This window comes from Chlorocebus sabaeus, chromosome 19 (genome assembly GCF_047675955.1).
Source record: "Chlorocebus sabaeus isolate Y175 chromosome 19, mChlSab1.0.hap1, whole genome shotgun sequence".
Classification (NCBI taxonomy): domain Eukaryota; kingdom Metazoa; phylum Chordata; class Mammalia; order Primates; family Cercopithecidae; genus Chlorocebus; species Chlorocebus sabaeus.
Window position 1 is genome coordinate 24,333,939 of NC_132922.1, and position 134,789 is coordinate 24,468,727.

General features: G+C 46.2%; 4 protein-coding genes and 1 pseudogene across 8 annotated transcripts; 3 read left to right on the forward strand and 2 right to left on the reverse strand.

Annotated features, from left to right (window-relative positions):
- Positions 1 to 2,263: 2,263 nt before the first annotated feature.
- On the forward strand, positions 2,264 to 22,505 carry TFIP11 (tuftelin interacting protein 11). Of its 2 annotated transcripts, XM_038007660.2 has the most exons (14): positions 2,264 to 2,372; positions 2,590 to 2,666; positions 4,463 to 4,680; positions 7,850 to 8,003; positions 8,320 to 8,476; positions 10,773 to 10,900; positions 12,509 to 12,661; positions 14,994 to 15,521; positions 15,651 to 15,757; positions 17,729 to 17,897; positions 18,308 to 18,551; positions 19,487 to 19,629; positions 20,113 to 20,278; positions 22,063 to 22,505. In XM_038007660.2, exons 3-14 carry the CDS (start codon positions 4,472 to 4,474, stop codon positions 22,416 to 22,418), a joined length of 2,514 nt encoding a protein of 837 aa, XP_037863588.1. In that variant the 5' UTR covers positions 2,264 to 2,372; positions 2,590 to 2,666; positions 4,463 to 4,471; the 3' UTR covers positions 22,419 to 22,505. The 2 variants fall into 2 exon arrangements, with proteins under 2 accessions (XP_037863588.1, XP_007973422.1); XM_007975231.3 differs by lacking the exon at positions 2,590 to 2,666 and having other exon boundaries at positions 2,278 to 2,372.
- Positions 22,497 to 30,855, reverse strand: SRRD (SRR1 domain containing). The gene is made up of 7 exons (XM_007975233.3): positions 30,661 to 30,855; positions 28,709 to 28,749; positions 26,155 to 26,414; positions 25,955 to 26,053; positions 24,222 to 24,376; positions 23,365 to 23,410; positions 22,497 to 22,970 (listed from the first exon to the last, which is right to left on the reverse strand). Exons 1-7 carry the CDS (start codon positions 30,825 to 30,827, stop codon positions 22,761 to 22,763), a joined length of 978 nt encoding a protein of 325 aa, XP_007973424.3. The 5' UTR covers positions 30,828 to 30,855; the 3' UTR covers positions 22,497 to 22,760.
- A 10-nt stretch (positions 30,856 to 30,865) lies between these two features.
- On the forward strand, positions 30,866 to 61,989 carry HPS4 (HPS4 biogenesis of lysosomal organelles complex 3 subunit 2). 3 transcript variants are annotated; one of them, XM_007975234.3, is made up of 14 exons: positions 30,866 to 30,953; positions 32,462 to 32,979; positions 35,299 to 35,389; positions 37,522 to 37,665; positions 42,040 to 42,147; positions 42,556 to 42,672; positions 44,285 to 44,379; positions 46,452 to 46,524; positions 48,770 to 48,806; positions 50,115 to 50,211; positions 50,836 to 51,736; positions 56,761 to 56,893; positions 57,374 to 57,482; positions 60,685 to 61,989. In XM_007975234.3, exons 2-14 carry the CDS (start codon positions 32,939 to 32,941, stop codon positions 60,854 to 60,856), a joined length of 2,118 nt encoding a protein of 705 aa, XP_007973425.2. In that variant the 5' UTR covers positions 30,866 to 30,953; positions 32,462 to 32,938; the 3' UTR covers positions 60,857 to 61,989. The 3 variants fall into 3 exon arrangements, with proteins under 3 accessions (XP_007973425.2, XP_007973429.3, XP_007973426.2); XM_007975235.3 differs by having other exon boundaries at positions 30,935 to 31,044; XM_007975238.3 differs by lacking the exons at positions 56,761 to 56,893; positions 57,374 to 57,482.
- Positions 61,990 to 69,362: 7,373 nt separating this feature from the next.
- ASPHD2 (aspartate beta-hydroxylase domain containing 2) lies at positions 69,363 to 85,024 on the reverse strand. 2 transcript variants are annotated; one of them, XM_007975222.3, is made up of 4 exons: positions 84,798 to 85,024; positions 79,779 to 80,887; positions 71,828 to 71,941; positions 69,363 to 71,302 (listed from the first exon to the last, which is right to left on the reverse strand). In XM_007975222.3, exons 2-4 carry the CDS (start codon positions 80,662 to 80,664, stop codon positions 71,193 to 71,195), a joined length of 1,110 nt encoding a protein of 369 aa, XP_007973413.1. In that variant the 5' UTR covers positions 80,665 to 80,887; positions 84,798 to 85,024; the 3' UTR covers positions 69,363 to 71,192. The 2 variants fall into 2 exon arrangements, with proteins under 2 accessions (XP_007973413.1, XP_037863589.2); XM_038007661.2 differs by lacking the exon at positions 84,798 to 85,024 and adding an exon at positions 83,630 to 84,579 and having other exon boundaries at positions 70,825 to 71,302.
- A 6,749-nt stretch (positions 85,025 to 91,773) lies between these two features.
- On the forward strand, positions 91,774 to 93,223 carry LOC103223084 (small ribosomal subunit protein eS1-like; annotated as a pseudogene).
- Positions 93,224 to 134,789: the final 41,566 nt, after the last annotated feature.

A 134,789-nucleotide genomic window follows, 5' to 3' on the forward strand; every position in this document is an offset into this window, starting at 1 on the left:
TGAACCTAAAGCTCCGGCTGCCTTGTAAAACTTTTCCTTGTTTTTCAAAGTGTGGGCATTTGATCCCAGAAATCCTGAAAAACCATGAATTTTTGAGACTGAAAGGGGTATGACATTGGGTTTTTAAAAATGAAGGCTGGCGCAGTGGCTCACGCCTGTAATCCCAGCACTTTGGGAGGCCAAGGCAGACGGATCACGAGGTCAGGAGTTCGAAACCAGCCTGGCCAACATGTTGAAAACCCATCTCTAATAAAAATACAAAAAGTAGCAAGGCATGGTGGTGCACACCTGTAATTCTAGCTACTCGGGAGGCTGAGGCAAGAGAATTGCTTGAACCCAGGAGGCATATGTTGCAGTGAGCTGAGATCATGCCACTGCACTCCAGCCTGGGTGACACAGTGAGACTCGGGGGTGGGGGGGGGGAATAAAACAAATAAAAAAACAAAAATTAGCTGACTGTGGTGGCATAATGCCAGCTACTCGAGAGGCTGAGGCAAGGCATGAGAATCACTACAGCTGCACCTGTAATGCCAGCTACTCGTGAGGCTGAAGCATGAGAATCACTACAGCTGCGCCTGTAATGCCAGCTACTCAGGAGGCTGAGGCATAAGAATTACTACAGTTGCGCCTGTAATGCCAGCTACTCAGGAGGCTGAGGCATGAGAATCACTTGACCTTGGCACTTTCTAAGATTACAGTTTTGTATAAAGCATGTCTCTTTATGCGGGTTTGTCTAATGTATCCTCATGATTACATCCACCTCATGATTACCTCATGACTCTGATCACTAAATCAGAGCCTGCACTCTTAACTACCCCATGAAAGTCCACAAAGTTCCCTTCTTCAGAAGCCACAGAGTGAGTTCCACTTGGTGACATAAATCCACTAGCATCAGTCCCTCATGATCAAAGTAATTGCAGCTCCATAAAATCTGCTGTAAAACCATAAACATAGCTACAGAAAAGCCAAGCTTATGTATGCTTTTGACTTTTGAGCCACAAACAGATTATATACATTCAGGCACAGGCTAAAAACACTTTTTCCCCCTTTGTTTCCCTTACTCTGCTCCTGGCGGGCCTTGTAGTCTGTTAGACCCTCTCTCCTGGCCTTAAATGCTAAAACCACATTTCTTTCTTTTTCTGTTTCTTTCCTGAGTATATACTATGTGTCAGGCACAATGATTCTACATGTCACTAGGAATACAGAGATCATTAAGACATAGACACCATTCCTAAGCAGCCCACATTTAACCGGGTACACAAAAATTGTTGTTTTAATTCTTAACAACTACTTGACGGTAGACTTAAGTATATGACTCCAAGTCCCGTGCTCTTTTTACATTCCAACAATTGCCTCGTGGATCTTTTCATCACAGAGAGCAGAGAGAGAAAAATTAAGCAAAAATTAACAGCTAACACTTTTTGAGCACCTACTGTTACCAGGTACGATTTTCATTGCCTACAGTTTTATCTTATTGAATCCTTAACCATTTTGCCGAAGAGAAAACAGGCTTAGACGTAATGACTTGCCCAAGGTCCACAGCTGCTAAATTGCAGAGTCAAGGTTGGAACTCCAGAACCTGTGGACACTTAAATGTCTACACGGAGTCCCTGGGCTAGTGAGGGCTTCCCAGGGAGGGCCCATGACTGTTCTGCTCATTGTATCACATTGGCCTAGCAGCACAGGTGAGGGGCACTCACTATATTTTAATTCGATCAGTGAATACATGAATGAATTTACCAGCCTGCTGGAAACGAAGAGAATGGAAACATCTCCTGGAGAGAATACTTGGGAACTCTAGAGTTTGCCCATTCATTCCTTCATTCCCTCTTAAACTCCTTCATAAAGGCCACTGCCCTGTGCCCACGAGAGCGTCAGAGCCACAGGAGTCACAGTCTTGACCTTCATTATTCCCATTTGAATGTTGTGTCCCAGGCCCCTTATTGTCTCACAGTATTTACCACAACTACCCTGTGGGCTAATCCTACATCTCTATTTTACAGATTTACACTCTCAGAGTGGCAAAGTCTCCTTAGGCCAAGGTGGCTCAGCGGATTCCACATCAGTCATCACAGGCTGAGCGTCGGACTACAAAGCAGGCGCGGCAGCGAGGCCGACTCCGCGGGAAAACCACTCCCCAGCCATTCTGGACCTTGCAAATCCACCCCTTCTTTCTAAGATCCCAGCCGGCCGCTCTACAGCCATACCCGCCGTAGCGTTCCACGCTACCGCGGCAGCCAGTAGGACATCCGCTGTCGACTAACGTCATTTCCGGCGCGCCAGCCACGATGCATCCGGGTTCTGGCGTAGGAGCGGCGGTCTTCTCGCGCGGATTGTGAAGCTGAGTTTTGGTACGCTGGACCCTCGGAGAGGTGAGCAAGGCTGGCTACGAGGGGACTCAGCGCCAGTGGGAGTAGGGGCGAAGGTTCGGGGAAGGCGAGCTGCGGTCCTAGCCGTTGGGGTGTGGGGAGGGGAATCCATTTCGTAGACAGCTCTGCCGAGGCACGGAGAGGGGCGGTGCTGCTTGGGGTCTATGGGGTTTAGGGCTTGGGTTCAGTTAAGAACCTGAGCCTCCTTCGCCAAACGTAGACAGCAGGACAGAGACAAGCCCGAGGCCTGACTTCTAGCTCTCCTGAGTTTGAGCCCTATGAGCAGTGGAACCTAGGGTAAGTGACTAACTTCTCTGAATCTCCTTTTTCTTATCTGAAGCATGAAAACTAACGGTACCTACTTTGCAGAAGTATCTTGATGCGGACAGTTGATAATCGGTCTCAAGCGACCGGCATGTACCTAGCATCTACTGATGAGGGCTTCATAACTTGTGACTACTCACTCAGGGCTTATTACCACCTACTATGCCCACGGAGGCAGTGGTATTATTTAACCTTATGTATTTGAGAGTCCCCACCTTTTCTGAAAACCCTTCTGTCCTAAACACTCCTGGAAGAGGTTGGGACCAGCTGCATCCAAACAGTGCACCAGTGAGTAGAAGAGGGCAGAGATAACGTTTTGCCAGAGGTGACCAGAGTTGGACACTGCCTGTGGAAGTAGTGAACTCCGTGTGCCTTAAGGCCGCTTTCAGCAAGACGAGAATCACAATTGCTCTCACCTGTTTAATGTATTATTGTGTAGTGCACCATGCTTGGCGCTTCGCGTGCATTTAATTCTCATACACTGAGTATCTGATAGAGTTGAATTTGAACTCAGGCTTCGATTTTAGCGTGCCAGATTTTAGAATCACTTTGCTAAGTTTACTCCCTAGTGCCATAATAGTAATGATGATTGTGATGGTTAATACTGAGTGTCAACTTGATTGGATTAAAGGATAGGAAGTATTGATCCTGGGTGTGACTATGTGGGTGTTGCCAAAGGAGATTAACATTTGAGTCCGTGGATGGGGAAAGGCAGACCCACCCTCAATCTGTGTGGGCATAATCTAATCAGCTGCCAGCACGGCAAGAATATAAGCAGACAGAAAAATGTGAAAGGAGAGACTGGCCTAGCCTCCCAACCTACATCTTTCTCCGTGCTGGATGCTTCCTGCCTTCCAACATTAGACTCCAAGTTCTTCAGCTTTGGAACTTGACTGGCTCTCCTTGCTCCTCAGCCTGCAGACAGCCTATTGTGACACTTTGTGATAGTGTGAGTTAATACTTAATAAGCTCCCCTTTATATATATATGTCTATTCCATTAGTTCTCTTCCTCTAGAAAACCCTAATACAATGATTAACCTAATCATGGGACTAAAGTAGAAGCTGTCGTTTCTTGAGCACTTATTTTGAACTCATTGAATTTGCCTTATAAGCATTCTCTAAGGTTGGTATAGTAGTTTATCCCAATTTAAGAAATACAACTGAATCTGGTCACCCAGCTACCATGAGGTAGATTCTCTATATCAATCCCTGGCCATCTGACTATTAAAATAGTGTTCATAATTACTACAGTCTCTCAGCTCATCAGAAGAAATTCATGTGAGGATAACTGAAAATGTTGTTTCATCAAGTAATGTATTTCAAAAAGCATGTTCTAAAAAAATCACTCCTAGGACCACCAAGGATCCAGATATAATTTTTTCCTCAGTAATAGAAAAAGAATCTGGGATCTAAGAAGATATCCACTCATTTTCTAAGACAATAGTGTACAAAATAACCTACTTAATTATTTTTGTGTGGTTTGTGTATGTGTGAATATGTGTGATATTTATGATATTGGCTAGGACAAAGAAATATATACTTTTAAAGAATCATAGACGGTTGGGACTAGTATTTTGTTCACCTGTTTTAGTACTGATTGTTTTCTAAAAGTAGGTTTTTAATATTTTCTTTATTGAATAGTAATGCTGATTTTAATGGACTTTGAATTCAGAGAAAGTTCTGAAAGCAGCAAGGAGTAGAGACAAGGAATCCTCCTACTGCTGCCCCCAGAACTTATAGCCTGTGCCTTTTTTGTCTCTTCCTTTAGTGACTGGCCATGTCATTGTCCCACTTGTACCGGGATGGGGAAGGCCGCATTGATGATGATGATGACGAGCGGGAAAACTTTGAGATCACTGACTGGGATCTCCAGAATGAGTTCAACCCCAACCGACAGCGCCACTGGCAGACCAAGGAAGAAGCCACCTACGGGGTGTGGGCAGAGCGAGACTCGGATGATGAGAGGCCCAGCTTTGGAGGCAAACGGTACTACCTGGCACAGGGGCTGCTTCACCTTGCTTTAGGGAAGAGGGGGAAGATGGGCAGGGAGTGGAGGAGAATACCCTGATAAGTATACTTGTCTCCTGGCCTTGTTGAGACCATTAGCTGTGACATCATCTCGAGAGGTCTGGTTTCGTCTTTAGGCTAGAGTGCTGCTCTTTCACTTATTTATTTATTTTATTTTATTCTATCTATTTATTTATTTATATGAGACACTTTCACTCTGTTGCCCAGGCTGGAGTGCAGTGACATAATCTTGGCTCGCTGCAACCTCCACCTTCCGGATTCAAGTGATTCTCATGCCTCAGCCTCCTGAGTAGCTGGAATTATTGGCACACACAACCACCTCCAGCTAATTTTTGTATTATTAGTAGAGACGGGGTTTTGCCTCGTTGGCCAGGCTGGTCTTGAACTGCTGACCTCAAGTGACCCCCCGCCTCAGTCTCCCAAAGTGCTGGGATTACAGGCGTGAGCCACCATGCCTGGCCTCACTGATTTAATTATCAGTGTTTATTGAGTGATTACTATGTATTAGGCCTGTGCTGTAGACCCATTCTTGCCTTCCTGGAGCCCAGACTCTAGAAGATGGAAATAGGCATTTGAAACTTGTAACTGTGATATAGGACACGAGGGACATGAGGACATGAGGGAGAATACATTTTAGGGCATTTCACCTATTCTGAGAGGTCAAGGAAGATTTCTATGGAGAAAATTGACGCTTAAGCAAGCTGATATGACTGACAGTAGAAGGTAACTAGGGTGGTAGAAGAGGTCTTAATATGCAAAGGCCTTTGATGGGAAGCATCATGGTATCCACAAGGATATGAAAGGCTTAGGGGCTGGAGCAGAGAGGGGGAAGGGTAGCATAGTGTGTGTGATAGAGAGGGTGTGATGTGGGGCTGGGTTATGTTTTGAGAAGACCCTTTTGCTGGTGTGCTCAATAGGCATGGAGCCACAGTGGAAGACTGAGGAGGCCAAGCCAGTGGTCCCTGCACAGGTAGTGGAGTAGTGGAGGTACTGGTCTAGGATAGTGGTGGGCGATGTGGATTCAGGCTGCGTGTCTCCTCCCCAGCACGAGGTTATATGTGCCCTGGCTGAACATCACTCGACCAGGGTGTGCCAGGTTGGGGGTTTTTTCCTCCGATGAATGGTCCCCCCTGTGGCCTCTAGGCTCCATCCTATTGAGAGTGTGCCTTTTTCTTTTTCTTTTTTTTTTTTTTTTTTGAGATGGAGTCTCGCTCTTTCGCCAGGCTGGTGTACAGTGGTGCGATCTTGGCTCACTGCAACCTCTGCCTCCTGGGTTCAAGCGATTCTTCTGCCTCAGCCTCCTGAGTAGCTGGGACTACAGGTGCCTGCCATCACGCCCAGCTAATTTTTGTATTTTTAGTAGAGACGGGGTTTCACCATGTTGGCCAGGATGGTCTCGATCTCTTGACTTCATGATCACCTGCCTCGGCCTCCGAAAGTGCTGGGATTACAGGCCTGAACCACCACACCCAGCTGAGAATGTGCCTTTTTCAAAGGAGGCTGGGGGAGAAAGAATATAGAGATTAGTTCAAACTTCTCATCCACAAGGGTGTCTGAAAGTGCATGACAAATAGATCAGGGATCAAAAATTGCATAATCATAATAATAATAGCTAACATCTCTTGGCTGCTTACTTGTTCTGGCTATTTCACAAGCCTGGATTAATTTTCCTTATGAGAAAGGTACCATTATTATTCCCATTTTACAGATTAAGTGACTGAGGCTAATGGTCATACAGCTAGGCAGAGGCTAAGCTAGAATTGGAACCTGGACCTATCTGACTCTAGAGTTTGGGATCTGAATCACTAAGTTATGTTACATTTTTAGGAATAAAGTCCCTAAATTCTGTTGTTGCCATGAGGATGTTGAATTACTAGGTTGGTCATTTTACAAGACATCACTTTATTTGCTGTATTCCCAGGTTTGTTTTTTTTTTTTCTTCAAAACACAGTCTCTGTCACCCAAGCTGGAGTATACAGTGGCATGACCTCAGCTCACTGCAACCTTTGTGTCCTGGGTTCAAGTGTTTCTCGTGCCTCAGCCTCCCGAGTAGCTTGGGATTACAGGCGTGCGCTAATTTTTTAATTACACCCAGCTAATTTTTTGTATTTTTATTGGAGATGGGATTTTGCCATGTTGGCCAGGCCAGTCTTGAACTCCTGGCCTCAAGCCTCCCGAAGTGCTGAGATTCCAGGCGTGAGCCACTGTACCCAGCTCCAGGGTTTTTTATTGTAATTTTTTCTTTTTTAAACCACACAGTACAAATATATCAATTTTATTTTATACAAAAAGGACCTGAGGTTAATGGCTTAATGTAAATGCTTGAAGCAGTCAGAGTTTAAATCAATATATTTCATTTTACAGAGTTAATTTATTATTTCTTAAGGGACTTCAGTGTAATTTTATTTTTTTCTTTTCTTTTGAGACACAGTCTTACTCTTTTGCCCAGGCTGGGGCACAGTGACATGATTATAGCTCACTGCAGCTTCAACTTCCTGGGCTCAAGCAATCCTCCCATCTCAGCTTCCCATGTAGTTGGGACCAAAGGCTTGCACAACCATGCCTGGCTAATTTTTATTTATTTTTTTATAGAGACAAAGTCTTAGTATGTTGCCCTGGCTGGAAATTTTCACATTCAATACATTTAATGGATAGGAGCTTTTTCTGAGTTTGATTAATATAATTATTATATGCTTTATGTTCGTATAATCTTTCAGTGGGTTTTATTTATTTATGATTATCCATCAAAATTTCTCTCTGCTCCTGTTGGATTTTTGTACTTGCAATAGTTTTCAAAACAAATGCTTTTTATGATAAATTAATTTTTTTAAATGTAGGAAAACTGTATTATCACATCATATTTTGGATTTATAATCAACGCTATACTGATGTGATAACTCTTCAGCCATAGAGGAATATGTCAGATAAAATGTTAAATGTGACGACAGGAAGCCAAATCTGGGGTCCTTTAGATATTTTGACACATTAAAAAATGTGTTACTTTTTTAAAAAACCTTCCATGAAGTTCATTCTGAGGAGTTTTCAAGCACGTAGTTTCTGCAAAGGGATTGCTGCAGAGAAAAGAGTTATTTACCGACCCCATGGGGCTTTGTTTCTGTGCCTGCAGGGCCCGTGACTACTCTGCGCCGGTCAACTTCATCAGTGCAGGACTCAAGAAAGGGGCAGCGGAGGAGGCAGAGTTGGAAGATTCTGATGATGAAGAGAGACCTGTTAAGCAGGACGACTTTCCTAAGGATTTTGGACCAAGGAAGTTAAAAACGGTAGAGTCTTTATTGCAGGATTGTGACTCCAGTAATATCCTTCAAATGTCATTGTGGCCCAAGCATTTTCTAGCCAGGGAGAAACTTATCTGGAATGCGTTTTGTGAGTATCTCCTTTTGGTGGCAGACTTCTGTGAGTTGTGAAGTGCGTAGTGTAGTCTCTTCCTTCCTGACACGTATCACACACATTTTTGGTTCTTGTGACCCTTTTCATAGTGCTGTGTAACTTAGACCATTTTCCTGTTGGCCAAGCTTTCTTAGATTTTTCTTCTTTTTGTTTTTCCATTAACTAAGCTTTGATTTTTCTTCTTTGCAGGGTGGCAATTTTAAGCCCAGCCAGAAAGGTTTTGCAGGAGGAACCAAATCTTTCATGGACTTCGGCAGCTGGGAAAGACACACAAAAGGAATTGGACAGAAGCTTCTTCAGAAGATGGGCTACGTCCCTGGACGGGGCCTCGGGAAGAATGCACAAGGTATTGCACTTTTGTCGTCTTGCGTGATGGAGGGCAGGCAGAGGGAAGGAGAGGGGCATTGGGAGAGGAGGTTTGCTTTTCCCTTTTAAAAGCACTTTCTCTCTCTAGCCTGGTTTGCCAGCACAAGACATTTGCACTCCTAAGCTACCTTGCTTTATCAAAGCTCAAGTTAAATAAGTAATTGTTTCAACAAGAAGAAAAGGGTTAGGGTGTAAAATAGGCTGCAAACAGGTTGGAGACAGGCTTTTTTCCTGGTCCTGACCAGCTACTCAGGAGGCTGAGGCAGGAGAATCGCTTGAACCCAGGAGGTGGGGGTTGCGGTGAGCCGAGATCACACCACTGCACTCCAGCCTGGGCAATAGAGTGAGACTCAGTCTCTAAATAAATAAATAAATAAATAAATAGATAGAATAAATAAAGACAAAAATGAATTAGTTGCTAATATTTAAAAAATAGACAATTTCACCTAAAATTCTAGATTTTGCCTGGCAGTAGTTAGTTGAGGCAAGTGAGAGCTGCTCCTGGGACAATGGACATGGTCTTCTCTTGGAGGCAGTCTCCACGGCCCCCTGTTGTCTTCCACCCCAACCCACAGGAACTTTTCTTGGTCCCGAAGTCATTTGAGTTTGCCATCCCTACTCACAAGGGTTTTAGTTTTGCAGAAATGGTTATTTGTCCTTCAGGAATATCAGTAAAACATTGTGTGTAGCTTTTTTAATAATTAGAGCCATATGGCTGTAAAATTGGCTGAGCAAATCCTTCATTGGTTACTTCCATCTTCGTCTAGTAGCCCCGTCTCCTCCTGTCTTCTCATGGCCAGCCTCACTGAGACACAGCCCCTGTCACACTCTTATCTTCTTGAGACCAAAGCCTCTCAAACCAAACAGTTGGATTCTTCCTACAGGAACATTTCCCCTTCTTCTTGAGCTATTTCCTATGCATGATTGCCAAGTAGATATAATCAAATGTGTCCTCCATATTCAAATTTGAGTCTCTAAATAATAATAATATTATTTTTTGAGACACAGTTTCACTCTTGTCGCTCAGACTGGAGTTCTATGGCACGATCTTGACTCACCTGCAACCGCCGCCTCCTGGTTCAAGCGATTTTCCTGCCTCAGCCTCCCGAGTAGCAGGGATTACAGGCAGCCACCACCACACCCAGCTAATTTTTGTATTTTTGGTAGAGACGGGGTTTTACCATGTTGGCCAGGCTGGTCTCGAACTCCTGACCTCAAGTGGTCCACCCTCCTTGGCCTCCCAAAGTGCTGGGATTATAGGTGTGAGCCACTGCGCCCGGCCTCTAAATAATTATTAAAGTGAAATCCAGGTTATGTGTTGAAAACATTAGGTACATGAAAAATACATGAACTTAAGCAAGGATACGCTGAATGAGAATGAGGGGACAGCTTTTTTCCTTTTTTTGATACAAGGTCTCTGTTACCTAGGGTGGAGTGCAGTGGCATGGCATGATCATAGCCTACTGCAGTCTCAACCTCCTGGGCTCAAGCCTGCCGAGTAGCTGGGACCACAGGCACACTCTGCTATGCCTGGCTAATTTTTTCTTTTTTTGTAGATGGGGTCTTACTATGTTGCCCAGGCTGGTTCAAGACCTTGGCCTCCCAAAGTGCTAGGATTACAAGCATCAGCCACCATGCCTGGCCCAGGGATAGCTCTTATTTGAGACTTTAGCTGTACTAAACGGAAGGGAGGCAGGGATGGGAAATTTGGAGGGGGGGCAACATCTTCATTGAAATGTTGTGGTCCTATTTGTAAACTCTTTTATGGGAAAAGCAACATTTATTTCTAGGGCTTAAACTTGTTATAAAAAAGTTAAACATAGGAGATAGGAACTCCTAAGTAAAATACATGAGGAGTCTTATATTAAATTACAGCTTCACTTCAGTCAGAATCAATATAGTATCTGAATTATTGCATTTTCCCTAATAGAGGCTTCCAAAGAAGTGAAGTGTAGAATTTAGTATACTGGAGTTCTCGGTTATAAATGTAGTGTTCTGTTCTCTTCTTGTCCACTGAAACAATCCAAGTAGAAATGGAAATCTATTTGGGATATAAATAAACCAGTCAGCAGACTGTTCTGTGGTAGCATAAATGCTCATAAGTTTCAGATCACAAGGGACAAGAGTAGTGTTCTGAGGGCAGAGAATAGCTCTCCTTGAGTAGCGTGTTATTTTGTGGAAGGAGCAAGAAACTGTCATTTCACTGAGTGGCTGATTCACATACATGAATTGCTGTTATCATAAGACTCTCTTTATCTTTTGCTGAAATTCCTCAGGTATCATTAACCCAATCGAAGCCAAGCAGAGAAAGGGAAAAGGTGCTGTGGGGGCTTATGGATCCGAGCGCACCACGCAGTCAATGCAAGACTTCCCTGTGGTTGACTCAGAGGAAGAAGCTGAAGAGGTAACTGGAAGTCAGGAGACATGGGTGGGTGGTGTCCTGTCCATTTCTAATGGCTGTTCATTTATCCCTTCATTCTACTAGTCCTCAGATGTTTATTGTACACGTACCATATGCCAGGTGCTGGGCTGAAGGCTAGGTGCACCATGATGAGAGGGCGCGGGGTGGACAGAGAGTAAACAAGCAGCTATGGTGTGGAAGTGGCAGTTGAAATGGCAGAAGGTGCTAGGACCTGCCTAGACAGAAAATAAGGTTGGGGGCTGGGAGGTGGTGTTGACCTACTTTTATAAATAGGCTGGTCAGGGAAACCTTTGAGGAAAGGAAACATTTCAGTTGAGACTTGGCAGAAGGGTGAGCTGAGAAGCCTGAGGACACTGAGAGGCTCTGAGCTTGCTGGTTAAGAAACCATAAAGGAAGCCGTTGTGGTGGGAGGGTGGTACACAAAGCAGAGGGGAAGGAAGTGCATTCAGAGGGGTGGGCGGGCCACAAGATGGGCCTTGACAGCCATTTTTAGGTGCTTGGGTTTCATCCCAAGTGCAGCAGGGAGCCATCTGCTGGCAGCTGTGTGTCCCTTTTCCCCAGTGATAGAAGGGGCCAGCTCTGTTGATTGAAGTATTACTCTTTTCCCATTTGAATTTATGGGGGAAAGCAGGATGCTGCAAAGAAACACGTTACTCTTGTCACTGACCTTTTGATGACACAGTCATTTGATAATGTGGGATTGACCACTCTGAGTCAGGGGTTCTCAGACTTAGAAGCCTACAGGTGCCAGGCACACCACAGAAGCAAGTAAGATGAGCCAGGTGCTAGACAATAAAGAGGGGTGGGGACTGCGTTACAGAGGTGAGGCCTTAGCCTGTCTAGAACGTAAATCTTTATTCAGCTCTAGGTGATTGTTGCTTATGAGGATGTGGGCTTAGTATTGCCTGATACTCTGATTTTCCCAAAGTAGCCAGATGTGTAGATACTTTTAGAGAAAAAAATGACAAGTCTTAACCAGTATGAGAAAAACATAATGACAACTCCAAAACCAACTTCTGTGGGCTGGATTCTACTACCATCACGCTAAGAAAGTTTACAAATTTGCGTTGGGCCGCATTCAAAGTCGTCCTGGGCTGCGGGTTGGACAAGCTTGCCGTAGCTCCTCCTGTAGCTACGGCAGGTACATTTTGCAGACCCTGATTATAAGAGATACCTTTGCTTTGAGAGTTAGGACCTGCTTATTTATCTTCATTTTAAAGTGAGAAACAAGATTTTGTGTACTTAAAAAATCCTTTACATTGCATTTCTAAGTTTTACATGAGGTACATTTAAACTAGTGTAGTGCCTGCCCATAGTAGATGCTCAATACATGTTGTTTCCTTTATTTTTGTTTCTCCCTCCCGTCTGGTGGACCTGCCTTCTGAACCTCATTATTTGTAAGAGGGTAAATGGGGTCAAGGAGTTATCATTAGATAGTTTTGGTGTCATGCAGGTGCATCCTTTCCTTCCTTCATATAGAACCTGGAAATAAATCTAAGACAGTGAATGGTGACATCTGTTAATGGTCTTAGCTGTCTCACCTGTTGTAAAAAGTGGTTTGCTGCATCTGACTGTATCCTTCTGGTTCAGGAGTTTCAGAAGGAGCTGAGCCAGTGGAGGAAAGACCCAAGTGGAAGCAAGAAGAAGCCCAAATACTCTTACAAGACTGTGGAAGAGTTGAAGGCCAAGGGCAGGATTAGCAAGAAGCTCACTGCTCCCCAGAAGGAGCTTTCTCAAGTCAAGGTATGGGGGCCTTTGGACACCTGGTACAGGAGCCACACCCCAGAATTAATCACTGAACATGTTCTAGGGTTTTTTGGATCTTCTAGCTAGGCTTTTTTTTTTTTTTTTTTTTTGGTACCTTGCTTTTCTCACTTATTTTATGGGAGTGTAATGAATACTATTAATATCATGTTCCTATTCATTACACTCCCATATTTAGTAATAGTTACCAAGTTCCTTCTCTGCCAGACACTCTTCACGGCACTACACTGGTAAACCAAATGATGTTCCTGTGTTTCTGGAGCTTACATCAGTGAATTCAGTAACATTCTTATTAAAAACTCACTGTGAAGATTTATAATGAGTGCAGAATTCCAGAGGGTGGCTGTACTATATTGCTTGATCCTACCTCCGTTGTTAGGCATTTAGCTTTTATCTGGTTTAGTTTGGATTTTTGACTGGTTAGTTTGTATATAAAACTTTGTCTTTGTTTGAGACATTTTTTTAAGGATAGACATGTACATGTGCAATCACCACGTTAAATACAAAAGTACTTAAGGCATTCAAATACTCAGAAGGTTGTATTAACTCTGTCTGACCAGGAGGGCAGGAGAGAGTTCCCAGGGCTCCTTAGTCAGCATTGAGTATTTTCTTTTTTTAAGATACGTTAAATTTTCACTCACTGTTACGTGCATATAGTGTATGACGTTTTCCATTACTTTTCCAAGTAGTCAAAGAACAATGGTGACAGTTGCCTGTTGTCATTTGCTGTAGGATTTATAGTGTGTCATAGACCTCAAAGCCTTTAGTGGGGTTCTCAAACGTGTGCTGTTATATTATCTGGACGACCTGATAAGAAATACGGGTGTCTAGGTGCCTCCCAGGAATTTTGAGTCTAAACTGAACCTCAAGACCCCTTTTTTTTTCTTCTCCTCCAGTGATTCCAATGCTGGTGGTTCATGGATCACACACTTACTTAAAAAGTGGTGATGAATCATTCTGCTTCAGAAGTGCAGTCCATATTCACATTTCCTGTTTTCCTAAAATATTGGAATTAGCTCATTGCCTAGGTTGCCTTTGTTCAATTAGCCTTTTGTATGTTTTATTTTGTTTTTGTTTGTTTTTTTTTTTTTTTTTTTGAGGCCAAGTCTGGCTCTGTGGCCCAGGCTGGAGTGCAGTGGCTCGATCTCAGCTCACTGCAAGCTCCGCCTCCCGGGTTCACGCCATTCTCCTGCCTCAGCCTCCTCAGTAGCTGGGACCACAGGCACCCGCCACCGTGCCGGGCTAAGTTTTTTTGTATTTTTTAGTAGAGACGAGGTTTCACCGTGTTAGCCAGGCACCGTGCCGGGCTAAGTTTTTTTTGTATTTTTTAGTAGAGACGAGGTTTCACCGTGTTAGCCAGGATGGTCTCGATCTCCTGACCTCGTGATCCGCCTGCCTCGGCCTCCCAAAGTGCTGGGATTACAGGCGTGAGCCACCGCGTCCGGCCTTATTTTGTTTTAAAATTAAAAGCCTGGGTGCGGTGGCTCATGCCTGTAATCCCAGCACTTTGGGAGGCCGAGGCGGGTGGATCAGGAGGTCAGGAGATCGAGACCTTCCTGGCTAACACGGTGAAACCCCGTCTCTACTAAAAATACAAAAAATTAGCCGGGCGTGGTGGCAGGCGCCTGTGGTCCCAGCTATTCGGGAGGCTGAGGCAGGAGAATGGCATGAACCTGGGAGGCGGTGCTTGCAGTGAGCTGAGATTGTGCCACTGCACTCCAGCCTGGGCACCAGAGCAAGACTGCATCTCAAAAAATAAAAAAGTTTAAAAAATTAAATTAAAAAAACAACTGTTATTATAATAGCAGTGTGTAGTACATTTTAGAAAGTTAGGAAATAGGGAGAAATATAGGAAATATTTTCCATCCTTCCAAGATTACCAAATGTTAACATCTTGTTATACATCCTAGATCTTTTTCTATGCTTATGTGCATTTTTTTAATCAAAATGTGATATTCTGATTGTGTTACCTTCTTTGATCAGTACAGCTTCTACCTTTCCACTAAAATAAATTTTCACATCTACTAATACTCAGTCCCTATTTAAATTTCACGTTTCCCTAAAAAGTCTTCTCCATCTGGCTTGCTCAAAGTGATCCAACCTAGAACTGCTTGCTGCATCTGATTTTGTCCCTGGAGTCTCCTTTAGGCTAGGACAGTGCGGATCCCACTTTACAACACTGCCCTTCTCCAGCTCTGTTGAATAATGTGGTTTCTACACACTTCCCTGTCATGGGGCCTTCCCCTGGGCTTAGCTGTGTGTTTAACAGTGCCGCAGTGGTGTTAACCTTCGTCCCTCTACGTTTTCCAAGGTCATAGACATGACAGGCCGGGAGCAAAAGGTCTACTACAGCTACAGTCAGATCAGCCACAAACACAACGTTCCCGATGATGGGCTGCCGCTGCAGTCCCAACAGCTGCCACAGTCTGGCAAAGAGGCCAAGGCCCCGGGCTTTGCGCTGCCCGAGCTGGAGCACAACCTGCAGCTGCTCATTGACCTCACGGAGCAGGAGATCATCCAGAATGACCGGCAGCTACAGTATGAGCGGGACATGGTGGTCAACCTCTTCCACGAGCTGGAGAAGATGACCGAGGTCCTGGACCATGAGGAGCGGGTCATCTCCAACCTCAGCAAGGTCCTGGAGATGGTGGAGGAATGCGAGCGGCGGATGCAGCCCGACTGTAGCAACCCCCTCACCCTGGATGAGTGTGCCCGCATCTTCGAAACCCTGCAGGACAAGTACTATGAGGAGTACAGGATGTCCGACCGTGTGGACCTCGCCGTGGCCATCGTCTATCCACTCATGAAGGAGTACTTCAAGGAGTGGGATCCCCTCAAAGTGAGTTGTTGGGAAAATCAACCTATCCCTGCCTCTTGGTTGGGCTTACCCTTGCTTGATGAGTTGGTCCAGTGGGCAGGGAGGGCTGGAGAGCCTGCTGCCCCTCAGCTGCTCTGCCTTTCTCCTCAGGACTGCACTTATGGCACCGAGATAATCTCCAAGTGGAAAAGCCTCCTGGAGAATGACCAGCTCTTGTCTCATGGCGGACAGGACCTCTCGGCAGATGCCTTTCACAGGTACCACAGGGCAGGGCTCTGCGCTCCAGCTTCTTTCTCCTGGGGGGTTGGGAAGGACTGCTGAAGGTGGGGGAAGGCAGCAGTGCTAGCCTTGATTAATTCTCTGCTCATGCTGACACCGCTTTAGGAATTTAAATTCATTTGGCCATGAATTTATTTTATTTTTTATTTTATTTTTTTGAAATGTTTTATTTCCACAGGGTTTTGGGGAACAAGTAGTATTTGGTTACATGAGTAAGTTCTTTGGTGGTGATTCGTGAGATTTTGGTGTACCCATCTCCTGAGCAGTATACATTGAATCCAATTTGTAGTCTTTTTTACGTGAGACGGAGTTTTACTCTTTCGCCACGCTAGAGTGCAGTGGCGTGATCTCAGCTCACTGCAACCTCCAGCTGCCTGGTTCAAGCACTTCTGCCTCAGCCTCCCGAATAGCTGGGATCACAGGCACGCACCACCACACCCAGCTAATGTTTGCATTTTTAGTAGAGACAGGGTTTCACCATGTTGGCCAGGATGATCTCCATCCCCTGATCTCGTGATCCACCCGCCTTGGCCTCCCAAAGTGCTGGGATTACAGGCGTGAGCCACCGTGCCTGGCTTAATTTGTAGTCTTTTATCCCTCACCCCGTTCACCCTTTCCCCAAGTCCCCAAAGTCCATTGTGTCATTCTTACGCCTTTGCATCCTCATAGCTTAGCTTCCGCTTATGAGTGAAAACATAAGATGTTTGGTTTTCCATTCTTGAGTTACTTCACTTAGAATAGTAGTCTCCAATTCCAACCAGGTTGCTGCGAATGCCATTAATTCATTCCTTTTTATGGCTGAGTCATATTCCATTACATATACATATACCAGTTTCTTTATCCACTCGTTGATTGGTGGGCATTTGGGTTGGTTCCACATTTTTGCAGTTGTGAACTGTGCTACTGTAAACTTGTGTGAGCAAATATCTTTTTCATATAATGACTTCTTTTGTGTTTTTTTTTTTTGAGATGAAGTCTCGCTTTGTCGCCAGGCTGGAGTACAGTGGCGTGATCTTGGCTCACTGCAACCTCTGCCTCCCGGGTTCAAGCAATTCTCCTGCCTCAGCCTCCCAAGTAGCTGGGACTACGGGCATGCACCACCATGTCCAGCTAACTTTTGTATTTTTAGTAGAGACGGGGTTTCACCATGATGGCCAGGATAGTCTCAATCTCTTGACCTCATGATCTGCCTGCCTTGGCCTCCCAAAGTGCTGGGTTTACAGGCGTGAGCCACCGCACCCAGCCATGACTTCTTTTCTTCTGGGTAGATACCCAGTAGTGGGATTGCTGGATCAAATGGTGGTTGTACTTTTAGTTCTCTAAGGAATCTCCACACTGTTTTCCATAGTGGTTGTACAATTACATTTGGCCATGAATTCAGCTGACACTTGTCAAATGTCTGTTGAATATCATGCTTGTGCTAGGTGCTGGGCTTACCCTAGTATAGCAGACAGCCTCTGTCTATAGTACAGCAGAAAAGGCAGATGGGAAATAAGGTAGTGAACAAATAAAGGCAGGATGCACACCAGGTACAGCGATAGAAAACTGCAGGAGCGACCTCCTTGGAATGGGGGTTAGGACAGAGGTCTTAGAGGAGGTGACATTGAAACTGTGATCAGAGGGTGAGAGATGTCAGCTCATGAATAGAAGCCTATAGGTGGGAAAGCACTTGATACCTAGGAAGAGACCCTTGTGACCCTAAAGCAGCTCTGCCAGATGGGGGGGGGCACTGCCTACGAGACCAAGGCCTGTTCTAGAGGAGAGTCACGAGAACAAGGAAGAAGCAGGCTCAGGTCTGGCCAGCATGGTGACTGGCCTGATGGTTTCCTCTGATCGGATTTCCATGCTGTTGCATTTTTATTTCTGATTCTAGAGAGGTGGGCGGTGGTGGTGTTCTTTGAAACCAATCAGTGTAATTAACCAGCCTGTCCTTTGCCTTTCTCCCATAGGTTGATATGGGAAGTCTGGATGCCTTTTGTTCGAAATATTGTCACTCAGTGGCAGCCAAGGAACTGTGACCCGATGGTGGACTTTTTGGATAGTTGGGTGCACATCATTCCTGTGTGGATCTTAGATAACATACTGGACCAACTCATCTTCCCCAAGCTGCAAAAGGAGGTGGGGTGAGAGTCACAGGAACAGCTATCATCACTAACTACAGGGACTTGTTCAGTCTATGTCTTCATTATCTCAGTGCTGTTAAAATGCCTAGAATTAACAGAATTTGTCAACACAACTGTTGACCTAGAGTGTTAATTCCAGCCTTTTTCTCAGCACTTTTCCCCCCAAGCCACCCTCAGGAGGGAATTCATTTTCTTGATTTCTTCACTAAAATTAGAATTATGCTATTTCTGAGATGTAATCAAATGAATGGGCATATTTGTTTGGCGATGTACAAAGGACCATGGGCCTTGGAGAGCATGGGGCCTCCTCCAGGGGCAGCTCTTGCCTTTAACCACACGGGTGTTATGTGACTGCCCAACAGGCGACATGAACTGTTTCTTTTGTTTCTTCTCCCCACGTTGCAGGTGGAAAACTGGAACCCGCTCACAGACACTGTTCCCATCCACTCTTGGATCCACCCATGGTTGCCCCTTATGCAGGCACGGCTGGAGCCGCTCTATTCCCCCATCCGTAGCAAGCTGTCCAGCGCCCTGCAGAAGTGGCACCCCAGCGACTCCTCTGCCAAGCTCATCCTCCAGCCCTGGAAGGATGTCTTCACTCCTGGCTCTTGGGAAGCATTCATGGTCAAAAACATAGTGCCCAAGCTGGGTAAGGATATGGGGAAAATGCAGTCCAAGCCCAGCAGCTTTGGTGCCCTGGTTTCTGTGGTCAGTGGTGATTTAAAGCATAGCCTTTGTATTAATGAAAGTGCTTAGTACACAATATTCCTTGCTGTTCAGAGGCTGAACATAAATGTAACTTGGGTCCTTTCCACTGTTTATTTACAGCAGTGACTAATAGTTGACAGTAACAACATCGGACTCTGTGCCTTGTGGTTTTCCTGATTGGCTTTGGCTTCTGGTAACAGGACAGCCATTGGAGTTCTGAAATTTTTGTGGTATTTTATTCTAAATTATTAGGGAGTTATTTCTGGGTTAGCAAAAAATATATATATATATATATATATTTAAGAATTGCTATGTCAGGAGCTTAAATTTGACCTTTAAAGCAGATTAAAGCCTGAGCAACATGGTGAAACCCCATCTCTACCAAAAATACAAAAACTAGCCAGCTGTGGTGGCATGTGCCTGTGGTCCCAGCTACTAGGGAGGATGGCTTGAACCTGGGAGGCAGAGGTTGCAGTGAGCTGAGATCTGCCATTGCACTCCAGCCTGGGCAACGGTGAGACCCTGTCTCAAAAAAAAAAAAAAAACTGCCAGGAGCCGTGACTCATGCCTGTAATCCCAGCACTTTGAGAGGCTGAGGTGGCAGATCACCTGAGATCAGGAGTTTGAGACCAGCCTGGGCAACATGGCAAAACCCTGTCTCTAATAAAAACACAAAAATTAGCTGGCCGCGGTGGTGCACACCTGTACTCCCAGCTCTCCCAGCTACTTAGGAGGCTGAGGCACAAGAGTCACTTGAACCCAGGAGGTGGAGGTTGTTGTGAGCTGAGATGAAAACGGACATTATCTTTGCTCTTTGTGCTTCTGTGGCTTTGCCGGTACTAAAGCTGTGCCTTATAGACCGGGTTTCTCTTCCAGGGATGTGTCTTGGTGAGCTAGTCATTAACCCCCACCAGCAGCACATGGATGCATTCTATTGGGTGATCGACTGGGAAGGGATGATCTCTGTCTCTAGTCTGGTGGGACTTCTTGAAAAGCATTTCTTCCCCAAGTGGCTTCAGGTACACTGTTTTGCTTGGCTTTCTGGGGGAGGGAACTGGGTGGGGATTAAGTTAATTTTCTGCCTGACTGTAGGTACAATTCCATAATAAAAATGAATTACATGGTAGGGTAGGAATGAGTTAGGTCATCTTAATAGTGGGCACCATTTATTGGACATTTGCTACGTATCAGAAGCTGTTCCAAGCACTTTATTTGCTTTATCTCAGCTCCTCGCAGCAACCCTATGGGGTAGGGGCTATGGTATCCCTGTCGTGTAGACATGGAAGCGGAGCTCAGAGAGTTTACACGCAAGGGCACTTTAGCTACCAGGCTGACTCCAAAATCCATATTCATAAGTCCTAGACTGTTTAGCTACTATAAATCCCTGTAAAGTGGTGTCACTAGCCTGCAGGACCAGGATCAAAACAAAACAAATGGCCCCTTCGGAAATCTTGCCTTCATTTGTTGCCACCATGGATGCAAGTAATTTTTCTTTTTGGCAGGTGCTGTGCTCTTGGCTCAGTAACAGCCCAAATTATGAGGAGATCACCAAGTGGTACCTGGGTTGGAAGTCTATGTTCTCAGACCAAGTGCTGGCACATCCATCTGTCAAGGACAAATTTAACGAGGCACTTGATATCATGAACCGGGCAGTGTCCTCCAATGTTGGTAAGTGAGGATTCCCATTTTGGATGTCCTGGCCCTGAGCTTCAGATTTCACACATGTAAATGACACAGAATCAGAGTTTTCTGGTTCCTGTAGGCAGCCTAAACCTTAGGTCACACTTTTGCCCACAGCAACAGACTCTCACTCTGCTGATTGGGGTACATGGTCAGCTGGCACCCACTGCCCAGGTCTACCATGACAGAGAGGGGCATCTTCCCTAAGGAGACTGACTTAAGCTGGATTCAGATGTCAGTCTAACCCCAGGCCCCACCCTCTTAACCACTGTGCTGTGTGGCCTTTTAAGGCTCATTCAGCCCTGAACATGCTGCTCAGGTCACACATCTTACAGTGTGGAGTTGGGTACACGGGTCTTACACTTGGTGATTGCTCAGCCTTCATCAGCCCCATTTGACCTGTTAAACAGTAAGATCTACTTCATAGGCTAAAAGGGGGTTGAGTTCATGCTTGTGTGTAGCCTTCAATAGGTGGTGTCCGTGTTGTCAAAAACAGGCAGTTCACTGTTCATGTACTATATCTATTCCCAAGTTCTAGGCAAGTCATTCTGCCTAGATCATAAGTAAATGAAAGTATGTTTATGTTTCTACATTTGGGAGCCTATTTCAACCAGTCCTGTGCTCCAGTGTTGCTCATTAGCCGATTCACAGCATTGAAATGGGATCATCTAGTCTGTTTCACAGATAAGCCCAGTGAGGCTAAGAGCCTGTTCAAGGTCACATAGTTAAAGGGTGGCAGTTAGAACTAGAATTTCTATTCCCTGAGTCTTTAATTCTTGTTATTTAATAGTTAGCCTAGGCCAGGCGCCGTGGCTCATGCCTCTAATCCCAACACTATGGGAGGCCGAGGCGGGTCAATCACGAGGTCAGGAGTTCGAGACCAGCCTGAACAACATGGTGAAACCCCATCTGTACCAAAAATGCAGAAATAGCTGGGCGTGGTGGCACATGCCTGTAACACCAGCTACTCAGGAGGCTGAGGCAGAAGAATCACTTGAACCTGGGAGGCGGAGGTTGTAGTGAGTGGTGGAGATTGCAAGCACTGCACTCCAGCCTGGGCGACAAGAGAGAGACTCGGTCTCAAAAAAAAAAAAAAAAGAAAAGAAAAAAAGAAAAAATAGCCTATTCTGTGAAAACAGAGATTAAGTAATAAGGCAAATATACTTCTCTGCTTCCGTAATTATCAAGTTCTTTCTAAAAACTCTTCCTTAGCTACCCCTGGCCTCATGTTTCCAAAACTCTTCCCTGTATATACCCCTCAGTGAGCACTTAGCATTTATGGTCTTGTATTATCCTTAAACACCAATTTCAGCTCCTCAAATATACGTGAACTCCTTTCAGGATGTGGGGCCTGTGTGGGTAGGTTAAAAATAAAGCCAGTGTGGGCCTATATTTTCAAGGTACTAAAAGCTGCCTCTTTGGTGGTATGAAGTGGAAACTCTACAGGGCAAGGTGGAAACAGGAGAGTGGCTGAGGACTCTCTGCTGTTTCCAGCTCTGAAAGAAGAAATCCCTTACAGATACTTCATTTTTAAATGTTGAATATTTAATAATCTCTTTGGTTACTAGATACTAGCCAGAAACCTTCTGAACAGTTTTTATGTGATACTGGCCAGTTGTCTAAACTTCCTCCAAAGTTGTATCTTTGAGGCAGAACTGCCCTTCAGTGAGTCACAAGCACTCTGGCACACCCAGACCTGGGCCAAGTCAGCGTCAACTTCCATACACCTGGAAACACCTCTCCTCACTGCCCTGTCCTCCTGTATCTCTCAGGTGCCTACATGCAGCCAGGAGCGCGGGAGAACATTGCCTATCTCACCCACACGGAGCGGAGGAAGGACTTCCAGTACGAAGCCATGCAGGAGAGGCGGGAGGCTGAGAACATGGCCCAGAGGGGCATTGGCGTGGCCGCCAGCTCTGTGCCCATGAACTTTAAGGACCTCATTGAGACCAAGGCTGAGGAGCACAACATTGTCTTCATGCCCGTCATTGGGAAGCGACACGAAGGGAAGCAGCTCTATACCTTTGGCCGCATTGTGATCTACATCGACCGGGGAGTGGTCTTTGTCCAGGGCGAGAAGACATGGGTGCCCACCTCACTGCAGAGCCTGATCGACATGGCCAAGTGAACTGTGGCAGGCCCAGAGCCAGCCAGAGACTTGCCCCTGAGAGGGATGTGTTGTGAATAAACAGTATTTTAGATCACCTTCAAAAGCGTAACTTCTTTACTCAGGAGCTACTCCACATTGGGCCAGGTCACGAGGGAAGGATGTAAAGCGGGACAATGCCACTTAGCAGTGCAGGAATCTTTATACCAAGTCCTCATGGGGGGTATCGTCCTCAAAACAAGACAGCCAAGTTGATGTTCTTTCCTGGCAAAGGAGTTCTCTGTAGTTCCTCCATGGCAGCCTTCCCTTTAGTCTCCGGTGGCAGCCTCTACCTCAGCCAACACTGACTACCTCACAGTGAGTTCAGTCAGTAGTGGAGGGATCTTCTGTCTTGTTCCTGATGATTTCAAGGTCCTCACAGTCCTGATAATCTGGTTCTTCCTGAAACTCCCAAATATCTGTGGAGAGCTGTTCTAGCTTTTGCACGGGGAACCAGTGGACAGAGGTATCATTAAATATGTCCATGTATTGTGAAGTCTGAGGAAACTCAAGCTCCTCCAGTCCTTTTAAAATCTGAGCAGAAAAATTCAAGTGTGAAAACTTTAGCTAGTCACAGTAATCCCCACACTTCTGGGAGAAATTTCCATTTTACTTGTCATCCCCACTTTCCTTTTTAAAAAAATAACAAATAGGATATTTCAATTTAAATGCTTTTGCACAATGAATTGGGCGCCCCAAGGACAGTGGGTATCATGGACTGTGATACTGAGAATAAAAATAAAGGAAATAAGGAAAAAACTAAGAGATGCATTAAAGAGTCATAGCTTTCTGGAACACAGACCCATGGAGAGAGCTGACAGTACACTAGTGCCACTTAGCCCCTGAGTTTCCTCCTACGCCTGTAAAGATAGAATTCTTCACAGTTTCACACCCTTTTCCATCCCAGCCCCTTTATTCAGATAGATACCTTTGCAATGTAGGGATAATTTTTCTGCAGAATCCTTGCCAACAACCTAGAAATTTAAAAAAAAAAACAAAACCATGATTAGGAGGTATGAGGATCGTTTCATTCAACTTAAGACACAGAAGGGCAAGATGATTGAAGCATAGGAAGAATTAGGAAAAAACTCGAGATGTGGAGTAAACCAGTTAAATAGTTGAAAATGCGGGCCAGGCACGGGTAATCCCAGCACTTCGGGAGACTGAGGCGGGGCGGATCATTTGGGGTCAGGAGTTCAAGACCAGCCTGGTCAACATGGTAAAATCCCATCTCTACTAAAAATATAAAAATTAGCCGAGTGTGGTGGCACACATCTGTAATCCCAGCTACTCATTAGGCTGAGGCAGGAGAATCGCTTGAACCCAGGAGACCGAGGTTGCAGTGAGCCGAGATCACACCACTGTACTCCAGCCTGGGGGACAGAGTAAGACTCCGTCTCAAAAGAAAAAAAAAAAAAAAGCAAGTACTCCAGTAATTGTGCCCATTTCATCAAGAGAAATGACTGAGCAGACTCCTAAGCACTGTGGAACAGAATGAGGATGTGGAGCTGTAAGCAGAGGAATCAAATAGCTTTTCCCTGTTTTCAAAACCATTTCTGTGTATCACAATGGAAGGGAGGAATTCGTGGCAAAAAGACTCCTTAACTTGCTTCATAGCTTGAATCGGGGTTTGACATCTCCTGTATTTAAGCCTTCATCCTGTTCCCTATGGAAAAGCATTTCCCCAGTATGGAATCATCAAGGAAACGTTTTCTGTGTGCAGGTCAATCTGAGGTATGGGCTTCACCTCAGGGCCTGACAGAATCTCAGCATTCTCAGACTTACCTCTCCTCAAGTCCTTTGAAACTGTTCCCAATGATGACCATCTTAGAAAGGGCATCTACTGACCAGTTACTCCATAAAAGATTGTTGTACAAGGCTGTCCCACAATGGAGCATGTAAAAGATGGTAGGCTCCCCGCGAATACTCCGTTTTCCTTCCTGGGGGTAAGATATTCACAGGTGTAAACATGCTCACAACCTATTATTTACAGTAAGGTGAGGGAGAGGTAAGGATGGGGTTAATCATGAGACAAACTAAAGGATCAAATGGAAAAGAGCTCATTTTGTGGAACAGTTACACTCGTATATGAAATCTATACAGTTACAGAACTAGAGTCAGGAGATCATGATGTCCCGAAAGAACTCAAGTTTACTTAACAAATGTGTGTCTCATGAACAGAAAGTCTCATGAACACTAACAGAGGGGCTTCCTGGGTCTATGACGGCAAGGACAGGAGGGATAGTGATGTTACTTACCCCATGTATTTCCCCCATGTTCGGTAATCCACACTTCCTGTGTCACTTCCTGCAGATCTGTATAACTAAGTCCTCTTCCAATGTCCCTGAGGCACAATCACCCCTCCTGAGAACCACTGCTCTACGGTCAAATTCTAGCAGGGAACATAAGGCCCTTTGACCCTTGCCCACCTCTGGCCTGCCTCTCGTCTTCTTGCAGCTTCCCTTGTATTAATAACAAACTGGCAGTGGTTTCCTGAACAGCCAGCACTGCACAGCTACCTGCAATCCTGGTTCTGTCCCACTAGCAAACTCCTGGTAGACCTTCAAAGCCCAGCTCAGACCCAGGAATCCTTCCTCCATCCCTCCAAACACCTCTCTTGTCTCAGCTCCTAGTACAAGGTTCTGCCTCACTATTTCACTCCTCATTCACTTGTTTACAGGTCACATGCCCTGATGTGACCACGGGCTCCCTGAACACTGGGACTGGCTCCCATTTTTTTTGGTCTCCCCAAAAGCTCCCTGCCTAGCACAGAGCAGGCACCCAGAAAGATGATCTGAACTGAGTGACAGTGTTTTAGGACCTTGCCAATATCAGGGAATGACTCTTCTCTCAACTGAGCCAAATTTTCACATAAGTAATAAGATGGCAGTTTCAGGACACACACAGGAATCAAATGATTCTAATCCCTAAGACAATATAAAACCGAAATCGGAGGGATTTGCTCATACTGGCTTTGTCCCTGTGCTTGAGGGATGCATTTCTTTATTCCACAGGTCTCAGAAATGTCAAATCCCAGCTATTTTGGGGCGTGCAAATGTGAGCAGAGAATTAATCCACAACTCACAGCCAGGTGCTATGGGTTTGACTGGGTTATAGCATCAAAGAGGAATGCTGCAACCCCTTTTACTACCTCCCTGGGACAGGGTAGAATCCAACCAGAAAGACCTCGCTTGAGGCACCTAGATCTTTATTTTTCAATAGCAACAGCAAATACCAAGTTAGCATAATTTCCAGACAAATAATTCTCACAAAAGTGGTTCAGACCTAACGTGTTCTGGTTCATGCCATCTGTGTAATTTTTTTCTGATGGGCACAACACAAGCCAAAATGGAGGTAACTGATTGGCTGGTTACGTCGTTCAGACACTACAAAAGTGAGCAGGCAGTAAGAGAGGAATGGCTGCCACTGCAAAGAATGCTGGTGTTTAACAGGCAGAGCCTGGGGTGAGTCTGGTCAGGATTTTTATACCCCTGTCTGCTCCCCTTTAAACCACTTACCTCATTCTCACTGAGAACAGTCACACCAAGGGTGTTCAGTACTTCAATTTCAAGTTGGCTAAACAGAGGGTCATACACCCAACAGTGACTTCTGGGAATCTAGAAGGGAAGAATGAGTTGTTTACTTCAACCCAAACATCTGTGTGCACCCATGTATAAGACCAGAGGAGGAGGAGATGAAAATGAATCCAAAAATGTACCTGGCACTTTTCCAACAAAAGCAGCAAAAACGTTAGCTGGTTTCTAGCTATGATGCAGGTGGCAAAGTTCCCAATGCCGTAACACACACACTTCAAATGGCACGTTCCTGTGACCAGGGTCTCTCTTGGGATAGAATCAGGGGCCACATCTGACTCATCTGGCAATGAGTCAAGATGCAGGTTTCCAAAGATGTCCGAAAGAGACCCCACAGGGGCCTTCAGCTGTTCCAGATGTTTTGTGAGACAGCTATTGATGGTTTCTGAAAGAGCAGGCCCCCAAATGCAGTTAGAGCGCATGCTCTGACCCTGTGAACCAAATCATCCGCAAAAGAAGTTCACAGATTTGGGGAGAAAGAGATCAGGGCAGTAAAAGGTTTCAATTCTTCAGAGAGAGAAGCTGCCGGCCTCATTCCCAAACATGCCTGGACATACAGTCACATTCACCACCAACTGACAGGCTGTCCCGGCCCCTGGACTCCCATGGTCCAAAACCCAAGAGCATGTTGCAAGCAGAAATTGGGTTTCACTCAAGGGCAGTTTCCATCTAAAACTATAATGTGAACTCATTCTAATTTAACAAGAGGCTCCTAGTAAATGTAGACTATGCTCTGAAATGCGTACTTTTAAAGCTGTAACAGACCAGGTGCGATGGCTCATGCCTGTAATCCTACCACTTTGGGAGGCCGAGGTGGGTGGATCGCCTGAGGTCAGGAATTGAAAGACCAGCCCGGCCAACATGGTAAAACCTCGTCTCTACTAAAAATACAAAAAATTAGTCGGGCGTACTGGCGCACGCCTGTAGTCCCAGCTACTTGGGAGGCTGAGGCAGAAGAATCGCTTGAACCAGGGAGGTGGAGATTGCAGTGAGCCAAGATCACACGGCTACATTCCAGCCTGGGCAACAGAGGAAGACTCCATCTCAAAAAAATAAAGTTATACTCTGTTTAAGTCTTCTCATGTAGAGGTAGGTTCTCTTGTCTCTCCTTTTATTGTACTGGTACTGAATTTAGCAAAACAAAAAAAAAGCCATGCATTCCAACAATAATATACCAATTTTTCACTTAAGAAACCAGCAAAGGGTTGGGCATAGTGGCTCACACCTATAATCCCAGCATCTTGGGAGGCCGAGGCGGGCAGATCACTTGAGATCAGGAGTTCAAGACCAGTCTGGCCAATATGGTGAAACCCCATCTCTACAAAAATACAAAAATTAGCCAGGGGTAGTGGCGCACACCTGTAGTCCTAGTTACTCAGGAGGCTGAGGCAGGAGGATTGTCTGAACCCAGGAGGTGGAGATTGCAGTGAGCTGAGATCACACTCCTGCTCTCCAGCCTGGGTGACACAGTGAGACTCCGTCTCAAAAGAAAAAAAAAAAAGAAAGCAAGCAAGCAGCAAAGATATCTTTAAATAAGACCCCAGGCCAGGAAAAACTGGCTCTTCAGGTCAGTTTTGATAAAAGAATTGGTGAAAACTTTTTGGATAACCTGACAATAGATATCAAGTTGGTCACCGCCTTTCATTTAATTCCACTTCTGGGAATATATCCTAAGAAGATCACCCTAAGTTTGGTAAAAGCTGTATGCATAAAATTGCTCATTGCAAAATTATGTATAATAACTTTTTTTTTTTGAGACGGAGTCTCGCTCTGTCGCCCAGGCTGGAGTGCAGTGGCTGGATTTCGGCTCACTGCAAGCTCCCCCTCCCTGGGTTCACACCATTCTCTTGCCTCAGCCTCCCGAGTAGCTGGGACTACAGGCGCCCACCACCACGCCTGGCTAATTTTTTGTATTTTTAGTAGAGACGGGGTTTCACCGTGTTAGCCAGGATGGTCTCGATCTTCTGACCTCGTGATCCACCCGCCTCGGCCTCCCAAAGTGCTGGGATTACAGGCGTGAGCCACTGCGCCCGGCAAAATTATGTATAATAACTTAAAAAGGCTGGTTGTGATGGCTCATGCCTATAATCCCAGTGCTTTGGGAAGCTATAGGTGGGAGGATCACTTGAGCTCAGGAGGTAGAGGCTGCAGTGAACTATGATTGCACCATTGTAGTCCAGCCTGGGTGAAGAGTAAGACCCTGTCTTAAAATAATAACTGAAAACCAAAGGAAGAAAACTCAATGTCCCACAATAAAAATGTTATCTATGGTATGTCCACTCCATGCATAAATATTATGTGGCCACCCACACACTATGTTTAGGAAGAGATTATCACTGCATGAGGAAAAGGCTACATTGTAATATCACGGAAAAGGAACAGGATAAATATAAATTTCAGCAATAATAATGACAATATTTATTGCCTTGTATACAGCAGGCAAGCATTTAACTAAACAGCTTCAATTCCCAAAACTACAGGATATACACATTATCCCCATTTCACAGATAAAGAAACTGAGGGTCAGAATTAAGTGCCAAAAGACACACAGATAGAAGCGGCGGGGTGGGGGGAGTTAGAACCCAGCAAGTTATCCCTCTGTGAAGCAAAATGTCCTCAAATGAGGACAGATTCTCTTTTCTGCCCCATAATCCCTACCCTTGGCCAGGTCATACCCACCTAGTGCTGAACTCCAGAAATCAGAGATAAACAGGTCCTTCCTGTTGAGAAAAAAAAATGGCACAGTCATGTCCCATCCATTTCAGGGCTGCCCCAACAGTAACTTTCCTGATCATGACCTGAATGCATAGAGAATGAGGTGCCCTGCAATGCAGGGCCCACCCTTACCAAGTGATAAGAGGGGGATATATGTTGACCATGTCCAGAGCCAGAGCACATACTGCTGGGGCTCAGAGACTGCAGGAGAGAGGATGCTGGAGGAGGTCCTTGATTCCCAGAGAGAGAGGTCTGGGTTTATTCTCGCTCTACGACAGAGCCTAGTATAGAATTGCAGCTCCATAAATGTTTGTTAAATGCTCAGAATTAGCCTTTCTGAGCTTTAGTTTCCTCATCTCTAAAATGGGGATAAAAATGATTCCCAACACAGAGGAGTTTAGAGGCATAAAATGGGTTAACATTCTTAGCACAGTGTCTGACACATAGCAGGTGCTCAATAAATGGTATTTGTTATTATAAATAGTTCTAAGAGACAAAACCAAGTGTCTGGGCTTTCCTTATTCAAGTCAACTGGTTTTACAGACCCAGAGCAAAACAAAGTCAACAGTGAATTAAAATGAACTGGATTTGAACTGACAAGCCACAGCCAGAGACAGTGATTATGGGTTCAGAAAGGGGTACAGAGAATTGAAAGTCGACCCTGAGGCTGCTGCACATTTCTCACAGAGGGTAAAGGAGAGAGTTCTGACGTACGCAGGAATGTTTTATGAACTGGTAAATGCGTACATAGATAAGCGCGTAAAATGCTGGCCCAATCTCAGAGCGATGGTGATTGCACCACACCTAGGTGTTGGGAGAAGCAGGGAGCTCCTGGGGAATACTGAAGCAGTTGAGGAAATCGTGACAATGTCAAAGGATATGAAAAATGCCTTGAGTTCTCCAAGCCCCCAGCCACATTCACTCTTACTGGCACCCTCTGAGAGCTTAAAAAGAATCGCAGGTGCTTTTTATTCAGGCTGAGCCAAATGGTCAACAACTTTCTCTTCAGAGGTAAACTCTGGGACATTGCTGCCTCTTGACCCTAATTCTAGTGGAGAGGAGCACACAAAATTAATCTAATATCTGCCCTTGTGATGGCCCTTCAGATGCTGATCTTAAGTGCTAACTAAAGCTGTTATGTATTGAGCCTAAAAAGAACTGCAAATAAAGGTAATAATACTAAATAACATTAATAGGTAACATTTGTGGAGTGCTTCCTCTGCATTAGGCACTCTCTATGTACTTTCTAAGGTATGGAGCAAGGTATGTGAGAATCTGAGCTGGGATAAGCAACCAGCATAATGGAGAGCTGGAAGCACTGGTTTTTGTCACAAAGGCCTGGGTTTGAAATCTGGTTCCACACATTTTCTTTGTCTCTCTGAGAATCACTGAGCTACCAGGGTCCTATCGTGCCTGCAATGTTTAACATAAAGTGTGCAGAATGATTAAGCTAGTGTCCGGCACATAGCAGTTGCCTGATGATAGCAATCACGTGTTCGTGTTGCTTCCCTTGTGTTGCCACCACCAATAATACCAACATCGGCATAATATTAATAGCAAACATTGGCACAGTGCTTATCACGTGCCAGAAAATGGTTTCCGTTTACTAATTCATTGAATCCTCAAAACAAAACTACGTATGTACTATTTTCATCCCCATCTCACAGATGAGAAAACTGAGGCACAGAGATTACAAATTGTCCAAGGTCACGCAACTGTAACCGTAATAACAGGGAAGGCAACCTTCAACTGAGCGCTTACTATAATCCAGATCTTTAATGAGCTCGTTACCTACGTTAAATCTTCACAATAACTCCTTAAAGGGTGTGGTTTATATCGCCATTCTACAGATGGGGAGACTGGCTCAGAATTGTCCACGGGCGCAAAGATTCCATCAGGGCCCACCCCGCACTCACTCAGCCTCCCAGATGCTACGAAGCACGACTCCGCTGTCAGACTCGAACTCCGCCTCGGGACCCCAGGGCGCCGCCTCCCTCCGCCGCGGCCGTCGAGCCGCCGAGCGCCTCTTCCGCGGAGCCGCAGCCTGCCAGGATTCCAGCGCTGTAGCTGTAGCCGCAGCCATTGGTCCCTGACGTCAGCGGCGCGCGGCTCACTCGGCACGTCATCACCGCGCGCCGGCTGGCCAGGAGCAGGAGGCGGCGGTAGGCGGGGCGGCGCATGACCTAAGGCCTCTCTGCCGCGCGCGCAGGTACGGGGCCGGGGTCGCAGGTGCCCAGCTGCCGCCCACATTTCTGTTCCAGAGTCCCGAACCCCGAGCACTGGGATGCCTGGCTACTGCGGTGGGTGGGCGGCGCTCGGAGGCGCGGGGATACAGAGGGGCGGGCCCCCAGTCTAGAGCGTGACCCGACCCCGCCTGATCCTTAGGCCTTCGCCCACCATTTCCCAGTCCCCTGGAGGTGGGGCCAGACGCCGCACAGCCCCCGTGCTGTTACCCATCGCTGCCTGCGCCCCGGGGGCTGTGCCCAGCAGCTTCCTGGCCCTTCTCCAGCCATTAGCGTCCGTTTTCCAGCCCTGCTGCTCCACTGAGGCCCCTTCCCACAGCACTATCACCAGCCCCTCCCCCAGGTTGTTACTACCACTTCCCAGGCTCCCAGAGCCTTTTATGCTTACATTCCGACGTCTGTCCCTACGCCAGGGCCATTAGTGGTCTCTTCTGGACCTTTCAGAGATAAGAGAGGACCTCGGTAGTGTAGGGCCCAGTCCTCTGCAAACAAGGGATGGGGAGTTTTAGGCTGCTGTCTTGGTTCCAGGAACAGAGATACCCCTTCCACAGGCACCCAAATATGCTCCATAGAGTACAAAGAGTATAGTCCTATGGAGGCCCAATCCAAAATATCTAGAGCTGAGAAGAGATAGCGATTTTACAGGCCGTCAAATATTCAAGACTTTAACAGACTGTATTTGTGTACCCATAGATTGCAGAATGGTGAGCAAGCATTTGAGACCATGTTGCTAGGGCATTAAGCTTAGAGAAAGTGACAGTAGGAATGAGACAGTAGTTTTGAAGTGACCAAGAGGTTGTCACATGGAAGAATTAGACCTTGTTTTGTGTTTTCCTGCGGAGTGTTATCCAGGGTAGCGAGTGGGAGGCAGATGTAAAATATGGAACGCTGATTGTAGTTTGTTGGAAGGAGAAATGTAACATAGAGAACCACGTATTTCGGGAGGATGTAAAGCAGAGACAGCCAAGGTAATTTTTGGAAAAGAGTGCGGGAGAGTAGAGTAAATGATGCCAGGGTTCCTTCCGACTCTGAAATTCGATGATACACTGAGCTGTCTTCCTGTCATGGAAGTTTGAAAGCCATTTGATAAAGTTCTCTTCATTTTTTAGAAACTTGCCCTGCTCTGGAATTCTGCATGTTCAGGTTACTTTTGGACTGTCAAGATGATAGTTCCTTAATTTGGGTTCCATTATTAGCACAGCAACTGGTTTATTTGTATAGCTGTCCACACCTAGAGCATTTTCACCCTATCATTTGATTTTTGTCTTCTGTGAAGCTTGTGGTGTGTTTCCCTTAACTGTTCAAGAGACTAAAGCCCTTACTCTGAAGTCTCTGCAAGCCTCCCTGTTTGATTTTGAAGTATCATTGTCACCCTCACAGAAAGCTCTTTTGAAATATACCGTTCGTTGAATCCTGCTGGGTCACATGCTCTCTCACGAGTTTCTGAAATATCTATTCCTTGTGTTTATTTCAGAGCCAAGGCACTGATGTTTGAACTGGAAACTTCAAAACTTTTAATAGAATCTTCACAATGGGTTTGAGCTAGACAAGCTAGAAATTTCTTTAGAACCCCAGCTCTAGCATGCATCTCCCACGTTTGGCTTTCCTGGAGAGGAGCTTGAAGTGGTGGTTCTGTAGACAGCCACAGTGACACTCAGGAAACCAGATGAATGCATTTGACTTTTCTGCTAGGATTCTCTGTTATAGTTTCTCCCTGAGTTGTAAGACGCCTAGAAATATACATGAAACTGAAGAACCTGCAAGGAAGGGAAGTGGTACTTTCGGTGCTGAGTGAAAACTAACCAAGTGGCAGTGGTGACTGAAAACACTGAAACCTACCGCATCCAGATTCACTGGATTGGGAGATAAAGGAACAGTCACAGCTGGGGAGAAAGAACTGGTACTGGAAAAGAAAACCTAAATGAAGAGGATGAGGATGACTGCAAAGTAGATGGCCACCTCCACCTCCACAGAGACAAAGTCAGCCTCGTGGTGAGTAGCAGGGCCTGCCATGGCATAGCTTTCGCTGGGCTGTTGGATAGATTTTTGGGGTTAACATAACAAAATACCACTTTCCTCAGAGCAGCTGAATCAAGCACATGAGCCATTTCTCTCCGAAGCTAACGTGTTTTAACCTTGCAAGCCTCTCCCAGTGTTTGAATGAGTCTGGCATTGCTGAGAGATTGTAGAAAAGATAAGTCACAGCCTGATCTTGCAGCCAGCTTTGATGATAATGTGGGTATTGTAGTCTTTAATTTGCAGAGATGAGGTATGGTTGCAGTTGAGAATTACATCGTGTGGAAAGGTTTGGCCAGATTGGGTATTGAAGGGTATTACTCATTGTCTGTCTGAAACCCAGTTCCCTTCTCAACCCTAAATGTGTTAATCCTTTCCCATAATTAGGTTTAGCAAACATCAGTCGTGGAGGAGATGAAGGTGAAAAGCAGGTTTAGCTAGAATTAGTAGGATTTAGTGACTGATTATTTATGTGGAAGTCAAAAAGATGGTGCAGTTCAAGATGACACTCAAGTTTTCTTTTGTGTGCCCACACAAGCAGGGATGCTTTCACCCAGAGAACGTGGGGACGGGAGGATGGGGTGCACATGGAGTTTCTGAGTTGGCTTTGAAACTTTTTTGAGGCTTTTTGATCTGAGCTTACTCTGCAGCCACTTGTACATCCAGCCCTAGGTATTGGGAAAGTGGACAGTGCCAGAGACCAAGTTGGTGCTTTATTTATTTATTTATTTATTTTTGAGACAGAGTCTTGCTCTGTCGTCCAGGCCAGAGTGCAGTGGCCTGATCTCAGGTCACTGTAGCCTCAAACCCCAGGCTCAAGTGATCCTCCTACCTCAGCGTACCAAATAACTGGGACCACAGGCTCACCCCACCATGCCTGGCTAATTTTGTCTAATTTTTGTGGAGATGGAGTTTCACCGTGTTGTCCAGGCTAATCTCGAACTCCTGAGTTCAAGCAATCCTCCTGCCTAGGCCTCTCAAAGTGCTGGGATTATAGATGTGAGCCACTGTGCCCAGCCAAGTTGGTGCTTTTTCATCAGGAAGGCAAGGTGGGAGCCATGGAGGGAGGCCTCAGAGAGGGCATAGGTCCAGGGGAGAAGAGAGCAGGTGACAGATTGGTCCCATTGCTTCTTTATGTTATAGTCTCATAAATGTGTTCTCAGAAACTTAGAAATAAAACAGGTCCAGCCAGGCGCAGTGGCTCACACGTGTAATTCCAGCACTTTGGGAGGCCAAGGCAGGATTGTTTGAGTACAGGAATTTGAGACCAGCCTGGGCAATATAGTGAGAGTCATTTCTACAAAAATTTTTTTTAAAAGTAGCTGAGCATAGTGGCACACTCCTGTAGTCCCAGCTACTTGGGAGGCTGGGGCGGTAGGATGGCTTGAGTCTGGGAGGTTGAGCACTGAACCGCAATCGCACCACTGCACTCCAGCTTACAGGGCTACAAAGTGAGACCCTGTAAAAACAAAACAAAATTGAGGCCCAGCCTTTGAAGTGTTTGTTTTATGGTCTTAAAGAGGTAATCAGATAATAACATTAAGTAATATAGTTATACTGCAGTGTAGTCTGTAAGAGTCTTTGAGGAAGAACAGAGGGTCATGGAAATTCAGAAGAAAGAGATTATCTCTGGGCCGAGGGAATCAGGAGACGGTTAACGAGGAAGTGTGCTTGAGTGATACTTGGTGAGGTTTGGCATGGTAGAGAGAGTTCAGAGTTTCTCTGTAAATTCTCACAGGCCCCGTTTTTTCCCTGTTACGGACTTATGGACTCACTATCCTGCATTGAAACTGCGTGTTTGCTCAGCAACCACCGAGCTCACTGTGGGCCCTCAGTCAGTGTTTAAGTGAATGCATGAATTCCTGGTAGAAGGGCTGTTTCTGGAAATCTTTATGCTCAGCACTTACGAGGAGTGCATCTAATACATCCCTAACTTATTTTGTTATCAGAGCCTTAAAAGACAGTGTATCAGACCATGTGGTTGCATAGTTAAGGTTCAGTGTTTCAAATAAGAGCAGTCATTGTGGGCGCCTCATTTTTTTTCTAGCTACTTATGTCTTCTCTGGCAGATGGTCTAACGGCTGGATAGAGGCATATTTTTAGTTTGAATTTCCTGCGCTTACAGAACGTTTTTATCTAATTTGTAGCTACTGGGGTTCTTTCTTCTCTGGGGCCACCTGAAGGCTTTCAGACACAGTAATGAGCCCTCCTCGGGCTGGGAAATAGGAAGCTATGTTTTAAATGCCGTGATCACTGGATGAAAGGAAACATGGCTCCATTCTGTTCTCTTGCCAGGTGGAATTATTTTTTTCTTTATGATGGTTCCAAGGTAAAGGAAGAAGGCGATCCAACAAGAGCTGGCATTTGTTATTTTTATCCTTCCCAGGTAAGCCACACAGCATTTTATTGTTCAGTGGGGATCCCAGTGCCTCCAAGTGATAACTTTTCAAAAGTATAGGGTTTACATTAGGACAGTTTGGCTAATCCAGACAATGACATTTCTACTGTCTTATTCTTAGTTGTACTATTTCTTGTTGTTCTGGTTTTAAAATTTCCAGGCAGCTCAGCACTTTCATTGTCTTTAGCTTTCTATTTCCATCATGATTTTTGTCTGCCTCCCTCTAGCCCCAATTTTTTGATCAGCTCAGTTTTTAAAAGTTAGTATTCAGCTGGGCACGGTGGCATATGCCTGCAATCCCAGCTCTTTGGGAGGCTGAGGTGGGTGGATCACCTGAGGTCAGGAGTTCGAGACCAGCCTGGCCAGCATGGTGAAACCCTGTCTCTACTAAAAAGCCAAAAATTAGCCAGGCGTGGTGGCGTGCTCCTGTAATCCCAACCACTTGGGAGGCTGAGGCACGAGAATCACTTGAATCCGGGAGGCAGAGGTTGAAGTGAGCAGAGGCCGCACCATTGCACTCCAGCCTGGGCAACAAGAATGAAACTCCATCTCAAAAAAAAAAAAAAACAAGTTTGTATTCAAACATATACAAAAACAGAGAGGCAAGTATCATGAACCCTCATGTGCCATTAGCAACTTCAACAATTATCAATACTTTGCCTTTTTTTTTTTTTTTTTTTTAAGGCGAGTCTCACTCTGTTGCCCAGGCTGGAGCGTAGTGGCACGATCTCGGCTCACTGCATGCTGCACATCCTGGGTTCACGCCATTCTCCTGCCTCAGCCTTCTGAGTAGCTTGGACTACAGGCGCCTGCCACCACACCTGGCTAATTTTTGAATTTTTAGTAGAGACGGGGTTTCACCATGTTAACCAGGATGGTCTCAGTCTCCTGATCTCGTGATCCACCCGCCTCGGCCTCCCAAAGTGCTGGGATTAAAGGCTTGAGCCACCGCGCTCGGCAATACTTTGCCCATTTTATATGGCCTGTCTTAACCTCCTCTTCTCTCTCTTTTTTTTTTTTCCTGGAGCAAATTCTAGGTGTTGCATTATCTCACCAGTATCAAGCAACATCTCTAACTAAAACGGACATTATTTTAAACATTACCACACCTAACAAAAGTTACAGTAATTAGCAATAGTAATTCCTTCATATTACCTGATACCCAGACTTTATTCAGATTTTGCCTAATATATTGTCTTGGATGTTACTTACTCTGCTCTTCCTTCCTTCCATCCACGTATCCTTCCATCCTTCCATCTCTTTCTCTTTTTCCTAATAAGGATCCAAACAGCATCCACATATTCTATTTGGTTATTTTGTATTTTAAGTCCTTTTAATAACAATCCTCACCCAGCCACTCATCTTTTCCCCCCTCCTCCATGCCATTGAATTACTGAAGAAACCAGGTCATATGTGTAGTAGAGTGTTAGAATGTCCCACACTCTAGATTTGGCTGTTTTGTTTCTCATGGTGGTGTCATTTAATGTCTCCTATCCACTGTATTTCCTTTACATTAGTAGTAAGATCTAGAGCCTTGGTTAGGTTCAAGCTCAGTTTTCTAGGTAAGAATTCTTCATGGGTGCTGTGTACATTTGCTGTGCATCCCATACTGTCTGGCTGTCCTGTGCTTTAGTTAAGGCTAAGGTTGATTAGGAGAGTCTGTATTTTCCCTCCTGTGACTGTGCTCTGACATAGATAGTTGGGGTTAATCTGGGTCACTCTGGCCACTCTGTGTAGGAGATTTGAGTAGGAGTGAAAGGCTCATGCTTCTGCTAAGCATATGCCTATAATCCTAGCAACAGAAATGCAGTTCTGTGCAGTCATCTCATGTGTTCCTGCTGGGTGTTCTCTTAGGGTTCAGTCATCTCAGGCAGGGGTTGGCAAACTTTATAAAGGGCCAGACAGTAAATATTTTAGGCTTTGCAAGGCACGTAAGGTCTCAATCACATATTCTTCTTTGTTGTAACCTTTAAAAAGTTTAAGAACCATTCTTAGCTTACGGGCCATAGGAAAACAGGCAACAGACTGGATTTGGCTTGCAGACTTCAGTATGCTGTAAGAAATGATGCAAGAGTTCAAGAATTTCAGCTTCCTATCTGGAATGTGCTCCTTTCCCACAGACCCTGCTTGACCAACAGGAGTTGCTTTGTGGACAGATTGCTGGAGTCGTCCGCTGTGTTTCTGACATTTCTGACTCTCCTCCTACTCTTGTTCGTCTGAGAAAACTGAAGTTTGCCATAAAAGTTGATGGAGATTACCTTTGGGTAAGTTGAATAGGCAGAATCAGTGCTGAAGTGTTGCAATGATAAGTTTAGAAAGTTATGCTGTTTCTGAGTCTTGAATTTAGAATTATCCCCCCAACCACCGCATCCATGTACCGTGTTTAGTAATCACCCTCACTTCCTGTGGTACTCTCTGCATCTGCCCATCATTGTTGAGGGCTCTCCAAAACATTTCTAACATATCCTGCAATGCACATGGCTGGTTTCTCCTTTCCTTTCAAAGACTTAGGCCAACTTGTGGAAATTCTGTTTACTCTGTGTTGTAAATTGAGTTTTTATCGTCATCTTTTCTTCTCCATACTCTCTACACTTACTGGGTAAGTGACCCAGAAAAAAACACTGATAGATACGTGTTAGGTTTCAGAGAACCCATTTAAAAAAATAAAAGAGAGTATTGCTTGAGTCCAGGAGTTCGGTATCAGCCTGAGCAACATAGTAAGACCCCGCTTTACCAAAAAAATTAAAAAATTAACCAGGTGTGGTGGCTCATGCCTGTAGTCTTAGCTACTCAGGAGGCTGAGGAGAGGATTGCTTGAGCTTAGGAATTTCAGGCTGCAGTGAGCCATGATTGCCATGCACTCTAGCCTAGGCAACAGAGTGAGACCCTGTCTTAAAATAAATAAATAAATAAAAATCATTCCTTTACATTCTAATAGTAGCATATAATCTAAAATGCTGTTTCTCATGGCTACATTTATTTTAAGGCTTTCTGAGGTAAAGGGATGCTTAAGTGTGGGATGCTGTATTCAACTTTGTAGGTATTATTTCCAACATTTTGTTATGAAAATTTTTTAGCATACTGAACAGTTGAATTTTACAGTGAATACTCATATACCTCCTTAATTCTACAATTAGCTTTTTTTTATAGTTGTTTTATTACCTATCTATTCATTCCTTAACCCTCTCATTAATTCAAATTATTTTTATTTTATATTGTTTTTTTTTTTTTTTTTTTGAGACGGAGTCTTGCTCTGTAGCCCGGGCTGGACTGCAGTGGCCAGATCTCAGCTCACTGCCAGCTCCGCCTCCCGGGTTTACGCCATTCTCCTGCCTCAAGACTCCCGAGTAGCTGGGACTACAGGCGCCCGCCACCTCGCCCGGCTAGTTTTTTGTATTTTTAGTAGAGACGGGGTTTCACCGTGTTAGCCAGGATGGTCTCGATCTCCTGACCTCGTGATCCGCCCGTCTCGGCCTCCCAAAGTGCTGGGATTACAGGCTTGAGCCACCGCGCCCGGCCATATTTTATATTGTTGAGACAGAGTCTCAATCTGTTGTCCAGCCTGGAGTGCTGAGGTGTGACCTTGGTTTACTGCAACCTCCGCCTCCCAGATTCAAATGATCCTCCCACCTCAGCCTCCTGAGTTGCTAGGACCACAGGCATGCACCACCATGCCCAGCTAATTTTTAAAATTTTTTCTAGAGGCAGGGTTTCACCATGTTGCCCAGGCTGGTCTTGAACTCCTGAGCTCAAGGAATCCTCCCACCTTGGCCTCCCAAAGTGCTGGAATTACAGGCGCAAGACACTGTAACCCAGCCCCAAATTATTTTGTTACAATTTTCAAAGTAAGTTGCACACATTAGTGTACTCTCCACCCAGATATTCTATCATGTATATCATCAACTAAAATACAGTGTTTGGGGCTGAGCGCTATGGCTCATGCCTGTAATCCCAGCACTTTGGGAGGCTGAGGCGGGCGGATCACCTGAGGTCAGGAGTTCAAGACCAATCTGACCAACATGGAGAAACCCTGTCTCTACTAAAAATACAAAATTAGCCAGGCATGGTGGCACATGCCTGTAATCCCAGCTACTCGGGAGACCGAGGCAGGAGACTCGCTTGAACCTGGGAGGCAGAGGTTGCAGTGAGCCGTGATTGCACCACTGCACTCCAGCCTGGGCAACAAGAGTGAAACTCCATTTCAAAAAAAAAAAAAAATTAATGTTTGTTTGTGGTTACATGCTTTACAGGCATCTGTCTTGCCACTTAACATTTGTGAAATTCGTTCATGTTGTTGCATCTATTGGTGTTCATTCCATTTTATTAAACAGTATTCTGTTGTCTGAATAGATCACAATCTAGTCTTCTTTTGATGGACATCTGAACTGTGTCCTGTTGGGGACATTAAGGATAAGGCTTCTAGGAGCATTCCTATACAAGTATTTTGGTGAATACATGTTTTCATCTCTCCTGGGTGAATATCCAGTCCTGGAATTGCTGGGTCGTAGAGTAGGTGTATGTTGGATTTTATAGGAAACTGTTAGACCTTTTCCTTTAGTGGTTGTACCATTTTACATTCCTACCAACAGTGTATGAGAATTCCAGTTACTCCACATCCTCGTCAGCATTGAGATTGACAGTCTGTTCATCTTAGCCATTCCACTGGATGTGCAGTGGTATGTTATTATGGTTTTAATCTTCACTTCCCTAATGACTAATGATACTGAGGCCTTTTCATGTGCTTAATGACCACTTGAATATCTTCCTTTGTGAAGTGTCCAAAGCCCTGCCCATTTTTTAAATTGGGTTTTATTTTTTTAATTGTTGTTCTTTTTATATCCTAGATACCAGTTCTTTGTCAGATACATCTTTTTAAAATAATTTCTCCCAGTTTGTGGCATGCCTGTTAATTTTCTTGATGTCTTTTGATGAGCAGAAATTTTGCATTTTAATGAAGTCTGACTTATCAATTTCATCTTTTTGTGGTTATTGCTTTCTGTGTCCTGCCTGTAAAAACCAGTGCCTACTCCATTGGAGGAGATAGTCTCCCTTTTTTATTTTTGTAAGAATTTTATAGTTTTAGCTTTTAAATTTAGATCTGTAATCCACTTTGGGTTAATATTTGTGAATGGTGTGAGTAGAGGTCAAGGATCTTTTTTTTTTTTTTTTTTTTTCCACCTGGATAACCAGTTCTTCCAGCATCATTGTTGAAAACATTTTCCTTTCCCTGTTGGATTTCCCTTTGGTTCCTGTACCAGAGATCAGATGACCATTTAAGTGTGGGTCTATTTCTGGACTCTCTTTGGCTTTTCCACAGATCTGTTTGAAGGTTATGTGTGAGTACCACACTGTCTTGACTTCTATAGCTTTATAGTAAGTCTTGATACTAGGTAGTATAAGTCCTCCAACCTTATTCTTTTCTCAAGATAGCTTTGGATATTTCAGGTTCTTTGTGTTTTCATTGTACAATCAGTTTGTTGGTTTCTGAAGAAAAGCTGGTGGGATTATGATTGGAATGGCATTCAGTCTGTTTATCCATTGGAAGAATTGAACACTTCTTACATGCCAGACTGTTGTAAGGTCTTGGATTACATCTGGGAACAAAGCAAAGATCCTTTTGCTACTGTAGCTTACATTCAGAGGGAAATCTTATTTGTTTTCTGTCAGGGTTTATTAGTTTAAATATCTGATGATTCCCTTAGGACAGATTCCTAGAGGTAGAATTATTACATCAAGTAATAGGAACTTTTTCAGACTCTCTTTAAACGTATGACCAGATTACTTTCTAACTCAGCAAGCACTTTTTTTTTTTTTTTTTTTTTTTTTGAGACGAAGTCTTGCTGTGTTGCCAGGCTGTGCAGTGGCGCCATCTCAGCTCACTGCAACCTCCGCCTCCCAGGTTCAAGCGGTTCTTCTGCCTCAGCCTCCCGAGTAGCTGGGACTACAGGCGCACACCACTACGCCCAGTATTTTTAGTAGAGACGGTGTTTCACCATGTTGGCCAGGATAGTCTCGATCTCTTGACCTTGTGATCCACCTGCCTCAACCTCCCAAAGTACTGGGATTACAGGCATGAGCCACTGTACCCGGCCAAGTGTTTATCTCCTGTAGAACTAACCACTACACTCAGCATTTTGGAGATCTAGAGCTGGGAAGATTGCAGCCAGTTCTTGCTCTTAAAGCACTCCATCCAGGTGGAGAGACATGATGGCCATTCAAGAAGGAGTTTGAGTCCTGTTCATTGTAATGGAATCCAGATTAAACATCCACTGTCCAAATAACAGTCCTAACAATGCAAGGGTCAGAAGAAGGGTCAGCATTATTGGCTCAAGTTAATAGAACAGACCTCGTGGAGATACTGAAATCTGTGGTGGGCACTGAAGGTTATGAGTAAGTTCTGGGGAAATGAACAATAAGGAAGAGGACGTTTGAGATTGGGCAACAAGAATTGAGGTACAGAACTTACTTGTCTGTGGAGATTAACTTGGCCAGAATGGAGGGTGTGGACTCAGGGAATAATAGAAGATCAATTTCAATGGGCCAGTGAAGTTAGGTAATTGAGAGCCCTGGATGCCAGGATTCTGGGCTTGGACTCAAAGAGAAGGAAAATACTTGTCTTCTGGTTTCTCTCTTTACAGGTGCTGGGCTGTGCTGTGGAGCTCCCTGATGTCAGCTGCAAGAGGTTTCTGGATCAGCTAATTGGATTCTTTAATTTTTACAATGGACCTGTTTCCCTAGCTTATGAGGTACGAGTATGGGGTTTAGGAGTCTTATATTGGACCTCTTTATAAAAACCGATATTGCCAGAATGTAGCACTTACTCTGGGGTCTGTTATACTTCCTATAAACACACTGTGTCTAGGGACAAGGTCAGGGGCTCTCGGAGCCCCCTCATATGCCTTTGGGCCTAGTGGCATAGGTCACATTTATTCCAAATGTTTATCCCCTTCTCCTCTCTGGGATGTTTAGAAAGCACAGGCCCTGCTTGCCACCCCCACCCGGCAGGTGGATCCGTGATTGGGTAGGTTTAAAACAGGTCCTCCCTTCTGGTCAGTTTCCTGTGTGAGGAACAGTTTTTGAGGTAGCTGGGACTCTGGCCAAAGAGTCTGTCCCTCAAAATCTCAGATATTGACCTGAGGCTCTTTCTGTTTTAGAACTGTTCTCAGGAAGAACTGAGCACGGAGTGGGACAGCTTCATCGAACAAATTCTGAAAAACACCAGTGATCTGCATAAGATTTTCAATTCCCTGTGGAACTTGGACCAAACTAAAGTAACATTTTCATCCTCCTTATTCATTTTATATGTAAGATTAGGACTTCTGGATACTTTTTAATATTCCCAAAGTGAACTATATCTGGAAAAGTGAGTAGAATGTCACTTCTCAGGCAGGGCCATGACAAGGCATGTCACCTCTCAGCCTCGTTTCCCTTTTCCAGAGAATGGTGTCAGCATAGCTGCCTTCTAGAATTGTTTTGATGGTCAAGTGAAGCTGTACCTCAAATGACACCAAGTAAATGCTCAGTAAAGGGAATTACTGTTTTGTTCATGCCTCAGAAGTGTTGAACTCAGTAATCTGAAGGCCTTCTCTCTTGATATTCTTATCATATGATCTAGTTATTCTCAGTATCAAAAATGCCCAGCATGAACATTTCAAACACATGATTGCTGTCTTTGAGAGATAATGGTTGGGAACTATTTTTGTATCTCTGAGCCACTCTGTTTGCGGTTAACACTCAGTGAAACTGAGGCTGCTTGTGTGGCTGGCCTGACCACCTGTGCTGCCTCATTAGGAGGCAGCTACCTGGGCCCTGACTCACAACCCTCTCCTGTGTCTCACTGCAATAGTAAATAGTGTCCCTGTAGCAGGGGTGTGGCGCTGTGATTCAGCCTTCACAGAGCGTGACTCCACCAGACATGGGGAAGGGTTTTCCCTGCTTCAGTCTGGAAAACTTCCTGCAGCTGGCCCCAAAACTTTATAGAATGGCTGGCTGGGACAGAGCACAGTCTTGAGGCTAGGAAGAATAAATTTCTTAATGTGTCTGCAGCTCCGGAGGCTCCATTAACACTAGTTCTAACAGCTGGTGGATACTTGCTGGTTCTAGCTGGCAGGTAGAAGTCTGAGGAGGCTGCTAGCTATTGCTGGCTCTTCCTGACCAGGTCCAGATGCTTTTCTTGTATTTTTAGGGACTTCTAGGCCACTGACTCCATACAAGGAATGTGGAACTGAGGCATATTTCCCCGAGTGAAAGAGCATGATGTTTTCATTTTCTGTGATGGAATAGAGTCATGGAACCTAGTCAGACATCAGGCCACCTGTATCGCCATGGGGATTGTGCTTCAGAAGGAAGGTGGAGGATAGGGGAGGTGGGTTTCGCCTGGTACCGTGACATGTATTTATAGGATACACCCTCTTCTGCTGCTGCTATCAGGTCTTAGCATTGTCAGTGTAGATAGTCAGGGTCTCCCAGGCCATCTACTCTGACCCCTTTGGCAGTTTGGTGGGCATCTTGCTCTTTCTGTGTGTTTGTGCCCACCGGTACATATATGCATATATTGATTTTGTTTATTTTTGCTATCTCCTTAAATAGGATCACATGGTTTCTGAATGCATATAGTACATAGGCCATATTTGCTGCACCTTCTAGCTTCTGGACAGGCCTCCTTGTTGTAAGAATTTGGCATTTAGTGGTGTCAGCCGTTCTGGGTATAGAGAGGTAGAATAGTCCCAAGCCATGGCACAGGTTTTACTGTGTGACGCATTCTCCTTTTCCAGGCTTTGAGCTACACCCTGTCCAGCTGTTCTGTACAACCCTTTCCCCTTTTCTCCCTTCCTGATTGTGAGCATGCTGATGGGTGGGCATGATGCCTTTTGCCCTGCACAGGTGGAGCCCCTGTTGTTGCTGAAGGCAGCCCGCATTCTGCAGACCTGCCAGCGCTCGCCTCACATTCTCGCTGGCTGCATCCTCTATAAAGGACTGTGAGTAACTCCAGACCCCTCTCCTCCAGCCCCATTCCCCTGCTGCACAACTGACCATCAGCCACCTCCAGATCATGGTGGGGAGCTCAGTCTCTGGCCAGTTCCAAATGGGCTGGTTTTGTCTAATATTGTGTAGTTTAGAAAGACAGGTGTGTACCGGTCTTTGAGCAAAGCTGAGAAATTGGAAATAGTTGTGTTCAGAAAAGAGTTGAGAATATACAAGGAATCCCTATAATTCTCAGTATAGGACATGCTGGAATAGTTGTCAGTCTGCAAAATGCTGATGCAGAGTCCCCAGCTTTGCCAGCAGCCAGCACTGTAAGTCAAGAGGCATGGAAGGGGCCTGCTGTGGCCCTCCTCCTGCTGCCCAGAGGCCCTGGTGTGCTTACTTCGGCTCAGCTCTGCAAAGCAGCCTTACAGGCCCTTATGCAGCTGCCTTCCAGCCTCTTGGCTGGGCCTGTGCCTTGGTTGGCCTCTGAGAATTCACTGCACTTCTTCATGTAGTTGGAGGGCCTCTTCGTGAGTCTGAGCGCCCAAGAGCCACTCTAGGTCATCTAAGGCCTCTCTCCTCATAGAGGGTTTGTTCTCACAGTCCGGGGCAGGCAGGGCCGTTGTGCTGTGCCCAGAGCTTCCTGAGGAGCAGGCAACTGCTGTGTAACTAGAGAAGCACTCGGGCTCTTGCAGGGGCCCTTGGGCCAGCAAGGCTGGTCCCCAGATCCTGCCTCCTTTTGCCAGCCATGTGGCCTTGGGCGAATTGCTTAGCTTCAATTTTCTCTTCTGGGAAATAGACATCCCTTGTGAAGAATGAAATAAGATGACAGATGCGGAAGAACCGAGCATAGACCCTGGTGCACTTTGCACTCTTCTTCTTTGCTCTGGTTCTTATCATGATGATTCTGAATCAGCTGTGGGACTTCCAAGTTCGTCAGCGACATACCCACCAAAGAGAGTATTTTTTCCCCTTTTCTCATTTTGCGTTTCTTAAATATATATATTTGTCTTCTCTTTTTTGTAGGGGTGAGGTCTTGCTGTGTTGCCCAGGCTGGTCTCAAACGCCTGGCTTCAAGCGATCCTCAGCTTCCCAAAGTGCTTGGATTATAGGCATGAGCAACTGCACCCAGCCTGTATTTAAATTATATAGCTAATACATGAATACATTTTCACTGTAAACAAATCAATCAATAGAGGAACACACAGAGCACAATTTAACCCCCCCCTTTTTCTTCCTCACTGTTTTTTTGTTTGTTTGTTTTTGAGACACAGTTTTGCTCTGCTGCCCAGGCTGTAGTGCAGTGGCATAAACACAGCTAACTACAGCCTCGACTTCTTGGACTCAAGTAATCCTCCCACCTCAGCCCGGGACAACAAGCACATGCTACCACACCTGGTTAATTTTTTTTACTTTTTTTTTTTTTTGTAGAGATGGGGTCTCACTATGTTGCTCGTGGAGGTCTCAAACTCCTAAGCTTAAGTTATTCTCCGACCTCAGCCTCCCAAAGTGCTGTGATTACAGGAGTAAGCCACTGTGCCCAGCCTCTCCCTCACTCTTAACCTGTCCTCATCATTGGCAGTTTGGTGGGCATCTTGCTCTTTGTGTGTGTTTCTGCCCACCAGTACATGTCTGCATATGTTGATTTTGTTTATTTTTGCTATCTCCTTAAATAGGATCACATGGTTTCTCAATGCATAATGAAGATTTATTTATCAGTTCATATGGGTCCACCTCATTCTTATGCAGGCTGCACACTTTTTGGGATTCTGGCTGTGTTGTGCTTTACTCTCTTGTTGATGAACATTTTGGTGGTTTACTCATTTTTTAATTGTTTTTGCCATTCTCCGTGTAATGAATATTCTTACACATACATCTTGGTACAAGCTGAGTCAAAGTGTTTGGATATTTTAAATGTTGGCAGGAACTACCAGAGTGCCCTCTGTAAGGGTTTTACCAGTTGAAACTCCCACCAGCCAAGTCCCCAAGATCCTCGTCAACACAGGCTGTTAGGCACCTTTAAAATTCAGTGTTTTAGTGTATTTCTTCTCATGGTGTTCTTGTTCTGTGTGTGACCTCCTAGGATTGTCAGCACTCAGCTCCCGCCCTCCCTCACTGCCAAGGTTCTGCTTCACCGAACAGCACGTCAGGAGCAGGTATTGTAAAGTCCACCCACCTGACTGGATGGCATCCCCCAGAGCACCGGTCACTGAGCCTGAGGCTGGAGGGATCAGGAGCAGAGAGCAGTTGTTTCTCTCGGGCTTGTCAGGACCCCGAGCCCTCCTCAATAATGAAGCCTTTGGCGAGGCTGAAAGAAAATGTTTTCTTCCACAAGCCAGGCTTGGGTAGTTTTTTTCCCTTCAAACCAAGTAAATCTGTGAGAATTCGACTTTCCATTAGAATTTGCTGTCTCTTTATGTCAGGGAGATGTGAAGACTTTTCAGAGACAGACTGTAAAGGGTGTGTCTTTAGAAAGATTTAGGGGGCCGGGCACAGTGGCTCACGCCTATAATCCCAGCACTTTGGGTGGCTGAGGCGGGAAGATCACTTGAGGTCAGGAGTTCAAGACTAGCCTGGCCAACATGATGAAACCTCATCTCTATTTAAAATACAAAAGTTAGCTGGGTGTGGTGGTGCACACCTGTAAGCTACTCGGCAGGCTGAGGCAGGAGAATGGCTTGAACCCGGCAGGCAGAGGTTGAGGTAAGCCAAGATCGCACCACTGCACTCCAGCCTGGGTAGCAAGAGTGAGACTGTGTCTCAAAAAATAAAAATTAAAAAAAAAGGAAAACAAACTCTTCTAAAATACTTCCATTTTATATTTATTTAATTGTTTTTGTATTGAAAAAAAAGTCATGCATGCTCATTGAGAATAAAATCACCCATCATTGAACTGTATGGGGATAACCACTGCCAGCATCTGGCATATTTCCTTCCAGTCCTTTTTTTCTTTTGTGTATGAAGCTGTGGTTTCCAGTGTATCATGAAACTCTCTTTTTACACTTATTAGATGAGCAGGCCTGTGAAATGCTGGGGGGGCTCTAGTCAGCCTCCTCATCCACTGTTGCTGTAGGTGTCAATTTGAGCAGCCTTTCTGGGAAACACTTTGATAATGAGGACGTTTATTTTTTCCTAATAATTTGACTTCTAGGAATATATCTTAAGGAAATAATGTAACTGCTGAAAAAAATTTATACTCAAAACTTGATCACGACAAGCTTTATGAAAGTGAAAAATCAGACAAAACTTGAATGCTTAAGGTAGGAGTTGGCAAACTATGGCTTGTGGGCCACCTGCCTACAGATGAAGTTTTATTTTGGCTGCTTTTGAGCTATAATAGCAGAGCTGAGTAGGTGGGACAGAGCCCATATGCCCTGCAAAGCAAAAAATATTTACTGTGTTATCTTTTACACAGAAAGTTTACTAATTACTGGTCTAAGGTAGGTAAATGATTAATTGACTCATATCACTTAAACCTTCATAAAATTTTAATCAGCCGCTTAAAATGGCCAAAGATGTTTTAATGGCAAGAATTGCATGTTACTGTTTTAAGCAGAAATATGGAATTTTATATATTGTGGTCTCAAAAGTATAAAAAATGCATAGGCTTAAGGAAAAAATACCCAATATTAATAGTACAACTTGGGGGTGAGGGATTGTATGTGATTTTTTTTTTGTTTCAACGCAGTTTACTCAGTTTAGTCTAGAGTAAACTGAAGTTAGGCTTAGTAATCGAAAGCGTGATTTTTTAAAAAAATCACTAGAAAAGAAAGAACACCATATAGTTCTAAGATTGAAAGTCATTTTGGCTAGAAGAGCAGTTCTTGTTTGGTTTGGTTTGGTTTTGGTAGGTTCTTTTGGAACCCTCAGATTGAGATGAGAGATGTTTTCATTTTTGAGAAAATCATCAGGTGTCAGGCCTTGATTGTGAACCAGAACAAACGAGAGATCTGGTATAGCATTTTGGTTCTTTTATAGTGAGAGTCACAGTACTTTGACTTTATTACAATGGAATTTATGTGAATTCTACATTGGGGCTGTGGCAGATGTGACTGTATTCTAGAATGAGTTCCCCAGAGGTGTGAAAGAGAACACGAATCTTCAATTTTATTCCCAGAAGGGAGAGTCTGAGAAAATCAGAACATAGAGTGTGACGTGAGTTTGGGTGGAGCTGCTGCCTTGAAGCCTGTGCAGGCCTAGGTTCTTGCTTCATCCCAGCCATAGTGGGAGCCAGCAGCTTGGGGGAGCTTCTGTTCCATCTGCTTGGCTCTTAGCATGTGGTTGGGACAAGCTTTCTGGGCCTGGCTAAGTTTTATGAACAGATGGCACAGCAAATTCCTGATGGTTAGGTCAAGAGGAGAATGTGATGCCTAGCGCCAACTTCTGTGTGTTTGTTTTCAGAGACTCCGTATGGGAGGGGATGCCCCGCAGGAACATGGTAAGTAGTGAGGCACATGGTTGCCTCTTGAGAACGGAGGTCTTTTATGCTACCTGTCCCTTACAAGTTATGTGATGGGCCGAGCCATCCGCATGTTTGTTTCCTCTGCTCATAAGATTAGGAAAATGGACGTAACAGAGCTTCAAGAATCGAGTTACCCGCCAGAACCAGAACCCTAACAGTAAAGCTATGATTTTAGGCATGCCTGTCAAATTCCTGCTTTCAGACCCTCCTTAACTTCATATTGTGAGACTGCTCAGTCAAGTGCCAGGGGATTGTGGTTGGGAGAGGGTAAAGATAAACAGCGACTGACAGAAAGACCTTTTGCAGGATGTGGAGGCATCCTCAGGAGAGTTACTTCAATTTATTCTGAAGCCTAAGTTGGAGCAGATCCCTTTCTTAGCTTATATCTTCTTTTAAAAGTGCTTTTCAACCTTTCTCTCCTGAACATCTTCCTTCTCCAAAGCTGGGAGTCATGTTGCCCGCAGGGACTCTTTCCTTATTGGGCCCAGGAATTTGAGCTACAGTTTGGCAGCCTGTGTCCTGGGCTGTGGAATGCCTTCACCGCACCCCTTTCAGAGCTGGTGTGTGGGTCGGATGCATCTCAGCTAGTGCGTGGGTCAGATGCATCTCAGAGCCGGTGCATGGGTTGGATGCATCTCAGAGCCGGTGCGTGGGTCGGATGCATCTCAGAGCCGGTGCGTGGGTCGGGTGCATCTCAGAGCTGGTGCGGGTCGGATGCGTTTAGGAGCCGGTGTGTGGGTCGGATGCATCTCAGAGCCGGTGGGTGGGTCGGATGCATCTCAGAGCCGGTGCGGGTCGGATGCATCTCAGAGCTGGTGCGGGTCGGATGCGTCTAGGAGCCGGTGTGTGGGTCGGATGCATCTCGGAGCCGGTGCGTGGGTCGGATGCATCTCGGAGCCGGTGCATGGGTCGGATGCATCTCACAGCCGGTGTGTGGGTCGGATGCATCTCACAGCCGGTGCGTGGGTCGGATGCATCTCACAGCCGGTGTGTGGGTCGGATGCATCTCACAGCCGGTGCGTGGGTCGGATGCATCTCACAGCCGGTGCGTGGGTCCGATGCATCTCGGAGCCGGTGCGTGGGTCGGATGCATCTCGGAGCCGGTGCGTGGGTCGGATGCATCTCGGAGCCGGTGCGTGGGTCGGATGCATCTCAGAGCTGGTGCGGGTCGGATGCATCTCAGAGCTGGTGCGTGGGTTAGATGCGTCACGCCAGTGCAGTCATTGCCCCTCTGCCCTCTGTGCGACGGCGGAAAGCCCTGTTCATGTTGCTTTGCAATTCCAGGAGCATCATTGCCCCCGAATGTCCAGATTATCCCTGTTTTTGTGACCAAAGAGGAAGCCATTAGTCTCCATGAGTTCCCGGTGGAACAGATGACAAGGTAAGGGAGTGCACAGAGGGTTATCCTTACACCACACCTGAGGGACCCCATTGCATGATTTGTTAAAAAACAAACCTCTGATACATCCCATGCTTCCTTAATTCCATCTCCCCCACGCCCTGTCTTGTAAGGGAGCATCTGGATCTTGAGTTCGTTAAGAAACAGAGTGGCATAGTGAGATGATATTGGCTTTCACATCCCAGATCTCTTACTTACCAGCTATGGGACCTTGGGCAAGTCCGTTCCCTGCCTGAGCCTCACTTTTTTCATCTGAAAGGTAGACACAATAGTATCCCTTTCGTGAGTTCATCGTGACACTTGAAAATAGTATATGTACAGCACCTAGTATAGGGCCTGATGCATAGGAGACCTTCCAAACGTGGATCAGTCTTACTCAGTGGGCTCTGCCATTTTCAGTAGGTGAGCCTGGTGTCACTACGTGAAGCCCGGAGGGCCAGATGTTTCTGTATTTTTACTCCTGTGATGTAACTCCAGTGGCCTCTTAGGCTCTGTGGCCTCAGGCACTACCTTGTCCTTGATGCCTGTGCTTTAGTCCTCACTGTGGAAGGGCACTTGCTCTGCAGTCTGTCGACGTGCCCCTTCCTCACATCTCTCATTTGCCAGGTCTCCAGCATCTCCAGCAGGATTCCAGGATGGTTCAGCCCAGCACCATCCAAAGGATGGGAGTACATCTGCCCTGAAAGAAAACGCCACCGGCCATGTGGAATCCATGGCCTGGACCACCCCAGAGCCTGACAAAGCTTGTCCAGATGGCAGGAAGGAGAACGGATGCTTGCCTGGCCATGATCTGGAGAGCATCAGGCCCACAGGACTGCACAGCACTGCCAGGGACGAGGTTCTTGGCCTTAGCTGCTCCCTCGGGAAGGAACTAGCCTTTCTCCAAGAGGAACTTGACTTGTCTGAAATCCACATTCCAGAGGCTCAGGAAGTAGGCACGTCCTCAGGTCATTTTGCCTTCCTACATGTGCCTGTCCCAGATGGCAGGGCTCCTTACTGCACGGCATCTCTCAGCGCCTCCAGCAGCCTGGAACCCACGCCTCCTGAGGACACAGCCATCAGCAGCCTGCACTCTCCCTCCGATCCTGAGATGCTCACCCAACCTGGAGCCCAAGAGCAGCTCGAAGACCGTCCTGGCTGTAGCAGCCAAGCCCCCATTCCCAGAGCAGACCCTCTCCCCAGAAGGACCCGCAGGCCCTTGTCATTGCCTCGCTTAGATCCGAGGCAGAGAGGAAACAAGCTTTCCACAGGAGAACAAGGCCTGGATCAAGATGTTGATGGGTTCTGTGAAAGCCACGCAGCCCCCGGTCTGGAATGCAGTTCAGGCTCAGCAAACTGTCAGGGTGCTGGCCCCTCTGCAGATGGAATCAACTCTGGGCTGACACCAGCAGAGTCCTGCATGGAGCTCGTGAGGATGAACCTCTACACTCACTGCGTCAAAGGGCTGGTGCTGTCCCTGCTGGCCGAGGAGCCGCTGCTGGGAGACAGTGCAGCCATAGAGGAAGTGGTGAGTGTCCTCAGACTTTCCCCTGCCCCTCTGCGGCCTCTGCTGATCTCCTGTGCTTCCCTCACAGCACTGTGTCAACACCCAGGGAAGGGATAAAGGCTCAGCCCTCAGTTGCGTGACCCTGGGCAAAACGTTCTTGTTTAGAAGATGGAGGTAGCACCCGCCTCTGTGGGTTTTTGTTGGGGGTAAGAGTGAGTCAAGCGCATAGCACCGGTGGCACATTGGCATCCAACAGGTGTTGGTTCTCTTCTTGCGCTGCTTCTAGTTTTGCAGAGCGCAGGCCTTGGAGGAAGGGAAGGCCTGAGATGGAATCCTGGCTCTTGTCCTCTAGCTGTGTGAACTGGCCCACAGACCTTTGTCCCCCTGAGCCTCAGCTAACTCCTCAGTCATACAGGGGTGGTGGTAGACCCTCCTGTTCCAGATGCAGTGAGATAATGCAGGCAGAGGCTGCACGCACACATGCACAGTCACTGGTGTGCCGCCCCTGCTCATGGCCTCTTTTCCTAGCATGGACAGCTCTAGGTTCCATGTTGGCTGGAAACTCCTCTGCAGTGTGTCACAGCCTGGGTTGGAAGTTCCCTGGAAACCCTGTGTTTCCCTCCATAGCCCCAGCATCGTACCTGATCTGAAACTCCCTCCTAGAAGGCTGGGACATCTGAAATCCTAACTGGCTCTGGAGGGCTCTTAAGCTATTCCAGCCCCTTCCTCGCTTAGAGGCTTAGAGTGGTAAACTGACCTTCCCTGGGGCCCACGCTGGAGATTCGGTTGCTATAGTAACAGCCTTGCTTTAGTAGGCAAGGAAAGTGGTAGCAACAGTAACAGCAGGTTGAAATTGCTGGAGGGCAAATGGTGTCTTGGGACTTTCCTTGTTTTTATTCTTAAAACGTATATTATTCTAAGCTGATCTTAGTAGCATGCAGGGCTTGTGACCCTCCATAAATGAGCTAGTCACCTTGGAACACAGAAGAAGAGATAAGACTGCACAGCAGCTTCCTTGCACAGAACTCCTAGCAAGAGAGTGCTCTCTGGAGCTGTCAGGCTTCTCTGTCCCCCTTCCACAGACACTGGATCACTGAGTTACAGCTCATTTGCTTCCTGTATCCCCATTCACCATAGCTATGAGTGACTATCCACCTCCTTCTTATAACAGTGCAGGGAGTTCTGGCTGCAGTGTTACACGCCTCATCTCCCTGCCGATGCCTTGGTTTTCGTGGTCTATTCACAGTGTTGAGCCTTAGAAATGTCATTTTGAAGGGCCCAGTGTTTGAATGCAATAAAGTGGATATAATACCTTTCTTTTTACCTTCCCCACAAAAAGGAAAAAATAGCACAGGCTGCTCTTTGAGGAGATATATTCTGCACCAACTGTATGCGAAATACTTTGCATCTCTTATTTTAGCCAAGCCTTAGAACAGTTCTGGGAGGTAGGCATTGTAACTCCCCTTTGCCAGTAAGAAAACAGCCTCATTGAGATGAAAAGACCTCATGCAAGTGGCAGGTCCAGAGTTCTTGCTGGTTTCTGGTTCCCTGCCCCAGCCTCTCTGTCCCCCCACTGCCCTGCCCTTGCTGTGATAGCTGGGAAGCTGAAGAAAGAGGGTCAGTGTCCTGCCTTCTGTGGCTCGTGCTCTGTGGCCCTATCCCCTGGTTTGTCAAAGTCTATCCATGCTGTTATGACATCAGCCTCCATGGGCTTCCGTGGAAAGCAGGGTTTGGTGCTGGCTAGGCCCCAGGAAATAGACTGCAGTTTTATGGAAGAAAAAAGCTAATCTTTTCTTTTTTTTTTTTTTTTTTGAGATGGAGTTTCGCTCTTGTTGCCCAGGCTGGAGTGCAATGGCATGTTCTCAGCTCACTGCAACCTCCGCCTCCCGGGTTCAAGCGATTCTTCTACCTCAGCCTCCCGAGTAGCTGGGATTACAGGCATTCGCCACCAGGCCCAGCTAATTTTGTATTTTTAGTAGAGACAGGGTTTCTCCAGGTTGGTCAGGCTGGTCTCGAACTCCTGACCTCAGGTAATTTGCCCGCCTTGGCCTCCCAAAGTGCTGGGATTATAGGCATGATTGCGCCCAGCCCTGCAAGCTAATCTTTTCTAGTATGGAGGGACTAACTTTGATCAGCCCACTGGTTTGAGAGTGGGTTTGTTAATCAGACCCAGAGGATTTCTGTTTATAATTGAGAGAGGTGTTTGATTGCCTTTCCAGACTAGCCTTGAAAATACTTTACCTGATTTCGCTGTAGCCTCTCTGCTACTGTCTAGAAAAACCAAATACCCCCAGTTATGTTGAGCACACCCCTTTTGCAAGGGCTCCTTAATGATGTTACATACTCCCTAGCTGCCCTCGTGTCATTTGGCTGTCTTGTCTTTGGCTGGATCAGCTTCCACAGGGAGTAGGGGTGGGGTGAGGGGCAGCAGGGCTTGGGATGGTGGAAGGAGCTGTGGGTGGAGCAGCCAGGAGACTTGGTGTTGGGGCTGGAATTCCCTCAGAGGGAGCGGAATAGGCTCACACCAGGGGGCAGCATAGAGCCGGTGATAGTCCATTACTCAAAACCCAAGATAATCTCATTGACCTTCAAACACAGTGATCAGATTAATTATTTATTACTACAATAGGACATTGAGCTTCTATGTACAGTAGATGAGGCTTGAAGTTAGTGTGAGAGTGTTGCCATAAAACATTTTATGAGAAAACACCTTCCCCCAAGTAGGAAACCGGTACCTGTAAGGGAATGTGTATGCCACATATTACTCCTGCACGCTGTGTCACACGCTGACATTTGTGCCACTTGCTTTCGTGTGCAGTGGAAGTTAGAGGACCCAGGAATTAGCCTCAACTCTGCTTCGCCTAGGGCCGTTGTGAGGATCACATTATATAGCAGTATATATCAGGGGCTGGCAAATGTTTTATGTAAAGGACCAGAAAGCAAATATTTTCAGCTTTGCACAGCTTTTCAGCTCTGCTGTTGTAGTACAAAAACAGCCATATACAGTATATAAATGGTATGGCTGTATTCTGGTAATTATTTATGGACATGGCATTGGAACCTCATATAATTTGTACATGTTACAATATTATTCTTTTGACTTTTTTCCCCAACCATGTAAAAAATATAAAAACCATTAAGTCTCAGGCTGTACAAAAACAGGCAACAGACTGGATTTAGTTTATAGGCGGGAGTTTGCCGACCCCGGTATATGTGAAGGCACTTGGCTATCAGTAAAAAATTATCCACATGTCATCTGACATAGCATCTTGTGATTAACTGTGTGTTTCTTGTTAAGTGATCCTATCTTGAGTGCAAGTTAGGCAGAAGATTCTGGAAGCAGAGCTCAGTGCCTGTGGGGAAACAGTTTTCGGCACGGCTCACTCTCTGTTCCTATTGTTTCTTCCTCTGGACACCAGCTCAGCATGAAAGGGATGACTGTTAGCAGGTTCTCGAGGTCCAAAAACTTTCGGTGAGGCTGTGGTTTGACTTCATGGTGAATGCTTGTGTGTGCCCATGCGCGTGTCGGTGCATGCACACACACACATCTGTTCAAATAAGAGGCTCTGTGTTAAACTCAGTGTTGGTCAGGCTCTCTCAGTGATCTGAACGTGAGATATTATGCTTGTCTTTCCTGAGTACATATCTTTTTACATAACTCTGCACCCTTGATTTGAACCAAATAGCTCATAAGTTGGCAGTGCTTGGCATTAGATGTGTTCATTTAGTCATTCATTTAGTGGATTCATTTACTGAGCACCTACTAGGAGTCAGGCACTCTACTAAGCATTGAGGATATAAAACTGAGCGCATAGTAGAAAATAACTTTATATGTCACACCTATGGACTTGAAATATCATTTCTGAGACATTCGTACAGGAAAACTGATTTAACACCCCAAAATAACATGTAAGCTTCATGACATTTTCTTCAGAAGCATTCTGTTTGCATCTCTATACTTTTTATGTGCACTTTTTTTCTTACATAGCTGTTGAGAAGTAGTCCACAAATTATCTGTGATCTCTAAAGAGATACTGTTTCTTTTGTATGATTATTTTCATTTCCTGGACTCTGTAAAAAGGCCTTGCCTCAGGATAGCACTTTAGAGTTTATGAAGGACTTTTGGATGTGTCATTTCATTTAAGTCACTTGGCAGTCCTGTACTGTTCCCATTTTGCAGATGAATAGAAAAATGAGGCACAGAAAATTTGGTAATTGCTCCTGGTCATTTGACTAAAAAGAGGCTGAACTTGGGATGTTTTTTACCTGGGAACTGCAAATGCTGGGGGACAGTCGCCTTCTTTCTTGTGGCTGAAGCAGGCCCAGGAAACCCCGTTTCAGACCAAGCCCATTACGATGGGCCTGGCGTACTGAGTCAAGCCCTCAGTGGAGCTTGAAGAACGCCACACAGCCATTGAAGAATTATATGATAGAATATTTAAAGATGAGAAAAGCAGTTCGTGCTTTGTTGTTAGGTTAAAAAACTATCAGTCATTATTTATGATTTGATCTCGTTTTTACTTTACAGAAAAAGTTACACAAAACAATATAGTCCAGTGTTTTCAATTGTACTTAAACTTCATCTCCTTGGAGGTTTGTAAAAATACAGGTACTTGAACCCACCTCCTTGACAGTCGTCCTCAACTGTGTACCTCCTCTGAACCATCAAGTGCAGAAAGCTGTTTGACTGACACTTAGTCCTTCCAAGAAAGCCAGGACTGGGCTATCAGTGCTAGATGTTGCAGAGAGAAGTTACCTTATTACATCCGGTGAGGGACTTCTCTACCTGGGGCCAGTGAGAAACACTGGATGGTCCACTCTGTCACCCAGGCTGGAGTGCGGTGGTACGGTCTCGGCTCACTGCAGCCTTGAACTCCTGGCTCAAGTGATCCTCCCGCTTCGGTCTCGCAAAGCATTGGGATTACAGGTGTGAGCCACCATACCTGGCTGGAGGATTATTTTTTAACTAAGTCTGTGGTTAACTAGCCCTCAGAAGGCTTGCTGAGGTCAGGCCTACAAGCCCATGACCCTCTCCCCGTTTGCAGTACCACAGCAGCCTGGCGTCGCTGAATGGGCTGGAAGTCCACCTAAAAGAGACGCTGCCCAGGGGTGAGACAGCCTCCACGAGCAGCACCTACAACTTCACACATTATGACCGCATTCAGAGCTTGCTGATGGGTAAGAACCGGGCAAGGGGCCCGGGGCGATGGGGATGCCAGATTCTAGAGACGGGTGGAGGTGAGAACTCGAGCCCCAGCATCGTGAGGACATGGCTGTGCACAGAGTTGTCGGACCTGCATTCAGGGCTCTCTCTCACCAGGAGCCCACTCCCACTGAGTGTGGCGTTCACTGGGCAGACGCTTGTCTGCTCATGTGTCTGTTTCTGGTGTTTCCCAGTGTTTTGAGAGAAGTTCATGTTCACGTAACTGTGATAGGTTTGTCTCAGAATGTTGAGATCCACACGCAGAAACCGGGTGCTGCATCGCATGGCGGCAGCAGCAGAAGCCCACAGCGCCCCAGGCCTTTGTCTCTGCCCCGGGCAGCCACACTCATAGCTTTGAGCTGTGCTCAGTCCCCGTGTTCAGTACCAGGCTTCAGGGGATGGGAGGGCGGAGGGTAACTGTCTGCCCTTTACAACTCTGTGTCCTCTTCTGGAAGCAAACCTGCCGCAGGTGGCCACCCCCCAGGATCGCCGTTTCCTCCAGGCCGTCAGCCTGATGCATAGCGAGTTTGCCCAGCTGCCCGCGCTTTATGAAATGACCGTCAGGTGAGCCTCCCTGAGTCGATCCCCCACTACTCTCTACGGTCCTGCTCACGGGAACCACCTGTGGGGCCCAGGTAGCGCCTTATTCCTAAGTAGATGAAGAACTTTCTAGTTACTCTCCTTAAGGCCTTCCTTTGTTCCTGTTGCCCCCATTATCCACTGTTGTGCGGTCACGTGCCATGGACTTTCTGCTTCCCTTCCTACTTTAGATGCTTGGGGTCCAGCAGTGAAGGAACCTGAGGTCCTCGCCATCATGGAGCTACATCCATTACTAGGGACGGCGGCTCCGTCTCCTTGCCAGAAACAATGTTGAAATATTGTCGTCTAATTAAAAAGTCATATGGCTGGGCACAGTGGCTCACACCTGTAATCTCAGCACTTTGGGAGGCAGGCGGATCACTTGAGGTCAGGGTTCAAGACCAACCTGGTCAACCTGGTGAAACCCTGTCTCTACTAAAAATACAAAAAATTAGCTGGGCAGGGTGGTGGGTGCCTGTAATCCCAGCTACTCAGGAAGCTGAGGCAGGAGAATCACTTGAACCCAGGGGGCAGAGGTTACAGTGAGCCAAGATAATACCATTGCACTCCAGCCTGGGCGACAGAGTGAGACTGCATCTCAAAAAAAAAAAAAAAAAAGGTAATACATGCTGATGATACAGTCATGCAGAATGCTTGGAAATCTATCACGTAAAACATTTTCCTCTCACCTCACCCTATCACACACCAAGAAATAACCACATTTTACAGTTTGGCATGTATTGCTCCAGGTTTTATTGGTTTTCGGTTTTTATTTTTTGTATGTATCGATTAATTATATTTTTAATTATTTTAAGTCTTCTAGAAAATAGGATCCTACTAATGTACAATTTTACAGTTGTCTTTTTCACATTATGGCATAGCTTGAACATCTCCATGCCAGGAGAAATATAGATCTATTGATGATTATTGTAATTTACAGTATTTAACCAACCGAATTTGTTTTTTTCTTTCTACATGCTTCTCTTATGAAACTGGAAAGGGAGTTTGGGCTTTAGAGATCACGTTATAAAAGCCCTGGGAGGCTGGGACCTGAGAATTTGGTTGACAACTGGTAACAGAAAATAAAGCAAGGTAGCAGGTCAAGGGCAGTGCTGGCGTGTGTGTTAGTCCACGTAGCCCTTGGAACCATATGGTCAAGGGCATTATTTTTTATTTATTTATTTTGAGACAGTCTCACTCTGTCGCCAGGCTGGAGTGCAGTGGCTCAATCTCGGCTCATTGCAACCTCTGCCTCCCGGTTTCAGACGATTCTCCTGCCTCAGCCTCCTGAGTAGCTGGGACTACAGGCGCCTGCCACCATGCCCAGCTAATTTTTGTATTTTTAGTAGAGATAGGGTTTCACCATGTTGGCCAGGATAGTCTTGATCTTTTGACCTTGTGATCCGCCCACCTCGCCCTTCCAAAGTGCTGGGATTACAGGTGTGAGCCACTGCGCCCAGCTTCAAGGGCATTTTTTAAATTCTCATTTTACAGATGAGAAAATTGAAGCACAAATAGGATAAGCAGCTTGCTCAGGATTGTATTCTCTTTAAGTGGCAGGGCTAGGATTTGAAGCATTTTTTCCAACTGTTCAAGCACATGTATGACCTTTCCACCCAGGGTTCAGTGTCACGGCAGTGCAGTGTGGTCCAGTGCGAGGGGCATGGGTGGTGGACTGACAGGGAGCCGGGTGGGTGATTAGGATGGTTCCGATGCCCTGTCACCCGCCACACTTGACTGCCACGTGTTCTGCTGCCTCACACTGTTTCCAGCCAATATTTCAATAGATCTTTCTGTCAGAAATGTGTCTTCTGTGGCTTTAATTCACAGCTGCCCCAGGCTGGCAACCCAGAGGCGACTTGCATCTACAGTCACTGGTTTGGGAACTGGCTGTGTTGGGGGGTGTGTGTCTGTTTTGTGGGAGGTGGAAACAAGTAAAATGTCAGCATCTGCTCCACCAACTACCCTGTGGCCCTGCAGTATGTCACCTTTCTTGGAGCTGAGAGGGGTTTAGTGTTGAGATACGTAGCTCAAGGCATTTGTTGAGAGATTATTTTAATAATAGTAATAGAAACAACAGCTACCATTTCTTAACCACTCACCATGTGTTAAGCACTCACTTAATCTCATTCTTAAAAAAAAACACACACACACAGCTTCACTGAGGGCACATACTGTTGCAAATCCACTGTACAGATGAAAAAGCTGGGACTCAGAAATGTTGACTAGCAGCCCAGGACACACCCTAGGAAGTAACAGGGCTGGGATCAGCACCTGAGTGTGTGACTCCAGATCCATACTCATTACCACCTGGGCTCAGAGCCCTCCCACAGGGCTATGAGAAGAGATTTTCCTGTTGGGCCAGTGGGTGCACCCACTGGAGACACTGAAGCTTGGAATAGGGTGGGATTTTTCTCCCTCCTTACAGGGAAGGAGAGAATTGACTGAGGGGAGCCTTAGCAGTCCCTGACTCCACCCTTTTTCACTAGATTTGGGGGAAACTGAGGCCCATAGGATAGTTGGAGAGGCAGGATCCAGAAACCAGGGGGTTTACCTTGGCCTGGAGTTGGCTCCTCCCAGGTGGCTCTGCCTCTGTGTGGTGCCCTCATCCCTCCCTCTGTGTCCACAGGCTTCCTGTCACTTCGTGTCACATCCCACTCCTGTCCTTCACTCCCCCTCAGTCTGTCCAGCTGCCCCCAGTGTGGAGAGCAGACTAGACTCCTTTCTCAGACACTGCCATTGCCTTGTCATAGAGGCAGGGCAGCCCCAGCCACTCACTTTGAGCCTCGGGGTCCTTGTCTGTGAAATGGGACTAAACCACCGCTGCAGAGCTTATGTGAGGGGCAAAGCAGAGACTGTATGCAGAGCACATTGCATAGCTCAGTATATCAACAAGCCGGCACTCCACAGTTCCTTTATGCAGCACTTATGACTCCCGTCTCTGTGGCTGCTGCCACCGTGGATGGGCCCACCACGGACTCTTCCAGCATCTAGTGAGCTGAAAGGAAGGAAAGATGGTATTGGCACTGAAGCCTGAAACTCCGCTGAATAAATAGAATCCCATTCCATGACAGCTGCACATGCCACATTGGGTGTCCTGGGTCCTCTATGACAAGAACCTTACTGAGGTCTCTGGTCTATTAGCACCAGCAGCATCGAACCGTTGTCTTCTTTCTTCTTCCAACAGAAACGCCTCCACGGCCGTGTACGCCTGTTGCAACCCCATCCAGGAGACGTATTTCCAGCAGCTGGCACCTGCAGCACGGAGCTCTGGCTTCCCAAACCCTCAGGATGGCGCCTTCAACCTCTCTGGCAAAGCCAAGCAGAAGTTGCTGAAGCACGGGGTGAACTTGCTCTGAATTGCGCCCAGGAGGTGACTGGGAAGGAGAAAACCAGCAAAGGAAGTTCTGCCTTTTATAATTGAAAAGGCTCCTCTATTTTATTTTTCTTGAAAACATTCCCTCTTTTAGGAACGTAATGATATTTGAGTTTTTGTTACTCCTTTTGCAGATTGGGATGTGTTTGCGGGCAGGGGTTAGTTCTTAAGTCAGGAGACCTAGAGCACTTGATAAGGAACTGTATTTCATCGGTGGCGTTGGGGCCAGGATGGGCTTGGCTCCCTCTCTGCCACACTGAGCCTGAGGTATTTCATATCTCCTGCTACTGTTCCATCCCAGCTTGAACTGGTGCCACAAGATTCCGGGTTGGCATTTTTTCTAGAACCTGATCGTCCACTAGCCCAGTGTGTGTGTGTGTTCAACCCCGACACCAGGTGGGTGGTAGGCGGTGTGACTGCACAGTGAGGAGCCGGATCTGTGAGCAGGCAGACTCCACACCCACGTCGCAGGTAGGTTTCTCCAGTGCGGTCCTGCTGGGAGGTCCAGATCATTCCTGCAGGGAAGCAACAGCACACGGAGACCGCCTGGTTGAATTCTGTTGGAACTCTACTCAAATCTAGGGGTGTCTTCTTTGGACCCACAATGGGGGCAAGCCTTAATAATATGGAAGGGAGTTTGGGCTTTTGAGATCCCTTTATAAAAGCCCTGGGGCTGAGTCCTGAGAATTCAGTGACAGCAGGACCAACCTGTGCTGCCTGTGACTACAAGTGGGCTGTGCGGCTGGTTCCTCTTGAGCGAGTGTCCCTAAATAGGAGTTTACAAGATGTCTGGGGGTAAAAGCAACTGTGCTTTTCAGTGGTGGCTGCGTGAAAGGGAATGACATTCATTTGTGTGTTCCTGGACTTGTGTGGTACTTAAAACCTCAGTTCTATTACATTATAGTCAGACTTTTTTTTGACAGTATGAGACAGATTGCAGGATGAAAATACTTCTCAAAATCTTAACTGAATGTTTACTGGAAGTACTTGAGATTCCATTTGAAAGTTGTATGGTTAATAATTTCATGTCAGTGAACTGATATCTGTTGTTTATGATATGGTGTCTTTTTCTTGAAACAAGCTTCCAAGGACTAAAAATAAAATAGCCAAAAAACACTATTGAGTTCTGAGTAATTAAGTGGCAGCATTTTTTGTGGCAAAGGTAAGGGTTAAGATTGTGTGTGTGTGTGTGTGTGTGTGTGTGTGTGTAACGTGGGCACATCCCTCTTTTCCTTCCCTGAGTTCAGTGTGGCTGGGTAAGGACCGTCTGTTTGCAGGGGTGCCAGGCTGCTACCTGCTGCTCCAGGGAGTACCAGCTGCAGCTGATCCAGTACACCAAGCCTGTGTCACCCTCTTCTGTCACCTCTCTCCAGGATCCCTCCTGTCTCTTGGATCCCATCTGCCTAGATGGAAGAGGATCCTATCTGAAGCTAGGATAAATGTTGTCTTACTCCTCTACTATGTTCTCCTAGAAAAAAATTCATTGCAGGTTCTCTGCTATGGTTGCTGCAGCTCCAGGAAACCCCCGCAATGTCTCGCCTTGTCTTTGACCAGTGGTCCCCAGTACCAGGCCAGAGAAGACAACTTTATAATGCCATTTGTGTTGTACAAATTCTTCCACTGACCCAAAATGGAACCGTACAAAGCCTATCCATGTATATGGAAAAGTCTCATCCACCTGGATTAATTCAGAAAAAGTAAAGTCCTGAAACTTGACTTTGCGGGTGAGCCCCTTTCTTTCCTCCTTTGATCCTGCTTAGTTTCTGTAGTGGAGGTTCTGCTCAGAGCCCCAGGGCACTGGCAGCTGCAGCTGTCATCTCTAAAGCTTGGTAACTGTGGCCCAGAGGCTGCAGAAAAGAAACACTTAGCCCGCTGTTTTCCTGTTCTAATATTTCAGAGGTTTCAGGGGGTCGCTTAGGACACCGTTTATCCCACAGCCCCAGGCCCATCCCCTCAAAATTAGCGCTCGCAGAGTACAGGCCCAGCGACGGATAGCCAAGCAGCATGTTCTTGCTGGAGTGGGCACCACAACCTCCTATGGCCACGTTTCCCAGGGGAAGGCAGTGTTTGCAGGACAGCCCGCCCACCCTGGACTCCTACTTGACACCGAGTGCCACTGTCAGTCATCCAGGACCACAGATTCTAGTGGCTCTTCAGGGCAGAAAAGCCTGTGTTTTGGCTCCGTCTGTGCCAGCCATCTGCCACCTGTGAACTGGAAGGATAAAGGTCCCGTGAGTGATGAATAGTGGTGTATTAGTCCGTTCTCACACTGCTAATAAAGACATACCTGAGACTGGGTCATTGATAAAGGAAAGAGGTGTAACTGACTCACAGTTCCGCAGGGTGGAGAGACCTTGGGAAACTTACGATCATGGCAGAAGGGGAACCAAACACATCCTTCTTCGCATGGTGGCAGCAAGAAGTGCAGAGTGAAGTAGGGGGAAAGCTCCTTACAAAACCGTCAGATCTCGTGAGAACTCACTATCACAAGAACAGCATGGAAGTAACCACCCCCGTGATTCAGTTACCTCCCACCAGGTCCCTCCCACGACATGTGGGGATTATGAGAACTACAAGATGAAATTTGGGTAGGGACACAGCCAAACCATATCAAGTGGCAGTCAGATTCCTCCTGGGAAAGGACCCCCAGAGGGGACGTTTGAGCTAATCAAACTGTCTCCTCCCCTGGAGGGAAGCAGCTAGACTTCTGGGCCCTTGTCACTTCCACAGATAGAGGGTGGTAGCAAGCGGAGCCCAGGGGCTTTGTTGAAGTCGCCTTCCATGGTGTCTCTCTTGCATATTTAACCCCCTTGGTGGTCCTTTCCAATGTGGCTAAGAGGTACTTCCCATGCTGCCCAGTTACTGCGCTCTTAACACCCCGCCCTGCTCGGAGTGGGTGAGTAGCAGCAGCAGGGCTTTCTCTGGTGTGGGCCTGCCTGCCACAGGCCACTTCCCTGTGTGTGCGGTGCGCTGAATGGTGGCCCCGAAGATCAGGTCCCAATCCCCAGAACCTGTGAATGTTGCCTTGTTGGATCAGATGTTTGCAGGTGTGGTTGAGTGAAGGATCTTGAGATGAAGAGATGATCCTGGCTTACCCTGTGGCCCCTAAATGCCCTCACAAGTAGTGCTTTTAGGAGAGGGGCAAGGGGAGGTTACTCACACGGAGAGGAAGGCCGTGTGAAGATGGCAAAGACTGGAGTGATGCGGCCGCCAGTCAAGGAATGCCAGCAGCCACCCGGTGCCAGGAAAGGCAAGAAGTGGATTCCGCCCTAGAGTGTGCAGAGGGCCTGTGACTGTCAACATGCTGAATTCAGTCCCGTGAAACTGATTTCGGACTTTGGCCTCCAGAACCGAGAGCATGGGTTTGTGTTGTAAGCCTCCGGGTGTGTGGTCATTTGTTACAGCAGCCACAGGAAACAAATCCATCCTCATCCTCCTGCAAACTCACCTTCTCCTTGTGATGCCCAGTTCCCTCCCTCTCAGTAGCGCCAAGCCACAGAGCATGGTTAGGGCATGAGAAGAGCTGGGGCCCCACACGAGGTTGCCGTGGTGCGGGGCACAGGGAAGCCTTTAAGCAGGGGAGTGGGACGGGCGCGGTGTCACGCCTGTATAATTCCAGCATTTTGGGAGGCCAGAGCGGGTGGATCACTTGAACTCAGGAGTTCAAGACCAGCCTGGCCAACATGACGGAATCTCCTCTCTACTAAAAATACAAAAATTAGCCAGGTGTGGTGGCGCGTGCCTGTAATCCCAGCTACTCGGGAGGCTGAAGCAGGAGAATCGCTTGAACCTAGGAGGTGGAGGTTGCAGTGAGCCGAGCTGAGATTCATTGCACTCCAGCCTGGGCGACAGTGAGGCTCTGACTCCCCCCCCAAAGAAAAGGAAGAAAAATGCAGGGGACTGACTTGAGCTGATTCTTGTGAGGAAGGTCACTAGCTCCTGAGTAGGGGATAAACTGGGCAAGAGTGGAGACCACCAGGAGGCTGTGGTCGTTCAGCTGGGAAGGGGAATGGCTGAAGCAGAGAGGAGGCCAGATAATGGGCAGACACACATGGGCACAGATTAGGTTTGGGGCAGGGAGGGACAGCCCCAGTGGAGAAGGCAGCCAAGGAGATAGATTCCTGCCCTGAAGGAGCTGGCGGAGGGAGTGGCAGGAAACCCACACTAATACTCAGCCTGTGTTCCCGACACACACAAGCCTGTCCCAACCCCTGAATCCACCGCTGCTCCTGGGGAAAAGGGCAGTGGGTGTGGGAAAGCATTTGTCCCCTGCTTTGCTTCTTGATTCTGACTGCCACCCGGCTCTCTGTGAGGAGACGGGGGAGGGCAGGTGTCAGACCCACGCTTGGCATCCTAGCTTAGAAATAAAACCTACTCTAGATCTTTCTTTCTTCAACATATTTGTTGAGTTTGGGAGGCTTACAGTGAAGATTCTAAGGGCTTCAAGGTGAAAATAGGACACCTTTTCTGTTGATCCAGGATTTAAATGTCCAAACCTGAAATTAGCTGTACTTCCCCTGAGAATAAAACCCAGAGAGTGCTTTGGAATCCTGTCAAGAGCTGGGAGGTGTTTTATGATTGCCTGTATATGCTGAGGTCCAAGCCGAGAGTTGGAACCCTTCTCCCCTGCCCTGCCTCGCTATTGGCTGGGCCAAGCACCCCAAGGAAAGGCCTTGGGGCCCTGGCCACCGAACCCATGGGGAGGAGAGGGAGACAAGTCCTCTGCCGAGTGTGCTGCTAAAAGGCACCTTGTTCATCCTTCCTCCCCACCCAGGCTGGGCCGGCTCCTGTGGCTGTGGCAGGAGCACATGAGCTTTGGTGTCAGACAGCTGGGTTCAAATTGCAGCTCTGCAACTTATTGCTGGAGATCAGGGCAAGTTGCTTTTCTGTCTCTGAGCCTCAGTGTCCTCTTCTTTAAAACAGACAGGAAAAGGAAATGTATGTAAGGACTTGGCCTATCATGGGCCCTCAGCAAATGGAGGGCCCTGTTGGGTGTTCTGAGAAGGCACGTGGCCTCCCAGGACAGGGAGAAGGACCTGGGGGTCAGAGGTGTGGTCCTTCTGCATGCTGAGGCCTGGACGTGTGTCCAGACTGCAGAAGATGCGCTGTGCTGTGAGCCTGGATACTCGGCTTCCAATTCCCGCTCACCCTCCAGCTGGCCGCGTGACCTTGTTCATGTCAACTGCCCGCTCTGAGCCTGTTTTCTCATGTATTAAATGTGCAGTTGACAAGGATAAGATAGGGGAAGGAATCTCGTAGGGTGCACAGTACTCTCCATGCTCAAAGAAGCAGGTGCCCTCACCTTGAACTTGGGGGTGGCTAATGTGTGGGAAGCGGGGAGAGATGGGGAAGGGCAGGTACCCAGAAGTGAGAAGCAATGTGTGTGCCTGGGAAAGAGGCGGAAAGTAAACCAATCCCCGTGTGTGCTGCCTCCTGCCTCCTAAAGCTGCAATCTGCTTGAGTATTTTCCCTGCCATCTGTCAGCAGTTCTAAAATATGTGGCCTGATTCTGTCCTGTTCCCTGTGTTTACATCTGGTTAGCAAGACTCGGCTGGGGAGTTAAATGTTACGGAAGGTTGCTGGCAGCAGGCATGATGGTCCTTAAAAACCTCATTTTGCCGGGCACGGTGGCTCACGCCTGTAATCCCAGCACTTTGGGAGGCCAAGGCAGGCGGATCACAAGGTCAGGAGATCAAGACCATCCTGGCTAACACGGTGAAACCCCGTCTCTACTAAAAATACAAAAAATTAGCCGGGCGTGGTGGCGGGCGCCTGTAGTCCCAGCTACTCAGGGAGGCTGAGGCAGGAGAATGGCGAGAACTCGGGAGGCGGAGCTTGCAGTGAACTGAGATTGCACCACTGCACTCCAGCCTGGGCGACAGAGCGAGACTCCGTCTCAAAAAAAAAAAAACAAAAACACCTCATCTTGTGCTTAGCCTCTGCTACTCATATTTATATCCTGACAATGTATATGGAGTACCTCTCCCATCCACCCAGACCACGACATAATAGCATCTGACCAAAACCTCACTTGACACTCACAGAGTGGATTAGGACTTTTGGTGGCAAGGGATAGAAACCACAACTCAAACTTGGCTTACGAATAAAAAGCACGTTTATTGGCTCATGTAACAGAAAAGTCCAGAGGTAGAGCTGGTTTCCGGCAGAGCTGTGTTGAGGACTCACGTGATCTCCACAGCGCAGGCCCCGCTTGCCTCTGTGGGTTTCTCTCTCGGCTTCTTTCCCTTCACCCCACCCACCCAATAAAAAGTGGCCTTTCTTTCGCAAGAACTTGGATCACGTGCCCAGCCCTGACCCAATCTCTCAGTAGCGCAGAGTTTGGAAGACTGATTGGTCGGATCTGGATCGTGGGCCCAGCTCTGGAGACCCAAGGACTAAGCCTGGGGATGTTATGGTCTTGCAAGAGGCTCATACTGTTGGCAGGACAGGGTTAAAAGCAGTGGCTGCCGGCCAGGCATGGTGGCTCACGCCTGCAGTCCCAGCACTTTGTGGGGCAGAGGTGGGCTGACCACTTGAGGTCAGGAGTTCAAGATCAGCCTGGCCAACATGGTTAAACTCTGTCTCTACTAAAAATACAAAAATTAGCCAGGCATGGAAGCAGGCACCTGTAAGTCCAGCTAGTCGCAAGGCTGAGGCAGGAGAATCACCAGAAGGTGGAGGTTGCAGTGAGCCGAGATTGTGCCACTGCACTCCAGCCTGGGCAACAGAGTGAGACTCTGTCTCAAAAGCACAAAAACAGACAACAAAAAACAGTGGCTGTCCTCTAGAGACCAAGGTTAGGTGGCCTGCCCGGTGTTACACAGGGGCATAGCTCAGACTTTAACCTCCAGGCTGCGTGGTTTCAAAGGCCTTACCCTTCTCGCTACTCACAGCAGCGACCCTCAGCCCGAACTACACGTTATAATCATAACCAGAAGTGAGTTTAAAACAAAGACCCATGCCTGGACCCCACTCTCAGAACAATGAAAAAAGATGCTTTGGGAGTGGGGTGTGGACTTTGGGGTTTCCCACAAGTTCCCAGGTGACTGCATCGTGCAGCCACAGTCAAGGACCAGCACACCAGGATCACTCCTCTCCCCTACAGTATGCTACAGAGCACTCAATGTTAGAAGTTCAGTCGCTGTCACCAAGGACAGAACCCAGACAATCTGGGTGACTCTAGGGGCTGATGAGCAAGTGCCTGGGAGAAATGGTTTGGGATCAGAAGACCCGGGGTGTGACCTTGTACAAATAGTAATTGGTCTGGCCTCGAGTACACGGGAACAGAGGGAGCTTGAGGCCAATCCAGGCTGTCTCGGGTGGAAGTCAGGATTTCCCGTTTGCAACCAGCTGGCTACCCTTTCTCACCTTGAGCCTCCAGAGCTACAAGATGTAAATTAGTTTAGCAATTGCCTAGTTGGCAATGCACACTTGGGGAGGGTGAGAAACATCGCAATCCCAGGCGAGTGGCGCTCTTCCCTTCCGCTCGCTGTGGCAGCCCGGCCAGGACTGCTGGCTGGAACCCCGCTTGCAGGCGAAAACACGCGACAGCCCGGCTGCTTCTAGGGCTCCTGGCTGGGAGACCCCCTGTCTCCCTCTCTTCTAAAGGGAAAAACATGAAAAACGTAGCTACTGAGGGCCATGTTTCTTCCCCTGTGATTAGACACAGGCAATTCAAAGTAGCCACTGGCTTCTCTGGCCACACCCACTGCTGTCCCGATGTATTTTCCCATCTCTTCCGTCTGGCCACCTTCCTCTTCACCTGTTTCTCTACTCCGCTGTGGCAGAAAGGGAAACAGTGTTGTTGGGTGCCCTTTATATGCCAGGTACTGCACATAGCCACAGAGGAGAAACTGAGGCTGCGAGAGGCTGAGGGACTTGCTCAAGATCCCGAGGGTACAAACTCCTGGCACGGAGTCCTAGATCCTCAGCTTCTCGGAAGCCAGAGTCCTCGTTCTTTGACATCTATTGCTCATTAACATACCCTAGATGTGCTCTTGTTGTCCCCACCCCGCTAGTCCCATTACTTTGGGACATTTTGCTTCATTCACTATCCACGATCAGTTCTATTGACCCACCTGTCTCTGTGACATGACTCAAAACACAAGAGCCTCAAAGTCACTTGCCCTCTTCTGCCTGGCAAGTCTTTGTTTTTTTGTTTTTTGTTTTTTTGGACAGTGTCTTGTTCTGTCATGTTGGCTGGAGTGCACTGGCGCGATCTAGGCTCACTGCAGCCCCCGCCTCCCAGGTTCAAGTGATCCTCCCACCTCAGCCTCTCAAGTAGCTTGGACTACAGGTGTGCACCACCACACTCAGCTAGCTTCTTTGTTTGGTAGAGACAGTGCCTCACTATGTTACTCAGGCTGGTCTCAAACTCCTCGGCTCAAGCGATCCTCCCCGCTCAGCTTCCCAAAGTGCTAGGATTACAGGCGTGAGCCACCGAGCCTGGCCTAAGTCTTTCTTTACAACAGATGACCTCATCACTTCACTCTGGTTTTCAGCAAGATCCTTTATTTATCTTCTGTTCCTCAACCACGTCACATGAATGCAGGTAGCTAGGTACCTGCGCGGGCTGTTGGTTTTGTAAACGCAGAGCAGAGTAGTCAGGATGTGTATAAATCATGCACCTTAGTGATTCTTTAACAAGATACTTAATGAGTAAAAAAACTTCAGGTGTGTTTGAAATGTCTGCCTTTTCCTGCATTCTCGTCCCTGACAAATATCTGTGTAGACATTTTACTCAAATGTAGACATGTGCTCTTTGCACACTTGCTAGTACCTGCCTGGTGCATTTTAATTGTGTTTTCTTTGGATGGTTGTACCTCTTAGAAGCTGTTGTTTTCCATTCGGGTCTAAACACTGGACCTGCACCTGCGACCAGCTGTATATTCCAAATCACTCCTCGGCTTTATAAATCTGACACTGCTCATACTATATTATTCAGAAAAGGCATCTCTAGTGTGGCTGGCTGGCTATGCTTTCACACATCAGCTAACACAGGCTATTTCTAGACTGAGTGCTTCAAACTGGTCTCCTGGGACCTTTTCTTTCAGGAAGAGATCCACATGTTCTTCACAGGAGACCAGAAAACCAGCACAATGGCCACGGGTCCTCTGGGCGTGTAGGTCGTCTCTGTCTCCTCACTAGCACACACTGGCTTGGGCCATCATCACGCAGTGCACACCTTTGTGCTGTGACAAAGATACAAGGCCAACTCTTCCACTATCTCCGAGTCTAGTGTTTGAACATTTATGTACAGACAAATAAAAGAAAAAAAAAAAAACCAAAAACCATAGGCAACAGAACTCCAAAGCAAAACAGAAACTTTGGCCAGATCTATTATTCTAGTTTTGCCAGAGAAAGGCTTTCCCCGAATGTCGCTGGGTGAGTGAGGTCTTATCCCCCTACAGCTCCTATCAGCCAACCTGGTGGCCTTAACGTTCATCATCATGGACTCAAAACAGCTAAAACTGGGAATTTTCCAGGCCCAGTTTGGCAGTAGGGCTTCTGTAGGCAGTGAGGTAAGTGGATCACACGTTCCGTGGCTGATCTGTGTGAGCCGAAGCTTGGCGCTGGGGGACACCAGCTTCAGCTTTGCAGGAAAGCCGTGTTTAAAGAGTAGCCTCTAGTCCTGCCGGCCCAATGCTTTTGCCATCAGGGACCTGACAAGGTTTAGGGTGAGGTGAGCGATGGTGACAGCATCCCTGGGCTGGAAGCTGTGCACCATCCTGACCGTGTCTGGCAGCCTCTCCACCCAGCTATGAAGCCAGTCAGGTGCGGGAGCTGCAGACTGTCCCTCTGCCCTCGGGCGGCTGAAGGGTCCCCTGTGTGCCAGCATCAGAGGCCAAGTTCTCCAGCTCTCTGGTTTGCAGTTTTTAGTTTAGTTTTTTTGTTTTTTTGTTTTTTTTAAGATGACCACAAGAAGTTTTTACATTATTACATTCAGACAAATAACCATTTAGTTACTCTATTTCAGAGCACTGAAAAAAACAAGTAGCAACAGAAGACTGACTTACAAGGGCTCTAAATCTCTGGTCACAGAATCAAAGGAATGCGCTGTTAGGCCGGAAAGGAATCTCCGAAGCAAATGATTGGAAGGGAGAAAAAAAAAAATCTAAGGAAATACAAGCTGAAAAGTTTCCATTTACAATAACCAAAGGAAAGAGGGACCTGACATGATATAAAATCCCAAAGAAGAGCTTTCCGCTGAGGCAGGTTTCTGAGCATGGAATCATCACACCGGTAGGGACTGGACCGGACCACAGTCTGTCCAGACCCCGCCTCGGCCCCTCTTGCCGACTCCAGCACAGGAAATGCTCTCATCGTCCCGGAGCAAAGATGAAATCAAGGGCCTGCCGTTCGGCCGCTGCGACATTTGGATGCCACAAATCCACCATGAAAACCACCCGAGGGCCATCCTCTGCTGAACCTGGGGGGGAAGGAGGGGTGAGAAGAGAGGTTCAAACTACCCTGGAGCCAGGACCCAGGGTCCAGGCAGGGCTGGACCCTACGTGCTCAGCTTTGGGGCAGGGACCCATCCTGTCCCTCGGCTCGGATCGGATCACCTCCTCTCTCACTGAGAACATAAACCTGGCTTCATGGGCTTCTGAGCAGGGTGGACAAAAGGAAATGGGGAGCTGGAGGGATCGTTACGTGGGAATTTTTAGGGCAGTGAAACTCTTCTGTATGATACTGTCAGGGTAGGTCCATGTCATCATCCATTTGTCAAAACCCACAGAATGAATGGACAACACCAAGAGTGAACCTTAACGTCAACGATGAACTTTAGGTAATAACAACGCGTCAATACTGTGTGTGTGTATGTGTTATGGGGTGATACGAAGGGGCCTCCTTGGTACTTTCTGCCTGATTTTTCTGGAAACATAAAACTTCTCTAAAAAATAAAGTCTATTCATTGAAAAACAATAAGGAAGCGGGAAAGGCAGCCACTCACCTTCGTGGAATGCAGCGTGCAGGAAAGAGTCATCAAACAGAAGGCAGCGCCCTTCTGCCCAGCACTGGGGCTCTCCCCCCACCACCAGCTCACAGCCATTTGGAGTTTTCAGACCTTGTAGGAAAACCAGAGAAAGGAAAGTGAAGGCAGGCAAGATTCAGGGAAGGCCAGGAGGCAGGGGGTGATTTGCCTTAGTGAGAGTTTTTGACTTCTAAAGCACCTGACCTGCCTCAGCCCCTCTGGAGCCCGTGCTATGGTCTGAACGCTTGTGTCCCACAAAATTCCTACGTTGAAACCTGACCCCCGAGGTGATGGTGTTAGGAGGTGGGGCCTTTGGAAAGTGATCAGATCACGAAGGCGGGGGCGTAATAAATGGGAGTAGCACCCTTATAAAACAGGCCTGAGGGAGCTTCTTTACCTCCTTTCACATCTTTTTTTTTTTTTTTTGAGATGGAGTCTCTGTTGCCCAGGCTGGAGTGCAGTGGTGTGATCTCGGCTCACTGCAACCTCCGTCTCCCGGGTTCAAGCGATCCTCCTGCCTCAGCCTCCAGAGTAGCTGGGAGGCACTGGAGTAGCTTACAGGTACCCACCACCTCACCCGGCTAATTTTTTTTGTTTGTTTTGTTTTGTTTTGTTTGAGACAGAGTCTCAAACTTTCTGGAGTGCAGTGGTGCGATCCTGGCTCACTGGAACCTCTGCCGCCCAGGTTCAAGCAATTCTCCTGCCTCAGCCTCCCGAGTAGCTGGGATTACAGGCACCCGCCACTATGCCAGGCTAATTTTTGAAGTTTTAGTAGAGTCGGGGTTTCACCATCTTGGGTCAGGCTGGTCTTGAACTCCTGACCTCGTGATCCACCCGCCGCGGCCTCCCAAAGTGCTGGGATTACAGGCATGAGCCACTGCGCCCAGCCAAGTTTTTGTATTTTAAATAGAAATGGGGTTTCACCATGTTGGCCAGGCTGGTCTCGAACTCCTGACTTCAAGTGATTCGCCTGCCTCGGTCTCTCAAAGTGCTGGAATTACAGGCATGAGCCACAGCACCCGGCCTGACATCTTTTTTTTTTCTTTTTTTTTTTTAGATACAAGGTCTTGTTCTGTTGCCCAGGCTAAAATGCAATGGTTCCACCATAGTTCACTGCAGCCTCCACCTCCTAGGCTCTAGAGATCCTCCAGCCTCACCCTTTTGAGTAGCTGAGACTATAGGTGTGCACCATCGTGCCCAATTAATTTAATTTTTTTTTTTAAAGATGGGGTCTTGCTGTGTTGTCCAGGCTGGTCTTGAACGCCTGGCCTCAAGCTATCCTCATACCAAAGTGTTGGGATTACAGGCAAGAGCCACTGCTCCTGGCCACCTCCTTTCACCAGGTGAAGTCACGGTGAGAAGGTGTCGTTTCTGAACCAGAAGCAGGCCCTCACCAGACACCAAATCTGCTGGCACCTTGATCTTGGGCTTCCAGCCTCAGAACTGTGAGTTCTACATTTCTGTTGTTTATAAGCCACCATCTAGATCCTCACTGCGCTCTTGGCAAAAATTCATTCCTTCGTTGGCTTCATCTATTCTGGGTCATGGATTCCTTTGATGAAAGTCACAGACTGACATTTGTACTACACTTTGAAGCCCAACCAGGGGACCCCCAGAAATCGAGGGAGGTTGGGTTTAGAACCCTGCCTTACCCAGTAACTGTGTTTACTGTAGTCTCACCTCTAGGACTATCTCAGTTACGATTAAAGAATCAAAGGCTCACACAGTGTTCTCCTCTTTGGGTTCTAGCCTTTTAATCCATTTTGAGGCTGGAGGATGGCGTGCTCTTTGTCTGCCCTCATTCTGGGAAACTGGAGGACACTTCTAAGGTAATGGCTGAGGTTCAAGAGGAAACAGACTGGAACATTTGTAAGAAGCCGTATGTTCGGCCAGGCATGGTGGCTCACACCTATAATCCCAGCACTTTGGGAGACCGAGGGGCAGGCAGATCACCTGAGGCCAGGAGTTCGAGACCAGTCTGGTCTCAAACATGGTGAAACCGTCTCTCTACTAATAATCCAAAATGAGCCGGGTGTGGTGGCAGACGCCTGTAATCCCAGCTACTTGGGAGGCTGAGGCATGAGAATTGCTTGAACCCAGGAGGCAAAGGTTGCAGTGAGCTGAGACTGCGCCACCACCCTCAGCCTGGGCGAATCGCACCACTGCACTCCAGCCTGGGCAACAGAGTGAGACTCTGTCTCAAAAATAAAAAAAAATTTTTAAAAAGCTGTATGCTTCCAAGGCCAGTGGGGTCTGGTTGGAACACTGCCATGTGTGACCCTCAGTCACGCTTTCCAACGCAAGGGTCTACAGAAACACTTGGCCCCCATCACTACCTTGATGTCCAGAAAAGAAGGGGCCATCGTGGCTGTCTGGTGATTTCAGAATGGGTCCGGTCAGCCCGACAGCTCTGAGGAAGGCCCACCCAGGGGGAAGCAGAGTCCTGGAAGAGGAGCTGGGATGGGTGGTGGTCTCGTCTGTCTTCAGTGACTCACTGTGACCACAAGGACCCTGGGCAAGTTGGCATTCCCCTGACTGAATGTCCTTGAGCACAAAAATGAAATAGCTTTCCTTCCAGCAGCCAAAGTATTTTAATGTATTCTTTGAACCAGAAATAATGGTTCCAGGAAGTACGTTCAGAGTAATAATTCAAATAAAGAGGCCACATGGCAGAGAGAGGAGGACAGAGGACTTGGGGACAGATGAATGGTTGCGACCCTTATGTGCTGTGTGACTTTGGGCAAGTCACTCAGCCTCTCTGAGCCATACCCTCTTCATCTGTAAAGAGGGGACATTAGCATACTGAACCTTCCAGGGCTGCTATGGGATTTTATCCTTGTTACCAATAACTGAAGACCTACTGTGTCTTCCTACTCAGCTTTGTGCTAAATACACACTTTACAGGCATCGCTTCACCCACTTTCCAGATGGGGTAACTGAGAAGTTAAATGACCTGCTAAAAAGTTACCATTTAGTGTTGCTGAGTCAGCCTGGCTCCAAAGAACAGGCTGTTATAAAACTGGACATAATGATATAAATGCTAGTTGTTATACTATTAACAGAAGAATTAAAGTGATTGTGGATTTTTCTTTATTATTACTCCTTTTTGAGATGGAGTCTCGCTCTGTCACCCAGGCTGGAGTGCAGTGGCACGATCTCAGCTCACTGCAGCCTCTGCCTCTCAGGTTCAAGCGATTCTCCTGCCTCAGCCTCCCGAGTAGCTGGGATTACAAGTGTGCACTACCGTGCCCCGCTAATTTTTGTATTTTTAGTAGAGATGGGGTTTCGCCATGCTGGCCAGGCTGGTCTCGAACTTCTGGCCTCAAGAGATCCACCTGACTCGGCCTCCCAAAGTGCTGGGATTACAGGCTTTAGCCACTGTGCCTGGACTGATTTTCTTGTAGTTAATATGGGTGATGGTTAATACTGAGTGGCAACTTGACCGGATTGAAGGATACAAAGTATTAATCCTGGGTGCCTCTACGTGGGTGTTGCCAAAAGAGATTAACATCTGAGTCAGTGGGCTGGGGAAGGCAGATCCACCCTTAATCTGGTAGGCACAATCTAATCAGCTTTCAGCAAATATAAAGCAGGCAGAAAAACATAAGAAAGTGAGACTGGCCTAGCCTCCCAGCCTGTATCTTTCTCCAGTGCTCGAAGCTTCCTGTCCTCAAACATCGGACTCCAAGTTCTTCGGTTTTGGGACTCGGACTGGCTCTCCTTGCTCCTCAGCTTGCAAACAGCCTATTGTGGAACCTTGTGATCGTGTGAGTTAATACTTAATAAACTCCCCTTTACATATATATATATATTATACATAATATATATCTTTATATATATCCCATATATATACACATATATAATATACATATATACACACATATATACACTATTGAGAGTTGAAACATATTAGGGTCCTCTTAGAGGGACAGAACTAATAGGATACATATACACACACACACAATATATATACATATATATACATATATATGTGTATATCTGTATATATGTGTGTATATATTATATATATTGTGTGTGTGTATATATCCTATTAGTTCTGTCCCTCTAAGAGGACCCTAATATGTTTCAACTCTCAATGCACCTTTCATTAAATCAGCTGAGACTGCTCATCCTGACAGAAGCCATGATTTCCCGCTACGGTTCACAGCAGCTGGAGGAGTTAGGGCTGTAAAGACACCCAGATGGAGGGCCTCACAGGCTACGTTTTCCTTTTGCGTGTGCCCCTACTGACTGGTTCAGGTGGCGAAGGCCTTTAGGAATGGGCAGTTCTCTGCAGGGACAGCCACCCTGGGGTTTCAGAAGGAAGCTCCCCTTTCTCTGGGCCACGAAATGATTCATCGCCACACGCCATGGTGCAATAGAAAAATGGCCTGGCCTGCTGGCTCGACACCCCCCTGCTTCTTGTTATCCGCCTCCCCTTCATTCTGCTCCTGCCCCCATTCCTGCCTGTTGCCCACAAACCAGCTTAGTTGGCAGAAGAGCTCAATTCTTCCCTAAACAGATCATTCCAGTGGCTCTTGGGGACAGTGACAGGCCCCACACATGGCCTCAGATAGTACCATATGCTCTTCTACGGCTCCGTGTTTGCTGCTCTGCCCCTAGCGAGCCCTGCAGGAGGCAGGAAGGAGGTTAGAGAAAGGGCTCTGTCCACCGGCGGCCCCCACTCTTCAGGCGGCCGGCAACCGGGCACTCAGGGTGGACAAGGGGAACATGAGTTGATCTACTGTTACCAGCCAGCTAGACCACCTAGAAATCTGATGACATGCAGAAAAGAAACACAAGAGTCTAATTGTGCTTCTTTAGCTAGAATTTGCTGAACATACTCATGCATTTTCATGAAGTGTCTGCCTCCCTGGTAACATCTGCCTGGTGAGTTTCAGAGGAGTTTCAGAGGCGGTTTTCTGGAAGTTTGTGGCAGTGCAGTTGGAATATCCCAGCATTGTGTACGATGCTGAGTGGGGGGTGGGCCTGAAGCTGTCCTGTGGTCCCATATGAAGTCAGGACCGGGTGATGCCACCTCTAGAAGTAGCTCACAGCAAGGCTCAGCAAATATGCCTTGAACAAATGGGCTGTGTTAGTGAGGAGCAGTGGCTGGGGCTTCAGTGTTTCGCAGGGACAATTCCATCAGTCACAGCTCAGGCAGAAGGCAGAAGAGGAGAAAGCACTGGCATTTCAAGAGCACAGTTCTGGAACCACAGGTGCCTCCACCTTCAGCCAGGTAACCAGCAGAGGTGTGGCCACCAGGTACGCACCAGGCTTATCCTGCTTCTGACCTCATTCTCTGGACTCCCTCTCTGTCAACACACATGGTCATGTAAATCTAACACACCTTTGTTTCCTTCCTGGGTGGATATTAATGTGGGCAAGACAGTGTAAAGAAGGAAACGCTGAGAAAACCCAACCAGGGAGCTCGCCTTGGCCATGGAGAACAAGCCACACCACAGTGGGATGTCTTCCAAGAAGGTTTCCTGCCATCTACGGGAACATGGAGGGCCTACTTTTTCTGGCAAGTACCTAGCTGGGCTGAGAAGGAAATGACAGGCCACAGGCCACAGTGTGAGCCAGTGTGGGCATCATGTTTTACACACACACACACACACACACACATGCATGCATATTGTACAGATAAACAACAAGCATTAATCTACAGGAAGCAGACCCCAGATATTCCTTGCTACCATCGCTTCCTACTCACACCTGTTTGAAATTCTACCACATCAGTCCCCAAATGCCCTTCCTTGATGTCATTCTGAAGTTTTAAAACAGTACATAAAGGCAAACCTTTCAAAAGAAGAGCATCACTCCCCATTGCCCGCGGCCTCCATTCTCAAGCCTGGCATCAAGGGCCTCTGAGGTTTGCTCCCACCTGACCTGTCCAACCTCAGCCCACACTACTGGCCTCCCCAGCAAGCCTAGACCCGGCTTCCCCTAGCCCCAGGGGACGACTCCACTCCCTCGCTCCACCCTGGTGGCACCTGATTCCTGTGTGGGGATCCTCCAGCATCAGATCCACCTCCCCAGGACACCCCTCGCACGGCAGTTTTGCTAATGACCATCACCTGGATTATCATCCCATCACTTAGATTAGCTTACTGTCCACTGCCCTCTACCTGCCACGCATTTTACGCGTATTACTTCCCACTCCTCAAAACAGCCCGCAAGTGGGAATCATGATCTCTGTTTTAGAGAGGAGAAAACGGAGGCTGAAGGAGGTTCAGAGCCCTGCCCAAGGTCACTCAGCAAATGGGGTAAGGCCAGGACCTGAGTCCAGATCTGTTTGCTTCCAGAGCCTGTTCCTTTCCCACTGTTTCCTGGGGGTAGGGTCCATGTCTTATGGATCATTTTTCACACGGTCCAACACAGTCCTTGATAACAGCTACTAGCTCCCATTCATCATATGCTGTCATGTGCCAGGCACCCTGCCAAGGGGCCATGTAAGATGCCACTCATTGAATCCTCTCAACAATCCTGTGGAGTAAGTAACATCTCCCCATTTTACAGAGGAAGAACTGAGGCAGAGAGAGACTCAGTGACCTGCTCGAAGTCTCACGGCTGACCGCTGACTGGGAGTTCAGGCCCACTCCCCCAGAGCCTCCACCCAGTCCACCCTTTACTCTTGAAATTCCTACCATGTCAATTGCTCAAATCTAGTTATATTTCTTTCTTTTCTTTCTTTCGTTCTTTTTTTTTTTTTTAACGCAGTGACATCCTCCATCCAAACCACATCTTACTCAGAATCTCCACACAGACAGCAGGAGAAGCAGAGCTGGTAAGGGTGAAGAGGGCTCGGGGCCCCCAGCTCCGGCTCCTTCCCAGGCAACCCTGAGGCTCCTCCGCAGAACATGGTTATGAAACTCCTGCTCCAACCCATGCACCAGGTTCCTCCGCTGCTCTTCCTTCCTCCCTTCTGAAGCTGAGGCAGCGTTGCGAACTTTCTAAAGCTGGACGCTGCTGAAGCTGTCTCTGCACACTCTAGTCTGGGATGCTAACCGGTGATGCCACCATCCCACAGACCAGCTTTTTATCGCCACTCACCAGGAATAAGGCATTCTGTGGAACTAATATCTCCATGACCAAGTTGTTTTAAGCCTACTTTTATTGAATACTTGCTCTATTTTAGGCTCTGTGTGCATACATACTTTACAATACACGTTATCTGATTTGATCCTCAGAATAACTCTTTAGGGGAAGATCTTTTTACCTCCACTTCCCAAATGATGAAATTGAGGCTCAGAGAGGTGAAGTGACTTGCCTAAAATAGCACAGCTCGTGGTGGGGCCAAGATGCAAAGGCCGTCTAACTCCAGATTTTGTTTGCAAAACCACAGTCACACACACAGTACACATATGACCAATTTTCTCAGAATCAGAGTAAAAGAAGCTTAGTACTAAGGATCATTTCATCCTTGATGACTGCAAAGGCGCTGAAGTATCTTTCACAGCCTCCTGGACAGCATTATGAACCTCGGTAATCATTTTAACAAGTCTTTGGCTCTAGAACTACACTGTCCCCATACGGTAGCCACTAGCCGTATGTGTCACTGCTATTTAAACTAAAATTTAGTTCCTCAGTTAACAGGAGCCACGTTTCGAGCACTCAATTAGTCATATGTGTCTAGTGGCTACCATTTTGGACAATGAAGATGGAGAACATTTCTGTCACTGCAGAAAGTTCTTTGCACAGAGCTGCTGTCAGAAATTAGGTTTGCACCAATCACAAGATTTCTTTTTGACTCAATCTCTGCTGTCAAAATTGTTTACATGCAATTCATCAGTTTTTGCTCAAAATGAACAATGTGAAAAGGCACAATTCTGACCATTTGAGCTTTCGCGATGTTTTGATTCCCATGAGTGAGAGAGGCTGAGCTTGCAAATGTGCATGCCGGGAGACCCCCGTCCCTGCAACATACCTAAATGGCATCGGATGCGGATGTTGGTGGGTCCATAGTGCTCCGTTATCACAGTCCCAGGGCTCAGCACAGAGATGCACGCGTTCCCAAAAACATTGTTCCCAATACAGGTCCGAAGGCTTCCGAGCAAGCGGTACGTCCGTGGACACTTCCTACAGTTCCTGGGAACACAAACCCCCTGATTGACCAAGTAAAAGGTGAACCACTCCCCGCTGGGGGTGCTGTTCATTTTCCATCCTTGCGGGAGGCTGCAGTTTGAGAAAGCTTTGTAGAGGGTCTCAAACTCGCACAGGATGGTCTGGAAGTTCCGTTCCAGCACTTCCACGTCATGTTTCTGTGCATCCCGGGAGAAATAGGGCGTGGTGGGCAGGTCGGGAAGGAAGAAGACCTCGGGCTTCTGGATGGAGGGCCGGCTGTTGAGGTACCGGCCCTGCTCGCGGATGCCCTTGTGGATGCGGCCCATGCCGGACCAGGAGTAGCGCTTGGCGTACTCCTGCAGGTTGTGGTACAGCTTCTGGTTGAGGCCCTCGTTGTGGGTGCAGCGCACGCACTCGGGGGACTGGCAGTACACATAGCCATTCTGCAGCCCGTTGGCATCGGCCGCCTGCATGAGGGAGTTGACGGAGACATAGGGCCGGGGCTGCTCCCTGCCCACGTGATAACAGTACCACACGAACAGGACCAGGAGGCAGGCCACAGTGATGACAGCGGTGGTGTCGCAGTCCCGCACTGACTGGATGCCGGTGGCGATGCAGTCCCTCAGGCCATCCAGCGACCAGCTCCAGGCCACCAGCCACTCGAGCGACATCTTGGGGCAGTCCTTACTGGGGGTGTGAAGCAAGGTCAGACAATCAGTCCTCGGGGGTCCCAAGGGCGCCCACACCATGCAGATCAGCGTGGGGGGGAAGGAGCGACTGGGGCAGGGGGAGGCATGGCTGCCACCAATCCTCAGATCCTGCCAGGGGCGGCATTGATGAACGACAAGGTCGGCCGTGCCCACTGCTCCACTTCTGGCAAAAGTCACTGCAGTAGGGTGGAAGAGGCTGGTTTTTGTCACATTATCAAGTGCCGTCGGTCCCTGTGAAAGGATTTGTTTAGGAAAACCAAACCTGGGATGGAAAAAAAAAAATCAGCATAAATTTTACACCTGGAAAAGTCCTCAAATGAAATGTAAAGTGTTAGATCATTCTGTGGGATCCCAGTTGGTGCGGGTCACACTTTGCAATCTTGTGTATTGCCTCCCCATTCTACTGCCACTCCCATTTCCCAAAAGGCCGGTAGCATTTCATCTGTGTCAAGCACTGCTTATAATTACAGCAGTCCCATCTGCTTTGTGCTCTCCATAGGAGGGTGCTATTATCCCCATTTTACAGATGAGAAAACTGAGGCTCAGAGAAGTAACGTAACTCATAAGAGTTACACAGCCACGGCGGGGACTCAAACACCATCTGACTTCAAGGCCCATGTCTATCCATTTTGCTGTACTGTTTCATCATAGGTATTTAATCAATTCATATACTCCTGTAATTGCTGTACCTTTAATTCCAAAGAATCCTGGATTCAAAAGCATCTTAAAAATGGCAAAGGGACTTAAAAACTGCATATTCTCCATTTCACTTTCTCTTTGCAAGCATTTCATCATCCTTATTTCATTCTGCTGCCCTTCTGACAGAGGTTGGGCTAATACCAAGTTGGAAGAGGAAGTGGGCACTCTGAGGTCATGCCTGCAGCAAAGGGCGTTTTCTGTCTACCCACTTGGAGACTACCTACTGGCCTCACCCACAGGGTCATGAAAGGAAAACAAGGGAGGTAGAATGAAAATAAAAGCCCTTCCAGGTCTCTGCCTCAGTTTCCCACAGCCAACAGCATCTCCAAAACAGCCAGAAATGCTTTGCTACTTACCTAGCTGGGGGTTAGGGCCAGGACCCGGAACCCTCATTGTCCTAATAACCTAAGAGGGCCTGAATGTCATGCTGCCTAAGTCTCTAAAACCCCAGCCATGTTTCCCAGCATTCTCCACACCTTTTGTTCATCCTGCTTCTTCTGATACCATGAGAACAGCCAGGTCTCTGCTTCTACAAGCCTGATACTCAAGGAGCACAGCGTAGAATATTCCTTTTGTACTTGACGCTCTCACTTCTCTCTCAGAAATATGGGAGGGCAGCTTAAACAACGGAAAAGTTGTACCCTCCCTTTTCCCAGGGGACTAAATTTGGCCTGAAAATTCTTGCAGCGTCGTAGCAGAGAGGAGCCAAATGAGAGATGGGCCCAGCTGAGGATTCATCCCAACCTTGGGCAGATCACTTCTCCTAAGCCTCAGTTTTTCTTTCTTTCTTTCTTTTATTTTTATTTTTTTGACGGAGTTTCACTTTTATTGCCCAGGCTGGAGTGCAGTGGCACGATCTCAGCTCACCGCAACCTCTGCCTCCCGGGTTCAAGCGATTCTCCTGCCTCAGCCTCCCGAGTAGCTGGGATTACAGGCCTGCGCCACCACACCTAGCTAATTTTGTATTTTTAGTAGAGATGGGGTTTCTCCATGTTGGTCAGGCTGGTCTTGAAATCCCGACCTCAGGTGATCCATCCACCTTGGCCTCCCAAAGTGCTGGGACTACAGGTGTGAGCCACCATGCCCAGCTGCCTCAGTTTCTTTATCCGTGAAATGGGGTTCATGTTCATCTCACCGGATGAAGATGAATGATGGCGGATAGACAATGATCAAGTCATAATGAGCACCCAATATATGCAGGCGACGGCTAGGATGGGTGACATCCCATAACGAGTAGCTGGTATTCCAAAGGTGGGGCATGGGAGAAAGGTATCGCAAGACTCAGAATTCCAACAGTTAAAGGTAAATCCTCTTGTTGCCCCATGTGTCAAGTGGATTTTTTGTCCCCAGACTTGCTAAGCTAAAAATGAAAGGGAAGCCTTAGGTGCTCATTAACTGCCTACTTGCTTCTTCCCAGTTTCGGTTGAATAATCACTTGACTATAATGTTTAGTAAGTCAAAAACACACATGCTGAATATTCATGGAAATTTTTTATGTTTCTAGGAAAAATACAAGAGTGGGGAGGTTAGAAGCTAAATTGTTGTTGTTTTTTCTTTCCCACACGTTCTCAATTTCTTCTCAGATTGAGGAGATGAGGAAAAGGCTATGACTCACTAGAGGTTAAGAAATCCCTTCAGCCCCCTGTTTCTCTCCTTGTTAGACCATAAATTGGCAGCTGTTACCTCTTTAGGAAAACGAAAGAAAATCCAGATGAAAGATGTTTTGTTTGCAAGCCACCTCCCAAACAGAACCCCAGAGTTCCTGAAATTCAGTGTGAAACGATCATCTATGTGACGCCAAGCACTTTCACTAAAAGGATTTCCCCCCACTGAGCTAAACCCCTAACTGGAACTTTTCAACTGGGTTTGTCAGGAGGAGAGGTTTTTTTCTTAAATGTTCTAAGAGTGAGATGGTGACAATTTAACAAGCAACTGTGAAGTGTGAGTTCCCATCAGCCCTGCTAATCACTTAAGTCAAGCAAAATGCAGACACAGAAAACGGTGGATGATGGAGAAACCTCTCCACTGGACACCCCAGCCCTTACCCTCTTCTCAGGAAAGCCTCCTTCTGTACAGACCCAGCCATGAGCCCTCCCCAAGGCCGAGCTGTAAGCAAAAGAATGTAAAAGATTCTGAACCCCAGCTTCAGACCCTCCTCCCGAGATCATAAATAGCACTGAGAGCTCAAGTGAGGACTTTTCATAACTGTCAGTCACTTTTAGTCAAAATATGCCTATAGGCCCCTGCACCCAGAGGTGGATTTACAAGCTCAAAGCTGAACTGTGACAATAAAAGAAACACTTACATTTGTAGAGTGACTGGCAGTTTATTAAGCACTGCTTCAAACGTTTGATCCTCACAGCTACCCAGTGGGAAGGGGAGAGACTCCCCTGACAGCTCCTTGCCCAGTGACCACAGTAGCTTCCAGTTTCCTTCACGCATTTGTTCACTGTCATCTGTGTTATTTCTGTCCTCATCAGGGATGGGGACATCTCACCGCAGCTCTGCACTTTAATAATATGCAACCCCAGATCTTCCAGCTCAGTTGGCTCTGGGGAATTGAGTTCAAATCCATGGCCAGTTGGAGGGCAAGTCCAATCCAAGACAACTTCTGACACCATGAACACCTGGGAGAGCTGGTCTCAGACCTGACCTGGTCAATCTACTTCAGATGTCCATTCCCAGAGGCTGCCCAATGCCAAAGAGTGTCTGCTCACCCTCAGGATGAAGCCAAGTCACCCTGGAAGCCCCCCAGTGAGCAGCACAGCCCTGGGCAAGGTGTGTGATGCATGTCACCCTCTCCACTCAGAAGCCAGAGATATGCCCTGGGGCCAGCCCTTCCTGGTGCAGACCTGGGGACCTGCCCTCTCTTGGCCAGCTTCTCAGCACCCACCTGCCCTGGAGAGTGGGAAAGAGGGGAGGGCTGAAGATGGGTTAACACAGATGGTGACCACCAGGAGTTCAGGAGAGGAGGGGGATGGGACGATGGAAAGGTGAGTGTTGCCAGGAAAAGTGGGCGATCAGCTCAAGATTGTAGAAGGAGGTTTATGGCGCCTGATAATTCGTGGGACAGGGGAGGAGGGTCACCACGTGAAATATGGGAAGTGGGTGATTCTGAGGTCTGGGAGAGGGGGACAGGAGGTGAGGAAAGAGGGGTCACAGGGGAGGAGGCAAATGGAGCAAGGGACCACGATGGGGCAGGGAGGAGAAGCAGGAGGTCTAGGGAGGGTGATGCTCGGCTCCGAGGCGGCTGCACTAAGCACGTACGAGCGCTGGCCTCGGCCGGGCCAGGATGCGGGCGCCCGGGTCCCGGAGCATCCTTGGCGGGGGCGGCGGCGGCGGCGGCGCCGGGAAGGGAGGGCCGTGGGCCTGCAGCTGCCCGGCTCCCGCCTCCAACCCCCGTCCCGGGGTCGGCCCGGCCGCGCCGCCCTCCCGCCCCAGCAGCCCCAGCAGCCCCAGCAGACGAAGCTTACCTGCGCCCGGGCGCGCGGGCGGCTGTCGGGACCCAGGAGACGCCGCCGCCCGAGGGCGCGGACCTGCGGACGCCCCCTGCCCGGTGCCGCGGAGCCGCCGCCCGGCCGCTGCCCAGCCCACGCCGCTGGAGTCCAAGCCGGAGCACCAGCCGGAGCCCAAGCCGCGCCGGTGCCCCCGCCGGTGCAGACGCCGCGCTGCGCTCCGCGGGGCCGCGAAGACCACAACTCCCACAATGCCTCGCGCGCTGGGCCGGCGGGGGTGGGGGCGCCGGAGGGGCGGGGCCAGCGGGGCGGGGCCGGGGACCCCCCTGCACCCGGCACCTGCGCTAGCCCTGCGGGAGACGACCCGAGGCCCGGCCCGCCGCCGCTCCAGAGGGTCCTGGCACTGCGCCCCGAGACGCAGCGCCCGCCCAGCCCGAGGGTGCGCGCAGGCGGCGACAAGTGTGCAGTCATTCATTAAGAAAGGCTCGCGTCGCTTCCTCCGCTCTTTCGTTTTTCGCTCTTTCTCTGTTTTCCCTCCCTCTGTCTTTCTGTTCCTCTCTGAGTCGCCCTCGTCTCCATTTCCTCCTTTTCATTCTCTTTCACTTCCCCGCGACCTCACTTCCTCTCGCCCTAACGCCTTCTTTCCTTTATTGATGGACTCAACATGGACTCTGAGGCCCTCGGGCACTTGGAATGAAACCGCAAGTCAAACCAGATTCTTAGTCTCATGGAAAACTCTTTCGCTCAGTACAGTAACGATGGGCCAGCCTGGGTCCCCGTCCCTGCCTGCTGCGCTGGGCTTGCGCAGTGAGCGCTCAGGCCCGTTCTGCCCTCAGTGGGCCATCGTCTAGCGGGTCCTGCCCTCAGTGAGCCACCGTCTAGCGGGAGGGAACCCTCACCGCCGGGTAGGGTTTAGGAAGGGAAGCACAGGCAGGATGGTTGTCTGACTAGGGGGGACTGATGAGCTGCGAATGGAGGCCCCAAGGAGGTTGCTTGGAGGAGGTGACGTTTGAGCTAAGACCTGGGGGAGACAAGCTAACAGTGGCTACGGGATGTGTTAGGGGCGCCAGGGAAACTGCATGGGTGGGTTCTGGGAGCATAGAGTGGGATGGCCCGCCCACAATCCATCTGTCTCTGTCCCAGACCCACCTCTCCTGTGTCCCAGAATTTATCTCTAACATGGCCCAGAAGCCACCTCATGTCTGTCCCAGAATTCATTTATCATCCTTATTCCAGAACCCACCTGGTCCCTGACCCAGAACCCACCTCCTCCCTGTCCCAGAACCCACCTCCAGCCTGTCTCAGAACCCACCTCCTCCCTGTTCCAGAAGCCACCTTTACCCTGTTCCAGAACGTACCTACTTCCTGTTCCAGAACCCACCTCCTCCCTGTACCAGGACCCATCTCCATCCTGTCCCAGGACCCACCTCCACCCTGTCCCAGAACCCACCTCCTCCCTGTTCCAGAACTTACCTCCTTTCTGTTACAGAACCCACCTCCTCCCTGTACCAGGACCCACCTCCTCCCTGTCCCAGGACCCAAATCCTCCCTGTTCCAGAACTTACCTCCTTTCTGTTACAGAACCCACCTCCTCCCTGTTCCAGAACCCACCTCCTCCCTATCCAAGGACCCACCTCCACCCTGTCCCAGGACCCACCTCCACCCTGTCCCAGGACCCACCTCCTCCCTGTCCCACATCGTACCTCCTCCCTGTTCCAGAACCTGACTTCACCCTGTGTCAGAACCCACCTCCTCCCTGTCCCAGGACCCACCTCCTCCCTGTCCCAGGACCCACCTCCTCCTTCAGACAGAACCCACCTCGACCCTGTTCCATAATCCACCTCCTCCCTGTCCCAGAACCGGCCTCCTCTCTGAGACAGAACATACTTCCTCCCTGTTTCAGAACTCACCTCCAACCTGTCCCAGGACCCACCTCCTCCCTGTGCTCTAGAATCCACCTTTTTCCTGTGCTAGAACCCACCTCCCCCCTGTTCCGGAACCCACCTCCACCCTGTTCCGGAACCCACCTCCTCCCCCGTTCCACAACCCACCTCCTCCCCCGTTCCACAACCCACCTCCCCCCCCCCCGTTCCACAACCCACCTCCCCCCCCCGTTCCACAACCCACCTCCCCCCCGTTCCACAACCCACCTCCTCCCCCGTTCCACAACCCACCTCCACCCCGTTCCACAACCCACCTCCACCCCCGTTCCACAACCCACCTCCACCCCCGTTCCACAACCCACCTCCACCCCCGTTCCACAACCCACCTCCACCCCCGTTCCACAACCCACCTCCACCCCTGTTCCACAACCCACCTCCACCCTGTTCCACAACCCACCTCCCCCCTGTCCCGGAACCCACCTCCTCCCTGTCCCGGAACCCACCTCCACCCTGTCCCGGAACCCACCTCGTCCCTGTCCCGGAACCCACCTCATCCCTGTCCCGGAACCCATCTTCTCCCTGTCCCACAACCCACCTGCTCCCTGTCCCAAGACCCACCTCCATGCTGTTCCAGGACCCACCTCCTCCCTGTTCCAGGACTCACCTCCTCCATGTTGCAGAACCTACGTCTACCCTGTCCCAGAACCCACCTCCACCATGTCCCAGAACCCACCTCCTCCCTGTCCCAGAACCCACCTCTCATCTCTGTCCCAAAATCCACCTGGTCCCTGACCTAAGAATCTGCCTCTACTATGATAACCTAGCATCTACTCCTCCCTGTTCCAGAACCCAGTTTGTCATGTCCAAGAACCCACTTCTTCCATGTCCCAGAATACACCTCTCCCATGTCCCAAAATGCACCTCTTCCATGTCTTAGACTCTACTTCATCTCTGTCATTTCTCCCCTTTTCTCAACTCCAAAAGAGGAAGAATGTTTTTTCTCTTTTATTCTACTAAAATAAACCGAAACACATACATTGGGAAACCATAATATGCACAGATTTGCTCAAAGTGTGGATAATCAACACAGGCATCAAATTTAGAAACATTAAACGGGATGTCTCTCTTCACTGTCAGCCTAAGAGTGGTTGAGCCTGGGTGGGGTGGAGAAAATGGGGTGGGGGGTATTTGACTCATCTCACATTCAGAAAGTTGCTCAAACTTAGAATTCTCCAAAGGCACTCATACATTCAGTCAAAGCATTATCCTGGCAGATTTGGGAAAAAAAAAAAAGAAGATATTTTTATATTGTACATGTAAATGTGTGTTCCATTCCTGCACCATCTTATCTGTACCGTATTATGAATTAATATTGTCTATTAATCCTATAATTGTCCTTGAGCAGTGCGATTATATGATATCTGTAGACCACTGCTCTGCATTTGTTAGTATTTATTTGTTCAATGGCAACATTACCATACACGCAATTTTGTTATCCCCGCTTACTATTTCTTCATCTTTTTAATTAGCTGGGAGTCTCAATAAATGGAAATGACCTGGGCCTCTGTCAACCCCTGGGAGACCCTAGTAGGTGAATTCTGCAGAAAAGGGTATCCATGCCTTTCAGAGGGAGATTTTGGGTGACAGCTGCAGATAAATTGTCACTGTGCTCATGGACGGGCTAAGAGGAGGACCAAGGGCATCTGAATTGCCTGCCTTCAGCTTGGCTGGCACCTGCATCCTCCTGCTCTCGCTGCCTTCTTTAGGGCAGTCATCCTACCCACTCTGAGACTATCATTACACCGTCTCATACACTCACGGGGTCCACCCAACTCCCTCCTCCTACAGATGGGAGCCCAGAGAGAAAACATGCCTTGCTCAATCAAGGTAGCAGCAACTCAGTGGAAAACATGCGTGCGGTCAGCCATGGTGGCTCACGCCTGTAATCCCAGCACTTTGGGAGGCCGAGGCCGGTGGATCACCTGAGGTCAGAAGTCCTAGACCATCCTGATCAACATGGTGAAACCCTGTCTCTACTAAAAGTACAGAAATTTTTGTATTAATTTTTGTATTAATTAACTACAGGTGTGGTGGTGCACGCCTGTAGTCCCAGCTACTCTGGAGGCTGAGGCAGGAGAATTGCTTGAACCCAGGAGGCAGAGGTTGCAGTGAGTTGAGATTGCACTACTGCATTCCAGCCTGGGTGACAGAGCAAAACTCTCTGAAGGAAGAAAGAAAGAGAGAAAGAGAGAGGGAGGGAGGAAGGGAGGAAAGGAAGGGAGGGAGGGAGGGAAGGAAGGGAGGGAGGAAGGAAGGGAGGGAGGGAAGGAAGGAAATGTGCTTGCTTGGTTGCTTGGTGCATTAAAGAAACTGGTATGGTTACTTTGGAGAGCAATTCGGTAGTATTCCTTAAAACAACAACAAATGTGTATACACTGAAACCAACAATTTCGCTATGCTATATCTAACCTAGAGGGATTCTGGGATGGATGAAAGAATAGTTGTTTTTTCATATTACATAATACTGTGAAACTATTAAAAGCAGGAGCTAGATGTATATATAGCAATGTGGATAAATCTCCTAGACAAATAATAGGGCAAAAAAAAAAAAAAAAAGCAGAATTAAGATTGTGGTATAATTTTATCTACATAACACGCACATGTACACATGTGGGTATGCACATGTATTTATATAAAAGCAGGGAAAGCACTAGAAGAACACACTGATATGTTCTCCTGTATAAAATGCAAAATAATTACATGTTTGTAAATGCAAATAGTATCCCTCAGAGGAAGTATACCAAATTCATAAGAGTTGTAACTTCAGGGGGGACCAAGAAGGAACAAGGAATTGGGAACAGTAGGCAAGGGAAACTTCAGCATTTTTTGTGATGTTTTAATTTATTATTTTCTAAGGTGTTTAAATACTCCTGGAACAATATGCAGAAAGTTACTGCGACCGCTTCACTCTCCTATCCCTCAACCACTTGGTTTTCTTTAGTTAAGACAGCCATTATAACAAATTTCTTATTCATCTTTTCAGGAATACGGTTTGCATTTGCAAATATTTGAAAATAGCTTAACTTTTAAGTTTTAAGGAGTAAGTTTAACTTTTAAAAAATAAGTATTAGTATGTTATTTGTGATATTAAAATGGTTTTTAAAGCCGGGCATGGTGGCTCACACCTGTAATCTCAGCTATTTGGGAGAATGAGGTGGGAGGACTATTTGAGACCAGAATTTCAAGACCACCCTGGGCGACATAGTAAGAGCTTGTCTCAAAAAAAATTTAAATAAAAGAAAAATAGCCGGGCGCGGTGGCTCACGCCTGTAATCCCAGCACTTTGGGAGGCCGAGGCGGGCGGATCACAAGGTCAGGAGATCGAGACCATGGTGAAACCCTGTCTCTACTAAAAATAGAAAAAATTAGCCGGGCGCAGTGGTGGGCGCCTGTAGTCCCAGCTACTCGGGAGGCTGAGGCAGGAGAATGGCATGAACCCGGGAGGCGGAGCTTGCAGTGAGCCGAGATTGCGCCACTGCACTCCAGCCTGGGCGACGAAGCGAGACTCCGTCTCAAAAAAAAAAAAAAAAAAAAAAAAAAAAAGAAAAATTTTATTCACATTAAATATTATTTTTCAAGAATGTAGAATGTTCAACACCATAAAGTATTTTAATAGAATTCATTCTATTAGCAAAGTAAAGGAGAATGACACCATGATCGCAACAGATGCAGAAAAAGCATTTAACAGAAGTCGAACATCCATTTATGTTAAAACTCCTAGAAAACTGGGATATAAGAAAACTTTAGGCTGGACATGGTAGCTCACACCTGTAATCCCAGCATTTTGGGAGCCTGAGGTGGGTGGATCACCTGAGGTCAGGAGTTCGAGACCAGCCTGGCCAACATGGTGAAACCTCATTTCTACTAAAAATACAACAACAACAAAAAAGTTAATCGGGCATGGAGGTGGGTGCCTGTAATCTCAGCTACTCAGGAGGCTGAGGCAGGAGAACTGCTTGAACCTGGGAGGCAGAGGCTTCAGTGAGCCCAGATCATGCCATCGCACTCCAGCCTGGCAACAAGAACAAAACTCCATCTCAATAAAAAAAGAAAGAAAGAAAAAAAAAGAAAGAAGACTTAAAAATTGGATAAAAGATATCTGTCAAAACCTACCATGCTACAGGTTAATATTCTTCATAAGCATTGACACATGCATCATTAACAAAATAATAACTAATCAAGTCAAGCGACATTAGGAAACATAACATGTCTATATAATGAAGAATTTAGCTTGTCTTTATCCGCAGTTCTTAACCCCTAAACCTTTAGAATTTCCTGAATAATAAGTGTGTCTTTATTATTTGTGAATTTGTGGTAGACCCCTCAGGCCCTACTTGATAGTTTGTGCTAATGAGATAACTCAGGATGGGCGCTGGCCACACCAGAAAGACCAATCATGTGATTAGAGGGTTGAGACTTTGAACTAAATGGTAGCATCTCCAGGGAAGGGAGGGGGATTGCAGATTGAGTTCAATGGTATAGCTGGTGATTCAGTCAATCATATCTACATAATGAAACCACAATAAAAATTCTGGACGCTGAAGATTGGGTAAGCTTTCCTGGTTGGCCATACTTTTAGAGTATTGCCACACTTTGATGCCCAGAGATCAATGTGTCCTTTATGTTTCAAGCCCTCTCAAACTTTGTTCTATGTGTGTCTTCTTTTGGCTGGTTCCAATTTCTATGCTTTGCTGTAATAAAACTGTAATTGTAAATATATTGCTTTCCTGAGTTCTGTGACTCATTTTTCTGATTGAAACCTGAGGAAGTCTTTCGGGATGCTCAAACTTGTCACCAGCTAGTATGAAATGAGGATGGCCCTAGGTACCCCTAGACTTGCTGCTGGTATCTGAAGTGAGGGCAGTCTTGTGGAGAACTCTGCCCTCATATTTGCAGCTTGGCACTCATTGCAACATCCTATGGCCAAGTGGAGCTTATCTCAGGAATGCAAGGTTGGTTCAACATTTGAAAATTAATTATTGTAGTTTACCTTATTGACAGAATTTCTTTTAAAAACCCCTATGATCCCCTTTTGGCTTTCTGAGCAGCACATGGTGATTGGCAAGAACAAGCGCCTTATGAAAGGTGGCAAAAAGGGAGCCAAGAAGAAAGTGGTTGATCCATTTTCTAAGGAAGATTTGTACAATGTGAAAGCACCTGCTATGTTCAATATAAGAAATATAGGAAAGACGCTAGTCACCAGGACCCAAGGAACCAAAATTGCATCCGATGGCCTCAAGGGTCCTGTGTTTGAAGTGAGTTTTGCTGATTTGCAGAATGGTGAAGTTGCATTTAGAAAATTCAAACTGATTATAGAAGATGTTTAGGGCAAAAGCTGCCTGACTAACTTCCATGGCATGGATCTTATCCGTGACAAAATATGTTCCATGGTGAAAAAATGGCAGACAGTGATCGAAGCTCATGTTGATGTCAAGACTACCAATGGTTACTCGCTTTGTCTGTTCTGTGTTGGTTTTACTAAAAAATGCAACAATCAAATATGGAAGATTTCTTATGCTTAGCATCAACAGGTCCACCAAATCTGGAAGATCATAGAAATCATGACCTGAGAGGTGCAGACAAATGACCTGAAAGAAGTGGTCAATAAATTGACTCCAGACAGCATTGGAAAAGACATAGAAAAGGTTTGCCAATCTATCCTCTCCATGATGTTTTCATTAGAAAAGTAAAAATGCTGGCTGGGCGTGGTGGCTCACGCCTGTAATCTCAACACTTTGGGAGGCCGAGGAAGGTGAATCACGAGGGTCAAGAGATCGAGACCATCCTGGCCAACATGGTGAAACCGCCTCTACTAAAAATACAAAAATTAGCCAGGCATGGTGGCACATGCCTGTAGTCCCAGCTACTTGGGAGGCTGAGGCAGGAGACTTGCTTGAACCCGGGAGGCAGAGGTTGCAGTGAGCCAAGATTGTGCCACTGCACTGCAACCTGGTGACAGAGCAAGACTCTGTCTTTAAAAAAAAAAAAAAAAAAAAGTAAAGTAAAAATGCTGAAGAAGCCCAAATATGAATTGGGAAAACTCATGGAGCTTCATGGTGAAGGAAGTAGTTCTAGAAAAGCCACTGGGGACGAGATAGGTGCTAAAAGATGAGCAAGCTGATGGATATGAACCGCCAGTCCAGTCCAAGAATCTGTTTAAAGTTTGGACTTACAATAAGTGGGAAATAAAAAGTTCTATTTGTGAAAGAAGAATTTGACAAAATTCAACATCCATTCATGATTAACAACTCTCAGCAAACTAGGAATGGAAGGGAAATGACAACCTGATAAAAAAAAACTATGATATGCATTATGAGAAAGTTTCTGAAAGTGTAGTAAGACAATTGTTTTGTGAAACTTTTGTTTTACTTTGTGTTTGTGTGTGTGTGTGTTGCAGTGGGTCCTAGAGAAGTTTTCAGAGTAGATACATGCACAAGAATGTTCGTTGCAACATTTTGTGAAAAATTTGAGGCAGCATTCGTGAAAAGGAAAATGCACACGCAAATTCATACAACAGGCTGGGCGTGGTGGCTCACGCCTGTAATCCCAGCACTTTGGGAGGCTGAGGTGGGCGGATCATCTGAGGTCAGGAGTTCAAGACCAGCCTGACCAACATGGAGAAACCCCATTTCTACTAAAAATACAAAATTAGCCGGGCATGGTGGTGCATGCCTGTAATCCCAGCTACTCAGGAGGCTGAGGCAGGACAATTGCTTGAACCCAGAGGCACAGGTTGTGGTGACCCGCGATCATGTCATTGCACTCCAGCCTGGGCAACAAGAGCGAAATTCCGTCTTAAAAAAAAAAAAATTCATACAACACAATATGATGTAGTAGTTAAAGTGTATAAGCCAGAGTTAAATGCATCGAGATGGATAAATCTCTAAAACACAATGTTGAGCTAGAAGAGCAAATTGCAGATTGATGTTTGTAACATCATATTTTGTGTGTGTGTGTGATCGGGTCTTGCTCTGTTGCCTAGGCTGGAGTGCAGTGACATGATCTTGGCTCATTGCAGCCTCAACCTTCTTGGCTCACCTCAGCCTCCTGAGTAGCTGGAACTATAGGCATGTGCTACCATGGCTGGTTAATTTTTTGATCTTATGTAGAGATGGGATTTTGCTGTGTTGCTCAGACTGGCCTTAAGCTCCTAGGCTCAAGCCATCCTCCTGCCTCTGCCTCCAAAAGTGTTGGGATTATGGGCATGAGTCACTGCATCTGGCTGTATAATCCACTAGGGGAAAATGTATATATTAATATATATTTATAGGAAAAATCTTTCATGGGGATGATCAATACAAATTCAGTGTGGTGGTTATTTCTGAGGAGGAAGGAAGGAGGAAAGGAGAATGAGATTTGGGAGGAGCACATGAAGGGGCTTTAACAATATTTGTAATATTTTACTCCTTTAAAAATAACCAAAGCAAAATGTTAAGATTTGATAAAGTTGAGTGATGGGTACATAAAAATTTGTTCTACTTTTCTTTAGGAATGTTTGAAATATTATGAGATTATAAATTATAAGAAGGCAATTTGACATGGTAAAATTAACCCTTTGTTTTTGAAAGTTTGAGTTGTGAGTTTCCAACACAGCTTGAGCTACTTGGAGATTCGCAAGTGCAGCTGCTTCAAGTGTGTTTCGAGAGGTTCCTGGTAGTCCCCGCACGTGGGCAACAAGAGAGAGGGGCGGAGAAAATGCCCAGGTTTCCCAGTTCCTCCCTCTGATCCGCTTGACCTTTCCCAGCTTTATATATTGGCCTCTGTATTTGGAAGATATTATAAAAGATCCTAGGACTAAAATAACTTTGTAAACCACTGCCCTAGGCTACCCCAAATAAAAGTTGGGAAGTTTTGCTCCGGGAAATATGGAGTTTAACCTGAGTCACAAATTCTAGGGAATAAGTTTGCCTAGAATATTATTTCCCTAGAATAAATTAAAGGGAATAGCCCTCCAAATGGCTTTATCACATTGGATGATTTAATTTGGTTGGTTGACACATACACATGAGTAATTCTATCTGTCCAGAAAGCAGAGCCACACACACGTGTTAGAAGATGATGAATGTGTTCCAAGAACAAATCGAAATCACCTTGAACTGATCCAATAAAGTGCTGCTAACATCTATTTAGCATTTGAACAGACGATGAACTTCCTGCTTACGGTGCAAGTAGGTAGAGCTAGACATGAGCCTGCTGTTTGTGAAGCCTGGGGAAAAGCTTGCTTTTATACACTGGGGAAAGTGAATTAATTAGAACCTCTTCCCAAAGCCATCACCTGTTTCCACCACTGCCTTCCACTGGGTCACTGTGCACTTGTTCCACCTCATGACCTTTATCTGGATGCCTCCAGTCATTCCATGTTCTCTAGGAGCTTTGGAATAGCTTTGGCTAGGCATGGAAACTAGGTGTGAGAGCCTGTACGTCTCCCAGATGGGAAAACAGAAAGGAGAAGCGTGGCCAGATTCCAATAAGAGATTTGAGAGAATCAACCCTCTATAAAACCTGGAATAGAATTCAACACCTAAGTGAACTAGATCTTGTTTTGACAACACACGTCATTTCCCACCTCCATGAGACTTTCTTGGTGGTAACAGATTATGACCAGTAATAGGTTTCCATTTCTGCACCCAGTTGGGGGTGATATTAAGATTACTTAACAATCTGTACACCATGGTGCCAACCATCAGAATGGATGCTGGCTATAAAAAACAGACATGGCCATGTCATTACTTCCTGATTCATACACCAGCCCCGGTCTGAGTGATACAGAAATCTAATCTTCAAGAGATTTCTGGTGGGTTGCATCTGAGTCCAGAAGCAGCTATACCTTAAAGCTTCCAGCTATAATGGAGAAGCTTCCTCCTGTTCTGAATCTACTTTTAAAAAATGTTCCCAACAGAGGGGAGGTGAACTACCTGTCAGCTACTTCTAAATGCTGAGAAGTCAACTGGAAGGCTATTCATTTATTCAACACATAATTATTGAGCATATACTATGCTAAGCCCACTGAACATACGGCAGTGATCGTATACCAGCAGCCTCTGCATTAAATCCAACACAAAGATATGCTTAGTGTGACCTGCACGGAGTTTTAAAAATTGCCAACATTTAAAAATTAGGAGACACCATATAAAAATCTAGATTTTCAGCTTCTCTTGGAAAACAGCAATATCTGGTCACCCTGGGTCAGATTTCTGCAAAACAGCAAATTGGCTGGTGTGTGGTTTGCTGCAGTACTCACCCAGTCCCTCTTGCCCTCCAGCTTCAGTGATAATTGTCACTTGCCATTCTCCTCCTCTTTGCACTGTGTATGAGTACGTGTATGAGTGTGTGTGTGTGTGTGTGAGTGTTTATAGTAAGGAAATATTTCTCTGCTTCCACGTCTCTGTCAAAAGGGGAAAAACAAAAGCCAGACCAAGAGGGCAGAATGATTTTTATTAGTCTTGGCCCCTTCTCTTGTTTCTGTTACCTGTCATGTTCCAAAGACACTTGAGTTTGCAGCTCCTGGAACACCATGATGCCAAAAAAAAAAAAAAAAAAAAAAAAAAAAAGAGTCTGCCTCAGGGAGTTTGCAGTTTGCAGGAGAAAGGATTAAACTTGACAACCTACAATAATCCCTCGCCCAGTACCCGGTGGCAGGCAGAGGGAAGGAAGAAACTGCAAGTACAAAGGCTTATCTGTGTGAATAAGCTTGGCTTCAAGCATGGCAAAAGGCCCGTTGTGGCTGGGACAGGCGAGAGGGAGCGTGGAGGGAGAGGAATTTGGAGAGCCAGCTCAGACCTTTTAAGTCATGGTAAGGAACTTGGGTTTTATTCTAAGTGACATGACGTAGATTCTGCTCACCCCTCCTTAGCAAGGCTTGGATCTTGTTACTTCATGTAGCTACGGTAACAGCAATGGCAGGAGAGAGGAGAAGCGGGTGAGGTTTGCATCTACCTAAACTATTAGTATCGCTCAGGTGTCCAGCAGTGGGGAGATGGTGTGCTCCCACATTGGGTCCTTTGAAGAGGGCTTGCTATTTATTCACTTATTTATTTATTTTTAGAGATCAAGTCTCGCTCTGCCACCCAGGCTGGAATGCAGTGGTGCAATTATGGCCCACTGCAGCCTTCAACTCTTGGCCTCAAGTGATTCTTCAGCCTCAGCCTCCTGAGTAGCTGGGACCACAGGTGTGCACTATCATACCTGGCTAATTTTTAAAATTTTTTGTAGAAATGGAGTCTTGCTGTGTTGCCCAGGCTGGTCTTGAACTCCTAGACTCAAGTGATCCTCCTGCCTGTCCTCCCAAAGTGTTGGGATTATAGGCGTGAACCACCGCACCCAGCCTGAAGAGAGTTTAATAAAGGAATTGAGCAGGGTTGAAGAAAACTCCAAGGAGGATATGGTACCCCAAACTAGTAGCAGACTAGTAACAGGGGGAGACTAGGAACAGGGGAGATGTTATCCCCTTGGGCCTGAATGGGCAAAGGAAGGCTACCAGAACCTGGAGAGACCCATATTGTTTAGAGAGGGCTGGATTATTTTCATAAAGCACATAGTCAGCTTGTGGTGACTCCACAAAGAGAAAGCCGGGAGAAATGACCTCACTCTCCTCCCACCCTTTTATTGCCTGCCAGGACTGCCTATAGGGTACACCTCTCTCCGAAAGCCAGAGAGAGGGCATTCATTGATGGGGTCTACACAGTTAGCCTCCAGGAACCTAGGACAGAGAGGAGGTGGCCGTAGAGTGGCTTTTGGAAGGGCATGAGATACTCTATTCACCATCCAGGACACAGGACAAGAAAATAGCATCCGTATTTGTAGTAGTAGGGATAAGATTCAGGTGTGGTGTCTGTAGATAATATTATCCAATTCCTCCAACTTCTGGGGAGAATAACCTCCCGGTTTCAGGAAGCCCAGGGGCCAAAGCAAAGAGAACCTTTGGGATCTGGCAAAGGATCTGAATAGAGAAGCTATTCAGATGCCAACTCAGGGCTGCCAAGATGGTGCAAGAAGCACCTTCGATTGGTAGGGTGTCCCTCGAGAGATGTTCCTCATCTGCTATTACTGGAATTTGCAACTCCTGTAAAAAGCTGCCTGGGGCATGAGTCACCCAGTCGCTGTCCAAACCACTGCCTCTGCAGCACACCATCCCATTCCCCGATTCTCCTCTCTCTTTCTGCAGCTGCAATCCGAGAGGCATTTGTTCCCTCCAGGGAGGGGCCCCAGGACCTGAAGCCAGCATCCTTTCCTGGCCAGCTGCCTTTGCACACTGCAGGTAGTCGGAGTTTTCTGGGTTCCAGGGAGAAAGAAGCCTGTCTGCAGAGCCCAGACAGTACGTCTCCTCATCACCTGGCACGTACCTAGAGGGAAAAGGTGAGCACCAATAGGCCGTAACTGGGAGTCACCTGGATCAATGTTACAAGCTCAAGCATGATAAATGAATTGAGGACAGCTCCATGGAGCTAAGTTTTCTTTGCATTTGTTTTGTTTTGTTTTGTTTCAGCCTAAGACAACATCCAATTCTTTGCATTTCTTAATAATTAGTTTGATCTCAATGCATCTGCTAGTTTTGCAGAGGCCTCAATCAGATGCATTAGGGGTCAGTTCGGTTTTTTGGTTTGTTTTTCTTGCAAGCTTCCTTTTCGTTCTCTTTTTGTCTGTATTTCCCCCTCCCTTACACCTGTCTAAGGTAGTTATGTATCATCCCTGCCAGATTCTATCTAGTTGTTTCAGCAGTGGAGTGGGAGGGTGTTCAGGTCATGATGTGACTGTTATAAACTCAACCTACTGGCTGACACACATGACCTACCTAGAACTGAGAGGCTGTGTACTCAATGTTCCTCCGAGTCTTTTGCTGGCAAAGTCATCACGATTTCTGTTAACCCAAGAGGCACTGTTCAGAATTTTTGCCTTTACAAACTCTCACTTCACTTGGTGGAAGAAAACAAGGAGCTTGAGGCTCAAATGTAGGTTTGAATCCCTGTTTTACCCATCACTGGCTATGCCGCCTTAGACACGGGTTACTGAAGCTCTCTGAGCCTCCGTTGTCCATCTGTAACAATCGGCTTATTACCAACCTCACAGTATCGTCGTAGCAATCAAATGAGATAATGTAAGCAAACCACTCACACACGCTCTGACTTGGGAGCAGCCAACAATTTTAGTTTCCTCCAGTGCTCAGCCTCCTTAGCCACCAAAGCACACCCATTTTAACCATTTTTATTCAAGCTACTGACTCCAGGATCTTGCTTGACCGCAAGAAGAGTTAGCATGAACATGAAGAACTGTATCGTTATTCACAGCTTCCATTACTCCTTGTAGCTCCCTTGACCCAGGCAACACAGCGCCCTCACCAAACCTTCTGCCAGGTTGTGTCATATGAAGAGTGTGATGTGTGATGCGCATGTTGATTTGGGAGGTGGTAGATTCAGAGCAATGAGCTGGAAATGCAGGAGGTGGGTGGGCAGAGGTCGTGGAGTGTAAGGGTGTGCCAGGGACTCAGGGGACTGGAGAGGGGCTGTGAAAAACTGTGGGACTGCTGCGAATCCTAGGGAATGAAATTTAAGCCTCCCTAATGGGGCCATGCAGGGGATATTGGACACGTTTGCCTGGCACACAAGAGGCCCTCAATTAATATTGGTGAATGACATTTGGAGGATTGGTGAATGGGCAAACCACTGGTGGTCTCAGCGGACTTAGAAGAATTGGGTTCCTGCTCAAATGCCCCTTATCAGAGAAGCCTTCTTTGACATGCACAACAGCACTCCATCAGGCCTTTCTCACAGTGCTTATTATTATATTGCATATTTATTATTATTATTTTTTTTTCTTGAGACAGAGTCTCGCTCTGTCATCCAGGCTGGAGTGCAATGACGTGATCTTGGCTCAGGGCAACTGCTGCCTCCTAGGTTCAAGTGATTCTCCTGCCTCAGACTCCCAAGTAGCTGGGACTACAGGCACACGCCACCTTGCCTGGCTAATTTTTGTATTTTTAGTAGAGACGGGGTTTTGCCATATTGTCCAGGCTGGTCTCGAACTCCTGACCTCAGGTGATCCACCTGCCTTGGCCTCCGAAACTGTTGGGATTACAGGTGTGAGTCACCACGCCCAGCCATATTGCATATTTATTATACACTTATTTGTTTACTGTTTGTCATATCCACTAGCATATAAGCCCTATGAGGGCAGGGATGTAGTCTCTTTGGGTCTCTCCTGTATCTTCAGGGACTAGAGTAAAGCTTGGCGCTGAGACACAGTAAATTTGTTTGTTTATTTATTTATTTATTTATTTTGAGAGAGGGTTTCACTCTGTAACCCAGGCTAGAGTGCAGTGGTGCGCTGATGGCTTACTCTAGCCTCTACCTCCCTGGGCTCAAGTGATCCTCTTACCTCAGCCTCCTGAGTAGCTGGAAGGCTACTTGGCATCCCAGCTAATAAAAAAATTAGCAGAGCTAATATTTGTAGAGCTGGGGTTTCACCACATTGCCCAGGCTGGTCTTAAACTCCTGGGCTCAAGCAATCCACCTGCCTTGGCCTCCCAGAGTGCTAGGCTTACAGGCGGGAGCCACCATGCCCAGCCTTCAGTAAGTGTATTTAAGTAAGTGATTGCAGACCTGAGAGCTCTTATAGAGGTGGGTGGGAATGAGAGCGCCTGGGAGAAAGACTGGCAGTGCTTCTCAAACGTCAGTTGCCTGAGACTCACCTGTGGTTGGGTTGAAACTCCTGACCTACTCAATCAGAATCTGAATCAGGAACATGGAGGCCTGCATTTATCAGCTGCTCTGGTAGTTCGAATGCAGATGTTTTGAGGACCACATTAAGAAATACTTGCCTCACCGGGCGCGGTAGCTCAAGCATGTAATCCCAGCACTTTGGGCGGCCGAGGTGGGCGGATCACAAGGTCAGGAGATCGAGACCATCCTGGCTAACACAGTGAAGTCCCGTCTCTACTAAAAATACAAAAAATTAACAGGGCATGGTGACGGGCACCTGTAGTCCCAGCTACTCGGGAGGCTGAAGCAGGACAATGGCGTGAACCCGGGAGGCAGAGCTTGCAGTGAGCCAAGATCACGCCACTGCACTCCAGCCTGGGCAACAGAGCAAGACTCTGTCTCAAACAAACAAAACAAAATAAAACAAAAGAAATACTTGCTTCATAGAAATGGATGGATTCCCCCCAACAATATATCTCCCTTCTGGAATGGACTTTTCCTCTCTACTTATCTCCAAATCACTTTGCAACCTCCAGGCACTCGATCTAAGAGCTCTTCACAGCTTTATAGATCACCTTGGTGAAGGCCACGCAGAATAAGTTGATGAAAAGGAAGAGACAGATTTCTCCAAAACACTCGGTTCAAAAATGCTGCTCCAAGTCTCCCAAAACACTCCTTCCTAAATGCCCCACTTGCTTTCACATTATAAAAATATTTGTTTATTTATTTTTACTTTTAGCCCGTTAGTGTCCATTATCTAACAGTCTCTAGTCTCTTATTTCTAATGATCCTTTGTGTTTGGATTGCTCATTTTAGCGAGTAACCTCAAAGAATGAAGATTGCAACTTCTATTTTCTATCTTCTCTTAGTGCCAGCTGTTCAAGAGGATGCTCGCTTAATGCTCTTAACTCCTGTACCAATTAACAGCCACAGCAGGGCTCTGAGTAGGGGCTTGAAACACCAAAATGAGGACAAGTGCAATACTAATAATAACAGTTTGTTGGAAATAACAGCTTCCAAGTTTCTCCCTTTCCATAACACCAATGACTTGAAGTAAGGAAAGAGGAATTTACCTTTTCTCTTTTTTTGAGACAGAGTCTCCACCCGGGCTGGAGTGCAGTGGCACGATCATGGCTCCCTGCAGCCTTCACCTGGGCTCAAGTGATCCTTCCGCCTCAGCTTCCCAAGTGTCTGGGATTATAGGCACATGCCACAGTGCCTGGCTAATGTTTTATTTTTTGTAGAGATGAGGTCCCACTGTGTCACCCAGGCTGGTTTCAAACTCCTGGCCTGAAGTTATCCTCCCACTTCAGCCTCCCAAAGTACTGAAATTACAGGCATGAGTCACTGTGCCAGGCAAAAAAGGAATTTTTATATTGCTATGTGACTTTCACTTTTTCTTCCCTACTCTTTTGCTTTCTTTGCTAACGCCTCAGCATTCTCTGGCTCTAAAGGAAATTATTCATGTAGACTTAAGAATATGTTTACAGTATGGATTTCTAGGTTAACACAGAGAGACTTTGCAGGATGAACAAAAAGGGATGCTAACAATTTTGCCGTTGCTGACTCACCTTACATTTAAAGCATAAATTGTGGCTCACGCCTATAGTCCTAGCACCTTGGGAAGCTGAGGTGGGAGGACTGCTTGAGCCCAGGAGTTCAAGATCAGCCTGAGCAACATAGGGAGACCCCATCTGTACCAAAAATAGAAAAATTAGCCAGGCATGGTGGTGTGCACCTGTAGTCCCAGCTGCTTAAGAGACTGAGGAGCAAGGATCGATTAAGCCTGGGAGTTTCAGGCTGCAGTGAGCCATAATCATGCCGCTGTATTCCAGCCTGGATGACAGAGCAAAACTCTGTCAAAAAAATTAATAAAGAGGCATATGTTGGCAGGACAGATGGCTCTTGCCCTCTGAATTTGTGGAAATGTTATTTTACTCCTGTGCCCGTCACTGATGATAAAAGCAGTGGTGGAAGAATGAAGGCTAGGACTGACTTGATTAGCACCTATTGCTGGTGGTGGTGGTGGTGATCATGATAATGCATATCTGTGCATGTATGTTGCCATAAATAGTCTCATCTTTTATTAAAATACTTCTGATGATTCTTCAGTCCTTACTTCCAGCCCTAAATCTGAAATCCTGCCATCTTTTCCTTTTCAGTTACTGACCCTGCCATTCTCTCAGAGACCTTGTTTTGAATATTAGAAGCCAACTTTGATCCCTTTCACTCATAAATGCTTGCAACATCCCGTGCAGTCTGCCTCCCTTGTCTTTCTCACAAGCATCTCTTTCCCATTCTCTTTGCTGCCATGGTAATTCCAATCTACACAATTCTCCAATCTGTACCCTCTTCCCCATTCATCCTACATATCCTTCATGGTTTAAGCCTCCTAAATCAACAACTTGGTTTCAATGGCTATCAGTTAATCCATGGAAAAGATATACAAACCCATCAGCCTGGTTGTCAAGACCTTCCACAAGAAAGCCCCTATCTGGCTAAGCATATTCCCTACACATTGACATTTTCGTGCTTCAGGTATTTGCTCAGGCTGTGTCTATGTCCAGGAATGCCTTCCTTTGGTGTTGTGTGTCTGTAAAAATCTTTTTTCACTATTTGAAGCCTCATGAAGTGCCTATAAATCAGCCCTTTGGTTTAGCCAATCTTTACTGAGTATTTTAGGCACAGTGCTAGGTACTAGGGAAGACAAATAAATAAAGCATGGTCCCTGCTCTCGGAGGAGTTCACAGCCTGATAGGAAAGAGGGACGGAAGAGCAGATCATTCAATAAAGCTAATAGTTCCAAGGATTCAGATTTCTGTGGAGTACTGAGAAGGCGCACCTGACTTAGACCTTTTTGTGGGGTGGAAATGGTAAGAGGATAGAGAAGTTGATACTCAGACCAAGTCTTAAGGGGTGAGCAAAAGTTAGGTGAAGATTGTAGGGCAAGGCACGAGCCAAAGATGGAGATGGAACCAACATAAAGAGGTGGGGTACTGAGCAAACCACAGCTCCACGAAGAGGCACAGCCAGTTGCCCAGTCACATGGGACATATCTGAGCAGGCTGTAGAGAAACACTGTGCCTCAGAACAGTTCATCAAAGAGAGGAAGAGAGATGTATTTTTCCCTTGTTTCCTCTTGACTCTCATTAATTAAAGTTTATTTCATGGAGCATTAAGTCTCCACACTTAAACTAGCATTTCTGGGGAGCTGCTGGGAAGGCCAGATCCCAGGCTCTGTTGCATGGTGCTTCATCTAAATCTAGACATCATGAGCAGAGTCAAGTCTCCATGAGGCTGGTGTGGTCAGGAACTTGGGTGTCCAGCTGCTATGGCTCCTGCCATGGTGAATGCAATGAAGATTGTGCCTGACCCCAGCCTTATCTCAGGGAAGGCAAGAAGGTCAGCACTGGGGCAGTGGAGGCTTTGACTGTGATAATGGTGTCTGGGCTTTCCAAGAGGGGGAGCATCAATTGTGACTGATAAGTCCACCCCTGGAGCTCCTTAGCTATACTTATGGCTTTTTATGATATCCAGCTTTCATACTGTAATATCCGGCCTCAACTTTTGGAAGACAGGGCTACTACATGGAGGGTGGATCTGAGGAGGGCAGGATCAGGAGCAGAGAGATTAGGTAGGATGCCACTGCAATAGTCTTAGCAAGCATCTCAACTGGGACAATGATCATGGCAATGAAAAGGAGGAAGAGAACTTGAGAAACATTTAGGAGTTAAACAAAATTTGGCGATTGATGGATGTGGGGGTTAAGGGAAAAGAAGAAATCCAGGTTGAGTCCCAGCTTTCTACCTTGGGTAACTGGAGGAAGGATAGTGATTCCAGCATCTGAAATGGAGAAGTCAGGTGTTTTCCATTAACTATTGGACTCATGGATAAAAACCACAAGGTTAAGGTCAAAGTTTTCTAACGGCTCAAATGAAGTTTACCAGAAAAGTAAAGGCCAGAATGGGACCTTTGTCAGAATAGCAAAGTTTTTATATCATAACAGAGAAACAAAAATTTTAGTTTCTCTATTTTTTTGAATCTATTTTTGAAAAATAAATTGAGTGTCCTCTTTAGAAGCTCTCTTTTAAAATTTCGTCTTACGTTAATCTGACAGCTGTGAGAAGACGCTATTATCTTTCGTTTCACATTACTGCCTTACAGAAGAGATTTAAAAAATAGATATACTGTATAATCACACAAGTCGAGGAGCTCTTTTTTAGCCCTGAGAGTGGGAGGTAGATTGGCATGCGAGCGATGCTGGGTTCATTCTGTAAGCGTATTTGCAGTCATGTTGTTGCATTGACCTGTCAAAATTTAAACTCTGAGAAGAGCAAACTGGTTTCTTGCCCATAATAAAATCATGTCTGAAGTCAGGAGCTTGCAGATCAGCAGGTCTACTTCACCCGATAGCTGCCCAGAGCTTGGTTTTAAAAGGACAGAAACATCCAGACAGGATGTTGGGATCTAGAAATAGTGTCAAGCCGTTCTTGTGATGGTTTGTTTTCCTTTGACCTCTTTGCGAAGTTGGGCTATTGTTTCTCTTTCACATCAGGTCTTAGAAAATATATGGCAAGGTAGTTCTGGACATCTTGACTTGAAATTTCCAGCAGCTCTTCCAGCAAGTGCTTTTTTGTCTCCATGGAAACCAACAATGTTTTGAAGAGGCGGTGACAGGTTGAGCACATAGGAGCTACCATGGGGAGTGCATGTCAGTCTATCGGTTAAAGTCCATGGCAAAATACCCACAGTTCTGGGGCTTTCTCTGGCACACCCAACTTGACCTTCCAAAGGAAGAGAAGCAGAATGATGAAGATGAAGTCATTTCCCCACCCCCGCCCGGAATTTCAAGCCTATACACTGGTTCCTCTTTACATCACCAATTCATTCTTCCAATTCATCTTCAGCACTCCCACTTTTAAGCCACCAGTGGGGCAGATGCGGTGACTGACGCCTGTGTGAATCTTGTGATCACAGTGCTAGGGAGATGGCTCTGGCAAGGGGAGGCTACTTTTCCATTGGCTGATATTTCCTTGCTTGTGGGATTCATTCCCAGGAACCCTAGCTTTTCTTACTAGTAAATTTCAGGTTGGGGCAGTTGCTTTAAGAATTCATGGTTTTCACATATGCATGTGTGGGGGAGAGAGGAGCATGCATTTTTCATAAACCCTGGGATTCTTCTGGATTTGGGGAGACATTCCTGACTGATCCACAGAGACATGACCCACCTGCAAAAATCCAATTACTTGGAGGCCAGGCATGGAGCACTATCAACAGGAGAGCAGTACTGACCTTCCACTTCAGCTTCCTAATCAGCTGGTAATAATACGTTTTTATGGGAACAAATATATGTAGGGTGGGTGTGGGGGCTCATGCCTGTAATCCCAATGCTTTGGGAGGCCGAGGCAAGTGGATTGCTTGAATACAGGAGTTTGAGACCAGTCTGGGCAGCATAGCAAAACCTTGTCTCTGCAAAAACAAAAACAAACAAACAGACAAAAAACGGAGTCCAGACAGGGTGGCTCATGCCTGTAATCCTAGCATTTTGGGAGGCCGAGGTGGGAGGATTGCCTGAGCTCAGGAGTTTGAGATCAGCCTGGGCAACATGGTGAAACCCCATCTCTAGTAAAAAAATACAAAAAATTAGCCAGGCATGGTGGTGAGCACCTATAGTCCCAGCTACTCTAGGGGCTGAGGCAGGAGAATCGCTTGAACCTGGGAGGTGGAGGCTGCAATGAGCTAAGATTGTGACACTGCACTCCAGCCTGGTGACAAAGCGAGACTCCATCTCAAAAAAATAAAATAAAATAAATAAATAAATAAATAAATAAATAAACTGGGCATGGTTGTGTGCTTGTAGTCCCAGCTACTCGGGAGGCTGAGGCAGGAGGATCCTTTGAGTCCAGGAGGTCGAAGCTATAGTGAGCTGTGATTGTGCCACTGCACTCCAGCCTGGGCAGCAGAGTGAGACTGTGTCTCAAGAAAGAAAAAGGAACAAAGGAAGGGAGGGAGGGAGGAAGGAAGGAAAGAAGGAAGGAAGGAAGGAAGGAAGGAAGGAAGGAAGGAAGGAAGGAAGGAAGGAAGGAATGAAGGAAGGAAGGAAGGAAGGGAGAGAGGGAGGGAGGGAGGGAGAGAGGAGGAAGGAAGGAAGGAAAGAAGGAAGAAAGGAAAGAAGCAAAGAAGTGTAATTTTCAATAAGATTTCAATAAGCAAAAACACTTTGCTGCTCTCACAAATGCAAAAGGAGAAACTGTTATATTTATTTTGCTCTTGCTTTTACAAGCCATTTGACCACAGAAGAGGCACTCTTGTTTGTCTCATCATACACTCTCATCTTGGAACTTGCAGGAGATGCCACATCCACCCTTGGTCTTGACCACTTATGTGCACCTGTGTCCCTTGCCTTGAGGGCTTTCTCCATTTGTTGACACCGGGGAAAGGCCCGAAAGCATCTGGGATTAACATCCTCTCACAGCAGCCCTCATACAATGACTGCTGAGAGCTGGAAGACAAGTATCCCTACTCCTTCACCATTTGGAACAGGAAGACCAAAGTGTGTATTCTCCATTGGCCCTCTGGGGTGCCCAGAGGGATGGAGCGCCAGTCGCCCACAGGACTAACTTGCTCAATGTACTTTTTTACTGACTTTTACTTGTCTTATTTCCCTACTTTCCTACAAATATTTCCTGGGTGGGCTTCTTATGTATTTATTGTTATTTCATTTTCCCATCAACTTTTTTTTATTGAGTTGAAATTCACATAACATAAAATGAACCTTTGCAAAGTAAACAGTTCAATGACATTTAGTATAGGCGCAATGTTGTTCAGCCCCACTTCTAATTGCAAAATATTTTCATTACCTCAAAAGAATACCCTACACCCATTAAGCAGTTACTCCTCCTCCTTTCCTACCCCGCCTCCCCCAGTCCCTGGCAACCACCAATCTGCTTCCTGTCTCTATGGATTTGCTTGTTCTGGATACTTTATACTGATGGAAGCATACAATACGTGATCTTTTGTGTCTGGCTTCTTTCACTTAGGATAATGTTTTCAAGGTTCAACTGTGTTACAGCATGTATCAATATTTCATCCTTTTTTATGGCTGCATAATATTCCATTGTATAGACCACAATTTATTTATTCTTTTATCCATTAATGGACATTTGGGTTGTTTCCACCTCTTGGCTGAAGAGTCCTGCTTTGAACATCCATGTATAAGTATTTGTTTGAGCACCTGTTTTTTAAATTCCTTTGAGAATATACTTAAAAGTGGAATTGTAGCATCACATGGCAATTCCATTAACTTCTTGAAGAATCGCTCAACTGTTTCCACAGCAGCTATACAAGGACTGCAGTTTCTCCCCATCTTTGCCAGTACTTGCCATCGTCTGTTTCTGTTTTTGATTTTATTACGGCATACTAGTGGGTGTGAAGTAGTAACCTCTGTTTCTGTTTGTACTTTTCTAATTATTAATGATGGTAAGCATCTTTTTTCTTTATTTTTATAGACAGGGTCTTGCTCTGTCGCCTAGGCTGGAGTGCACATGACCGTAGCTCACTGCAGCCTCAAACTCCTGGGCTTAAGTGATCCTTCCACCTCAGCCTCCTAAGTAGCTGGGATTACAGTCATGCACCACCACACCTTGCTAATTTAATTAATTTATTTTTATTTTTATTTTTTGGTAGAGACAAGGTCTCACTATGTTGCCCAGGCTTGTCTCAAACTCCTGGGCTCAAGTAATTGTCCTGCCTTGGCCTCTCAAAGTGTTGGGATTATAGTTATGAGCCGTCACACCCAGCCTAAGTATCTGCTTACTTATTTGTTTTTATTTTGAAAAATTCCAAACACATTGAAGAGTTAAAAAAAAAAAAAAAAAGGACACGGAACACCTCCTGTGTATACCCTCCACTTCTAATTGCGCATTTCCTGCAAACTAGAAGTTTTGTGTAGAGGCTTGAATAGGTTCAGGTGAAACTTTTCAACTTGGCATCTTAATAATATTAGCAGGTGAGAGTACTGAGCGTTTTCTATGGGCCAATGGTCTTACACCGATATTCTCACGGAATCTCATAATGACTCTGGGTAGAGGATGCAGTGGTTGCTTCTACCTCCCTAGAATCCACAGCTGTCTCTCCTGGTAATGACATTTTGATTTTCCTCACAGAAATCACTCATCCTTTGTCGATCCACCTGCTCAGATGAGGCTGCCCTCAACTTCCAACCCCAGAGGTACGTGTGACTGAGGCATCACAACTAGAGACGCCTTGATTGGCCAGGGAGAGGCACGTGATCCATGTTGGGCCAATAAGAGCCAGCCTCTGAGCTACCATAGATCATTGAATAGAAGGTACATCTTTGTAGGACTCACTATTCTTTTACATATGCTGAAGACGGTGCTGCCAAGAAGTTATAAAATAGTATCAATTGTAAGATAAATCCTAATTTCAGAAATGTTCATATGTAAAAGGAAAGAAACTGTCTTACATTACTGAACTGGAGGTCATCTCACCTTCCCTGGAGAAGAGTCTGTCTGAAGAGTTGAGTAGTGTTTACCCCCACCCCCTATTTATTTTATTTTATTTTTTTAAGAGATGAGATCTCTGTGTTGCCCAGGCTAGAGTGCAGTGGCTATTCACAGGCTCAATCATGACACATTCAGCCTCATATTCCTAGCTTCAAGTGATTCTCCCACTTCAGCCTCCCAATAGCTGGGACTACAGGCTACAGGCACCTGCCACCGTCCCCAGCTTGCTGGTTAACCCTCCACACCTTTCTGCCCCTTCTCCAGTGCCCCACAGTCATGCGCTGGGAAGCTACTGGCTGGAGCACTGGATGCTTAAGAAACAGACTCCCAGACCCCCACCAAGGCTTGCTGAAAATGCCCTGTACTCACTTACCCATCTGCCTTGACAACCAGGGTGTTCTGGTTCTTTGAATTTGTAGGACTGCATGGACTCCACTCCAGTGAGGGGCCAGCACAAAAGGTAGTTACACAGCTTCCAGAGGCAGCTGTATGATGGGTGACAATTCCACTGGGAGTGACCATGGTGGTTAGGGCACTCAGAGGCGGGGTGGGGAGTACCAGGAACCAGCATTCCCCCCACTCAAAGTCTCCAGGTATTGGGCTGAGGAATTGGACTGTTGAAAGAGTGACCACTTAGCTGCGTAACATTGGATGAGTTAGCCAGCCTCTCTGAGCCGCAGCCAGTTAGTCATTTACAGGGTTGCAGAGAAGATTAAATGAGATCATCTTTACAGAGCTTATCACAATGCCAAGCACATTGCAAGTACCGAACACTTGTTAGCTGTCACTCTGCCCAAGGTTAGCCATCCCTTAAGTATTCTGGCCAGGCTTGAACCCAGGGATGTCTGGCTCAACTGCTGAGCTCTTAACACCTCTTCAGGATCTTTTCACAGCCTTACCCTACTCTCCCTTCCCCTGACTCTTGTCACTCTCTGAAGCTCACAGCTAAATTGTAACAAAAGAGGAATCTGTGGCTAATGGCTCGCCAGGATTAGGAAGCAACTGCTGGGCACATCTGCTGCGCATGTTGACAGATTCCAGAAAACAAAATTGTTATCAGCTCAACTTACTTTGGTGTTCGTGGTGGGCAGCACTTCACTTAGAGGATTGGTTGTGAGGCAACTCCCACGGAGGGCTTCCAGGGGTTCCCATACCCTTGTGCTATGTGTCTTACAAAAACACAAAGTTTATTCTGCTTCAGGCAGCAGAGACGGAAATAAAATAAAAAATAATCACAAAGTTTAGGAATGAGGTTTGTTTTTTCCAGACACTGCTATTCCCTGAGGCCATTCTATGGTCTTTTTATTTGAATCTCAAAGGTCAAAAGATTTTTTTTTTTTTTAAAGCAGAAGTGGATGCAGGAGAAATCTAGCTATGAGGATGTGCGTGGCAGGTTTCAAAGCAGCCCACGACGTGAGTGGCCTGACAACTTGGTCCCTGCAAGAGGAGGCTGGTGTGGGGGTGATGTGGCGGGGGTGGGATACAGACAGAGACCAGGAGAGAAACAGAAAGTGAGAAAAAGAGACAGAAAGAAACAGAGACACACAGAAACACACACACGCGCACACACATGCACACACACACGCGCACACACACGCGCGCACACACACACACACACATACACACACAGAGAGAGAGAGAGAGAGAGAGAGAAATAGACCATAAGAAAAGAGAGAACAGGAGAAGAGAAACACAGAGAAGCAGGTATGGAACTAGAAGAGACAGAAAGACAAAGAGACAGAGAATCAGGAGACAGTGGCTAAGAGAGGCAGGACCCCAGGTCCTCTGGGATTTAGCCAAAGGCACTGCCCAAAGCTTGGCCTTCTGTTGACTTCATTCATTCATTCAAAAAATATTTAAGACTGCTAGACTTGAGTGGCAACAAAGGTCTCCATTTCTTAAGCATTTTCCATGTACCAGGCACCGTGCTAAACATTTTACCTGTATTATCTCATTTTGTTCTCACTAGTAACTATACAGAGTAGTTACCATTATTATAGATCCATTTTACAGATTGGGAAAACTGATGCGTCTGGCCAAAGTCCCAGGGGTATTAAGTGATAGAGCCAAGTCTGCCTGCCTAGATCTCTCACTGTGCCATTAGGCCATTCCCATCACTATTGCTCCCCTTCCTTCCTTCCTTCCTTCCTTCCTTCCTTCCTTCCTTCCTTCCTTCCTTCCTTCCTTCCTTGTCTCCCTCCCCCTCCCCCTCCTCCTCCTCTTCTTCTTCTTTTTCTTCTTCTTCTTCCTCTTCTTCTCTTCCTCTTCTTCCTTCTCTTCCTCCTCCTCCTCCTTCTTCTTTTTGTTTTTGGACACAGAGTCTCTCTTTGTCACTTACACTGGAGTGCAATGGCATGATCTTGGCTCACTGCAACCTCTGTCTCCTGGGCTCAAGCAATTCTCCCGCCTCAGCCTCCCAAGTAGCTGGGATTACAGGCGCCCGCCACCACGCTTGGCTAATTTTTTGTATTTTTAGTGGAGACGGGGTTTTGCTATGTTGGCCAGGCTGGTCTCAAACTCCTGACCTCAGGTGATTCACCTGCCTCGGCCTCCCAAAGTGCTGGGATTACAGGCATGAGCCACTGCTCCTGGCTCACTATTGCTCTTCTAAATGGGACAGGAGACAGAAAGTGAGGCTCAGCAGGTAGGGAAGGAGCATCTGCTTCAGGAATTCTTCTTGTAGGCAGGGAGATCACAGGGAGCTGAATTAAAACAGTAAGAAGGCTGTTCCACATAAACATAGGGCTTTTAACACAGTGGAGGGATGGGCAGAATTGGCAGGGAACAATAAATCATGGCCCTAAAAGCACAACCTGCCTGTGTCCTGAGAAGACGAGGATTAGAAGAGTTCAAAAATTCACAAACTGATGGCAATTAGAATATCAGGTATAAGGAGCTACAATTCTTGAGAATTTGTTTCTTTTTTAACAAGGTGCTAACTCACCATATCAAGTGGCTTTGCGGTGAGCACCGCTTGCTTGGTGTGTGGAGTCCTTTAGAACAGGGATTTTTAGTCTGAGGATGTGGGTGGACTCTGGTTTGTTGGGAGTCTCCTGAGTTTGGATAGAGCTTTCCTGGTTTGGTTCTCTGGAAGCAGACCCTGAGTCATGGATTCCTCTAAAAGTGGTTCATTTGGAGGTGATACCAGGATGCACCAGAAAAGCCACAGAGAAGTGAGGCTCGGAAAGGAAGAAAGCCAATAAAAGGCATGTTACTGAGCGCCGTGGACAACCGAGGCCCTGATCTCCCTGGGAACTCTGGGGACAGGGCAGAACATGCCTCAAAGGTGTCCTTCCCAAGGAAAGGGGGAACTGGGTATTTACCCCTCAACCCCATCCCTCTTTAGCTGAGGTCCGCTTCCAGGCATATCTCTCTGGCAGTTCCAGATACCTTATGAGCCACCAACATAGACTATTTGATTCCTACCTGTGCATCTTGAATCCTTACAGATCTCAGACTTACTGTTAGAGGTAGGAAAACTGCTTGTATGTTACATCAATATGATAATTTTTCAGATGAAGTATAGGTGTTTTGTGAGTATGACTGAATTCTTAATAGCTCTCTGTATGTGTGAAGTTGGGGTGGGGTGGGGAGACAGGATGTATTTTCTTTCTTTCTTTCTTTCTTTTTCTCTTTCTTTCTTTCTTTCTTTCTTTCTTTCTTTCTTTCTTTCTTTCTTTCTTTCTTTCTTTCTTTCTTTCTTTCTGACAAGATCTTACTCTGTGGCCCACACTGAAGTGCAGTGGCACGATCATGGTTCACTGTAGCCTTGACCTCCTGGGCTCAGGAGATCCTCCTGCCTCAGCCTCCCCAGTAGCTGGGACCACAGGTGCACACCACCACACTCGGCTAATTTTTAAATTATGTATATAGATGGGGTCTCCCTATGTTGCCTAGGCTGGTCTCAAACTCCAAGACTCAAGGGATCCTCCTACCTTAGCTTTCCAAAGTGCTAAGACTACAGGCATGGGCCACAGCGCCTGGCCGATAGGATATATTTTCTTAATTACTTGAGATATAAATAGTTTTCTATTACCAAGACCTCTTTTAATCTCAAGGGACAGAAACCCAACTCAAACTGGCTTCATCCCAAAGAGAATGTTTGGTTCATATGATTGCAAAGGTGAGAGGTGGGTAGGTCTCACTTTCAGTTCAGCTGAATCTAGGAACTCCAACAACATCACCAGGGATCTGTCTTTTTCTCTTTCTAGGCTCTTTTTACTTTCTCTTGTTTTCATTTGCAGTCATGATTGCCCTGCGTGGCAATAAAATGACTCCCAGTGGATCCACGCACACCTCCTAGAGGCCTGGGAGCTCCTGCCAAAAGAGCGAGTCAGTTTCCCATTGGCTAGTCTGGATCATGTGACTTTCTCTGAGCTATCATGGAATCTTTGATCGCCCAGGCTGCGGTCGGGTGCTCATGGTGTCAGGAGGGAGGATCAGTTCTACTTAAGCACATAGCCCCAGAGTCCCTGTCTCTTTCCTCAAAGGAATAATTGAGGACCTGTTACCATGAGGAGAGGGCCTAGATTTCCATTATAACCAACATATGGAGTCCCTGAAGCGAAAAAGGGACCCTTCTTTTGGGAAATGTTGAGCTCTAGGCCAAAATGTACCAGGGTCTTTTCAGAGAGAGATGCAATTGCTTGGCCATGGTGTATGGCTGCTCTTTCATCATTTGATGAAATCCTCTTGATTATATAACCTCTCAGAAAATTCTCCAGTAGAAAATAGTTGAAAGAAAGGAAGGAAGGACGATGAGGAGGGAAACTGGGGAAGCAGAGCAGAACGAGGCTTCAAATAGTCATTGGAGAGGAGGGCCAGGTGGAAGTCCTCTTCCTCCAGATGGGCTCCTGGAGTATTGAAGGTCAAGTCCAGACTGATGAGAAAAGATGAATTCTAGAGCCACTAGTAAAGGCTCTAGAAATAAACAAGCTCATCCTCCTGCTGATTGTCCTTCGTAGTGTTTTTAGCTTTCGATAGAACAAACTGTGCTGTGATAAACAACCCTGTATAAAAATCCTGACCCCAGGTGCTGAGCATTTCTGTGGGATCCGTGGAAGAAATTAGGATGCAGCACACCGTGGCCTATAACTCAGCTTTAGAGCTCTGTGTAATGACGTGGAGAGATGTCCATTCGAGATACGTTCTTTCTTCCTGAATCTATGTTGAGAGAGATAGACATAAAGATATAGATATATCAAGGGCAGGAGCAGGGGGAAGCAAAGTGCATAACGACTTCTTTTGAGGAAAACAAATTCTCTCATATGTATCTTTATGAGCAAAGAGAATGATGTGGAAGGAACTACACCAAGCAGTACTGGAAACATCGATGTTTCAAAGATGTGGGACGAGAGGGGTTGAGAAAGGTTATCAGCTTGCTTACTAGCCCTGTGTGTTGCCTTGAATCCTATAATCGCATGTGACTTTTTTTATCTTTTTCTTTCTTTCCTTTTTTTTTTTGGCAGAGTCTCACTCTGTCGCCCAGGTTGAAGTGCAGTGGTACGATCTCGGCTCACTGCAACCTCCTCCTCCCAGGTTCAAGTGATTCTCCTGCCTCAGCCTCCTGAGTAGAGTAGCTAGGACTAAAGGCATGGACCACCATGCCCAGCTAATTTTTATATTTTTAGTAGAGACGGAGTTTCACCATGTTGACCAGGCTAGTCTTGAATTCCTGACGCCCCTCAAGCAATCTGCCCACCTCAGCCTCTTAAAGTGTTGGGATTACAGGTATGAGTCACCACACCCGGCCACATGTGATGTTTTAAAGCCTGTATATGTTTCACATGCCATAAAACAAAATATGAAAAGAAAAAAATTATTGTATTTGTGAACGGTCTCCCAATATTAAACTCTACAGAAATCTACTTCCCCCTACTCCTGCCTTCTTAGAAGGAAGGACACCAAGGAGGGTCCTGCAGGTTGGTGGATGGGGAAGCGAAAAGGGAGACTTTTCTTGTGTGTATCTATGTATGAATTTATTCAGCCTGAGATTTTATTAGTAAAGGAAGTCCTCTCAAGCAGTCTCACCTGGCACAAAAGTTGTGAGATTCATGATGTTAGAAAATTTGCAAATCCAATGGTTCATTTTGTATGATACTGTACTTGCAGGTGGGATTACGTTGATTATGCACTATGAATAGCGTATTTTATTTTTCTTTCTTTTTAAAAAATTGGTTGGGGCAAGAACACTTAACATGAGATCTCAACTTCTAACAGATTTTAAAAAAAAATTTTTTTTTGAGACAGAGTCGCGCTTTGTCACCCAGGCCGGAATGCAGTGGTGTGATAATAGCTTATTGTAACTTCAAACTCCTGGGCTCAAGGGATCCTGCTGCCTCAGCCTCTCCAGTAGCTAGGACTACAAGCATGTACCACCACACTCAGCTAAGTTTTTAATCTTTTTGTGAAGATGGGATCTTGCCATGTTGCCCAGGCTGGTCTCAAACTCCTGACCTCAAGCGATCCTCTGACCTTGGCCTCCCAAAGTGCTAGGATTACTGGCGTGAGCCACTGCACCTGGCCCCGAACAGATTTTTCAGTGTACAATGTAGCATTGGAGAACTTGTTCATCTTATGTGTTATTTTTATATAAGAAGGGTGTGGTGGTAGGGTTGCTAGAGAAAATTCAGGATCCCAGTTAAATTTGAATTTCAGATAAACAACACTTTTCTTTTTTTAAGTATAAATATGTCCCAAATATTACACTTTCGCATTGGCCCAGCTTGGCTCATGCGACCATCTCTCCACTAATCATGGAACCTCTAATTGGCCAGACCATGGTCAGGTGTCTCATAGTCAGAACTTTATTATTAATACTGCAGGTTTGTTTAACTTTCAAATTTAATTGGGTATCTTGTATTTTTATTTTGCACATTTGGTAACCCTACGTGGAAGAAAGTCGGACGGGTAGGGTGTGGGAGAATTCCTGAGTTTGGGGAAGGAGAGAGATTTGAGTATGTTCCCAGGAATGTGAGACTCTTGGGGACAGAAATGGGTACAGAGGATTTTATAGAAGTTTTTCTGTGTGATGTGCCTGGTCATACACTTCCCACTCCGTCCCTTCTGGAGAACATCAGCACAAGTTAGAGTGTTTGAAAGTCTTTTGTGTGGTTCACTGGTTGGGGGCAGCGTTGTATGAGCCCTGGGTCCAAAGCCACCCCATTTTTTATCCATAACACGCAGCCGGGGCAAGGAGGAGCAACAATGATGCTGGTTTCTTTTACTGCCAAGAATGAAGGGCAGCCTGCTAATTCTCCAAATCATATTTTGTTTTACCGGAATGAACCCATTTCATCAGATGTCTTTGTCCAAAGAAAATAACCATTGTGAGGAAACAGAAGTGTGATTCCGTTTCTGTAGGATTCGCAAGGCCTTCCTTGAGAATCCCATGCTGAGGATGCCATCTGGTGGTTTAAAGGGACCCAACGTGCCAGTGACACTGGCCCCGTTTTGGGCTTCTCTATTGGCTGATAGTCATTTCTTCACCAAATATTTGAGTGCCTACTCTGCACCAGGCACTGCGATAGCGCCACCAACAATAGTATTAATGACATAGTTTTAGAATGGTATAGGCATACCATGTTTCATTGGGCTTTGCTTTATCGCACTTTGCAGAGACTGATTTTCTACAGATTGAAGGTTTGTAGCAACCCTGCAGAGAACAAGTTTAGTGATGCCGATTTCCCAACAGCATGTGCTTACTTTATGTCTCTGTGTCATGTTTTGTTAATTCTCACAATATTTCAACTTTTTAACTATTATTATGTCTATTAAAGTGATCTATGATGGGTGATCTTTGATATTACTACTGTAATTGTTTTGGGGTGTCATGAACTGCACCCATACAAGATGGCAAAAGTATTCCATAAATGCTGTGTGTGTTCTGACTGCTGCACAGACTGGCTGTTTGACCATCTCTCTTCCAATCTTTGGGTCTCTCTGTTCCTTAAGACACAACAATATTGAAGTTAGGCCAATTAATAACCCTGCAATGGCCTCTAAGTGTTGAAGTGAAAGGAAGAGTTGCCCATCTCTCATTTTGAATCAAGAGGCAGAAATGATTAAGCTTAGTGAAGTAGGTATGTTGGAAGCTGAGACTGGCCGATTGCTAGGCCTCTTTTGCAACTTAGCCAAGTTGTGAATGGAAAGGAAAAGTTATTAAAGAAAATTAAAAGTGCCACTCCAGTGAACACTCCAACGAAAAGAAAGCAGAACAGCCTTATTGTTGATATGGAGAAAGTTTAAATGTCTGGATAGAAGATCAAACCAGCCACCACATTTCCTTAAGCCCAAGCCTAATTAAGAGCAAGGCCCTACCTCTCTTCAATTCTGTGAAGGCTGAGAGAGATGAGGAAGCTGCAGAAGAAAAGGTGGAAGCTAGCAGAGGTTGGTTCATGAGGCTGAAGGAAAGAAGCTGTCTCTAACATCAAAGTGCAAGGTGAAGCGGCAAGTGCTGATGTAGAAACTGCATCAAACTAACCAGAAGATCTAGTTAAGATCATTGAGGAAGGTAGCTACACTAGATAATGGATTTTCAGTGTAGATGAAACAGCCTTCTATTGGAAAAAGATGCCATCTAGGACTTTCATAGCTAGAGAGGAGAAGTCAATGCCTGGCTTTCAAGCTTCAAAGAACAGGCTGACTCTCTTGTTAGGGACTAATGCAGCTGGTGACTCTAAGTTGAAGCCAGTGCTCATTTACTGTTTCAAAAATCCCAGAGCCCTTAAGAATTATGAAAATCGACTACTCTGCCTGTGCATGTATGACAGCACATCTGTCTATGGCACAGTTTACTAAATATTTTAAACCCACTGTTGAGACCTACTGCTCAGAAAAAGATTCTGTTCAAAATATTATTGCTTATTGGCAATGCACCTGGTCACCCATGAGCTTTCATGGAGATGTACAAGATTACTGTTGTTTTCAGGCCTACTAACCTAAAATCCATTGTGCAGCCCATGGATGAAGAAGTAATTTTAACTTTTAAGTCTTGTTTAAGAAATACATTTTGTAAGGCTACAGCAGCCACCGGTAGTGATTCCTCTGATGGATTTGGGCAAAGTAAATTGAAAACCTTCTGGAAAGAATTCACCATTCTAGATGTCACTAAGAACATGTGTGATCCATAGGAGGGGGTCAAAATATCAACCTTAACAAGAGTTTGGAATCTCACCTTCCTGGATGACTTTGAGGGGTTTAATACTTCAGCGGAGAAAGTGATTCAAATGTGGCAGAAATAGCAAGATGACTAGAATGAGAAGTGGAACCTGAAGACGTAACTGAATTGCTGCAATCTCATGATAAAACTTCGTGATGAGAAGCTTCTTCTTATAGATGAGCAAAGAAAGTGGTTTCTTGAGATGGAGTCTAATCCTGGTGAAGATGCTGTGAACATGGTTAAAATGACAGCAGTGGATTGAGAACATTACATCAATTGAGTTCATAAAGCAGCAGCAGGATTTGAGAGGATTAACTGTAATTTTGAAAGAAGTTCTACTTTGGGTAAAATGCTATCAAATAACATTGCATGCCTCAGAAAAATATTTCATGAAAGGAAGAGTCAAACTTCACAAGTTCATAACAAATTTTACTGTTGTTTTATTTTGAGAAATTTCCGCAGCCACCCAGCCTTCAGAAACCACCACCCTGATTAGTCAGCAGCTATCAATAATATCAAGGCAAGGCCCTCCACCACCAAAAAGATTGGTGAAGGCTCAGATGATCATTAGCATTTTTAGTAATAACATATTTTTAAATTAAGGTATGTAATTGTTTTTTAGACATAATGCTATTGCCCATGTAATAGACTACAGCATAGTGTCAAGATGACTTTTGTATGCACTGGGAAACGAAAAAATATGTGGGTTTCGCTTTGTTGTGATATTAGTTTTATTGTAGTGGTCTGGAATGGAATCTGCATGATCCCCAAGGTGTACCTGTAATTTCTTAGTTCAGTGCAGATAAAAATTTATACTGGGAGTATGAGGAAATAAAAACTAGGTCTTTAAGACTTTTAAGCCATGAAATTAATGTTGAAACTGTATTTTACTATGTTATGTCATCTTTCAGTGCAAAGGGTTAGTTAATCTTGGACAGTGACATGATATGGAGAGAGAAAGAGAGAGGGGAAGGGAGAGGAGAGGGAGAAAGAGGGCGAAACTTGGCATGGGAAGTTGGTGGGGGCACAAGACTGAAAAGTAGGTAGAACTTTCCAGAAAATGGCATTTATACCTTATCTGTGTTTTTAGATTCCACCTTGATGAATGATTTTCTCGGTTTGTATTTTTACAGCACATGTAGATCCATCACTTAAATTTCGCAATGTACATAGCCAGTTTCACGAATTATGTCTTATGATTCTCTCAGGTGGAATAATGTTCACACCCTCAGAAACCCAGAATTGTCTCTCTCTTTTTGCCTTAAAAAACATTTTTTTAAGTTTCATAGACACCGGGGGTACTAGTACAGGTTTGTTACATGGTTATACTATGTCGTGGCGATGTCTGGGCTTCTAGTGTACCCATCACCCAAATAATGAGCATTGTACTAATTGTGCCACTCATAACCCAAATAGTGAGCATCATACCATTGTACCTATTGTGAAAAGGTAACTTTTCAACCCTTCCTCCCCTTGTCCCTCCCACCTTTCCTCCCTTTTGGAGTCCCCAGTGTCCATTATTTTTATCTTTATGTCCATGAGTACCCATTGTTTAGCTCCCACTGATAAGTGAGAATGTTTGGTAATTGATTTTCTGCTTTTGAGTCATTTCACTTAGAATAATGGCCCGAGGTCCATCCATGTTGCTACAAAAGACCTGAGTATCTTTTAGTATTGTGATAAATGCATGAGTGCAGGTGTCTTTCTGATGCAATAATTTCTTTTTCTTTGGGTAGACATCCAGTAATAGGATTTCCGAGACCCAGAGTTTTCTGCTTGTCCACCCCGTCATTCTTCGTGTATTGTTTTTGTCTTCGAGCTGATCACTTCCATTGTGAGATGGCCATGGAAGTTATGACACATCATGACAGGGTTCAGGGTAGGAAGACAGGGGCCTGCGGCTGGTGCTATTGCAACTGTGTCTGCCCCCTTTTATCAGGAAAGCGAATACTTTCTGAGAACAGCCCCTCTGCCTCAAGCCGATTTCTGCTGAGGCTCATTGGCCAAAAGGAGTCAAGAGGATCAACCCTAGCAGTAGGGGAGGCTGAAAAAAAATGAGTGGCAGGATATTCTAAGTAAAACCAACCATGATGCATTGCCTGTGGCCAGGTTCATAGTTGCTCCAAACAAAACTGGGATTCTGTTAGCAAAGGGAAAGGAAACAGATATGGCGGAGTACTTTGGAGTGTCTGCCCCAACATTCTATGACAGTTGGTATAACTTTTTCTCTTTCTTTTGCACGGGGAGGTAGAAACCCCCTCTTGGGGAGTCCCACAATGATGCAGGAGGAAATTTACTCCCTCCAGGGTCCCTCACCCCACTAAGCTGCTAATCATGGATGGAGTTGAGATTCAAACCCAAAGTTCCAGCTCTTAGCCACTGCCTAATCCATCCCTAACACCTCCCGGGATATGAGCCAAATAAGGCCAGACTCCTGCATTCAGGGCATCCCCAGGCTGAAAGAGCCCTGCTTTGTTCTGAGCACCCTGGGAGGAAGTGGCTCTGCTCTCTGAAGGTTGGCCTTTAGTGATGTCTACCCTGGTATCCACAGGGAGCCAGACCTCCTGGGTGCTGTTCCCTCATGTACCAGCTGTGTGAACCTGGGTAAGTGACTTAGCCTATTTGCACTTCAGACGCCGCCATCTGTAAAAGAAAGCGGCTGGTTTCTTTACCCACAAAAGTAAATGAGATACTAAAGTGCATCGAATAGCTAGGAAATCTCAAAAGTATTCTAGAATTTAGAAGGTGTATTTAAAATGTAAAAAAACAGCCAGGTGTGGTGTGTCACACTTGTAATCCCAACACTATGGGAGGCTGAGGTGGGAGGATGGTGTAAGTGCAGAAGTTTGAGGTTGCAGTGAGCTTGTGATTACACCATTGCACTCCAACCTGGACAACAGAGCCAGACTCTGTCTCCAAAATAAAAACATACATTGGCCGGGTGCAGTGGCTCATGCCTGTAATCCCAGCACTTTGGGAGGCTGAGGCAGGAGAATCGTGTGAATCCAGGAGGCGGAGCTTGCAGTGAACCAAGATGGCACCACTGCACTCCAACCTGGGTGACAGAGCGAGGTTCCATCTCCAAAAACAACAACAACAACAACAACAACAACAACAAAATACATAAAATAAAGTAAAAAAACAAACAAAACAAACAAAAAAACAAGCCGGGCGTGGTGGCTCACGCCTGTAATCCCAGCACTTTGGGAGGCCGAGATAGGTAGATCACTTGAGGTCAGGAGTTTGAGACCAGCCTGGCCAACATGGTGAAACCCCATCTCTATTAAAAATGCAAAAATTAGCTGGGTGTGGTGGCACGTGCCTGTAATCCCAGCTACTCCAGAAGCAGAGGCAAGAGAATTGCTTGAACCCAGGAGGCGGAGGTTGCAGTGAGCCAAGATCACACCACTACACTCCAACCTGGGTGACAGAGCGAGACTCTATCTCAAAAAAGAAAAAACACACAAACAAAACAATAACAAATAAACAAAAACAAACAAAAAATAATTAGCTAGCAGTCAACAAATGCTGGCAATTATTATTATTGTCGTTACTGTGTTATCCTGACAGGGATCTCTTTGGTAACTTTTTTGGGGTCCTTTCTCTCTCCTGGCCCAGGTCTCTCTATCTTGTTTCATTTGTCTAAAGCACATCTACTAGTGAGGTAGGTTCTGATCTCAGGAGAAGCGCTGTCTCTTCACTATTACTCTAAACTTGGAAGACAGCCAGGCCTGGGAAACAGGATCTGGGTTTCTGAGGCATCTGGGGCATGCAATGACCTTTCCATCTTTTTTTGTTTCTTTGTCCTTCCTCGGAATCCCCATTCTTTTGCTGGCTGAGTGACAAGCCCATGAATGATCAGCTGAGCTCTGGACCTGCCAGCTGTCCCAGGTTCACTGAATAGGCTTCTCCCCATGGGGCCTATCAGATGCCCAGCCCTCTGTTTGCTTTTTCCTTTCTTTCTTTTCAATTTTTTTTTCTTTTTTTGAGATGGAGTCTCGCTCTGTCACCCAGGCTGGAGTGCAGTGGTGTGGTCTCAGCTCACTGCGATCTCCACCTCCCAGGTTCAAGCGATTCTCCTGCCTCAGCCTCCTGAGTAGCTGGGACTACAGGTGCCCACCACCACGCCTGGCTAATTATTGTATTTTTAGTAGAGATGGGGTTTCACCATGTTGGCCATGCTGGTCTCGAGTTCCTGACATCAAGTAGTGCTCCCGCCTCAGCCTCCCAAAGTGCTGGGATTACAGTGTGAACCACCACGCCCAGACCTTTTTCAAGTTTTTAGAACGGTGTCTCACTCTATTGCCCAGGCTGAAGTGCAGTGGTGCAGCCATAGCTCACTGCAGCCTCGACCTCCTGGGCTCAAAGGACCTCCTGGGCTCAAAGATCCTCCTGCCTCTGCCTCCCGAGTAGCTGGAACTACAGGTGCATACCACCATGCCCAGTCAGCAGCCCTCGGTTTTCTAATGGGAAAAAACTGGACCCCTAATGGAAAGGGGCAGCCTGACATGCACCTAGAATGCTTGCCTGACAAGACTCCCTAACTTCCGTATGTGTTGTGCATTCTCCATGAAGGTAAAGGGTGAGTGTGGAGCCCCAAATCCTCCTCCTTGGAAACTATCCAAACTATTGGAGTCCCCATGTGGCCGACAGAGGGAGTGTCACACATGAGGTCCACTCTTGTCTCTCCCCTACTTCCCTGGGTTGAGGTCTGCCCCTGTGGCCTCTTCAGCCCCCTCCCATTATGTGATCCCTTCCCTCCGGCCTCCAGCCACACTGGTTGTCCCCCAGAGATGCCAAACTCCTGTTGTCCTCCCTCCACATCCTCCATCTGCCCTGAAAACTTTCTCCGACGTTCCTTTACTGCTCCACTCTTGCTTTAGGTCTCAATACCAACCACTTGCTTGACCATTCACCCCAATCACAAGTCCCCGTGGTGCACCCCTGTATCTTTCATTCTTCGCACATTTCCTAGCTTGTGCTCCTATGTTTACTTGCCTAGGTAACTGATGAGGGTCTGTCTTCCCAATAGATTATAAGATCTGAATGAATAAGGACATGTTTTATTCTCTGCTATAGCCTCAGATCCTCGTGCACGGCCAGCCACAGCATACTACTACATGCTACATACTACAGTCTGTCATGCTGCTGTCTGCTACAGTCATACTTACTTAGCCACAGAACACTACAGTGCTACTACAAGTCATGTGTCACTTCATCACAGAGATACTTTCTGAGAAAAACCATTAGGCAATTTCAATCATTGTGTGAACATAATAGAGCGTATTTACACAAACCTAGCTGCTATAGGATAGTATATGCCTAAGCTATATGGCATAGCCTATTGTAGCCTACTGTAGCCTACATATTCCTAGGCTACAAACCTGTAGAGCATGCTGCTGCACTGAATACTGTAGGCAATTGTAACATAATGGTTAATCTTTCTGTATCTAAACATAGAAAAGGTACAGTAAAAATAAAGCATTATAATCTTACGGTACCACTGTCATATATGTGGTCCATCATTGACTAAAACGTTGTTACATGGTACATGACTGTATATATATGTGCATGTATATATACATTTCATATATATATGTAAAAAAACTTCTAGCTGGCCCAGCGTGGTGGCTCACGTCTGTAATCCCAGCACTTTGGGAGGCCAAGGCGGGTAGATCACCTGAGGTCGGGAGTTTGAGACCAGCCTGACCAACATGGAGAAACCCCGTCTCCACTACAAATACAAAATTAGCCAGGTGTGGTGGTGCACGCATGTAATCCCAGCTACTTGGGAGGCTGAGGCAGGAGAATTGCTTGAACTTGGGAGGTGGAGGTTGTGGTGAGCCGAGATTGCGCCAATGCACTCCAGCCTGGGCAACAAGAATGAAACTCCATCTCAAATAAATAAATAAATAAGTAAATACAAAAAACTTCTGGCTACCTTTCAATGATCTTAGAACAATAGCTAATACAGTTCATGGCAAACAGAAAAGGGCTTTGAAGTTTCAAATGTGTCTAGAGATCATGCAAAGTGACTGGTTGGTTAATCAAATAACGATATGACACTGATATTATAGAATACAATAACATAGGAGCATTTATTGATCAGATTCTAAGTTATGGGTGATCTGTACTTATAAGATCCAGGCCTATATATTATGATTCTGTTGAGCTTCAGTGTGAACAAACCCCCAGTCTCAGGAACATCTGTAGTTAAACTACAGAGAGAGATGGTGGGATGGCTGGAGAAGAGTGACAGGAACATTTCCAGCTGGGATTTCGAACCTTCTGGGGGAGGCTTCTTCTTCTTCTTCTTCTTTTTTTTTTTTTTTTTTTTTTTTGAGATGGAGTTTTGCTCTGTTGCCCAGGCTGGGGTGCAGTGGCATGGTCTTGGCTCACTGCAACCTCCGCCTCCTGGGTTTAAGCAATTCTCCTGTCTCAGCCTCCCAAGTAGCTGGAACTACAGACACCCGCCACCGCATCCAGCTAATTTTTGTATTTTTAGTAGAGATGGGGTTTCACCATATTGGTCAAGCTGTTCTTGAACTCCTGACCTCAGGTGATCCACTCACCTCGGCCTCCCAAAGTGCTGGGATTATAGGCGTGAGCCACTGTGCCTGGCTGGCTTCTTTGAAGGCCACCTAGGATTGCATGGATTCTGATTCGCCCTATGGTGACTGTTGCCTTCCTGGGTACAGAGGGCATCTCTCCCAGCTCTCCTGTCCTGCTCCGAGCTTCAGGCATGGCCAGGATGTTCAATGGGAGCACTGTGGGATACAGTTGAAGGACGGGCACTGACTCCCTTTATGGCTGGGGCTTCTTGGAATTCCCAAGCGGCCATTAAAAATTTGAAAAAGTCAGCTCTTTGTCGTCTTACTTTTCTCCAGTGCCCCCAGAGATTAAGACAGCCATGGAAATTCTTATCTCTCAAGAAGGGCTCATCTCTTTCTGGAATTTAAGTAATTTGGGTGTATTTGTATTCCCAGATCTCCGACAGCTTTGGGGTTTTTAAAAAACTTTTTTTTGTTTTTTAAAGCTTAACTGACTTGTTCTCAGGGTTGGTTGGAAGCAATGGTTTCTTGAGCCTTTTCTGTTGCAACTGGAGGTAAATATCCAGTAAGCAATTTTTGAATGAATAAATATGATTCTGACCCCTTATGGGAACTTGGCAATACCAGGCTCAAGAGAGAGATTCCAATATTGTTACTGATCTCTATTTCATAACCGATACAGTCACAAAACATCACAGCTAGTTTTTCTCTTCTTTGTGTGTTTGTGTGTGTGCTGAATATTTTGCTGCATTTAACGCCAGAGGAAAGGCTGTAGATGGAACTGTCTTTCTTATTTTTCACCCCTTGGTCCTCTGCTCAATTGCTGGGGAACAGATTGAACTTGAAGGCAATTTTGGTGCCACCGCTTGGCCAAATTGTTTTCTTTGGGCTGTGTCGCTCTAATTCCCATCAAGATTTTTCTTCTGTCCTTTCTTCTAGGCATCATCGGGAGATTGGTTTGTCAAATGGATACAGGCCTGAGAGAAAACATCAACTAAAAAGACATCAGTTTTGTCTGCCTCACGTCACTTTCTGGAGAGGCTGTAATGTGATCTTTTTGATGACTGACTCTAAATCCCATGTAATGTGTAGGAAACATTTGATGGTGCTTGGCTATATTACGGTCAAGGAAAGTCACCCAAAAGGTGTTTTCTCTGTTGCTTAAGGATGGTAGGGGACACTACTTGAAGGAGTGGCCTGCCCCTCCACACCTGTGGGCGTTTCTCGTTAGGTGGAACGAGAGACTTGAGAAAAGAAATGAGACACAGAGACAAAGTATAGAGAAAGAAAAAGTGGGCCCAGGGGACCGGTGCTGAGCTTACAGAGGACCCACGCCGGCACCGGTCTCTGAGTTCCCTCCGTATTTATTGATCGTTATCTTTACCATCTTAGAAAAAGGGAAGTGGCAGGATAATAGGATCATCGTAGGCAGAAGGTCAGCAGTAAGACATATGAATAAAGGTCTCTGTGACATGAATAAGTTTAAGGAAAAGTGCTGTGCCTTGATATGCATATGCAAACATCTCCATAAACCTTTTTAGTGTATAAAGAGCAGCATATAGCACGTCCCACCTTCAGCCCTAAGGTGGTTTTCTCCTTTCTCAGTAAACAGAACATACAATCGGGTTTTACACTGAGATGTTCCATTGCCCGTCAGGAGACAGATACTTTTCTCTATCTCAACTGCCAAGAGGCCTTCTTTCCTCTTATACTAGTCCTCCTCAGCACAGACCCTTCACGGGTGTCAGGCTGGGGGACGATCAGGTCTTTCCCTTCCCACGAGGCCATATTTCAGACTATCACATGGGGAGAAACCTTGGACAATACCTAGCTTTCCTAGGCAGAGGTCCCTGCGATCTTTGGCAGTGTACGTGTCCCTGGGTACTTGAGATTAAGAGAATGGTGATGACTTTTCACAAGCATACTGCCTTCTGTGTTTAACAAGCATACTGTGTTTAACAAAGCACACCCTGCACAGCCCAAAATCTGTTAAACCTTGAGTCACCACAGCACATGTCTCTTGCAAGGACAAGGTTGGGGATAGGGTCACAGATGAACAGCATCTCAAATACAGAACAAAATGGAGTCTCTTATGTCTACTTCTTTCTATATAGACACAGTAACAGGCTGATCTCTCTTTTCCCCACACTACTGTAATCAAAGCCTTGTTTTATACTGTCAATTCAACTTTTTTGTAGATTTAGGAAACAATCTGTGAGGAAGGAAACAATGATGAATTAATTCTCATGCAGGATCATGGCATGAAAACATACTTGTCCACAGGGTCTTGCCACTGTAAATGTGCCCGATCTTGTCTGATCTTGGAAGCTAAGCAGGATCAGGTCTACTTAGTATCTTGGATGGGAGACTGCCTGGGAATACAAAAGCCTACAGGTGTTGTAGGCTTTTGAAAAAACAAAACAAAAAAACACATACTTATCTTACACTGCAAATCTGTGTCTGTCATGTGAATAGACTTCCAATTTATTATAAAGGGTAGATCAAGAAGCAGTTATAAAACTCTTGGGTTACCTGCAAACCCTCATTAAAAAAAACTCTCTATCCTACAGAAAGCTATACAAGAAAGGAGTGGGGCCGGGTGCAGTGGCTCGTGCCTGTAATCCCAGCACTTTGGGAAGCTGAGGCATGTGGATCGTTTGAGCTCAGGAATTCAAGATCAGCCTGGGCAATATGGTGAAACCCCATCTCTACAAAACAAACAAACAACAACAACAACAAAATCCCCCAAAACAAAAATTAGCTGAGCTAGGCATGGTGGCAGGTGACTGGAGTCCAGCTACTCGGGAGGCTGAGGCAAGAGAATCACTTGAACCCGGAAGGCGGAGGCTGCAGTGAGCCGAGATTGCGCCACTACACTCCTGCCTGGGGGACAGAGTGAGACCCTGTCTCAAAACAAAAAACAAAAAAGAAGTGCACAGGGTAGACTCTCTCTGCCCAGAGTAGAAGCAGTTTAATCAAAAAAATTTTAAGCACATTAAAATCCTTGTAATTCTATCTTTTCTCCCTGCTGACCTCACCAACAGCCACTGTTTCACCACGTCATGTTCCAAAACTTTGGTATTACGTACACTATCAATTTCTTTCCTTCCTTTTAATTTTCATTTATTTATTTATTTATTTATTTTTGAGAGGGAGTCTCACTCTCGTTGCCCAGGTTGGAGTGCAGTGATGTGATCTCGGCTCACTGCAACCTCTACCTCCTGGGTTCAAGTGATTCTCCTGCCTCAGCCTCCCCCGAGTAGCTGGGATTACAGGTGCCTACCATCATGCCTGGCTAATTTTTGTATTTTTAGTAGAGATGGAGTTTCACTATGTTGGCCAGGCTGGTCTCAAATTCCTGACCTCAGGTGATCCACCCACCTGGGCCTCCCAAAGTGCCAGGATTACAGGCACGAGTCTCCACGCCCGGCCTCTTTCCTTCTTAACACGCCTATTTTGCCTATTTTAAGGGTAAGCATTTATAGAAGACAAAGACAAAATGTAACCTCATCAAGACTGAAGACTACCACTCCCTTTTGTTGAGATCTTTCATCCATCCTTTCCTGGTCTCTAATAGCCCCATTTTCATCCTCTTACAATTCCCTCCTTGCTAACATTTTTGGTCCCATTAGTGTTAGAGGTGATATAATGAAACATGAAAGCAAAACTAACCAGAATTTTGTCACTCAGATTTTTTTCTTTTTTGAGGAAAGATACAAGCTCTTAAAAACACAAATTGCTGATGCGGGAATTTTGTTTTTTTCATCTCAAATTTTATTACAGAGTTGGAAATATTGGTTTCAAAAATGTCAATTGAAAAATTTCTAAACGTTAGGGACTTTTTTTTTAAAGAAATGAGCAAAAGAAAAAAGAATTAAAAAAAGAAACCAAAGAAATGAGCTAGTGTGCGTTCTTTTGAAAACACTGTTTAAACCTGTATTTTAATTGAAAGACATTATTATCATCAGAAGGGGAAGGGTTAATTTCAAATGAAATTAGTTTGATTGAACTCTTTAGGCTTTCTTTCTTTTTTTTTGCGGGGGGGTCAGTCAGCTTTCTCAGGTTGAATGACATCTTTAGGCTTTTAAATTTCAGTCCCACATTTACTTATATTTTTAGGCTTTCCCACATTTGACCAAGTTACCAAGGTGTTGGCATCACAATAAGCTGCATTTTTAGGTGCTAAAAATATTTGTTGATGAATTGATTGACGATTGACTTGGGCAATAAGTAGGCATAAAAAATGCTATAGGTGCTTTGCCCATATTCCTTTGGCAGTTGCTTTTCCATGAACTCTACTTGATGCTTTCTACCTGCAGGCATAGACAACTTTCTTTCTCTAAGCACAAGGAAACCCAGAGGTGCCTAGGAGTTAATGCCTCCCAGAAACAATTCAATCCGTGACAGTTGGGAACTGGTGGATAAATACCCCAGCTCCCTCACTGCTCAGAGGGAACAACCCTGAGGCTTTTTCTTCACCATCTCGCAGAATTATCCAGTGTGATGGATTCCCAGTTGTCCCTAGGAGTAACTTGCTTGACCGATGCACTTTGTATTGGCTTATTTTCCGTTCTAGTCTCACTTTACCACTCCTCTACTGGTACTCTGTGGAATTGCCTAGCAAATACATTATTTGCTCTTGAATTTTGATCTGAAGGTTTTCTTCTGGGGGAGCCCAACCTAAGATGTGAGGGTAAGTCAAATATGCCTATATCTTAAGAGTTGTGGAAACATTCTTCTGTTTCTCTCTGAGAAATAGCAACGTCATTGCAAGACTTTAGCATGGACACCATAGCTCATTAGAGTGGTCACCTTGCATTTATAGGGCTTTGGGAGTGTGACAGTTAATTTTTGTCAATTTGACTCGGTGATGGGGTGTCCAGCTATTTGGTCAGACATTATTCTGAGTGTCCTCAGGAGGGTGTTTTGGGATAAAATTAGCATTTGAATTGGTGGACTAAGTAAAGCAGATTGCCCTTCCTAATATAGAATGCTCATCCCATCAGTTGAAGGTCTGAATATAACCCAAAGGCTGACCCTCCCATCAGTAAGAGGGAACCCTTCCTGCCTGACTGCTTTGAGCCAGGACGTTGTTCTTTCATGACCTTTGGATTTGAATGTAAGTATCTGTTCTTCTTGTGTCTTATGCCTGCTGGATTCCAGATGGGAACTTATATCATTGGTTCTTCTGGGTCTCAGGCCTTAGGACTTGGACTGGAACTACATATCAGCTTCCTGGGTTTCCAGCTTCCTGGCCGCAGATCTTGGGACTTCTCAGTCTCCATAATAGCATGACCTAATTCCTTATAATCTCTCTCTCTGTGTCTCTCCACACACACACACACACACACACTTTATTGGTTTTGTTTCCTGTGGAAGTGGCTTTGGAACTGGGTAATGAGTAGAGGCTGGAAGGGTTCTGAGTTGCATGCTAACCTACATTGCCATGAACAGAATGTTGGTAGAGATATGAACATTAAATGTCATCCTGCACTTTGGGAGGCTGAGGAGAGTGGATTACTTGAGCCCAGGAGTTCGAGACCAGCCGGGCAATGTGGTGAAACCCCATTTCTACAAAAAATACAAAACTTAACTATGTGTGGTGGTGCACGCCTGTGGTCCCAGCTATTTGGGAGGCTGAGGTAGGAGGATCAACTGAGCCCAGGATGTCTGGGCTGCAGTAAGTTGTGATCACTTCATTGCACTCTAGCCTGGGTAACAGAGTGAGACCTTGTCTCAAGAAACAAACAAACAAACAAACAAAAAACCCCAAAAACAAAAAGACAAAAAACAGATCATTCTGGTCTGCTGAGGTCTCAGACAGAAATTAGAAACATATGATTTGAAAGTGGAATTAAGGCAGTCCTAGTTGTAAGTGAAAAAGAACTTAGCTGAACTTCCTCCTCGTGTTTTATGGAAGGTAGAATTTGTGAACAATGAAACTGGAGACAGTAGTTCTCCCTTATCTGTGGTTTTGCTTTCTACATTTCAGTTACCCAAGGTCAACTGCCATCTGAAAATCTTAAATGGAAAATTTCAGAAACAGGCTGACTGCGTGGCTCACGTCTATAATCCTAGCACTTCGGGAGGCCGAGGCCAGTGGTTGACTGAGGTCAAGAGTTCGAGACCAGCCTGGCCAACAAATTGAAGCCTCATCTCTACTAAACATACAAAAATGAGCTGAGCATGGTGGCAGGCACCTGTAATCCCAACTACTCGGGAGGCTAAGGCAGGAGAATTGCCTGAACTCCGGAGGCAGAGGTTGCAGTGAGCTGAGATTGTGCCATTGCACTCCAGCCTGGGCAACAGAGCAAAAACTGTCTCAAAAAAAAAAAAAAAAAAAAAAAAAAAAATTCCGGAAGTAAACAATTCATAAGTTTTACACTGAGCCCCGTTCTTCTGAGTAGCATGATAAAATCTTGCACTATCTCACTTTCTCCCGCCTGGGACATGAATCACCCCTTTGTCTAGCATGTCCATGCTGTCTACGCTACCTACCTGCCCATCACTTAGTAGCCATCTTGGTTGTCAGATGGACTATTGTGGTATTTCAGGGTTTGTGTTCAAGTAACCTTTACTTTATTTAATAATAACCCCAAAATTCAAGAGTAGTGATGCTGGTATATTGTTATAATTTTTCTATTTTAAAATTATTCTTCATCTCTTTATGTACCTAATTTATAAGTTAGACTTTATCATAGATATGTATGTATATGAAAAAACATAGTATATATAGAGTTCAGTACTATCTGTGATTTCAGGCATCCACTGGGCATCTTGGAAGGTACTGCCCATAGGTAGGAGGGAATTACTATATTTAGCTGAAGAGATTCCAAAGCAAAGTGTTGAAGGAGTGGCTTGGTTCCTGCTGACTGCTTATAGTAAAATGTGAAAGGAGAGAGATTAATTAAAGAAGTGAGAAGTCACGCCTATAATCCCAGCACTTTTGGAGGCTGAGGAAGGTGGATCACCTGAGGTCAGGAATTTCAGACCAGACTGGCCAACATGTTGAAACCCTGTCTCTACTAAAATACAAATATTAGCTGGGCATGGTGGCATGCACCTGTAATCCCAGCTACTTGGGAGGCTGAGGCAGAAGAATTGCTTGACCCTGGGAGGCAGAGGTTGCAGTGAGCCAAGATTGTGCCACTGCACTCCAGCCTGGGCAACAGATCGAGACTCTGTCTCAAACAAAACAAAACAAAACAAAACAAAAAAGTGAGAAATAACAATAGAATTCTCAGCTCCCAACTGACGGGATGAATTTCCTCTTGGCCAAGGAGACCTCAGAGAAACTTAAGCTGAGTTTCTGGCCATGATGGGTTGGAGGTCAGACACACCTCATTATCCCCTTGCCCTCAACAATTGCCATCAATCTTTCTTCTCTAAGGGCTAAACAGAAACCAGCCCTTTCAAAAGACTCTACACTGATAATGTAGATAGCTACCTTATTTCCCCAGGTACAGAACAAAGATGAGATTAATCGTTTCTTCACCCCTCCCTGAGATATCTGCTTCCTCTATTCCTTTTTTCTTCATTCATCTTATCTTATATAAAATGTAAATTTTGGGGGTACTAACTAAAGTCTCTCACAACTATGTAATCATTTACCTCATTGCTCCCTCCTTCCTTTTAAGGAAAATGTAGAACTACTAAACCTCTAAAGAACATCTCTGGAAAATACAGCCACAGATGTGTCTGTGACTCACATCTTTCCTGGGTGCACCCTTCAGCTGGCTCCATAAACCTTGATTGATTGAGACACCTGCCTCCGTCACTCATTTTGGTTGTCAGAAAAAACAATTAAGCAAAAAGGAAGCAGAACTTGAAGATTTCGCAAAATTTCAGCCTTTCCCTATTGCAAAAAAAAAAAATAATAATAATAATAATTAGAAAGCTTGTTCTGAAGAGAACACTGAGAATGTGTCTGAACAATCACGTGATGAAGAAATCACGAGGCCAGGAATGGCAGCTCATGCCTGTAATCCCAGCACTTTGGGAGGCTGAGGTGAAGGGATCACTTTAGCCCAGGTGTTCGAGACCAGCCTGGGCAACATAATGAGACCCTGTCCCTGTAAAAAATAAAAATAAAAATTTAAACAATAGAGATCATGAGTACAACTCATGCACTTCATCAGTTATCTTGGCAGAATCCAGGAATGGGATTATACCAGTGAAGACACTACCAGTTTGAACTAAAGCGGGTAGAGAAAGCAGGACAGAATGAAGGATAACTCTCAACCTTCTTGGAATCTACAGGACCAAACCATAGAACCATCAGCTACAAATGTATGCTAAGAATGAAGCAGAAGGTGATTAAAGAATCATCAGGGGTGCCACTGCCACCATAGGCCCCAGAACCAAGGTGTTTTCTCCTCTGTTTCCAAGGGCAGGGCTTTGTCTCTGGTTTCAGCCAGGACAATCCCATCCAGTGCCTCAGGGGTGGACTGCTCTCTGAAGAAAGCTGTGTGAACAGGGAAACTTGAAAGAGCCTTGGAGGTGATGCTGCCACCTCAGTGGGCCTTTAGGGCAGAGCATCAAACCAAAGAAGCTTATTCTCAAGTCTTGAGATCTAATGGAATTTGCCTTGCTAGGTTTTGCACTTGCTTGAAACCCGACACCCTTTGCTTATTTCTTTCTTATTATTCTTTCTTATTATTCTCCTTCCTTATTTCTCCCTTTTGGTATAGCAATGTCTATCCTACGCCTGTCCCACCATTGTGTTTTGGAAGCACATAACTTGTGTGGGTTCACAGATTTACAGATAGAGAGCAGTTTGCCTCAGGATAAATCATGCCTTGGTTCTCACTCATACCTGATTTAAATGATATTTAGATGAGACTTTAGACGAGTCGATGGTGTTATGAGTTAAGACTTTGGAGGCTGTTGGAGTGCAGAAAATGTATTTTGCGTGCAAGAAGGACATACATTTTGGGGGTGCCAGGCGTGCAATGCTATAGACAACTGTGTCTCTCCAAAATTCATATGTTAAAGCTCTAACCCCCAATGTGACCGTAGTTGGAGATAAGACCATTAGCAGGAAATTAAAGCTAAATAAGGTCATAAGCACTGGACCTCATTTGATAAGACGGTGGCTTTTTAAGAAGAGGAAGAGCTGCCTCTCCCTCTTTCTCTTCCTCTCCTCCCTTCCTTCCTGCCTTTTCCCTTCCCTCCACTGTGTGAAGACACAGCAAAAAGGTCATCTATAAGCCAGGAAGAGAGCTCTCACCAGGAACTGAATTGGCTGGTATCCTGATCTTGGACTTCTCAGTCTCTAGAACTTTTAGAAAGAGGTTTCTGTTGTTTAATCCATCTAGTCTGTGGTATTTTCTTTTGACAGGCTGAACCAAGACAGGGAGGATGGTGGAACATCTGATGATGGCAGTGCCGTCAAACCCATCTTGTCCCAAACATCCCTTGAAGGTCCCAGAACCATTCCAGAGTGGGATGTCCTGTCTTAGCATCCAAAGTATCAGTAGGTGTTACCCCAACCCAATCCCCAGAAACTGGAAACATTCCATTTGGTGCCGTCCTGAAGTGTCTGTAACAAAAATCCCACACACTTGAGTCTTTTTCATCGGTTTTATTAGCATCAATATATACAAAGTGGAAAATGACTTAATTTCATTATTCTAGCTTAGAAAGTTTGCTTTGCTTTTTATTCCGTTTGGCGATAAAATGGAAATGAAGGTTTCCCAGGAGAAAGCCTACCTTTGGGGGTGCTGAACAACTCAAATAATATCTGACCTCAAATGACCCATCATGCCTAGTCAAGGACATAGGAAGGTCATGCCCTTTGGATTCACTCAAAGGGCATTTTTGCCTGAGGCCCATGCCTCAGCCTAAAGCTACCCACATATTTGCCAAATCACTACTTCTTACACAACCCTCCTGATTATGCAGATGCTTTGCTTCCTTCTGGGCTATTTGGCAGTTTTCAAAGCTATCAGCCTGAGGTTCTGTAGGCTCTCCTAGGGGTGCGCTTCAAAAGATCATAGTTAAAGCACGTCTATGAAACTAACTAAGAATGGTCATCAGGTAGCGATCAGAATACTTATGTTAGCTAAATAATTCTACAAAAAAAAAAAAAAAAAAAAAAAAAAGCAAAAAGCTGAGCTCCAAGCTAAAGAGGGTTGA

Coding starts and splice junctions, on each gene's coding strand:
- TFIP11 (XM_038007660.2), top strand. CDS start 4,472: ATGTCATTGTCCCACTTGTACCGGGATGGGGAAGGCCGCATTGATGAT. Junction 15,758..17,728: donor TCGGCAGATGCCTTTCACAG/GTACCACAGGGC, acceptor TTTCTCCCATAG/GTTGATATGGGAAGTCTGGA. Junction 17,898..18,307: donor TCCCCAAGCTGCAAAAGGAG/GTGGGGTGAGAG, acceptor CCCACGTTGCAG/GTGGAAAACTGGAACCCGCT.
- SRRD (XM_007975233.3), bottom strand. CDS start 30,827: ATGGCTGCGGCTACAGCTACAGCGCTGGAATCCTGGCAGGCTGCGGCT. Junction 24,377..25,954: donor CTGTTCTCAGTGAGAATGAG/GTAAGTGGTTTA, acceptor TCTTACCCCCAG/GAAGGAAAACGGAGTATTCG. Junction 22,971..23,364: donor ATTATCCCTACATTGCAAAG/GTATCTATCTGA, acceptor TTTTCTGCTCAG/ATTTTAAAAGGACTGGAGGA.
- HPS4 (XM_007975234.3), top strand. CDS start 32,939: ATGGCCACCTCCACCTCCACAGAGACAAAGTCAGCCTCGTG. Junction 46,525..48,769: donor GAACAGCACGTCAGGAGCAG/GTATTGTAAAGT, acceptor GTTTGTTTTCAG/AGACTCCGTATGGGAGGGGA. Junction 48,807..50,114: donor GGATGCCCCGCAGGAACATG/GTAAGTAGTGAG, acceptor TTGCAATTCCAG/GAGCATCATTGCCCCCGAAT.
- ASPHD2 (XM_038007661.2), bottom strand. CDS start 83,766: ATGCGTGAAGGAAACTGGAAGCTACTGTGGTCACTGGGCAAGGAGCTG. Junction 80,888..83,629: donor CTGCCAGTCACTCTACAAAT/GTAAGTGTTTCT, acceptor TTTCCATCCCAG/GTTTGGTTTTCCTAAACAAA. Junction 71,942..79,778: donor CCGCATCCGATGCCATTTAG/GTATGTTGCAGG, acceptor TTTTCCTACAAG/GTCTGAAAACTCCAAATGGC.